Here is a 126,922-nt window from a genome sequence, read left to right on the forward strand (position 1 = left end):
CACACACACACACACACACACACACACACACACACACACACACACACACACACACACACACACACACACACGGTGCTCGCACGCTGTCAACCTTGTACCACCCGGAGAAGGGCTCTTTGGATCAAACCATTCAAATCATTATACAACTGTTAGTTCTAACAACTTAGTTTTTCCTCAGTCACTTTGGTACATTTCTCAGATCAGAATTTAAATTCTCAAAACGACCCGTTCAATCTCCACATCATTGTGTCACTTGTGCACATCAAAAAAGCAGTTTCTCATTTCTTTGAACAAGTTGCAAATGCTTTGGTACATTCATGCAAATTACTATGTACATTCTCTGCTCTTTCCTACATTATCAATTGCTTATGTCCTGTTGATCGAAATGTATTGTAATGGGTCTCTATTGAATAGTCCTACCCCCACGACATTAGTTAATTGCATAAGTCTTTACATGCAAAATGGTTGAACAAGTTGTCATAATATGTCAAGCATATTTCTATACATGTCCATTAGACTTTTTTTCTAAATCTGTCCTGAATTGGTAAATTGCTACCAGGTGAATCTTCACTTTCTCTACTGAAGTGAAATGTGTGAGGTGTTAGATCAACAAACAATCAACCAGTTTACTGAAATAGCTCAAAGGTGCATCTCATGAACCATAAACTGGCAAGTCTATAGCTGGAGCACAACACAATGTTACATTGTCTGACAATGGAAGGACAGGGAATTGGACGGGGTCGACAGAATGAGAGAAGAAGAAGAGGAAGAGGAGTGAGGCTGCGTGAGAATGAGAATTTGTGGCCCAACAGACAGGAACGTCAGGAGGTGTAGGAAGACTGCACTGTAATTCCTACAGCAATGCATGTCAGTTTACCCTAAAGAGATTATGTTCACATTTCTAGCAATGACATGGTCTGTCAACAAATTACAGTACAAAGTCAAATCATAATGTGAATCTTGTCCAGTCTCTTGCAATCAATCTCCGACATACACTAAGGTGTAACTTACAATTTACAATAATTGTCTTCAAAACTTTAGCCATAGTTTACATCAGAACATCCCTCCAGAGTATATTTACAACATGACTAAGAAATTTGACTGTCTTATCCGTACACAATGACACAAGGACTTGTCATTCTGATGGCACAGCTATTTACTTTTGTGAGATGAACCAAGGATTTTGAGCAAGAGACTGGCTTTTGCAGGTAATCCATGGTGTTTAGCTATTTGCACGAATTGTTTTGAGAAATGCATTTACTGTTATGCAAATGTTGAGGATGATTCAAGAAATGTACCAAAGCGACTGAGAAACTGTAATTTGATTGGACAAGAGGCATTCCATGAGTGCTGATATAGAGTATAACAGCACTGGAACTTTTAACTATTAATGTATCACTCCGCTTTACAGGTGCTTTACTAACCGTTAATATTATTAACGTATTTTATGTAATTTAGATTGCAACAAGCTTTGAACCGCAAAGATGAACATATTTCCAGAATTATATTAATTAATTATATTCCACATTATAGTTAAATTACGAATGGTCATCAGAAGAGGACGAAGGGAAGGAAATAAGCCTGGATACTTCAGCACAAACCTCCAGGTGTGCTTATATGACATCGGCCAACTTCGACATATTAGAGAAGAGCACAAAATGAAACCAACACTGTAAGGCAAACAACATGGGCTTTGAACTGCTTTCAGACTTGGCTAAATCTCAAAAATATAAACATCAACATTCAGTCTGTTAAGAAGACCGTCTATTATGGGTGCAACGGATCACAAAACTCACGGTTCGGATCATGTCATGGTTTTTGAGTCACGGGTCCGATCATTTTTGGATCAACAACAACAAAAAGATAATAAGAAAATACTTTAATTAAAATCTTCAAATGTGTAAAAACAAAATAAAGTGAAAAATTGGGTAATAATCCTGCTTCCTTTAAGCATGGAACATTTTTAAAAAATTGCTTGTGTCCACATAAAATACAAACTTTACTCAAGATCTCCTTCCAATGTATAAATTATAAAAAAAATTAAACAGTATAAAGTGCAAAATTAGGCATTATTCCTTCTTCTTTTAAACATGGATAGTAAATAAAATAGAAATAGCTTGTGTCCACATAAAATAAAAACTTAAATCAAGATGTCCGTCCAATGTATGAATACAATCCTAAAATATTTTAAAACAAAATGTAGTACAATGCGAGGCATTATTCCTTCTTCTTTTTAACATGGATAGTAAATAAAAAGAAAAACCTGTATCCAAAGGAAGCACAGCAGACCTGGGCCCCGTTTCCCGAAAGCATCGTTAGCCTAAGTGGTTCGTGAAGTGTGTCGTACGAGCATCGTACAGTTTCCACACCGTTTCCCGAAAGCATTGTTGGTGACGAGCGTTGTGAAAACGCTATAGCTTATGAGGACTCCAGGGGTACTCGTAGGGTGCTAAGAGCACATTATCCTACTGTAGCCTCAGTGGCGTTACCAGTGGACATTCCGTGCTGGATGCGTTTTATTTAAAGATCCCGGCATGCCACACCCATTTCATTCATTTTTTTATAATCCTTGATGTCCTTTGATCGAGTTTGTAACCTTGTTTGTGTTGGAAATGCCTTGGATAGCTTATTACAAACTATTCTAGCATGTCTGAAAAGCCTGGTAGAAAAGACGAATGCTCTTCTCATGAATATCCATCTATTAATGAGCGTTGCTCTGATTGGACCGCTGTTTTCATGAATATTCAATATTTAAATTCCGCTTTGCTCTGATCGGGAGAGAAAGCAGCTGTCCATATGCTTACCGAGGCACAGCAAGCCTAAAACCATGGCAGGAATTTTGCCCTACGTGTTTGATCCAGAGTCGGAAGATGAGACGGAAGGAGAAGACCAAGAACAACCACAAACACGTACAATGATGGACGTTTCAGAATGGTAATGTGAGCTAACTTAACTGACATATAGGGCAACCAGGTTATTCAAATAGGCCTAGGCTTAGGATAGTCATAATTCTTTTTTATGTTGGCATTCAAAGATGTGTTGTAGGCCGATTTAGTCATTTGCAAAGACCTACAGCATTTTAATTTTCATATAATCAGACTGATTTTTTTTATAATATGTAGGCCTATAGCCTAATTTGTGTTTCATTATTGATGGCTGCCAAACATATTGCCTACCTTTTGCTTCAGGTGTACCTGTGGGAATTGCTCTACAATGCAGATAGAGGTGGAGAATGTAAGCTGTAGGGAGACATCAACGGTAGGACGGTGCAACGATGGGTGATACGGATTTCATTTTGGTTATACACTGTCAGTAAAATCAGATTATATTAATCAAACATATCTGATTGCACAGGTTGTAAGAATAATGGAAGACGAGGATCCACCAGTATTATGCATGACCTTCCACCAAGGACTAGATCCAGTTTGTCTCAATAGATATTCCCAGCAAAATGCCCTGAACATTTATCAACGTGATTATGGGAACCCGCAAGTTAGAGGCAATGAGTAAGTGAGATGAAAAAATGTCTACACTACGGCACATCAGCATATTCAAACATGTCTACCAAGCTCATACACTATTTTGTATAGTGAAAGTCAAAGTGATGGAGCTGTACCTACATATAATAACAATACAAATAATGATCATTTCTTTTCTATTTACACGTGACAAAACATAACTCACACACTATATACAGTTCAGCCTTGGCCATATATACATAAACAACAATGTCCTCCGCTTTTTGACAGCCGTTGCAGGTACTTGGCCTACAGGTCATTTGTCAGCTGGTGCTGGGGATATCTTGGCAGGAAGATACGTGTCGTCATCCCCTCTTGTGTGGTCCAACACATACGCAGGGAGTTCCCTGAAGCGGAAGGCCAATATGTGTGATTTAAACCTCCTCCACTCTAAAGCGAGATACATAGTCCGCAATAGCGTCTTCTAAGGGTGGACGTTCGTGTTGGGACGATGGGGAACTGGGCACAGGAATCTTCTGACTTTCCTCCAAGTAGGGTTAGGGACTACCTCTTCAAAGAGGAGATGCATCAGGCTGAGGGTATAGCCTAAAATAAATACAATGTAGGTAAACTCCACATGTAACGATGTACAAAGTGTTTTATACATCAATAAATATTTTCTTACAACTTGGTTGTGTTTTTACTGCTTTCACCGTAGCCGCTCCTTTTTTTGCTTTTGGGAAACTGAGTTTGTACCTCAGTCTTCCTGAGTTTGTCTTCGCTTGGGAACAGCCAGCATTCTCATTAAAATGCATGGCTGCCAGGTACAGTCTGAAGGAGAAAATAGGGTGTGGTAATAAAACTGTCATAGGAGAACACTGGTTGCATTATCAAACAACAACTACATAGTCACCACAGCAAAGATATCTACACATATCTTTAGGTCTGTATTGTTGCAGTGTAAGAAAGATATATGTTGCTGGTCAGTAAATGTGAACATACCTGCACAACATCCCAATAAAAGGGAAAACCATATTTTTTGGTGTAAAACACAAAATAACACTGGAAGGCTTCCAGTGTTGAGGTCTGGTACTTTGAGCTCAGCTTTTCCACGTCAGTCAGGACCCTCTTTTTTGTAAGGATTTTTTCCACTTTATAGAGGGCTTTGGTGCCTACAGAAAGATATATCATTATTTTTAGAGAAACACAAGCAAGATAGTCAAACAACATTACATACAATGGAGGTTTACACACCTGGCTGAAACCACTTTTTACGATCTCTTGTTCGGCGAACAGGGTGGAGGCATTTGGGGAAAGCTGGGTTGTCGTGGCTGTGTATGTTCTGAATGTGGTTAATTAATGAGGTCCATTTAGCCACCTTTTCAGCCACGGTGGATGATGATGTTGCTGCCCACTGCCCAGTAGACATGGTTGCTGATGCCACGTCGCCACCTCATAACAATGTCACAGTCCTTCTCTTTCGACACCTTGTCCAATTTCTTAGACAGACCTAATGAACAAACAAAAACCAAAAAAATCTGTCAATCAATCAGATGAAGAAGTTATATAACTCCATACGTGGGCATGTTGGAGCAGTGGTTAGCATACCCAACGGACCTCCGGGAGAAAAGGATTCAATCACCACGCTGCAAGCCCATGTGACATTGGATAAAGGCGTCTGCTAAATGTCTGTCACCTTTACTTGTTCTGTCCTATAATTGGCCTACTTTTTTGATGCATACTAATTTTACATTAGCCTGCATAATTATATCTTGAATCAAATCCAAAGACAAGTATTACCCTTTGCAAGGTGCCAGACGTTATGTGCTTCAGATTGCGATCCCGAAGAAACCAGACTGGGGATGGCGGTCAGTGACAATGTAGTCCACTGCCACACCCTTCGACTCCAGAAGTTCAAGGCTTCTTTTCAGACCCTCCTTCTCCATATTGTGACTACCTCCAACCTCATTGCTCTTGTCATGGAACAAAAAGAGACATGTATTATGTGATGAAACCACACAATGACAGTTTATTTTACATCCATGTGTACATGGATGTAAAATAATGACACAAGATAGATTCATTTGTAAACTAGAAATCCATTTAGTGAGACAATATGGTTGGTCAACAAAATTCATTTTCAAACGTTGAGCGTCTGATAAAAGAGTAGGGTGTGTTTGTGTGTGTGTGTGTTTGTGCGTGTGTGTGTGAGAGAGGGGAAGTCAACGAGAGAGATACAAAGAGCTAGTGAGGGTTTCAGTAAGTGTGTGTCTAAGTAAAGAGAGCAATGAGTGCTATGTGTTGTGTGGCATGAATAACAGTTCAATTTACATATGTGGAACTACTCACCTGGACAAGTTGAACGTCAATAATGTTGTTGTTCTCCAGGTTCATCAAGGAATAGCTGCCATACTTTGCGCAATGAACTGCAAATATCGAAATGATGTCATGAGCACACTGCTTTTGAACATGTTTATGAGCGTGCTATTTTGTGTGGAACTTCATAGTAGTAATACCGACTGTATTGAAATTAATTGAGGAAGTTTCCCTGGTGAGTCTGCCCTCATATCTCCGCCAATTTTAACCTTTCTCTGGCTCAGAAACTGCAATTCTTCTTCCTGAAACTGATGCCATTTGTGGATCACTGCTGGCTCCAAATAAGTCTGTGCATGCCTTCTGAATGTGGTATATCCAATTGATTTCAGGTGCATGGCTTTGAATACCTACAGATCAATGCATAAGTTATCAGTAAAATTCACAGCAACATATGAGGTTTGGATAACTGCTACGACCCACCCCGTTGGTGTCCAGGGGGAAGGGGGGGGCAAGAATTAATATAAAACCGGGTGTTTAAAGGACAGACGAGAGTAGCAGGGTTTCAACCAATATACCATTTATTGCATAAATGAGTCTTATTTGAACACAGAAAATAACCAATAACACTATCCCTCCACTGAGGGAGCAACCAACAACACTATCCCTCCACTGAGGGAGCAATGCCAACAACACTATCCCTCCACTGAGGGAGCAATGCCACGACGAAGAGCCCACGTAGCTCCGACTCGCGACCGACAGCGACCACACTCTGTTCGCCTATCTGGCCCACTGGCCACGTCTGCTTTCATCCCTGCAGCTTTATAGCAATCCACGTGATTGCTGAGGGGCTGCAGGTGTGTCTGATCAGTCCGATGGGGAGGGTGGTACCTGGAACAGCACACAAAACAGCAGAGGAAAAACACACACACGTAACACCCCCTCCCATAAGTGCAAACTAAGTTTGCTCCATTAAGCACGATCCCCGCTAAAGCACACTACACAGAATCAGGACCATCAGAATTTGAAGTTGCCGTCTGCTGCCTACGTTTCCACGCATTGCAGTCGGCAACTAAATGGTCAGTCCTCTGACAGAAAAAACATTGCCTATCTGTCTTAGGACTAGAGAAAGATGTACCAGCCCGTGGAACACGCGTCTCACTAGACCTAAGAGCAGTTTCACGGTGAGTGGAGGACTCGTGCCTTCAAATTTGACATTTTATTCAACATTTGGTCTGAAAAACGGATGTAATGCAGGTGCACACACACACACATAGACAGACAGGCAGACTCTCAATTATTTTCTACCCAAATGCATGTACACGCAGGTACACACACGCAGGTACGCACACGCAGGTAAGCACACACACGCAGGCACGCAGACGCACACAAAAAAAACTGCAGGTACACACACGCAGGTACGCACACGCAGGTACGCATACGCAGGCACGCAGACGTAGGCACGCAGACGCACACAAAAAAAAACGCAGGTACACACACGCAGGTACGCACACACACGCAGGTACGCACACACACGCAGGCACGCAGACGCAGGCGCACACACAAAAAAAAACAGAGGTACACACACGCAGGTACGCACACGCAGGCACGCACGCAGACGCAGGCACGCAGACGCAGGCACGCCACAAACTCCTCCACACTAAACGCTGTCACACCAGCCATCACGCCGACAATAGCGCTTAGCCGCTAGGCTAAGCTACCAACACTTTAGCGTGTCACCAACTCACTCCGGGGCAGACGCAACAACTATTAACGCCAGATGCTGCACACACAAACAAACCCAACCTTACAATAAACAAACATCCCCCAGACCCTACCTAACGAGAACTAACCTGTCTATCTTCTGGAGCGTGCCGGGGTCGAGGCGACTTGAAAGGCAAAACTTCAGCGACCGGAGTCCTGAAACGCCTACCTCCGTCGGGGAACTCTATCCCCGCCCAGGATTTACTCCGAAAATAATAAAGGAAAAACAAAAGTCCGAAGGAGGAGCCACTGTGCGACCCAGCTGGACACTTCTGTTTAACTGAGGGAGTCGTCAGTAACCTGTGAAGGCGGGAGCGTGCACACCCGGACGCCAATACCCACCGTGAACCACCGGAAGTGACTTTTCACTTTGAAAACAAACCAGTCAAAACAACTACAAACATCTCTACTAATTTCGATCCCGGACGAGCCCCCAATTGTTACGACCCCGCAGGTACCCTCCGTCGGGCGACCGACAGATCAAATAATAGATCAAAGACATTAACAACACTAGGCATGATTAATTCTTTCATTCATTAATCTTTGAACAACAAGGGCTGAGACAATGTACTGATAGCAACAATATTTTAGTACAAATTTAGAGAAATATGATGGTGAGTGGCGAGTGCTCTCTAAGGTATGATTCAATACCTTTTGGGGAAACCCCATAAACCTCGGCCCGGGCGGGTCCGAGGTGAGGTGGTAGACGGCATATACCGCCGCCACCCACCGACTGGCGACTGAGAGCACCACTTCTCTCTCCCCAATCAGCGTGATTGGGGGACACCTGTTGGATGGAGCAGGAGCCATGATAAAAGGGCCACGAGGACAGACAGAAGGGACCGGGAACCATGGAGAGCTAGGAAGCCCAAGAGACGACGACCCATTAGAGGCTCACGGAGAGCCTAAGTCTTTCTTGTTTATGGACCCTGTATACCCCGGTTTCCTGTGAATAAATGCCAAGTACGGCTCGAACCCTGACTAATCGACTCATTCATACCTGGAACCCGCACCAACGGGTACCGGGTTACCACATATGGTGGAGAATGCAGGCAAGCAAAGAACCGACTACAACCCCACGGTAGACGACCCACCAAACCAGCATGCAGACACCGGACGGAACCACGGCCGCCGCCGCCCTGCGACAACAGCAGGCGCTGGTGCAAGCCGCTTCCCTGCAGCGGGAGACCACGGAGAGCCTCGCCCTGCTCTGCGAGGCCGTACTACGGCTCACTCAGCCAACATCCGTGAAGCTCCAACCGCCGCCCCGACCAGCCGGCTCACCAAGCTCGGCCCTGACGACGACGTGGAGGCGTAGCTGGAGGTGTTTGAGCGGACCGCCCAGAGGGAAAGCTGGCTCAGTGGGCCCACATCGTGGCACCGTTCCTCACCGGACCCGCACAACAGGCGAGCCAAGACCTACCAGCCGAGACGGCCCCACAGTACCCCGCCCTCAAGCAGGCGATCCTGGCCTACTACGGCCACAACCTCGCGGCCTGCGCCCAGCGCTTCCAAGACTGGCGATTTGACATCCGGGGGGCAGTCCGAACGCAGATCGCCCAGCACGCACGCCTGGCGACAGGAGAGGGGCCCAGTCCTATCGAACGGGTCCTGATCGACAACACCATCCGGCAGCTACCGCTGGGCGCCCGGAGAGTACTGGCCCACCAACATCCCGACACGGTGGATGACCTCGTGAAGCAGCTGGAGAACTGGCAGGTGGCCCAGCAGCTACGCGCCGGCACCGGGACCAGGCAGGGGCAATTTGAAATGAGGGTTTTCTCCGTCCAATTTTTCTGCGTCCAATCAGCTAACAGAGGGAGTGGCTGAGAACAATGATGTTAAAGTCAGCTCGGACATCTTCACGCCAATGTTTGGTTTGTTTACAGCCTGCAATTAACATGATTCCCGGCCAAACGTTAGCTATGGGTTATGGCAGATCCAGAGTGGTACGAGAGTCTGGTAGGACCAGGCTAATATTTCATCCTGGAAAAAACAGAAGGGGGCTCAATGTGCCAGAATTGTCCTTTAAACATGCGCAGATCACGTGAAAGCAGAATTTTTTTTTTTGCCCATACGGATCACGGGAAATCCGTGATCCGTTGTACCACTACCGTCTATTGACAGTCCAGTTGTGGATCTATTTGTGTTGGCGGAGCCAAATAAATCATTGAATAAATAAACAAACAAATCATAATATGTTGTCGCTTATTACTGTTAAATAATAAATGGTGCTTGTAGAACTGTTGTATAAAAGCAATATCACACGAGCGGGAGTGCTATTGTACTGAATATCAGCATGGCTGTGATTATCTTCGGCATTTGGCCTACAGCCTCGTACCTACGCCCGAATCAAAGGCGCGCTGATATTCAGTACAACAGCACTCCCTCTCGTGTGATATTGCTTAAATATCACCTTGACGGACCGCTTTCCTCCCTTCCACCGCCTTTCCCGTACCTGGGGCTAACTTTGTCTGGCCAGCAGGTAGCGAGGCTAGGCAGTATCCCTCCTTGACGTTCAGCTATTCCAATTCCGCCGACTGTGAGAAAGAGGTATTGCACCCCCAACTCACATGCGGGACAGGAAGCAACCAAGGAGTCAAAGTGCAGAAAGCAGGAGGCAGATCAGAGAATTTAAGTGTAAAAATTATGCCGGTTTATTTACAGTGCACAATTGCAAAAGTTATAACAAAAGAAAATAAACAAAACACTTTGAAATAACAGAAATTAAACCGGCCAATCATAGCCAGTACAAACTCACTTTCAAGGTAGACAATAGAAACACAGCCTCACAGCAAGCTGACGTACATCAAATGCCAACCCCGAAATCCCCTACCCACTAGGGGATTTTCCCCACCCACTAGGTTTGAATAGGCCTTCCAATCCGATGCTATTTGGTAGATCTCACCAGGATAGTTGATACAACATCAATACAAAAATGATCATTCATCATAACAGCCTTAGAAAAATAGCTTTAACATTATATCATCATCCTATAATGCATATACATATCCAAACATATTTTCCCATATAAACATCATCTTTGAAATACATCACATTAGTAATTACAATGACACACAGAAGTATGAATGCCACTTCACCACTTCCGCCATTAGCAAACCCAATTACACTGTCCTGGAACAGAGAAAAAGGACCTGGCTCCAATGCGGCACGCGTTTCCCCACGGAAAAGTTTTGACATGAAAAAATGCAGTTGACTCGTGAGCGTTGTGTTTGGTAAACTAGTGAATGCATTGTTAACTGCGTGAAATATGTAGCCGAACCAGTGGGCATCTCACTGCTCGCTGTGTTAAGTTAATAAATAAAGTAATTGAACTGACGTGTGCTGTGGTTGTTTGAAGATGCTTAGCCGAACGACAGTTACGCATTGTAACTCTAGATTTTTCTATGAAAAATTTGTAATCCCCGCCCACCATCAATCACGTCCGCGGGGCCTCAATCACGCAGGCGCCGGCGGACGTTCTGCTCCCAATAAACAGCTTTTCTTCAGCTATTTAAAGGACAATGAGGCCAACACTTAAAAGGCTGCGCCTATACTCATAGAATCTAGAGTTACAATATGTAACTATCATTCTATGTCGTATAGGCTTCGCCTCTTAAGGCTATCGCTATTGGGTTAAAAGGGCGAAGCACGATATAGTCTATGCCTCATTGGACCCGATCAGTACCAGAAACACAGCTACATACGACCTAGTATCATTCGTCGGACGTAGCATAACATACGTCATGCGTCTAACGGCACGTCGTCAACGAGCAGCTCTAATGTGTCTGATAAGACACAAGTGCTCTCATCATGAATATTTGACTCCACCTCACATTGTTTAATATGCGAGGGGAATAGTCACACAATCACACTCACTCTGACAAAGCACCTAGAACTGAGTGTGTCATAGACAGGCGCGACATGTCTCTTAGGTAAAACCTAATAAAAGAGCATGGGGAAGCCCAGGAGGCTGCTGTGCAGATATCCTCCATAGGCATCCCTCTTTGCAGAGCGACAGAGGACGATATTCCTCTGGTCGAGTGACCTCTGATAGTCTCAGGCGGCTCTGCCCCCGCTGACACATAGGGCTGACACTGGCCCTGGGAATGTTCTCTGTAATGCACAAATAACTGTTGAGATTTGCACAGAGCCTCCGTGCGCTTCATATAACAGGCAAGCGCGCGTACGGGGCACAAGAGAAACCATTGAGTGTTATTACTCTTGATCTGAACAAGCTAGTAATACTCTTTGGGGAAAAAGCCGGGTTTGGGAGTAATATGGCCCAACTGCCGTCTCCTTGTATTCTAAGACAAGAAGGGGCTACAGAGAGTGCAGACAGGTCGCTCACTCTCTTAGCTGACGTCAGGGCCAGCAGCAAAGCTGTCTTGGCTGACACAAACTTGAGGGGCACCCGGTCAAGAGGCTCAAATGGGGCTTTAACCAGTGCGCGCAGCACCAGTGTTAAATCCCATTGTGCAGTGAGTGAGCGCGTCACGGGTCTCACTCTCCTCACACCTTTAAGGAAGCGCTTCATTAAGGGGTGACTAAAGACAGTTTTATCACGAAGCCTTCGTGGCATGATGAAACAGCAGCAGTTTTAACCGTGCTAAAAGCCAGCCCTCCTTCCATCAGTGTCTGGAGGAAAGAGAGCTCACGCGGAAAAGGGCAGGAGATGGGATCACAACCCCTCTCCGTGCACCATTTCTGGAAAGCCGCCCATTTAGCTGAGTAACACGCTCTGGTGGAGTCAGCTCTGGCACCCTGGATGGTCCGTACGACCACCTGGGAGAGGCCGAGACCTTCTAAGCGCTGGCCGATCTCTGGGTAATCTATGATTGCTCGCCCTGCCTGTGAGAGAGCGTCTCGCTGCCAAGGGAGTCCCTTCGGCGGCCCCGAGAGCAGACGCTGGAGGCAGGGAAACCACGGTGCACTCGTGTGTTGCGATGCTATGAGAATCATATACAGCCGCTCCTCTTGGACTCGGTCCAATACTTGGGGAATCAGAGGGACGGGTGGGAAAGCGTACAGGAGTGTGTTCGGCCATGGTCTGTGAGCGAACGCATCCACCCCGAGTGGGGGATTGTCCTTCGCGCTGAGAGAGAACCACATCTCGCACTGTGTGTTCTCCTGCGTGGCGAATTGGTAGACCTCCGCCTTCCCAAACTCGCTCCATATCTGATTGATCAGATCGTGGTGCAGAGTCCAGTCTCCTTGTTGGGGACCCCCCCTCGACATTATGTCAGCCCCTCTGTTCAGAACACCGGGGATGTACGCTGCTCTGATGGAGAGCAAGTGTGTGTGCGCCCAGCATAACAGCTGTCTCGCTATGCTCAGCAGCTGTGCCGAGCGCACGCCACCTTGGAGATTTATGTATGCTGCTGTCGCGTTGTTGTCCGTACGAATCATTACGTGTTGATTCGACATTGGGCCAAAGTGTTGGATCACTTTCAACACACTGAGGAGCTCCAATGCATTTATATTCATGGTCACGGGGGGCGGCCAAACGCCGTCCACTACGTGAAACTTGCATGTTCCTCCCCAGCCCGACAGAAAAGCATCCGTGAACACAGATGTGTGACGTTGCTCTGCCCAATGGCACTGTCATGCCAAATTTGTACCGGCTGCCAAATTTGTACCGGGCGCGTCATCCATACGTATCCATTCCAAACCTGTCTGGCAACAGATGATCGCGTCGTCCGTTGCCGGGCAGGTTTCGAAAAACATTCGCGCTCATGTTGCCAAAGACGAAATAACATAATACAGTTAACGGATCGCTAGATAACACTTGTTTTTGCTTTATATTTGTATTGTATTTAATTGTTTAATCAAATTTAGCAAGTAAACTGAGTGTTTAAAGCAGGTCAAGGACGAAATAGCACAATACAGATAACGGATCGCTAGATAGAAGGTTCGCGAATGTCCGTGAACCTTTCACGTCGTTCAAAGTGATCGTCCGTTGCCAGGCAACGGACGACGCGATCATCTGTTGCCAGGCAGGTTTGGAATGGATTACGTATGGATGACGCGCCCGGTACAAATTTGGCAGCCGGTACAAATTTGGCATGACAGCACCCCTCTCACGAGAGTTCGGAGATCGCCCCAGTGGGTCAAATCAGGGCCCACTGATAGGGGAATGGTCACTTTGCGCCGCCGTTGGCGCATCGGGTCGATGCGCAGGCGAGAAAACCATCTCTGCAGCCGCCACATGTGAAGCAGCCCCAGCGGCACCACCGTGTGACCGGCTGACATCATACCCAGCAGCCTCATGACAGAGAGGGCTGTCACGACGCTGCCCGGGGAACAGCGGCGGAGGTGAGACCACAGCGTCTCCATCCTCTGCTGTGAGAGCCGTGCTCTCATTACAGCTGAATCCAGCTCTACCCCTAAATACATCACACTCTGTGAGGGGAGGGGGGAGCTTTTCTTCTAATTTATGGCGAAGCCTAAATTCGACAGGTGAATTACCAGCTTTTTTGTTTGAATAGCCGCTTCCTCCTTGGAGCGAGCCATCAAAAGCAAATCGTCCAAGTAGAACAGTACTCTCATTCCTGTTGCGTGCAGCGGCCGAAGGCCTCGTCTCCACGCATTTGGGCCGAACGGGAGACGGTTGTACTGGTAGTGTGACCCTTGGAATGAGAAACGCAGGAATTTCCTGTGTTTGGGGACACTGTGACATGGAAGTAGGCGTCCTTCAAATCTATTGAGGTGAACCAGTCGCCCGGTTTTACACACTGTAACATTCGTCTGATTGTTAACATCAGTGGCGATTTTAGCCTAAAATTTCTGGTGGGGCAAATTTATATGACGTCATATTACGTCACAAAAATAGAGGTAGCTGATTATTATAACAGTAGGCCTACGTATATAGACCAGTCAGGTATACTATGGGCTGCATTTTGAGTGCAAGCAGGGAGAAGACATCCTATTTCAAATAAATTTCACATGCTTTAGCGCTCAGTACGACACAAAGATGTTGCCTATAATAATATTGCATTATATTTTAAACGCACTATTCGTTCCAAAGAATCTCAGAGCGCCAACATGGTACGCACTATTATATAGCATTAAAGTAAAACAATTAGACAGACACATAGCTTCAATAACTTCCATAATTTATTAAACAAAAAAGACGATCTCCTTCAGCTAAAAAAAAGAAAAAAAAAAAAGGTTTTGACTCACCAATGCCGATCACTTAAAAAGGAAGTTGGCTCGACGGTTCTTTGCTTGAGCAAACCTCTCGATTACTTTGTCGTTAAAATCCAGCAGTCCATTAATGAAGGTGTTTTCAATAGAAAGCATGGAGAGGGCGTTCAGTCTCTTCTGTCCCATCGTGTTCCTAGTGAAAGTCTTTATCCTTTTCAGCGTTGAAAAGTTCCTCTCAGACTCCGCAGACGTCATGGGGGTTGTGATGATGATGCTGAGTAGAGTGCAGGTTTCAGACAAGGCCTCTTGCAGGTTGTTGTCGTGAATGGCCTTGAACAGCAACAGTGCAGATTTCCTGTGTGCAGCTCAGTGTGTCCGTAAAAAAGAGTCAGCTCAGTTTGCAGCTTCCCCTCGTTCATCAGAGCTGTGGGCCAGAGCTTAATAGCATAGGCGAGTTGGGCCTTCGGGAATGACTTAACAAACTTTGGGAACAGTGTGCAGTCCACCAGTTGTGCGGCAATAAGATGGTCACTCTGTGAGAACCGGTCCTCCACTTGCGCAATCATCGTATCACAGGCCTCCTTCATCACGGCAGGCGTATTTCTTTTCCTGCGCTTTGATGTGCCCGGCTCCTCACTGGCTTGGTTACCAATCTCATCTGCTTTCTCTCTGATTTCTTTCACGTGCACTTTGAAATTCTCCACTGCACGATTCACCCCAGATGCGTCAATCTCTCTTTTCTGTAGTATGCCATACAAAACATCCACTTCTGGCATAACTCTGGCAAAGAACTCCAGCAGCTGGAGAAACGTACGGTCCCGCAGGTGAATGGAGAGGCCGAATGCCTCGCTGATGGACACCTTGTCCCATCCTGGTTTAGTGCGAATGTTATCCAGACACTCCAGTATATCTTCGCGAGTTTCCCATACCACATTCACGGTCCTGCTTTTAAAATTCCATCGGGTGCCGGGTGGCCGCGGGATCCGCCTGTCCGATGTCTCGGCCAGAGCAGCCGTTCTTTTTGGTGAGGTGGAGAAGAACGTGGCAAATCCAGACAGATCAGCAAAGAACACCTTCAGCTCACTGATCCTGGATGCACATACTTGCTGCAGAGTTAGGTTCAGCTGGTGTGCGTAGCAATGTACAAATATTGTGTTTTTGTAGCTTTCCTTAATAAGTACTTGCACGCCGCCTACACTGCCACGCATAACCGCTGCCCCGTCATAGGTTTGGGCTATGAGCTTGTCAGTCAGTCCCAGTGGGTCGAGGACATGTTTCATAGCAGTAGAAAGGCCAATGGCAGTTTTGTCCTTCACTTCAATGAACTCAAGAAACCGCTCTGTGACGCTGCTGTCCACCATGTATCTCAGGCCTATGACCATTTGCGATTTGCATGAGGCATCAGTGGTCTCATCCGCCTGGACAGCTACAAACTGGGTGTCCCGCAATTGCTTGGCCACCTCACACCTGTAGACCTCAAACATGCAATCCAGGAGTTCGTTCTGAATGGTGCTTGATGTCCCCTTGAACGTAGGCTCCGAATCGTAGTGACGTCTCAGCCTGGTGTCGCCCTCGCACATCGTTTAAAAAATGCACCTAAAAATGCCTGGGTTTACAGAGTCGGCTGACTCATCGTGACCACGCAGACCCAGTTCACACTTCCCACACAGCTTTAGGCACGATATCAGTCTCCCCAGTACATATCGGTTTTCCTCCGCCTGCTTGTTGTGCTCTAAAATGCTCCGCTGATAAGCACTGTCCAGCTGTGCCATGATGTTGACCCGTCCCAATAGTCCCAATTTCATGGCGCAATTGATATGAGCTTTGCTACTTTCATGCTTTACCGTTCTTTCCGCCAGATGCTTCAGGTCTTTAAAGCCATCAGTGGTCCAAACTGAGTCTGCGTTAGTGGTATTTCCAAAAAGAAGGCATGGAAAGCAAAACAGTGCTCTTTTTGTTGTGCTCGCAGTTAGCCATGTCTTTCATTCAAACCACTCCATCTTGAAATTTCGGTTTGTTTTCTCACCAGGCTGGTTCAGAATGAAGTCGTCTGGTCTGTGTGGTCCCAAACGTTTTATTTCTAATTTTTCTTCCTGCGGCAATGTGCTGAATTGCACCCTCAGCAAATAATCTACGTTATTCATTGTTATTCATTAATTAAAAAAGTCTTTCAAAATTGTGTAAAATCTACCGATAGTGAACTCTTCTGTAAGTCTCCTGTAACTCCTGATCTCACTCTCACTGTATGTTTTTTTTGCTTAGTCTCGGGGTAGAGTTCTCGCGGGTTTCGCATTATTCTAGTCTACATTACGTAGAATACGTAGATTAGGCAGTTAACGTCTAGGGTTAGGGTTAGGGTTAGGGTTAGGGCTAGGGGCAATTTTTAATTTGCCCCTAGCCTCAATGTTAACTTTGGCCGGTGTGGTTCGCGCTCATTGGTGTTTCTATGGTAACGGTGGGGCAGCGTGGGTCTTTGCCCCTCCGGAAACGGAAATATAGACATAACGTTCATTCAAGCAAGCACACAGGCAGTAGAACACACAAATCAAATTACTCCAAAACAAGGCAATAATGCTTGTGAGTCAAGTTTATTCACACAAATATATACGCTACTTTGCATATAAAAATATATATATAGTTTGCCACGAAGTAGGAATGGATTGAGCCTTCTGCTCAACAGCGCCATCTCGTGGGTCTGGTGTGCCCCACCTGCCCCTAATGTAGAAACGCCACTGGTTAACATGTGAAACGGCCTCTCCGCGATGCATTTGTTGAATAGGGCTAGATCGAGAATCGGTCGCAGCCCTCCTGTTTTCTTGGGTACCAGGAAATAACAGGAATAGAAAACCTGCATTTCCTCTCCCTTCGGGACTGTGGAAATACCTTCTTTCGCTATAAGCTGCTGGAGCTCCACCAAAATTGACAGCTGTTGATCCCTGGATAACAGCGTTGTTTCCACAATCCCGTTGAATCGTGGCGGAACGGAGGTGAACTGCAGGGTGTGACCCTTGCTGATCAGCCTGTCCATCCATTTGGCCAGGGCGCATGCGTTCAGCCATTCTGAGTAATGCTCTGAAAGTGGCTGTGCAGCCTCTTGTTTTGATGCGGCTGTCATGGAAACGAGCCACGCTTGAGCCCCAGCCGCCGCTGCGAGGGGAGGAGTCCTCCTCGCAGCCCATGGGGAGCTCTGCCCGAAAGGGCTGGGTGTGTGTGTCATTGGCAGAGGCATGCCCTGCCGGCTCAGCTTGTGACAAGAGTGTAGCTTCCTCTCTCCTGAACGTTGGGACTCGAGGAGGAATAATACTGTTACTGGGCAGCAGACCGCTGACACTGTGAACGAGCTGCGTGTCATTCGTAGACGGAGAGCTCGTTTTAGCGACCGTCTCGCTACATGTCATGCCAGGCATGATGTGGTGAGGGGAAAGTAATGTAGGGCTGGCTCGATCAATAATACAAGGTTTATTGACGGCCTGCCTATATGTAGCGAGAGATGCGTGTGAAACAGTTACGGCCGAGCCGGTAGGCTCCAGCGTTAACTGGGGTGTGGGGAAAAAACAGCCGTCTTTATTAAAGAGATGTTTCTCGCTGTCATACGCTTCTCCCTCGCCCCATAATAGCCGGCGCTTGTGGGGCGGGATATCGCCCCATGAGCCCGCTGCCCGAGGCCTTTGCTGGCCGCTCGCCGTGGCCTGCGATGGAGGCGGGCGAGGCTGGTTAGCCGGGCGAGGTTGCCTTTTAAGAAGCAACGAAGGGCACGCTTCTCCCTCGCCCCATAATTGCCTTCGCTGGCGCTTATGGGGCGGGACATAGCCCCATGAGCCCGCCGCCCAGGGCCTTCGCTGGCCGCTGGCCGCAGCCTGCGATGGGGGCGGGAGGGGCTGGTAAGCCTGGGGGCCAGGAGGAGGAGCTGCCGGCGGCGCCGTGACAGTGGCTGTCGGGGGCCTATGGCGGCGACGGGAGCCTGGAGCGGAGCGCTGCTGCCCGGGTTGAGGCGGAGGGCGGGAGACGTGTCTCCGGAATTTCTCTGCCTCCTCGGAAGCAGCCTGCATGTCATCCACCCTAGATGACAGATGGGGCCCGAACAGCCCATCCGGGCTGATGGGGCACTCCAGTAACTGTCGCCTCATCGGCTCAGGGATGTCCGGTTTCTGCTGCAGCCACAGGTTCCTCTGTATGAGGTGCTGCCATGCCACCGTCCGGGCCGCTGCCACCGCGCCGGTGGAGCAGAGACAGAGGATGACACCGGCGGTTTTCGCCACGTCGACTGCCTGTTCGGCCAGGACGATGAGAGTTAGCCGCCATGGTGGAGATGTTATGTGCCAGCAGGGCGATGTTATTCATAACAGCCTCTTGCTGCGTCATACACTGATGCGCTCTGTCTGTAAGCTTGGCCGTCAGCTGGTCTTTGGGAGTGGGGCAGCGGTCGCTGAGCCCCGGCTTCACTCCAAAGACCGCACACAGAGCGGGATCCAGCGGCGGTACCGCCCTGTAATCCCGGTCTGTCAGACCCTCCGTCTTCGTGACCTGGATAAATGTTTTCACCGGGGCCCCGAGCTTCCCGGGCTCCGCCGCAGCCCCACTAAGGTACGGTCTGTTGGCGGGAATAATTGGCCAGATCAGGTCGAGACGGGCGGGGCGTGTCGCAGCCTCGAGCCCCCAGATGCCTTGCAGCTGGTCCGGGTGTTGGGGGGCCTGAGGCATGGGCACCGCAAGGCCAAGGTTTGCGGCTGCCCTGGCGATAATGCCCGGTAGCTCTGCCACCAAAGCTCCAACCACTGGAAGTGAGGTGGCGGCAGAGACGGGCAATGCTGCTGCCCCGGGCCACTCCATTCGGAGAGGGGAAGCCGGGGGAGACGCCCCCTCCTCGTCGCGGTCGGAGTCGTCCGACTCTGAGCTCACAAGGAGAGAGAGGGCGTCATCGAGCGGGACAGTAAAGTCGTCGGCCCATTCAGCAATGACGGCGGCAGTGTCGGCTCTGCGCTGTCTGTCGTCCAACGGCAGTGCCGCACAATGCCGACACAGACAGAGCGGCGAGAGCACCAAGACGGCATGTCCATGCCCAAGGCAGCCCTCGCACACCTCAGGGCTGTCATACGGCAAGATGTAACCCGTGTTACATGTCTTGTAGATGCGGGTCGTCTTCGAGTCCATAATATCTATTTATATACTTCAGTATGCTACAAGATCGTCCTGAAGAAAATGGGAGCAGAACGTCCGCCGGCGCCCGCGTATATCTGCGGACGTGATTTATGCCCACACTGTTGGTGGGCGGGGATTACAAATTTTTCAGTGCTACGGCTCACGCCTAGGGAAAACCCAATAGCGATAGCCTTAAAAGGTGAAGCCTATACGACAGAGAACATGTTGCTCGTTACCGAAGTAAGCTTTGAAACTCTGCCGCGCTAGCAGCTGATGTGTCACAGTGTTGCATGTTGGGAAATGCAGTGTGGCTGTCGTGTAACGCTATGTGTGCAAACTCGGGGCTTAACGGTAGGCTCTGGGAAAACGAGACCCTCGCTTTTCACATTTCCTCCTCTTTGAAGCCTTGTCACTAGGGTGACGAGACAGGAAGTCTGCTACCCACCCTTTTCTCAATTTAAATGCTCCCCCTTGGCAGAGTCAATTAGCAGGCATGGGTTATCATTCCATTGCTATGCTGATGAAACACAGCTCTACCTCAGGACAACCCCCACTCTTTCTGCCCCTCTGCCAACATCCACAATGACCACCTGCCTGGAGGAGAGAGAGGCTTGGATGAAGCTAAACTTCATTCAACTAAACAGCTCCAAAACTGAAGCCATCCTTGTTGGCACATATCAGATATGCTCTTCCACCATCACCAATATACCTTTCGACATCTGTCACCAATCTGGATGTTAAAATGGACCCTCAACTCCCACTTATGGTCCTATTTGGATGAACTTTGCCTTAGCCTTCCATAGCTTTTATGATGATTGGGTTAAATGAACCCTTTCTTTTGGCGCCAAGTTAAATTTGTAGGATGTGAGCCTCTCGATTGTTGGGTCAATCAACTTCATCTTACTTGAGCGGTTAGATCTTTGGTCCCCAAAAGTCGCTAAATGGGTCCCGCTCAAATCAGACATTCCGTCAAGGAACTGTGGTGATTTTAGTCACAGGCCACAACCATTTCGATGCCACACTGCATGGCCGAAGGCGCTAATGGAAAAATGCCGTAAGTTGCATTTACTTGCTGAACATTTTTGGGAAAGTGACGTGGGAGAGGATAGGCTCACACATGGACCTGTAGTAGTTACTAAATTATTTTCAAGAAAGAGTTCATCCCTAATACTAAAGAGTTTGTCCCATACCAGCTCATCTTGTAGAGCCTCAAATTTTCACAATCTAACTAAACCCTTTATGTATGCCATCATTGGAGAGAACACCACTTTGGTGAGGAAGAAAAACTCAAATACAGTATCAGTAAAATTAGGGACTTGAATGATACCATAGATCAGCGGTTCCCAAACTTTTTTTCCTGCGCACCCCCTTCTACGTCCCAACCGGGTTGGCGCACCCCCAATCCCCACTTCAAAAATAAGGAAAAGAAAATGCAACAAAGCTTTGTTTTATCGCCATATAACGACTCATGTTTAATCAAATATAGCGCAAATATAGCGCTAATATCCAGAACACGCATGACAACATCAACAAATGAAATGAAACTGAAACTTTCAAGTGCGACAATAAAATTTGCCTACACAAGATCCACAACATAATTAAGTGACAAAGAGAATAGGCTCAAACCGAAAATAAATTAAAAGAGGATCCATCTGGAACTTTACAAGTGCAGTGCAAAAGTCGCTCAGCCTGCAGCGAGAGAGAGAGAGGGAGGGGGGTTGGAGACGGGGAGGAGGATGTGTGAGTATTCCCAGTAGGCCTATATGTTTAGCAATAATATCAACTAGTTACTAGGCCTACTTACCCATATTATTGCGACGGATGGGCTTGCATCTTGGCACAAAGCTCTCCGAAGTTTGGCACAATGGAAGACAGTTTAAGCCTCAAATCCTTCTCAACAGCATCAAATCTTTGCCGATGTTTAGTTTTAACTGCTGCCATAGCAGAGAAACCAGCCTCGCAGAGATAAGTCGTGGCGAAGGGCATCAAAACTCTCAAGGCTTGCTTTGCCAAGACTGTGTATGATGTCAGTGACTCTGTCCAAAAATCCACAAGTGGCTTTCGTTTGAACTGCAACTGCAGTGCTCCATCAGATGACAGCTCGATCAGCTGCTCCTGCTCCTGAAATGACAGCTGTGGGACGGGCAGGGAAACTTCAAATGGATTGCGAATCCAAGCGCGAGATGTGTCCATAGGTGGGAAGCGTTTCCGTAGCTGCTCTGCGAGTTGGTTGAGGTGTTCAATTATGAGGCTTTTCACATGCTCACCCAGGTCCATGTCATTTTCCCCCAAGAACTCGTGAAGCGTAGGGAAAAACAGGTGTGTGTTCCCACTCACACAACTCGCCCAGAACCATAGTTTTTTTTATCATGGCCTCAACCATGTCTTGTGTGTTGAACACAGTTACACTTGACTCCCTGCAGACTTAGATTGAGTTCATTCAGAGCTGAGAAGATGTCCGCTAGATAGGCAAGCCTTTTCAGAAAATCTTCGTCATGCATACTGGAGGCCAAATGAAAGGGATTCTCCTCTGCTGCTGCAATTCGTGCCGGAGTTCAAAGAGCCTTGTCAGCACTTTGCAGCGGGACAGCCAACGCACCTCTTTGTGCAGCAGCAGTGATTTGTGTTCGCTGCTCATCTCATTGCATAACAGTGTGAATATTCTTGAATTTAGCGGACAAGCTTTAATGAAGTTCACCAGTTTGACTGCGGCGTTAAGCACTGCAAGTAGATCAGCTGGCATGTTTTTGGCTGCGAGGGCCTCTCTGTAAATACTGCAGTGTAACCAGCTGATTGATGGACAGACTCTCTTAATATGAGCTATAAGCCCTGTGTGTTTCCCCGTCATTGATTTTGCCCCATCTGTGCAAATTCCCACACAGCGGTCCCAGTCGATCCCATTGGTCCTCATAAAAACGTCAATTAAATTGAAGATTTCCTCTCCTGTTGTTCGGGTAGCAAGGGGCCGACAGAACAAAAAACCTTCTTGTACCGTTCCTTCAAAAAGGTAACGGACATACAGAAGAAGATTGGCCAGATTTGCAACATCTGTACACTCGTCTAATGGCAGAGAGTAAAACTCGCTTTTCTTCACACGGCTGACTAGTGTAGCCAGAATGTCTTCAGACATGGCATCAATGCGGCGCGACACAGTGTTATTGGACACAGGAATCATGTCCAACTTTTTTGCCTCTTTCTCTCCAATCATACACTCCACCCTCTCTTTGGCTGCTGGCAAACACTCGTCTTCGGCAATTGTGTGCGGCACCCCCTTTCTCCCTACTGTGTAACTGAGCAGATATGAAGCCCATAATTCGTCTTTCGTAGACCCAACACATGAATGGAACTGCATTTGATTTTGGCTTTTCTGCAACTCCTCCAACTTTACTTTAAAAAATGTAAGGGGCTTTTAAATTGCCATGTTTCGTGCGCAGGTGACGACGGAGAGAAGACGGCTTCAGACCGCTGTTTGCTAGAACCTCACTGCACACCACGCACTAAGGCTTCGGGCAATCTGTATCGCCAATCCAAGTGAAGCACAGACCCAGATAATTGTCATCATATTTCCTTCTTTTTTTCCCTGTCTGGTGTTCACCCTCATGATCTCTTTTTTGCCATCTCCTTCCCTCCTCCGGCGCATCGTCTGACTCCCGCTCATTTTCTTTCTCTATTCTCTCCGTCTCTGTTGCCTCCAAATCCTCACTCTCTCTTGGTCCCTCTCCTCCTTCGTGACTAACAACATTGTCAGAAGACGTCCCACTTGACAGTTTCCCTGATTTCAGCCAGTTAAGCATATTTATATAGGAATGAATGAAACGAGTTGGCGCGCATATGTCCGTAGAAGAAGACAGCAGTGCGCAGCCGTAGACGAAGACAGCAGCTGTCTTCTTCTACGTTTAAAATATACTTTTTTGATTTAAAATAAAAGGGATTACAAAGGAAATGTTTACTGTGCATGTTTTTTTATTGTATCGAAAAATCCCACTTAAAAAAACAACACTGTAATTGTGTAATATTACACCAGCGGACCCCCTGGTGGCAGCTCGAGTACCCCTGGGGTACCCCTGGGGGTGCGAGTACCACACTTTGGGAACCCCTTCCATAGATGTATTGTGAGGTTAAATGAGGGACACCACGGATACCAAACATAGTATTGTGAGGTAAAATGACGGACTCCACTGATAAAAAACATAGTATTGTGAGGTTAAATTAGGGACTCCACTGATACCGCACATAGTATTATGAGGTTAAATGAGTGACTCCACTGATACCAAACCTACTATTGTGAGGTCAAATTAGGGACTCCACTGATACCAAACAAAGTATTGTGAGTTTAAATGAGGGACTCCACTGATACTAAACAGTAAACATACAATACAACATTAATCGCCCATAGGAGAAATTAGTTTGTTGCAATAGCCCAGCAGCAGTCGAAAAACACAGAATAAAAATAAATAAAATACAATATGAATACAAAGTATCAATACAAATACAAACAAAAGTAGACGCCAAGGGAAAATGCTAAACAAAATGCTAAAAGTAAGGAGAAGACAAGACAAACAGAACAAACAACGAATAGGTCAAACAAAATAGACAGTGTAAACAGTATAAATTGTGTGTAATGTAAAGTGTAAATTATAAACTGGCTGGCCCAATTGCTCTGTCAGTTAGCATTGCGCTAGCATCGTGCTGCGCTTTAAAACCGTACTCCTTAAAACTGAGGTTTTGGAGTTTAACACGCAGCTGCGCATGAGGTTGAACGTCATTGCTGTGTGTAACGACTCGTACAGGATCAGCTGATTCCTAGCTGACTCGGTTTAAACTGCTTGGAAACCAGAAGACTCTGATTTCTATTATACCCCAGAGCAGATGCAGTCTTAACTTCATGGTGGATGCATTTTGTGATATAATTACCAACAAAAACTTAATGGGAATGTAAAATTAACTTTAATATAATAAAAACGCTAATAATGTTGAAATATATTATGAAATAGTCATTCAACTTAAATTCTCGGAGAAGGAGAGTTAGGACCATTTTAAGCATTGACCTTTTTATGTTTCGTTGAATGGTACGATCCTCTGTGCGTTCATTTATTTATTTTACATACAAATAATCTGTTCTTTGTAGAGTTTTAGTTGGGCACTTTAAGCAACTCCTATATTGTAGCCTGTATTGTACTGAAGGCCTACCTGGTGTAATAAGTGTAAATGTATCATACCTATTATTCATAAAACTAATTGTGTGTGTGTTGGTCATGATGGAGCCTTGTTTCATCCTGCAAACTGGTTTAGGCCCTTTCCCAATTCTTTGCTACATAGAAAATCTCAACCCTAGCCCTCGCTGTTGCGCGTTCACGCGCCGTGGAGTCACGTCCCAATACTGTTTAAATGTAGTTTAAGGGGTAGGGGGGAGGGCTAACATCCCCTCAAAATTGAGATTTTCGATGGGCACCCTCAAAGCGCTTCAGTTCTGACTTGCTCCCACAATACCTTGCGAGAAAACGGAAAATCAAGAAATATCCTAGACAAGATGGAGGACGAAAAGATGCGACAGGATTGGAAAAACACAAATGTAAGTATTTTCTCTGTAATTAACTAGTAATTATTTTATTAATTATACTCTGCAGCCCGGCCGCGAGCTTCGAAGCCCGGCCGCGGACTCTCGGAAGTCTGTGGCCGGTTTTCGCGGAAGATCGCGAACGTCCCCGACCGACTTGCGCAGGCCGCCCGACCCCGGTTCTCGGCCGGGATGCATGCCCGATCACGAGCTCTGCAGCCCGGCCGTCGACCGGGCTGCAGACCGGGCTGCAGACGGGGTTGCAGACCGGGCTCATACGACCGGGCTGGATATCATGTCGTATGATATCCAGATCTTCCATGTTCTAGTGACTCCAGGTTAAAAATAAGCTTCACTATACTAATATATTATATTATATTATATTATATTATATTATATTAGATTAGATTAGATTAGATTAGATTAGATTAGATTAGATTAGGCTTTATTGATCCTTTTGGGATGACTCCCTCAAGGAAATTGATTGTCCAGTAGTTTACAGAAAGAAATGCAACACAATATTAAATTATATACAATATAAGATAAACAATACACTCTAAGATAACTATAAAAAGTAAAATAAAAGTAAACAGTAAACAATAATTATAATATAAGATAAGATAAACAGTAACTCTTAACTAACTAACTATAAAAAGTAAACAAAAAACAGTAAACAGTAAACAATAAACTCTTAGCTAATATAGAAAGTAATATTAGTAATATTATTAGTTATTAATTATTAATAATCTATAAGTAATATATACCTACTCATATATATATTATATTAGTAATATTCTATAAGTATTATTATACTAAGATATTATATTATATTAGTAATATTACATGGTTAATCAATGTATTTTTGGCAGTACTATATTGTGTACATAGCTATTATATATTGTACATAACATATGGCCATATCAACCAGTTCTGGCATATAATTCCTAATTCCTTCTTATTTGTTTTCTTTCAGGACTTCGTTGAGTCCACTGCCACCAGCCCCCCCCACCTCTCCCTCATGCTCCTCCACCCCAGGCACCTCTTCCACCACCCCAGACACCCCTTCCAAGAGGAGAGTGCCAGGGGGCAAGCGAGGCATGAGGAGAGCGAGGCAAAGTTGGCGAAATGGTGGAGAAGATGTGATTCTCCACCATTCTCTCAAAAGCTGAGAGAGAGTGTGTGTGCGTGTGTGTGTATTTTTAGGTGTGCGTGTGTGTGTATTTTTAGATGCGTGTGTGTGTATTTTTAGATGTGTGGTTCAGTGTTTCTTATTTAAATAAAGTGTTTCTTCTAAAGTGTTCTTGTTCTTAACCGATTATTATCTAAGGGTGCACTCACACTAGGCCATCTGTCCGTGGCCGTGGCCGTTTTAGCACCTAACCGTGCTCAAATCTGCCAGTGTGAGTGTGGCCAGTCTGGCTAATACCACCTTTAACTGTATTATTATTTTTTTAACACTTATTTAAACATGCCAATTACAAAATATAAATACCATTTCAGGTTAAACATCTTTACAATGGGTCTTGCTCGTTGCCCGAGACAATGGCAGCCAGTCTGTCTCTTGTAACATTACCAGGGGTCTGGTTATCTGCTAGGGGGCACGGGGAGGCCACGATGACGTCACAGGGTAGGGTTGTCCCATTTGGTAGGGCATCGGTTAGGGGTAGCAATGAGGGGTAGCAATGAGGGTTAGGGTTGAGACAGAGCAAAGAAATGGGATTGGGCCTTAGTCTCCTCTAAAACCACGTCAGTTGCGAGTTTAGACTAAAACGCACAAAATACGCCCTCTAGTGTCTGATGTGAATTTCTCTGAAGACACAGCAATTGAGATCAAGGTAAAACGCAGCTGCAGGTTAAACCACAAGTACATATGACACAGCAATGGAGTTTAAGACGTCACGTGACTTCTTGCGTCACCGACGAGTGTTAAACTCTAAAAAGTGGCTAAGCTAGCGACAGAGCAATCGGCCCCATATGTTCAAGAAATGCAAGGTAAACAAAGAGAAAATGTGTGATCAAGTGTATATATATATACATATCTACACGCGCACACACACACACCCATCGGCACGTACATACATACACATATATATATATATATATATATATATATATATATATATACACACAAATACATATGCATAAACAAACACATATATACACATACATACATCCAGAAAAGAACATTGTGCTGGCCACCCCAGAATGATAGAACATCTTTAGAAGCCTGCCACACATGTCAAATGACCTGAGCCTTCTGAGCAAGAAGAGGCTACTCTGACTCAGGGCCTCTGTGTTGTCTGTCCAGTCCAGCTTATTGTTTATGCGCACTCCAAGGAACTTGTATGTGTCCACGGTCTCTATTTCAACCCCCTGGTAATGGGGGTTGGGGGCTTCCTGCTCCGTCGGAAGTCCACCACCAGCTCCTTGGTCTTGCCGATGTTAAACTGGAGGTGAGGTGGTTCTCCTCGGACCATCTGACGAAGCCCTCCACCACACCTCTGTACTCGTCTTCCCTGTCCTCACTGATGCAGCCCACGATGGAGGAGTCATCCAAGAACTTCTGTAGGTGGCGCGTTCCAGAGTTGAAGGTGAAGTTGGAGGTGTAGATGGTGAAGAGAAAAGGTGAAAGTACTGTTCCATAGTAGTACTATGAGGTTTTTTATTGAAAAGCATTGAAGGCATTTCTACCACAAGATGAACATACAAAGTTAAAATAAAAATAAAACATACAACACGTTTCATAATAATTAGCACATTTTTTATTTACATGTAGTTAAATCAGAAACCATATACTGATGCAGCTTGTTATTGATTTAGTAATAAACTATTGATACTGCTATACTGAAACCCCTTCCCAGAACACAGCTGTCCCTTTCATTCAGAACATTCTTTATGTATTTACAAACCAGACAATCAACTGCCAGATTGCTGGACATGGCTGACAAAATAATAAAGAATAAACATTGGCCTTTGGAAGGAGAAAACTTTGTAAAAAGAGATGGAAGAGATGTATAGTGAGCCATGTTAGTCAGGGTATAGATATGATTGTTTGCATTTCATATAGAAACACTACAATATACTAAAGTTGTGTTTGAACTTCAATTCTGCGTTGATTAGCAACAAAGGTTCCTGTCACTAGTGATCTGAGGGGTGTTCCACGAACGGAGGTTTAATAAACACTGAGTTAACGCTGAACTCTAGGTTGATTGACCCTATGCCGACTAACCCAGAGTTTTCGGTTCCACAGCAGCGGTTATGCATTAGTTCAATCAACTCGGGGTTGGTCAACACAGGGTTGTTCGCAACCACGCCAAACCTAAAAAGACGTGATGTATGGATCATGGAAACCCTGATTGAAATGGCGAAACGGGCCGCTTATTTCAATGAAATGGAACTCCAGGTTCTCCTGGAGAGCTATGACGAGGAGAAGGACATTATCACAAGAAAAGAGAACGCTAAAGCCTCTGCAACCCGGAAAACCAAAGCCTGGCAGCGGATCGCTGACCGCGTAAATGCGTTAGTTACTCGTCAAAAGCATGATCCTTAAAGGTTGGGTGCGGAATTCGCTTTTTTGGCCATTTTTGCAAAATTACTTGAAATCCTTATCATAACCCGCTTACAGCCACTGAGTCAGAAGTACTGACATGGAAATTAAACTTGTCAATCATCTGTGGAATGGGCAGGGCTCGAAAAACTCCAGCCAATCATTTGGATTGCCACCTCGTTGCATTGGACAGTAAGTACGTCAATCAAACGGTCGTACTGCACTCCCCCTCCCCGCGCGCGACCCCTTCGTGCAGTACTCGTGACCCAGAGCAAGCTCCTGTTTGTTGTTATCCTGCGGTATCTACTGGAACTAGTTAATCCACATTTGGACCTAGCAGTAGAAGACAATTTCCATGGCAGACAAGACGCCACCATCCCCACCACCACCACCACCACACCAGCAAAGAGAAGGAAAACTCTTTTTCAGAGAATAATTGATAATAAAAACGCTGAAAGAGAAAAACTGAAATCAAGAATAATCCTAGGCGCTGCTTTTGAACGTCGGCGGCAACTGAAGGACGAGAAGGGTCTAAAACCGATGCTTGTGTGGCGGTTGACCTAGTTTCAAAGTTTATACCGTTTATACTCGGTAATACCGGTGTTGAGACGAGTGTATTACTCGGTGTGAAAATGTCCACACCGCGGCAAACCTAGTGAAAACCAGGACTTCCAATACAATTATATGAAACAAACATACATTTTCTAAAATAGTAATGATTTATGTGACCGTTTAATGGTTATAACATCTGGTGCAACCATAGCCGCGAGAACGTATTCTCAGCAGGGGGTGCTGGAAAAAAAAACCCGGCCTGCACTAGACTCGCAACTCGTCACATTGATAAAAAATATCTATAGCAGCGCAGCTCAATTACACCAGTGCATGCGCGCACAGTTGAAATCGATCGTTGTGTGTCACTTCCTTCACACCATGGTTCACATCCAGCTGCTCACAGAACAAGTTTAGCGCACCACCGCTACCCTCACACTTTTTCATATAACCTTTTTTCATCACTATGAGCATTAAATAAATGCTGCGTCTCAACATGCATTGGACAGCAGCGAGGATGACTCGCTTTGCCACGGGCCGAAACAGTTCGGAGCGACCACAGCCAGAGCGAACACAGCGGGGGCAGAGGAGTGTCAGGAAGTCTTTGGTGTACACATCAGTACGGCCTATTTGTACTACTGTTTAGTGGCAATGCAGTGTTTTATTCTATGCCTTTTTATTTTCGTATATTATTTCAATTAATACAATTTATTTATTCATGAAATCAAGATCTGGTCTTCAAATCTTTTTTCCAAATATAGGTCGTATTACAATGGGGTTTGTGTTTATATTCGGACCAATACGGTACAGCGAACGCTCACATGATGTTAAGCATTTCCTGGTGCATAATGTGACGCTTCAGAACCTAAAATCCCATTTCTCCCCGTTGATACGACAACACATAACCGGCGTTTTCAGAAATCTCTACTTTGGCCGGAGTTTTTAGAAATTATCGTTTTCTGTGATAAGACAGGGCCTCGGACAGGGGGTGTTGCAGCACCCCCAAAACCCCTACTTCCCGCGGTACTGGGTGCAATTTACAGCTGAATGTAGTGCCATGTTGTTAAACGAAACCTACGCTAGCCTGGCTCGCTCTCGCGCATCTCTGTTCGCGCTCGTGCATGATTGCGCGTCCAGGTACTTGGAATGGGTGGAGTCAGAGTCATCGTTGAAGGAGAGGGGTAGGACCATTTGAGTTGTGTATTTTCAAAATCTGCTGGCGTTCGCAAATCGCGTACCCAACCTTTATATTTGAGCCATGAATATATAAATATCCCAGTTAAGCATTCTTAAAGATCCTACCACATAACCCCTTTCTTCTAAATAAATATGTACTCCGATGGCTTCCAAGCGGTCAGCGGATCAAGTACTATAAAAATGAAACTGGTAAGCTTTTCCCACCATCGTATTGCTATATATTTAAATAAGCCATTTTTTTAAGCCAATCGTGAAAAGGCCGACAGTCGGCAGACTGGATCTGGCCCTCAAATTGTCTTGACCCCGGTGGAGGAGCTGTTAATAAACATAAATTCAGGGCGCCCTGGCATGGAGGGGGTACCTGGAGGTAGGTACCTACCTCCTCAGAGTGTCAGGGGCCATACCCCACTGGTTGAATGTAGGTTTTTGTGGTTTCTTGTATTTGAGATTTTTTTTGCCTTCGAAATAACGCATGCAAACCATGTGCTTGCCACAGCGCATACTATTCCAAATGTTTATTTTTTTGGTAACTGGGTAGAAAACCTAAAAGTGACAATTCATCAACTTCACAGATCAAGATGGATTAGTGCGTGTAACGATCAAACATTCTCCAGTGGATGCAAGTCTGTTAGGACTATTTTATACTTTGTGTTGTAAGTGCCTCTCGGCATAGTAGGCCTACTCAGACAATATTGCTCTTTGTATGATAGGAGGCCGATACAAATCTTGGATGGGTCATCTGAAAGGACTGAGATGTGCTCAGCATCTCCAACATTATACACCTAGATAAAACTACCATTTGCAAAAAACAGAGGGCTACGCAAATAGTCTGGAGTGAACTGAGGCCAGGTCCTCGATTGGTAGTGTTGGCTATGTAAGGCTATTTATATTAAAGATTTGCGCGAGAATCTATAGGCCTATCTCTCCACTCCAGCAAAAAGTAATTTGATATGCCAAGATGTCGAGCCGTGGTCTTATCAATCGCTCCCGGTGGATTGCACGTATAATTTGCGCTCCGATATCAGCAGTTCTCTCATCAAAAGGGCATGCCATTGTGAACACATGAAATCTGCGGTGAACGCGGATTAAATACCCAAAACCGGGTTATGTTTCAAACTTAACCTGCGCAAAACCTGCTCCGACCAGGTTTGATTCAGAGCATGTTTCTATAAAACTAACATACCGTGATCCTTTTGGAACGGAAAACCTAGGGTTACAGCAAACCCTGGGTTAACTTACCTGGTTATGTGATAAAACCGGCTTTGTTGAACACCCCACTGAGCATAGTCCGCAAGAAAATGTTGACATAAGTGATGTCTGCTAATCTTTAATGGATGTGTGTTTGTTAACATATATTCCAACCTTAAGTAGTCCATTTTACATGCTGTTAATGATTTCCTCTTTCAGCCATAATGTTAATCTTCTGGATTAATTTCTCTATATAGTAAAAGTCTTGTGAAAATGTAAAGAATGTTCTTATCCAACGGAGCAAATTACACAATTTGCGACAAATGCTCTATGGACATGTCAGATTATAGTGCCATGCACGGAGGACAGAGGACCATTAAAAAGTGTATTAAGTGTTGTGAAGATAGCTCAATCAATGATGTCACAGGGTCAATAACAAAAAGGCACCACTTTGCCCGCAAAGGGGCGCAAAATCACATGTTAACAGCATTTACTGTGAAACCATGACTTGAATTCACTCCAAGTAGCCTTAGGTGATTTATCTCATCGGCCCAGAGTGGCAAAGTCCCGCAAATTGCTGGAAAAAGAGTGGTTGCTGGGGTTGAGGCTGTGAATACCTTTCGAGACTGCTAGAAGTCCAAGACCTTGCAATGTCATGTGAGATACACATTTACATGTTGGCAAACATACGGATCTGCTCCATTATAAATTAACTGAAAGACACACCAGGAGGACTCGGGCCTTCACCTATCCCGGTTCCATTTTACATTTCTGGAGAGGTGTGCGTTACCTTCTGTGATGGATTCTGAGGGCTACGCCGGTGGCATAGACCTGTTGTAGCTCGGCATGCAGCTGTTTGACGCAGACGTATAATTAAATCTGATCATGGTTCCCAGCTGCTGTGTGTATGAGTTCCATGGACACACTGAGGTAAAGTGTATGTGTTCCTTATTGCCGTCGATTCAACAGCCAACTCAAGGGCAAGAGTTGGCTGTGATCACACCTTGCTTGCAGGTAAATAATGATGGCGGCTGTTACTGAAGCCAGACTGTCATGGCTATACTCAGTTCATACCTTGCATACATATATATACACATATATATTGTGTCGCAATTGATCATTCTATCATATATCCTCATGTTTCCACCAACATTGCACGGCCATGCTCAAATCTGTAGTATCCATACACACCTCTGTAGAGGTTCATATAGATCTCCTACCTCTTGGGGTGTGAGGGGCCCAGAAGACAAAGCTATCAATCTTCAAAGGCGTGGTTTCCTTAATGCCTATATCACACTGTCCCGATATTCATATGGACACACGATAAAGGAAATGTTCATATTTGGCTCTGATCGAGAATACATATGTTCAGATTAGATTTGCATTGTAATTGGAAATCGAGAGATAAACCTGCTCCAAAGAAGCATCAAAAAATGGGTCGATATTTAAGGTGAATAACCACACATCCCCGTTACAGCCCAACCAGACAAATGCAGCATTGCACCCCATTAGAACAGATCATGGAACAGCTGGGGTCATGATTGGTCAGAAGGGATGGGCTCAACAGTTGAACTTTGGTTAAAAGGATAATTCTGTGCCTATTCACAGATTGAATGATTCTAGCATGATCTAAAAAGTTTTTTTCATGTTTCTATTATTTCACAAATTGCATAAATAATGAGTTTGATTGTGTAGTAGTTTCACTTCAAATTCAACTATTGAATAAATGCTAAATTTTTCATCTTCTCAAACATTTGCATGCTTGCCTACCATTCTAGCTCAGCTACATCACAATATGAAGAAGAAAAAAACACAGGTTGGGGATATAATGGTTTCTACACACTAGAATCAAGTTGGACAATCTGTGGATAGTATGGTGTTTAAACGCTAGGATCATGGCCTATTCAAAAGCACCTGTGAATACGCCATGTTGTCCACGATAGTTAACTTATCCTTTAACTTTAAGCTCATTAGTGTTTCTTGCAGTATACGTCCAGCAAAGAACAAGCAATATTCAGTGACCCTTGGTTGACCCTTGTTGATTTTCATTTCCTGGTTTTAAGCACTTCCATCTACAATATTGTAAACTCCCACAAGCAGCAACTAGAGGCTGCAGTGCTTTTCTTCACGTATTGTCTCTCTCTCATTGAGTACATGTCCTTGTAAATCAGAACATGCATCTTTTTTAATCAGTCCATGTCCCTGTAAAATGGAACATGCCTTTATTTTACTCAGTACATGTCCCTGTAAATCTCTTGCAGGAGCGGATGGAGAGACGTATCCTCCGTCGTCTCAATGTCCTGCACCAACTGAGCATGCTCGGTGACCAGCTCTCGCAGGTCGGCCAACTTCTGCAGCAGCTTAGGGAAGAGGAAGGCATTGTCACGGTGGTTGGCCACCAGATGAAGCTGCAGAGCCTGCACAACACTCTCCTGGAGTCGCTCCACCAGGGAGGCGTTCACTAACCCTGGACGATCTGACGAGACCGGGCAACGAGGAGAGGAGAGAGGATAAGAAGAAAAATTATGGAGGGAATGAAACGACAATGAGAAACGAAAACGAATGGATTTGTTCAGGACTCCCTCTAGATGAATATGACAGCCCTGAATAAATTACGTCAACTAAACAACATTTCTGAAAATTGCTATGCAGCATCTCAAAAGTTGAGGAATATGGACATTTCTAAATCCCTCATACCCTCTCAAAATATGTATGGGGTTATGATTAATTAATAACGTTCTTTCCATCACATATTTCCAAATTCATCACAGTTCTATTTCTATCCTACAGAAAATATTTGTGCAATTGAACCGGAAAGCTCATAAAGTGTAATGAAGTAAAAATAGCAAAACATTCGTATGGAGAAGATCTAGGCTTTTTCAACCTTTCACTAGAAGGGTCATTCAAATATAAACAGGAAACGACCCGCTGGTGTGCAGGCTGGTTCACCGCACCTCCGCAGCAGATGATTGCAGAGACGAACAGCGCCAGGTCGCTGTCATCCAGCTGCAGAGCGTTGAAGCGCGTGGCAAACTGGAACTTGGGCTCCATCATGTCACTAAAGGGCCGCCGCAGACTTTTCAGGAACTCACGGGTGATGAAGCCCCCGCCGCGCGCCACCAGGAGGCCGTCTTTATTCATGCAGGAGGCAAGGAGGGTGAAGAGGGCCTCGTACACACCGTACTTCAACAGGGTCACCTAGGGAACAGAACCGAGCACGGATAAGACACATTTCTACAATTAATTTTAAATTATATTTTGTCTGTATTTTGATATTTATTTTATAACAAAAATAAATATTACAAATAAATATTTGTATGCATTTTAAATCAATAATGTAGTAGACCCTTGCCTTGAAGCAATAATTTAATTTACCTGACCCTGTTATATGGTTTCATTGAAAATAACAGTTGACTCAAAGGCTTCTGCCAGAGAGAGCAGTTTGTCAACATAATGACATGGGCCCGGTTCCCGAAACCTTCTTAAAGCCTTCTAAACGCTACGTCATTCGTAACCTCTACTTTAAGTTCTACCTTAAAATCTCGTGTGTTTTCCCGAAACTTTCTTTGCTACGAATCTCTTTCGTACTTTGTTTGTTGGTAAGGTTGGTTTGAAGCGCTCGTAGAACTGTACAGTAACCTTTAGAAATCCTTGTTGCGCATGGAACTGCCAAATTGGCAGTGTTGTGTTTCACCAATGGTTTTAGTTCAGGTATTTTAACAGTGAATGGAAGGGAGTGATATGTTGTGTAGCAGGATTGACATGCAGGATAGCAGGATAGGCCAAGTTGTTTAATTGTAAATTCCAAGTTTGCATCCGTAGCCAATTGAGGTAAAATGAAACGGCATATTTGAATTAAGGATGTAGTCTCGGCTGTATTTTTTTTGTCTCTATTTTTGGCCATGGGTACAGCAGGCGAGGTCAGCTCGACCCGCTTCCAATAATTTCAAAAACTCGCAACTTCAAAAGATTATTGTGAGCAATCGATTTCAGCACGTTCTTTCTGGACAGCACCATTTATGAACGACATAAGGAGTGTTTCCTAATAAGACTCCTAAGAGAACGTTCGGGAACCACGCCTATAGAGGTAAACAACTTTGATAAGACTAAACGTAGGAGTCTTGGTAGCGCGCTAAGAGTGGACGTTATCGGGAAACCGGGCCCTGCTCCTTACCAACAAAAACAGAACAATTCTTAATATCAACAACCAAAGGAATAGTGAAGACAAAGTTCATATCAAATTTTTATAAGATATTGCAGGAAGTTAAAAGAAAATAACTTTGATATTAAAGAAAAATGCGAACTAGAAATTAACACAATAATCCAAGATGAGTGGGAGACTTCATGAAGTGAAGTACAAAGGATAATAATAATAATAATAATAATAATAATAATAATAATAATAATAATAATAATAACTAGAACTGCAAGCAGTTATCCAGGGGTCCAAGCGATGTGCATTTCGCCGGCACAACGCGAAGCACGTATTCAAAACGCTACTGTGAACCTGTGGATATAAAGGTTTTGACTGAGAGGTTTGGTGTGGGAGTTATATCCCCAAAAGCGTTTTTAGGAGATATACAATTTCCTCGTTTATGGCGCCCCCTTCTGGCGAAATTTTCCTTGGTATAGCGCCACCTAGTGACCGGCAGGTCTGGATTTTGTCCTCTGCGTAGTCCTCACGGACCTGGATGTAGTCATGCAATTGGCGTGTCTCACCATTTACGGTTTGGGCTGTGGTCCCACTTTCACGGTAGGAAGTATAATAATAATAAGATAAATCGCTACAAAAACAATAGGGATCCAACCTGTTGGCTTGGACCCCTAATAAGACGGATAACGAATAACAATAATGATAGTACATTTTATTTTTGCCGCCTTTCAAGTCCCCCAAGGTCAAAGAAAGAAAAAAAAGAATGATTAACCAGTAGTCCAAACTGGAAAAAAGGAATTTAAATTTAGGGGATAAAAAGCATAAAATACATTAGAAATAAGAAACAAGGAATTCCTTTAATTTCAACTTTAAATGAAATACTTTAGAACTCCATTTATTATATAAAATGGAGCAACACCTCAGATCATTGCTGGAGGGTGTGTGGTTTGGTGAGAGGCCACACACATATTTTGGGATTGTCCAAAGATAGAAGAATACTGGCAATTTGTACAAAAACATAAAACAATTCTCTGTATAGATTTACCTCTTCAACCATCACACTTGCCAACTGCCAACTGATCTTGAAGAGAACAGCCAAACATATTTGCTCAGAGTCCTTCTTTTAATAGCGAATAAGGCCTTTCCTAAATAAATGGTCATCCATTGCCCGACATTTTCAATTTATATGAAGAATTTATTTGTTTCTTATTTTTTTATTTTATTTTCTTGTGTGGGTTTGCGCATGCACATTTGTGTGCACGTTTGTTTAGTTTAATTTACTTTGGTTTTCTATTATATATTCCTTTTATTATTAGTACTATTATTATTTTATTTATTTTAGGGCAATGGTCATCTGAAATGTAAAAATGACTTCATTATTTACCAATTGTAGTATGTATTTATGTGGTATTCCTGAGATAAAGATGTATCACATCCATAATTACATCCAATCACATCCTTAATGAAATCAATCACATCGTTAATTACATCTGTCGCAACCGTTCAAATGGGGCTATTGATTTTCTGTTCACAAAAGGTGTCTGTCTTGTTGATTTATGAAAATTGACATTGAAATGAAAGCTAAATTTGGAATAGTTTATTTAGCTTATTATATAATACTGTTCATGCTGAGACTGCTTTCTTTTTGCTACCTGTCTGTGTGCGTGCTTTGCGCACCGTCAAGGGAAAGAGGCGGTGGTTGAAAAAAATCGTATTAAGTCAACTAATGGTTTATTCCCTTCCCAGTATCATTTCCTTAATTCAGAAGACAGTTTTGTTCATTTGAGTTTTTGTAATTGTTGGAAGCGAGTCGAGCTGACCTCGCCTGCTGTGCCGTATATGTAGCCATACTCTACTATTGGGGAAACACAACACTGCCAATGTGGCAGTTCCATGAGCAACGGGGATTTCTAAAGGTTACTGTACAGTGGCGTCGACTAGCGTCAGGAGCTGAAACATCACTATGGTAGAGCTAAGAAGGTTCTACGAGCGCTTCAGACCAACCTTACCAACGAACGACGTACGAAAGAGATTCGTAGCCAAGAACGTTTCGGGAAACTCGTGAGATGTTAAGGAAGAACTTGAAGTAGATGTTATGAATGACGTAGCGTTAAGAAGGCTTTAAGAAGGTTTCGGGAAACCCAGAGCTTTTCCAATTCTTGATGACTTTGTAAATAGTGTCTAATTTGTGAGTACCTATGAACTTGGTTGGATATATCATATTTCTCTTTGAGCTGTTCAAATGAATTTAGGACTGCTCCGTCAAACAGCTGGTCCAAAACCACTAAACCCCTTTCCTTCCATTTCCTTCCTTCCTTTTCCAGCCTAGCTGGGGAGAACTCAGTTGTTTGCTATCCTTATAGCTCTGGAATTGGTCATTGGAAGTTTAGGTTTTTTCCATCATAATTTACCATATTTTGAAGGTGTTTTTACTAGGGCTGGACAAGTTAATGCGTTAATTATGCGTTAACGCAATCTTATTTTAACACGATAAATACAAATTGACGCACATTATCTTTTTCCACTTTGATTTTGAAAGGTTTTGCCCACAGAATGTCAACATTCATATCAGAAATATTTTTGGTTTTTAGTTCCACTTACTTTACATTCAATTACACTTGCAGTAAATCACTGCCTGATTACAATTGCAGTAAGTGACAGCCTGTTTACAATTCCCAAATCTGTGGCGCCACTTATTTAACTAAATTAACTACACTTGTAGTAACTGTTTACAATTCCCAAATTGGTGGTGGTCCGTGATTTTCATATTCAATCCACACTGAGTGAGTCGATAAAACTCTCAATATCACTTAGTCTAGTTTTTGCTTCTTAAGTACATTTGATATGAATGATAATGTGTCATTCCATTTGATAATCTCAGTTAACTTCAATTGGAGTGGATTTAAAATATAATTTTAAAAGTGTGATTAATCCTGAGTTAACTCACCAAAACTATGCGATTAATCGCGATTAAAACTTTTAATTGCTGCCCAGCCCTAGTCTTTACTCAATACATTAGCAATCCCCCATATGTCTTGATTTAAGAATGGGATTGAATCCAATGGCAAATTTGGGCATTCACTCTGCTCCATTCCAACCAGTCAGTGTTTTTGGATATCTAAGCAACCATTCATCTGAGTTTGGATGCCCAATAATAGTTTGTCAGGCTGGGCAAGTCTATTGCTCCACTTTCTTTTGGGCAGAGTAGTCTTTTAAATTTAAGTCTGGGTTGCTTGCTTTACCATGTACATTTGGAAATCCATTTATCCAATATAGTAAATATGGGAACAGCAACATAGATAGGTAATAACAAACTAAATAAAATGGGTACCCAGCAAGTCTTTGAGTGCACTCGATTCAATGAAAGGGGGCGTTCTGTTACTACCACTACCGCTACGGCCGAACGCTCTTGAGCAGGGGCCAGTCGATGACAGGCTGTCTCTTCCTCCATATCTTCTATTTCTTCCGTGATAACCTTTTCTTCGTTTCTCTTCTAGTCTATATGTTCACTCAAGTCTATGTTCGCTCTTCAAGTCTAAGTTCGCTCTTCAAGTCTATGTTCGCTCTATTAGGGAGCGTCAACAAAAACACGGTCTCCAGGCAACCGTTTCAGTTAGCGGCCGTCAGGAATATAACTTTTTTATTCGTTTCTCTTCTAGCCTATATGTTCACTCTTCAAGTCTATGTTCGCTCTTCAAGTCTATGTTCGCTCTTCAAGTCTATGTTCGTTCTTCAAGTCTATGTTCGTTCTTCAAGTCTATGTTCGTTCTTCAAGTCTATGTTCGCTTTTCTTACGCGTCCAGCAGAGAAACACTTTTTTGGGAGCGTCAACAAAACACGCAACCGTTTCAGTTAGCGGCCGTCAGGAATATATTGTAGCACGTGAACACTGGTCGCTACAATATACTGGGAATATATATATACTATAGATATACACCATACACACTACATTATATATATTATTATAATATATACATTCATATAAATTGACATATACATATATTAGCAGAGAGAGTGAAATAGCATGGGTTACATACTCCCCCCCTAGAACGTATTAGTCCCTTCATGCGCCTGCCACCTGGCAGGACCCTGGAGGAGGCCTTCCAGACTCTTACAGAAGGCAACAATGGCCAGGATCAAGGGTCTCCCAAGAGTGTCATAGTGCAATCTATCAGGTCGTTGTCGTGTTCTGCTTGATCTCCTGATTTCAGCTTGTGTTCCTATGTTTTCTGACTGTTCAGCTTGAAGCAGAGGATTGATGGCCGCTGCTACTTCTTCCTCCACAGTCGTGAGATCTGATCTGTGATCACATTTGTGTCGTTGATCTGTATCCACAGGCTCAAGGTTATCATGAAGAGGCTCCACTGCATGTTCCTGAAGCTCTCCCTGGAGTGAGTGGTCCAGGGCATGGCGAATATTTCCAATGGCAGCTTCTAAGCTCTCAGCAGTAGGAGTCTGATCTGAGTCTGCGGGGTCTCCTCTCGACACTCCTTTCCACAGTCTTGATGAAGGGTCCCATTTCAGTCACTTTGGGCCTGTGCACCACCACAAGCTCCTCTTCATCACTACTGCTGCTGGCGTCAACATCCTCTTCATGGCTCAGCATGTTGTCCCTTGCATCCATCGTTGGCCGCTCTCCGGATCTCAACTTCATCACCTTAGAGGGGCCTTTTTGCTCAACTTCCTTCCCATCGGTGACAGGTAGGAACCCACATGGCAAGAGGAGGTCCCTGTGGAGGGTGCGTAGGGGGCCGCCACCCATATCCGGCTTGACGACATAAACCGGTCCATCTCCCATCCTCTTTTCGACTGTATAGGTCCCTCTCTCCCATCTGTCCGCAAGCTTGTGTTTCCCTCTGATGTTGACATTTCGCACTAAGACTCTGTCACCTGCGATCAGTTCTGCTGCTCTGACCTTGGCATTGAACCTTGTCTTGTTCTTCTCTCCCATCTTCCGTGCACTCTCTGCAGCTAGAGCATAGCTTTCCCGCAGACGTTCTCGAAGGCTCTTTACATACTCAGAGTGAGTCCTGGCATGATTCCCCTGTGGCTGGAATCCCAGAACGAGGTTGATGGGAAGGGTCGGTTGTCCGCCAAACATCAGCTCATAAGGCGAGTAGCCGGTGGTGTTGTTCCTTGTGCAATTATATGCGTGGACAAGTGGCTTCACAAAGTCTCTCCAATGGTACTTGTCTTTGTCCTCCAGCGTTCCAAGCATGCCGAGCAGGGTTCTGTTGAATCTTTTGACTGGGTTCCCGCGAGGATGATAGGGGGTAGTCCTCACCTTTTCTGCTCCTATCAGGGAACACAGCTCTTTGATGGTGTGACTTTCAAAATCCCTTCCCTGATCGCTATGAAGGCGGGCAGGGAACCCGTAGTGAACGAAGAAGTTCTCCCAGATTGCTTTAGCTACAGTTCTTGCTCTTTGGTCTTTTGTGGGAATTGCCACAGCAAACTTAGTGAAATGGTCTGTAATCACCAATACATTTCTTGTATCTTTGTTGTCTGGTTCGATAGACAAATAGTCCATGCAGACTAATTCAAGGGGGTAACTTGTACTGATGTTCATCATTGGGGCAGCCCTCTCAGGGTTTGTTTTCCTTCTGAAACACCTCTCACATGTGTGACACTTCACATCGACTGCTTGAGCCATCTTTGGCCAGTAAAATCGGGCGCGGGCCAGGTGAAGGGCGCGCTCAAATCCGAGGTGCCCCACTTCATCATGAACACCTTCTAGTGCTTTGGTTCTGTATTTCTCGGGCAAGACTAACTGATAGCCTTCTGTTCCTCTGTCAACATACCTCCTGAACAAGACTCCGTCTTTGAGTTCAAGAGCCTCACCTCCGGTAGCTCTAACTTAGTCTCTCTGAACGAGGGCTTAGTGTCTCTCTCAATGAGTTGGATGACCCGCCTTATTGACAGGTCTGCCCTCTGTGAATTGTGCCAATCCTCTTGAGTCATCCCTGGAACAGTTTTTTGTGCAAGGCAGGTGTAACTCAGGGGAATGGCGGAGGGGTCCACCGTTAGGGACTCTGCTAAGGCGGGGGGTTCCGGGGGGTATTCACAGTGCTCCAGTCGCACTGAGTGTCTTTGGCAGAGGGCAGTGAAGGTGTCCTCTGAGAGTACTTTGTGATTCCCGCCCAGCACACGTTGACGGAGCTCCTCGATCCTCTCTTTTTCCTGGAGGAAAGCATCGTCTTCTTGTGAGGGTTCCTGGGGGCGCCTTGACAGCCCATCTGCATCTTGATTTGTATTACCAGGCCGATACTTCACTTCAAAACGGTACGTTGACAGAGCTGCTAACCAGCGGTGACCTGCTGCATCGAGTTTTGCAGAGGTCAACACATAGGTGAGAGGATTGTTGTCAGTAAGGACTGTGAATTCTGTACCATACAGATAATCATGGAACTTCTCACACACAGCCCACTTCAGTGCTAAGTATTCAAGCTTGTGCGTTGGGTAGTTGCGTTCACTTTTCGATAGCCCTCGGCTAGCATAGGCTATGGCCCTAAGTGTCCCTTCATGCTCTTGGCAAATGGCTGCACCAAGGCCTTCTCCACAGGCGTCTGTGTGGAGAACGTAAGGGAGGTTAGGATTGGCGAAAGCCAGTACAGGTGCTGAGGTCAACCTGTCTATGAGTGTTCTGAAAGCGGTTTCACAGTCCTGTGTCCATTCACTTCCGAAAGGCTGGCTGGGGCTCACTGAAGTGTGAGGTTTTTGCTTCTTATAGTCCTTTCCCCTTTTCCTTGTAGCCACATAGCCAGCAGTGAGGCCATTCAACTGCTTTGCTATTTTCGAATAGCCTTGTACAAAGCGCCTGTAGTACCCTGCAAAGCCTAAGAAGCACTTTAGCTCTTTACGATTGGTGGGCCTGGGCCAGTCTTTTAAGGCCGATATCTTCTCAGGGTCAGTGTGGACGCCACGAGCATCTACAATGTGGCCCAGATATTTCACGGAAGACAGAAAAAAGTGACATTTGTCTGGGGACAACTTCAGCCCATAGTCCTTGAGTCTGTTCAGCACCTTCATCAACCTGTTTTCGTGCTCCTCCAAGGTGTCTGAGAAGACAATCAGATCGTCTAGGAAGACCAAGACTTCGTTCAGGTGCAGATCTCCCACACATCTCTCCATTAACCGCTGGAATGTGGAGGGTGCATTGGTAACGCCCTGTGGCATGCGGTTAAATTCCCAAAAACCCAGCGGGCATGTGAATGCGGTCTTGTGTTTGTCTTCTTCGGCAAGTTCAACTTGATAATAACCGGACTTCAGATCCATAACGGAAAACCATTTAGCTCCACTAAGGGCCGAGAAGGTTTCTTCGATATTGGGAAGAGCGTACGCGTCCTTGATAGTACGCATGTTCAGTTTCCGATAGTCCACACACAGTCTGATCTTCCCGTTTTTCTTTTTCACCACTACTATAGGGGAAGCAAACGGGCTCTCTGATTCCCTTATGATCCCTGCCTCCAGTAGCTCTCGAAGATGCTGCTTAACAGCTTCTCTATCACATGGGTGAATCGGCCGGGGCCTCTCCTTGAAGGGGGTTTCATCCTGAAGTCTTATCCTGTGTTTGACTGCAGAGGTGCGACCATGGGTTAAGTCATCAACAGCGAATACCTCAGGTATGGTATTCAACTTGTCTTTGATGCGTTTCTTCCACTCTGCTGGAATGGGAGAATCTTCCAGGCTGCATGATACTTGGGGGGGCTTCTGTATCCACTGTCTGGAGGCCACAGGATATAGAAGTGTCATGGGGTTTCACGGGCACCACACACTGAGCCATCATCATCTCTGCTATGACACGGTTTGGATGCAATGTGATGTCGTGTGAACTCATATTGCGAAGAAGTACAGGGACTTTGCTGAAGGACTGATAGGGAACGTCCAGTAGTGTTGGTACTAGGAAGATGCCACCTGGCAGAGGAGGGTTTGCAGGAGGCATATGACGTGAGGGTTGGGGATGTCTTAATCTTTACACCTCCTAGTACACACACTCTTTGTCCAGCTGGAATGACGACTGGGTAACGTCCAAGCAGCTTCACTGGCCTTGCTTCCTCCTCTTCACTGTGAGTCTGAGCAATGTACTGGAATAGCATGAGACATTCGTCACTGAGTTCATGCCCCTGTAGGAATTTCAGCCCTTCTCGTTTAACTCCGTTCTGGTACAATCTGTCAAGTACATTGGTCCCAATCAGTAAGGGAATCTCACGGTTAAAGTCACAGTCCGGTACAATGAGAACCAGGGAGGAAATCTTCTCGTCTATGCAAGTAACACTCTTTGGGAGTGATATAAGGACTTGGGTGTAACCTATGTAAGGGACACGCTGGCCCCCAGCACCCAAAATCTCAAGCAGTGCGTTAATAGGTTCAACAGGGAAGGATGAGAGATGGTCTGAATAAAAGGTCTCTGAGACCGTAGTAACCTGCGACCCGGTGTCTAAAATACATTTACACTGGTAGCCTTCAACAAGGGCTGTCGTGCTGCAACGTGGCCCAACAAGACCATGGGGTAAGGGTCTATGGTCGAGGTGTGAGCCATTCTGGGCATATTGTTCGGCCCTCACTACATTTGCTTTCAGATTGGTTGAAATGGAACTAGATAAAGGGGGGTGCACGGCTTCTGAACGTCCCGCAGCAGAAGCCCTTACCGGTTTAACGAGAACTCGGGCTGGCCCTGATGCTGCATCCTCCATTGGTCGCGTCTTTCCCTGAGCTCAAGGTTCTTCTGGTGTACAGCAGCAGGGTTTGGCTCGTTTAAACATAGGGCGGCAATGTGGCCATCTTCTCCACATTTAAAACAGAACCAGGCTCGGGGGATGTTGGAAGTGTTCATGCCGATCCTGCGGTTTGTCACATTTGAGACCATACAGTTTCCCCTAACAGGATTTTCATTGAGGTTCTCTACATGTTGTGGTTCGTTGGGCTTCGATGCTGGCTTGTAGGAAGCAAGCTGTTTCTTTAGGTCAGCCACTTCCTGGGCGAGCTTCTGATTCTCAGTTAGGCTCTTTTTGGCTGCCTTCGGGTTTAAAGCAGCTTCAGTTTCATCTGACTCGTCATCACGGTGGGACAGGCCATAGACTGTGTGCATGTGAGACATAGCTTTGGCGCTTCCGAGGTGCTTCTTCATTCTGTTCAGTTTTGTCAACCGTCTGTCTTCCTGCTGTCTGAGGAGTAGCAAGAGCTCAGGGAAGGATGGGGGGTTAGTCTTCTTCTGCTCAAGCTGGAGCTCGATGAGCATTGTCTGATCCCAGCAACCCCTACAGAATTGTCTGATGAGTTGCTTGTTTGAACTTTCAATGGACAGTCCTCCCCCGGTAATAACTTTGTCAAGCATCAGGTGTAGGCGATTTAAATAGTCAGAGGATTTCTCCCCAGCGTTCTGATTTGCGCCCAGGAATGCTGCATACAGCTGTTCTCCATCTGCTACTACCCCAAAAGCTGCGTCAAGCTGGGTGAGGTACAGTGCAGGCGGGGAGTCGATGCCAAGGCTTTTGACTAGGTCACTAGCTGGGCTCAATAAGCTCTCTAAAATCTTTCTGACCTTCTGGGTATCTGGGCTGGAAGGGTCACTTAATAACAGTTCAACTTGAGTGTGCCACGTCTCATAATCAACTTCTCCATTGGGCTTTGGCGTTCTTCCCGAGAAGGTGCGGATTTTGCTGACATACGAGGACTGAGATTCCGTTTTTATTACATGCTCGACAATTACTCTCTGGACACTGGGGGGATTGATGAGGCTCTCATCTAGACTTGACGGCCTCTGAGGCGTCTCAGGCACATTGTTATTTGTGTCCTCATCACTTGCTGTATCACCACCCAACTGAAGGTTGGAAAGCTGAGTTTGGAGCATCTGGATCAGACGGGTCTTGCTTAGGCCTGCAACCGCCGCAGCAAACTTTAGTTCATCTGGGTTACTTTGTTCCTCAGGTTTCGGAGCCATCACTTCTTGTATGGCGGTGACGTGCCATGAAGCATTAGAATCATCAGGACTAAACGTTTTGCCTAAGAAGTCTGGATCCATACGAGCTACTGATCTTTCATCTCTGTACTGGACCAGAACCCTCCCATTAGGTTTACCTATTTCATCAGGGACTCTTATGCATTTCACTATGCCACCATGTACCTCAAAAATGTCAATAATATAATCGTCTGAATACGTTTCGTCAATACCAGAGACAAAAAGGCAGCTCTGTCCATGCACATCATAGCGGTTACAATATTCCATTTTGACCTTAGGTTCTCTATCATGCAAAATATTGTAGCGGTGAATATATAAGAAAAATATGAATTCCTTTGATCAGAGTATAACCAGTCTCCTGGCTGGCTCGCCACTTTATGTAACCAACTGTATTTTTAAAGGTAATATAACAATGCAGTGGTGCATCAATCCCAGGTTATAAGGAGATTGGCTTGTATTCTTAATAGAACTCTGATAAAAGGAATAACACACAGACACAGTGAGGCACGTTTGACCTTTTATCTAACGATCAATCAGAATCAATCAGATTATTTACACAATAATAATAATAATAATAATAACAACACTGAACCTAAAACACTGAACTCAAAACACTGAACCCAAAAGAGGTCCCCAAGAAAAATAACAAACTAAATAAAATGGGTACCCAGCAAGTCTTTGAGTGCACTCGATTCAATGAAAGGGGGCGCTCTGTTCCTACCACTACCGCTACGGCCGAACGCTCTTGAGCAGGGGCCAGTCGATGACAGGCTGTCCTCTTGTTCAAAGTAACATCAAATCTTCCTCCATATCTTCTATTTCTTCCGTGATAACTGTTACGACCCCTCTCTTTCGGCAGCTGATTACTTCCTGCAGGAGTTGGCTGAAAGGGAGGGTCGTTAGGGCAAGTTGCTCACACCTGGCTAGGCCTCTACCCAAGGTGATATAAGCCAGCCTGGTCTCATTGTCTCTCTCCCTCTCCTAGGCTCCACGCTGTTACAGGTTGTTGGTTCTTGGTTCTTTTGTTGGCTTCCTTTTACACTCAACAGCAGCACACACGTCTCACTCATCCATGCACTACATTCACCACTGATGCCACTACTCTCCACACCTCATGCTTTTGGTAGATATGATTGGTTAAGTTATAATAAAACCTCTTCATTTAACACTTTCAACCTGACTTGTCTCCCCTCCTTGTCACATATGCTGAGCCAGTTTGTGACAAGTGGGGGCTCGTCCGGGATCAATTTACTAGGATTAAAATAGCTTGAATTTTGACTACTGGTAAATTCGCCCGGTTTAGGTTGGTGTGTGCTTCCTCCTCTTGCAGACAATGGTTTTTGGTTTGCTTTGTTGGAGTGTACACTACTTGTTGTTGGCCATAGCTGACTGTGCTGTGGTTAATCATCAATTGTTCTGGGAGGGGAAATGTCAGGTTGTTGTCAGTGCTGGTTATTTCTTGTAGGAAATTAAAGGAGAGGTATTTGGTCCATTTCTGTTTGTGGTGAAGGTGATTAGATTTGACTGGGGCTTTGCGGTTAGCCCTACCTGGGGTATGTTGGTATCTGTTGGAGCAGGAGTTTCTACCCCCTGTTAGGTTTGGTAGCGGGTTCCTCTAGGGGACTCGTGGTGATCAATTTAGGTGGCGGCGAAGGTGGGTAGAGCTATTAGCTCGGGAGCACCTCTAGGGTTGGGAGAGGGTTGCCAGTCCTCTGGTTGCCTTCTTCACACCGCTGGTTTTGCGTGCATAAGTACCCCCCACCATTAACTGCACGAAGACTAGGGCAAGTTAGTTAGCTAGTTTTAGTGGTTGTAGTTAACATCAGGATAGGGGTGGGGCTCCTGTTCACCTGTTACCTCAGGTTTTGGGTTTTCGGCGTGTCTCAGTCAAGAGTTGTAACTTGTTAGGCTGATTTGTTTTTGAGGATGGTGGAGCCAGAGTGTTTGGAGTTGCCAGATTCTTTGCTGGTTGACCAGTTAGCGGGTTCTCAGGCTGAGCTAGTGGCAGACCAGAAGGCTGATTCCTCTTTAATGGAGCTGTTTGACCAAGTTGTGCCAGCATCAGAGGTGAGGGATACTGCCCAGTGCTATTTCCTCCTAAATGGGCTATTGGTTCGGACGTGGCTGTCATATGGTGATGCATCTGTAGGAGAGCCAATCTTCTAAGTTGTTGTCCCTACAAACAGTCGCAATAAAGTGCTCCAGACATCACATGGTGACGTGGCAGGTCATCTTGGCGTCCGTAAAACTTACCACCGTATATTGCAACATTTCTTCTGGCCACGCTTAAAGAGAGACGTTGCTCTTTTCGTTAAGACGTGTCATACCTGTCAGATCACTGGCAAGCCAAATCAGGTTGTTAAACCTGCTCCTCTACAGCCGATCCCCGCCTTTGGACAGCCATTTGAGCATTTGATTATTGATTGTGTGGGGCCCCTACCTCGGTCCAAATCTGGACACACATATTTGCTGACTGTAATGTGTCAGGTTACCAGGTATCCTGCTGCTTACCCACTTCGCAGCATTACAGCAGAAGCTGTGGTTGGCGCTTTGACTCAGTTCATTTCAGTGTTTGGTATCCCCGTAGTCCGTAGGTTCTTAATCCGTAGTCCGTAGGTTCTTAGTCCGTAGTCCATAGGTTCTTAGTCCGTAGTCCGTAGGTTCTTAGTCCGTAGTCCGTAGGTTCTTAGTTCTTAGTCCGTAGGTCTGTAGTCCGCAGGTACGTAGGTTCGTAGTTCGTAGTCCGTCGTTCGTAGTCCGTCGAATCCTAATTAGAGGGGAATTGGTTGGTTTTGAGATGAGTTGGTTGGTTTTGAGATGAGTTGGTTGGTTTTGAGATGTGTTGGTTGGTATGGAGATGAGTTGGTTGGTATGGAGATGAGTTGGTTGGTATGGTGATGAGTTGGTTGGTATGGTGATGAGTTGGTTGGTATGGTGATGAGTTGGTTGGTATGGTAAAGAGTTGGTTGGTATGGTAAAGAGTTGGTTGGTATGGTAAAGAGTTGGTTGGTATGGTAAAGAGTTGGTTGGTATGGTAAGAGTTGGTTGGTATGCTTGATGTGTAACTGTCTCGGGCACCTGTGGACCCTTAGTCTATTTATTCATGCTGTCTCTCATTTCCATGCTCTCCTCTGCTCATCTCTCGGCTCTTCATTCCCTTAAAATGCTCCTTTGGTACCAAGGCTGCTGGGTTGGTGAGGATGGAGGGATGTGTTGGAGGATGCAGCCTGGAGGGAGTGCGGTACTGACTGTCAGTTATTGGTAACGTATCAACCATGACAGTTTGGGACATATTGACACTTTGTTTGAGTTATAACACGAGGTGGAACCTCGTTCTTATGGAGGGGGGTGTTACGACCCCTCCCTTTCGGCAGCTGATTACTTCCTGCAGGAGTTGGCTGAAAGGGAGGGTCGTTAGGGCAAGTTGCTCACACCTGGCTAGGCCTCTACCCAAGGTGATATAAGCCAGCCTGGTCTCATTGTCTCTCTCCCTCTCCTAGGCTCCACGCTGTTACAGGTTGTTGGTTCTTGGTTCTTTTGTTGGCTTCCTTTTACACTCAACAGCAGCACACACGTCTCATTCATCCATGCACTACATTCACCACTGATGCCACTACTCTCCACACCTCATGCTTTTGGTAGATATGATTGGTTAAGTTATAATAAAACCTCTTCATTTAACACTTTCAACCTAATTTGTCTCCCCTCCTTGTCACATATGCTGAGCCAGTTTGTGACATAACCTTTTCTTCGTTTCTCTTCTAGTCTATATGTTCACTCAAGTCTATGTTCGCTCTTCAAGTCTATGTTAGCTCTATTAGGGAGCGTCAACAAAAACACGGTCTCCAGGCAACCGTTTCAGTTAGCGGCCGTCAGGAATATAACTTTTTTCTTCGTTTCTCTTCTAGCCTATATGTTCACTCTTCAAGTCTATGTTCGCTCTTCAAGTCTATGTTCGCTCTTCAAGTCTATGTTCGCTCTTCAGGTCTATGTTCGCTCTTCAAGTCTATGTTCGTTCTTCAAGTCTATGTTCGTTCTTCAAGTCTATGTTCGCTCTTCTTACGCGTCCAGCAGAGAAACACTTTTTTGGGAGCGTCAACAAAACACGGTCTCCAGGCAACCGTTTCAGTTAGCGGCCGTCAGGAATATATTGTAGCACGTGAACACTGGTCGCTACAATATACTGGGAATATATATATACTATAGATATACACCATACACACTACATTATATATATTATTATAATATATACATTCATATACATTTACATATACATATATTAGCAGAGAGAGTGAAATAGCATGGGTTACACAAGCATCTAAATCCTGGAGACCAGTGGAAATCAAGCTTTCTTGAGAATTTAATTGGCCAGTGTCCAAATAAAATCATTGCCTCTGATTTTGATTGGTTGATTTGATAACCAGAGAGTTCTCCATATTCCTTTAGGGTGTCTATAAGTTGCAGGGATAGAAAGGACTGGGTCACTTGTAAAGGTCAAGATATCATCTGTATAAAGAGATGTCTTGTGATCCTTATTTCTAATTTATTTTATTTCCTCATCTTGTTTTACAGAAGCAGCCAGGGATTCAGTATTTGTAGCAAATAGCAAGGGGCTAAGACAATCCCCTTGTCTCAGCCCCCTCTGTAGGTCAAATAATTCCGAACAGCATCTGTTTACTCTTACACGTGATTTGGGATTTTTGTAGATTACGCTGACCCAATTCACACATTTTGAGGGAAATCCCATTACAGATTGCGTTTTGTACAAAAAGTCCCAATTTACTGTGTCAAACACTTTCTGTGCATCATATCGTATAAACATAGATGTTTTCTTGTTTATTTTAGCACAAGTAATGATGTTAAGGGTTCTTCTTATGTTGTTAGCACCAGTGTTGGGAAACTTCATTTTCTACGTGAACTAGTTCAAAGTTCAGTTCACAAATTTTAAAATGAACGAGTTCAGTTAAGTTTAGAACTAAGTTCTCAATTCCAAAAATTAACTAGTTTATAGTTATTTTTTTAATATGTTTTCAATATGTTGCTGCAAGCTTAATTGTCGGCTTATAGTCCGAAAATTACGGTAGTCGATCGTCGATTAATCATGCTTATCCCTACTAGTATATCATATCATATGGGGCAGATTTTCGAAACGGCTTGTAAGGCTAATCACACTCACACCTGGTGGTATAATATGTCTTTAATGGGGTAGTTCGGAATTTTAGACATAGGGCCTGATTCCGAAGTGAGCATTGGTATTCTATATCACTGGAGACAGTTTTCAACACATTTCATTCAGTCTTTCTAGTTGCAGAGTTCGCTCGTGCTAGGCTAGCGCACGTCAACGGGCAATGCTAGCCTGCTATTAAAAACAGTCTTACCCACTCCACAGTACACCTGAGGTAAATCAATTATAACGACAGACTATAAATCTAAATGTCTGTTTATAGAATAATGTTAGAAATAAAACCAACCTTGCATTGCATTGCATTTTGAGGGAATTGCGGGGTCTCAGCAGCAGTGTTTATATTCCTGTATGTAGGCTACGGCAGCGGCGGACTGATACCTAGGTTACCTGCCGCTGTCATTGCTACAAACGCAGAGTACAGTGAACGAAGGAATTCTACAAGCATATTAAATTAACAAGATATGGCCACGTTTGGAGGAGTTAGCGATGCACCTGCTTTTGAAGACGATTATGAGGAATTTGTTGTATCCAACGAACCGTACATGTACGAGCCGGTGTTTTGATGTCAAAGCCAGCAGCAACAAGCCACAGTTGAGTCCTTTCTGGATCTCGCACTGGAAATTGGTGGAAACTTTGTGGTGCCCATCTGTACCGTTTATTTCTACAATTTCTAAAAGAACACTGAACCATCATGTTGCCTAGTCGTTCAATTGCGCTTCTGTCCCACGCTTCTCTGTTTACGTTCTTCTGTCGTGATTCGGTTACAAACCTAACCAGCGCATAGTAGAATTCCGCTTCTGCTGAGAAAGTAGTCTCTCGATGATTCATGCGATGCAAGGTTAGTTTTATTTCTAACATTATTCTATCAACACAGACATTTCAATCTATAGTCTGGCGTTATAATTGATTTACCTCGGGTGTACTGTGGAGTGGGTAAGACTGTTTTTAATAGCAGGCTAGCATTGACCGTTGACGTGCGCTAGCCTAGCACGAGCGAACTCTGCAACTAGAAGGACTGAATGAAATGTGTTGAAAACTGTCTCCAGTGATATAGAATACCAATGCTCACTTTGGAATCAGGCCCTATGTCCAAAATTCCGAACTACCACTTCAACTTTAAATGGTAAAAGTAGCCAAAACACAATGTTCTTATAAAGTAAATCATATAATGTATTCTTTTTTCTAATCGCTACTTACAGTTCCATGTGTCGTTTGTTCCTCAATGACCTTGATCACCATGGAGAATGCTCTTCAGATCTGGGTTGGTCATTAAGTTTGCTCTGTTTGATGTTGAAGCCAGCAGCAACAAGCCACAGTTGAGTCCTTTCTGGATCTCGCACTGGAAATTGGTGGAAACTTTGTGGTGCCCATCTGTACCGTTTATTTCTACAATTTCTAAAAGAACACTGAACCATCATGTTGCCTAGTCGTTCAATTGCGCTTCTGTCCCACGTTTCTCTGTTTACGTTCTTCTGTCGTGATTCGGTTACAAACCTAACCAGCGCATAGTACAATTCCGCTTCTGCTGAGAAAGTAGTCCCTCGATGATTCATGCGATGCAAGGTTAGTTTTATTTCTAACATTATTCTATCAACACAGACATTTCAATCTATAGTCTGGCGTTATAATTGATTTACCTCGGGTGTACTGTGGAGTGGGTAAGACTGTTTTTAATAGCAGGCTAGCATTGCCCGTTGACGTGCGCTAGCCTAGCACGAGCGAACTCTGCAACTAGAAGGACTGAATGAAATGTGTTGAAAACTGTCTCCAGTGATATAGAATACCAATGCTCACTTCGGAATCAGGCCCTATGTCCAAAATTCCGAACTACCCCTTTAACTTTAAATGGTAAAAGTAGCCAAAACACAATGTTCTTATAAAGTAAATCATATAATGTATTCTTTTTTCTAATCGCTACTTACAGTTCCATGTGTCGTTTGTTCCTCAATGACCTTGATCACCATGGAGAATGCTCTTCAGATCTGGGTTGGTCATTAAGTTTGCTCTGTTTGATGTTGAAGCCTCAGTCCAGTTATTCCACAAAAGTGCTGCCTGGAGCGTGTCCCGTTTGTCCAGTTGAACATGGATACCCATCTTTCAGAGTGCTGTGGCCGCGTCTGCGAGGGTCGTGAATGTAATCGTTCCGGAACCCAGGTGAATTTTCAGCTTGGCAGGGAATGGCGATTGAGCTTTGATGTTCTTCTCTTTAAGTAGTTTCATCACGTCTCTTACTTGCTTGCGTTTCCTCTGGATATCTGACGTGTAGTCCTGGTCAAAGAATATCTTCTGCCCGTTACATGGCACTCGGGGATGGGCCGATAGTCGATTCTATCGACTATCGACGAAGTTGCAGATAAAAAGGCGATCATTTTTTTTTCTACTAAATTTTTAATTATTATTATTATTTATCTTTTTGAAAAACAGCGCTGTGGTAGCTATTTTTACAACTTAAAAAGCCCCGCAAATTGTAATTGAAGTTAACTGGCACAGTTGGAAAACATACTATGTAGCGCCAGGGCCGTTGCTACAAATCCTGGGCCCCTATACAGGAGGTACTGATGGGCCCCCCTGCGCTGAATTGTTGACAGGGGGACGGGGGACGGGGGGGGACAGGGGGGGGTGGAAGGAGCAATTGTTGACGGGGGGACGGGGGACGGGGGGGTGGTGGAAGGAGCAATTGTTGACGGGGGGGGGGGGGGGGGTGGAAGGAGCAATTGTTGACGGGACGGGACGGGACGGGGTTTGAAGGAGCAATTGTTGACGGGGGGGGGGGGGGGGGGGGTTGGAAGGAGCAATTGTTGACAGGGGGGGGGGGCCTAGTACTATGGGCTGGTAGTTACTTTTTTTTTTATTGCCATGGGCCCCCCCTGGGCTGTGGGCCCCTAGAATCGTCATCACCTTTCACCCCTTTACGACGGCCCTGTGTAGCGCTGACCTGCCGTATTCACTCACTGCTGCGAGAGTAGAGGGGAGGGGCTCGAAACCTACCGGTCTGCTCGCACGGCGAAATGACATCACACCCCGCTGCACCATTTCCGGGTCACAGCTGTGGTACATGAGCTGTGTCCGAAATCGTTGCCTATTCACTCGCTCACTATTCCCTATAGTGTTCATGATATAGTGCACTACATAGGGAACGAACAAACGAGAATTCGGACACTACGCTGAACATTTCTAAACGTAATTTGCGTCAGTAAATGCGCCGGGTATTTGTGTGACGCAGACAGATGCGCCCACATCATATAAACAAACCGTGCACTCTCGAGGAAAGCTGGAGGTTGTATTGATGTTGAATGTTACATTTCCTTGAACAAGGTTTTTCTTATTAATTTTGAATGTTACATTTTCTATGTTAAATCCCAAATAAATTGTTGACATTTCTAAACGAAAGCCGGAGACTCCATCATTAAATGTATTCGTTTTCGCGGTTATTCAGCTTCTTCTTCTCCTCCGGAAAAACAAGACCGCATACGGGAGCATAGGCCGATCCATACCTCCGGTCGCCCCAAACGTTGCCTCCGGAACTACCCTTCATACCTCCGTCTGGTTTCAGCGTTGTTATGGATGTTACGCAATAAATCCTCTAGAGGGCAGTGACTGTCGTTTCACAAATGAACGGCATCGACCATGACATCTGTAGAGATGATTTTGCTTTGTGTAATCCGAAATCGGCAAAAAAAAGTGCAAAAAGTGTGCGGTGGCAGCATGTGACACCCCTCACCAACCCGCAGATTATCTCCTCAAAATGTTGTTAAATTACCAGTTACAACTCATTGCCAAAGCAGGGGAACAATAACAATAAACAATAAAATAAAAATGTCAGGTATATAGTATAATATAAGTACAAAACGTCAAATACAATATATATATATATATATATATCTCAGATATTATACTACTCTATCTATTTTCGCGAATGGTCTGACTTTTGACTCTATACTGCTGCCTCGATTTCCGGTTCTCCCGGAGCACTCCGGATTCGTAAGCTCAGAGGCGACGGACCCATTTACGGACGAAACACCTCCGGGACCGGACGAAACGGTCCGTATCTGTATTTACCGTAGGGTGTGAATGGGCCTTAACACGTACGGAACATCATGTGTAAACTCAAATTTTGGGTATTTTAAGTGCACTATATAGTGCATGAAATTAACCAGTTAGAATTCGAACAACACTACAAAATGGCGAGCACCCTTTATAGTGCACTTTATCCATGATAGGGAACGATTTCGAACACAGCTATGAGCTGTGTGTCATCAGCGTGTGTCATCATGACAGCGCCGCCGGCACCGACGTATCGAAACTTAAATCAGCGGAGGCTCACTCTGGTCCAAGGGGAAGACCATGGTTATCGTTTTTAAGAAAAAATTAGAAAAATAAAACCGTGATTCTTTTCAAAGTGATAAATTATAATAAATAATTATTATTATAAAATTATTATAAAGTTGCCCCCCCCCCCGATAGTATTGACTATCGGCGATCCCTAGGGGGCGCTATCGGACGATGGAAGCTTGTAGACGATTTCCCAACCCTAATGGCACTCCTCCGCTATTGTCATGCCGGTGCTTCCATGCTTGCTGGATTACGGTTTCTTCTTGATTCTGTAGTCCAGAAATCTGACGATGGACCTCGGGGGGCTCGCTGGATCTTTCGGTTTCATAGTCAGTGAACGATGTGCTCTCCCTATGTTTAGGTAAAACTCTTCTGGCAGTGTCAGTGAGGTTCGGATGAGACTCAGTGTGTCCTTGTTAGATTCCTCATCTTCTTTCAACCCATATATAAAAACGTTATTCCGTCTCACTCTGGACTCTAGGTCTTCACATTTTGCTGACAGGCTGGAATCTCTTTGCAGCAAGTAGTGAAGGGCTTGCTTGTTTCTTTTCGTTTTATGTACTGTGTCAGTGTCACTCAGCCTCTATTTGTATTCGTTCACCCTTAGTTCTAATTTTGTCGTCCTTCAACTACTTCGGACAGTGCAGATACTACTCATGTTAAGGAGTTTTTAGAATCTTTAAAGGCTTCCGCATGCTCCTTTGTCAGTGTGCGCAGCTCGGCTAGCAGGCTATAGCAGCAGGATATAACTGAGCTGACTAAAAGTGTAGTGTTTAATTTGTGACCATTTAAAGCCATTTTAACCTGTCGATTAAGTGTTATGGTGTTAATGTGGACACTAACACGTTGACTCTATTTTGTCAAAAGAACAAACCATTGAATAAAGTGTATCCGGCGGATTAAGTGTAAATATATTGTTTAGTTCACCTGGTCGTTGAGGTCGAGGTGGAGAAAGCCAGGGATGTTCTTGGCGAACTCCGTCAGCTCTGTGACCGCCTCCACTGAGGCGCTCTGGCAGCAGAGGAACAGCCGGGCCTCTGCCTCGCCGGGCCCCTCCACCAGGAGCTCCTTCCCAGCTGTGAGGCCTCGGACTGGGCCGGGGCTAGGCCCTGCTGCACCTCTCACCTCCAGGGTTTGCTCCGCCGCCTGGAAGGTCTCCATGTCGTGGATAACAAATGGCTGGAGAGGGAAGGGAGATGAAAGGAGGGAGAAGGAGAGGGGAAAGAGGTTGCAGGGTAAAGTTTAGAGGAAGAGGTGAAAAAAAGAGTGAAAAAGAAGAGGCACAAGGAAAGAGAAAGGCAGAGGAGATGAGAAAATAGGATAGTGGAGGAGGGGAAAAACATGTAAAGAGGAAAAAAACAAGGATATCAGAGAAATTATATCTCAAAATGAAATGCCCTTTATTTTATCTATGTCCTTATCTGCTCTCCCCTCCCAACCCTCTTACCGGTCGGCTGGTCTTGCCGGTCAGTATCAGTCTAGCCCTGTCCTTGTTCATGCTGAAGTTCCTCATGTAGGCCTGGTGGATCTGCTGCACCAGGACCTTGTGGTCGGGGGGCGTTAGGGTTTGCTCCGCCTCGCTCCTCCCCCCCATCCCAAATTCCACCTTCAACCTCTGTTTCTCCGACTGGGGAATACGCCCGAAGCGGATCGCTGGAGGAGGAGAGCGGGGTGGATATGGAGGAGGGCTTATTTCATCACTTGCATCATTCATTCTTTGTGTTCCGATTACCGTCATAGCCCGGTTTACCAACTGCCATGTAAACACCAAAGCCAAGCTTCTAAATCCGCTTTTGAATGTGGAGGTAATTAATGTCATATATTTATGTCCCACCCCCCTGAAAATACAAGAACAAGAGCATGTTCAGTGTCTACACATACACATACATTCCATATACTTCACAGTGATAGGTCTTGGTTACTCTTTTCTTTTTCTTCAAATGGGAATTGTGGAAGATGCGCCAGATTGGACATAGGTCTGTTGTCAAAACCTAAACTTCATTGCTAACCGGATCCTTGTTCAGATTTTCTTTCCTGAGAAACCTTTGTGTTGTTCTTGTTGTTTAAAATGGTCTCAAACAGTCAAAGCCTTCCCATGCCTCGACATGCATTGTTGATAAGAGGCTGTATAAAATAGGTCTGTTTGCCAACGTTTAGTGCCTGGCCAAGGTAAGAATTTCCCATGTAGTTTTACAATAATGAAACTCTGCCACCAACGTGCTGACTTAAAATCGGAAGTAAAATGTATAGCAGCATAGGGCTGTTTGGTTGTGTATTTAAATAAAATCACAAATCTTAATAGCTGGTCATGCTGTGCGCATCTTTTTTTTAAGTTAGGGTAACTAAAAGCGGAAAATTAAAGACGAGATTAGCGGTATGATTCCTAAAGTTTCTTGTATTTTATAACTGCTAAGCGGACTGCGGAGAATCCTAGCTCCATGTAGGCATGGGGGGATGTTTTAATGACGTAGCCACTAGTCTTCCTACTGTTTGCCCAGATTACCATCCACACACCTAAGCAACCTGAGCACGATCTGATCTGGGACTGTCCAGACCTGAGAGTTAATCCATCATAGCGTGATAGGATGACAAGTCAATTGACAAGTGTAACCAAGGCCATATATTCACATAATCGCATCTCATTATTTGAAATTAGTAAGAATCAGATCAGAACTGAATTCAGAACCAGATTCAGAGCTGGTTGTATGCTCACCGTTGTGTGACATGCCCTCGCTGAGACACTTGTGGAAGCGGCAATACTGGCACTTGTTGCGGTTCTTCTTGTGGATCCTGCATCTGAGCTCACACTTCTCGTACTCCAGCTTCAGGCGAATCGTTCTCCTGAAGAAACCCTAGGGGAGGAGCAGTGTCAGGTCCAACCATCTCCTACTGTACCTGGAGGATACTTCTGAAGATCCCAAGAGATAGTGAATCTGGGCTTCTATAGAGTAGACCATCATATGGGGGGGGGGGGGTGTAGCCTATCCTGGCTGGGGCTTATAATGTTAGTGGATGGATCAAAAAAATGGGGGAATTTTGTCTCCCTTCCTCTCCTTCGGTTCATGTTGGATGCGATCACAGTCTTCCTTCTACAGATCGCTGGATACCTACCTCCAAAAAAAACTGAAATCTGAGAAGGTTATCCTTACGGTTGATATAGATGCAATCACCTCTGTGCATCCTCTATGAACTCACATACACAAGAAGCAGCCCCAATCGAAAATAATCTACCAGAAGCAATTTCCATCTCATGTCCACGCTAGCCAACGGACTCTGATGTCCTTGACCCGTCCACCAACTGGCCAGAGCCAAGTTCGGCAGTACATCCTTCGGCCAGTGAATCGGTCAGTTTTTCCAAGAAAGAAACCAGGACTGATTCCACCCCAACTGTCTCGCTCTTAGAACCCTCCATTCTCATTTGACAGATGAGATCCAAAAGCAGTCCTCAACATTAACGGTTGCCCGCTTGCCCGGGGCAGGTGAACTCTGTGATCGGGCAACTAAAATGTGACATGTAGTTGCCCGTTCAGGCAAGTGATTTTTTTTCTTTGAAAATACACTAAATTGATAAAATAAACATCCTCCTATATCGCGGAGGCTGAGCTTTCTACAGCGCTGTGCGCCGTTTTCGGCCAAACAGAATAAGAAGAATCGTAACAATCATTTCCCCTGTCACCTCCGGCATATAGACATATGTTCCTTTAGCCTCCGAAAACTGGCCAAGTGCCAGGTAAATATAACGCAAAAGAAAGACACCTGAAAACGAGACGCCGTCGGGATACGAAACTAAAAGGCAAAGGAACCTTTTAATAAGTTGGATTGAGAATATTCCGTGGGTCCATCATGACAAAGAAAAGGATGAGATGTTTTGCTTCACCTGCCGGGAGTTTCCGACAAAAGCAGACATGTAAGTAGAAACAAAATTCACTATCCCCTTCCTATTTTAACAATATCCTATTTTATTAGGGCAAGTTCTATCTGGAATAACGTCTCATTAGTGTCTGTCAGCCTGCCCACTGTTCAAGTGTGATGAGTGCGAATAAGTAATCCCGTTTATACCACAGTCACTTTCCAAAGAAAATAAATGAATTAATTCATTGATATTTTCATGCGTTTTACAATCCAAATATAACGTTTTTCACAAGCCACAACTTTGTTTCCATGGTAACGCCGGAGGGTTTGACTAATACCTGGAACAACCATTACCCTCCCGTAAGGTTCTTATGCAACGGAAACGCTGTTCACTCCTCCAGTAAATAGGATGCACCTTAGGTACGACTTGGCAACGGGAGGTATTCTAGTCCACTCAGCTATGAGCCAGAGAGCTAACGTTATACATTGTACATATTTATAATTTGAAATTCGTCCCAGCCTTATACCACAGATTCTCTAGGGTCTCTAGCACATAACCGCGTTGTCTGATTAAAGTTTAATTCATTTTTCACAATTTATCAGCTCTCGTTTTGAAGACCGAATCACCGCCTAAAAATGACGAACATTATTCCATGCTGCATATTATGTTGCAAAACAAGAAGTGCCCTTTACCAACTTTTCAACCCTTAATGGCCTGATCAACAGAACTGGAGGAAGACTTCCAGGCTGTTACCAGTCTGACAAAGCCTGTGCTAGGTATGTAACAGCACTTTTTTACCAACGTTTCCAACCCTTCTTGGCTTAACATTTATTTACTAAACAAAGAATGTCATCCAATGTAAAATAAAATACACTTCTGTCCAATTTTCAGGTTCATCGTAGACATTTACGATATAGAGAGGGAAAAGTTGCTGTATAAAATTAAAAAAGCCATATACTTTTCAATTCTCATTGATGGGGCAACAGACAGCACTACAATAGAGAATTAACTCATTTATGTTAGCTTTCTAGCAACTGATGGGCCAGTCAATACCTACTTGTCTATCGAAGACGTTAAACATGGCAATGCAAATGGCATCCTGGATGCCATCCATGCAGGTACTATAGGGATGCAATGAAATACTGCTGATAAATCGATATTTCTCCTTTTAAGCTATCTATTTCATGTAAAATACCTTTGTATATGAAATATGCTAGTCAAATAAAATTGCCTTGCATAATGTTTATCTAATGATTTACATTTTTCTTTTTTTGTTCAGCTTTTGAGGGAGCTGGCATTATTGATTGGAAGGAGAAATTGGTTGGGTTTGGCAGTGATGGGGCAGCTGTGAATGTGGGCTGCAGAAATGGCGTTGCAGCGCTTCTGCAGAAGGAACTCAACCACCCCCTCATCTCAATCCACTGTTGCCCACAGATTAGAGCTTGGCATCGTAAAGGCAATTAAAACAAATGCAGACAATGCTTAAAAACCTGTACGATCAGTACCACTACTCCCCCAAGGCTGTCAGAGAGCTCAGAATGATTGCAGAGGCACTTGAAGAAAAGTTGTTGAAGCCATCAAATCCACACGGCGCCCGCTGGCTTCCCTATGTGCATCGTGCAATCAAGGTCAGAACTTTAGTAAATTATTAAACACAACCTGTTGAGTTGATCCTCTTGTTTATAATTTGACCAATAGAAAATGGTGCAATACAGTAATGATAATATCTTTTACAGATTGGGTGTGACAGCTATCCTGTACTGATTGCACATTTTGAAGAGATGGCGTCTGTGGAGAGGTTCCCTAAGTATGGCGACACATTAGTGCCATAATTCACTAATGTGATAAAAGATGCATTCGGGCGTATTATATTATTCCACACACGTAGATATTAACTGCGAGCGGCAAATGATCTCTGCGCGCGCAAAACAGCCTCTCGCGCGCGCAAATTACCTCAGCTCGCGCAAAACAGCCTCTCGCGCGCGCAAATCCTCTCGCGAAAGATGTTTTTACGCTCTCGCTCGAATTTAATTTTGGCACTATGGGGGAGGGAACCAAGGCAGGGCGGGCTTTCCTATGATTGGCCGTTTCTGAAGCGCGATATTTAATTGACAGCCCTCCTCTCATTCAATTCTGAATTGTACAGTAAATGGCTGAAACGATAGTTACTTATTGTAACTCTAGATTCTATGAGTATAGGCGCAGCCTTTTAAGGCTATCGCTATTGGGTTATCCCTAGGCGTGAGCCGTAGGACTGAAAAATTTGTAATCCCCGACCACCAACAGCGTGGGCCTCAATTACGTCCGCGTGCGGCGTGCCTCAACGACGTCCGCATTTTGCAGATATAGTCGGGCGCCGGCGGACGTTCTGCTCCCAATAAACAGCTTTTCTTCAGCTATTTAAAGGACAATGAGGCCGACACTTAAAAGGCTGCGCCTATACTCATAGAATCTGGAGTTACAATACGTAACTATCGTTTCAGCCATTTACTGTACAATTCAGAATTGAATGAGAGGAGGGCTGAGGAGGGCTGTCAATCAAATATCGCGCTTCAGAAACGGCCAATCATAAGAAAGCCCGCCCTGCCTTGGTTCCCTCCCCCATAGTGCCAAAATTAAATTCGAGCGAGAGCGTAAAAACATCTTTCGCGAGAGGTTTTGCGCGCGCTGAGGTAATTTGCGTGTGCGAGAGGCTGTTATGCGCGCGCTGAGGTAATTTGCGCGCGCGAGAGGCTGTTTTGCACGCTCAGAGATCATTTGCGCGCTCGCAGTTAATATCTACGCGTGTGGAATAATAAAATACTTTTATCACATTAGTGAATTATGGCACTAATGTGTCGCCATACCTAAGCCTTCAGCTGCAGTTCTCGGCAGGGCCAAACGGGTCCTTTCCTTCCGGAAAAGATGCGATAATTTGCTCTTCCTCCACTTCAAGTGTGATGTTTTTAACCACCTTACCACCTTGAGCAAAATGTTCCAAAAAGATGACCTGACTGTGCGTCAAGCAGTTGAGAGCCAGGAGGCCCGTTTCAGGGAACTCACTTCCTTGAGGGTAGACATTGGTCCCCAAATGGCCAAGGACAACCAGGCCATAAAGGAGACTGGCGTGTATAAAGGAGTGAGGTTCCAGAATCCAACCCACAACACGCTTGAAGCAGAGAGGATCGAGGTGATTCGTAAGAAAAAATTATGTGTGTGTGATTTGGATTGATTGATTAACCTATACAGTAAATAAGTAATGATTCACTTTAACATTTCCTGTTAACAGATTTGATCAGCAATCATTTGGAAGAGAGGCTGAAGGATCTGCAGCAAGGGGGCATGGTTGCAAAGTTTAGGGCCTTTGACCCATCGTCCTGGCCAGCATGCAACCGTGCTGACCCAGTTGAAAGTGAGAGGTTCAGGCAGTGTAGTGTCGAAGAGATGAGGGAGATGGCAACGTTCTATCAGGAGCTATTGAGACAAGCTGGCATTGAAGTCGATGAGGTTTTAGCAGAGTACAACCACTACAAGATCTTTGCCAAGGGACGAGCAGCAGTGCCGATGAGGGAGCTCTTCATGAGTGTCTTGCAGTCAGGTGTGAATATAGAGTGTAGAATGTGTGACAGATTAGCAAAGTGCCAAATCATATAAGTTATCTTAGGAGACTTTTCATATCGAGCAGTTCAACACTGGTCATCTTTAAATATTATTTAAAAAAACAACTGGGAGTTAGGTGTGTGACAAATGTCTCACACATTTGTGTGTGACAAATGACAGAATTTTTTATGGTTACATTTTTTTAATTTATATGAAATTCTCATTTCTGTGTTTCAGAGGAAAGGCGAGAACGTTTCAAGAGCTTGGCCCCCCTCATGGAGGCGTACCTGATCCTGCCAGTAAACAAGGCAGAGTGTGAGCAGGGCTTTTCGACAATGAAGAGAGTGAAGACTGACTGGAGGTCAAGTCTTTCCTCTCTTCAGCTGCAGAGACTGATGTTCCTGTCAGTGGAGGGCCCCCCACTGGATAAGTTTGAAGCCAAAGCTGCAGTTCACAGGTGCAGTTTCGGCTGCACCTGTGACCTCAGAGATAAAAGATAAAGAAGGAAGATATTCGTTGGTTTCAGGGAAGATACTGTAGAATGTACTGTAGTGACAATACTAAATGTTTATATTCCACCAGGTAGCCAAATTTCCGTTTATAGGAAAATATTTGAATTAATGTCAGAAGCAACAGGCATTGCGGGGGTTATTGGAATATACGTATCAATGCAAGATTAGACTACTCAAACTTTAATTTACAAAATAATTAAATTCTTATGTCAAAACTGGTGGTGAAATCCACCCGACTGGGCGTGATTACACCCATTACTATCATCTTCATGATGTGTACTCAAGAATTTATATATATTTTTAGTTTTTATTAGAGTAGATCAGGCTGAACATTGAAATATTGATTTGTCAGACCACACCCGCATACACACACACCGCACCCACATGCGCACGAAAATACACCGAAACGCACACACACGCGTGTGCGCACGCCAAGACAAAGGCAGCGACACATACACGGAAGCGCACACACACGCACACACACACACGCCCGCGTACACACCCCACATCAAGACAAAGGCAGCGACACACCCGCCCGATGTAAGACGTTATGTTTTTAAACATAACGGCTCCGCCATCGACATACGCGCAGGTTAGAAGACACACACGCGCACACACCGCAGCAACCCTCGCCCTTAAACATAACGGCTCCGCCATTGACACACCCGCAGGTTATAAGACACACACACGGACACACCGCAGCGACCCTTGCCCAGGTAAGACGTTATGTTTTTAAACATAACGTCTCCACCATCGACACACGCGCACAGATAAAAACACACACGCACACATCGCAGTGACACACACGCCCGCGTACACACCGCACATCAAGACAAAGGCAGCGACACACCCGCAGATGTAAGACGTTATGTTTTTAAACATCACGGCTCCGCCATCGACACACGCAGAGGTAAGAACACACACACACACGCGCACACACCGCAGCGACCCTCGCCCTTAAACATAACGGCTCCGCCATTGACACACGCGCAAGGATAAAAACACACACGCACACACCACAGTGACACATGCCCAGGTAAGACGTTCTGTCTATAGAAATTGCGATAAAGGAAGGGAAGAGACAATTTCTCACCTCGACAAGCAACGCCAGGTCGTTCATTTTGTCATATAAAAAACGTTAAATTCAAACATCGCGCCGACCGGCATATCAACACACAAGTCACGTGATCTTAAAGAGACAGTGGCCCTCATTTATCAAACGAGCGTACGACAGAAAACGTGCGTAAAATGGACGTACGCTCATTTCAACGTTGAGCTTGGCATTTATCAATTTGAACGTGAGCGCAGGCTGCGATGAAATCTCACGTCAGGTCTGAGCTCGTGTACGCAAGTTTTTTTGGCGCAACATAGGCCTACGGGTATTTCAATGATGAATAGTGCAGCACAAGTAGCCCATGTTCAACATCTGTATTAATTACTAAATAAATTGGAATTAGCCCAGCCGTTCAAACAATTACAATCAAGTCAGGCCTAATTAAAAACAGTATTGCTATGAAAATAATTAGAATGTGACAGGTGAAATGTTTATTCAGCTGTCTATATTAACAGGAGCTTTGCCAAATAGGTGGTCGTGTCTCAGCGATGGCAGATCTGGCTCTGTTAAGGACCTCAACGCACAGACGATATAGAGTTTTTCGAGACCGCGCCGATTTTTTTAAGGAGGGCGATGAATGGCTCTTGAGTCGTTTTCGTCTCCCAAGGCATCTCCTGATGGAGCTATGCAATGCTTTGGAGCCACAGTTAAGGCGAGAAACTAGGCGATCAAACGCAATACCTGTGCAGGTTTGCTCTACCTTGGGATTTTTGCAGCGGGAGATCGGGGACAGGTCTGCTATTTCCCAGCCAAGTATTAGCCGAACCATGCCAGCAGTTTTGGCAGCTATAATGTCCCTCTCCGAACGTTAAATTAAATTCCCATATAATAACGATCAGCAAACTGGAATCAAACAGGATTTTTATGCTATTGCTAGGTTTCCAAATGTGATTGGTGCGGTTGATTGTACCCATGTGCGTATGAACCATCTATTAATGATTACGCGTACATCAACCGCAAAAGCTACCATTCAGTTAATGTTCCGATTATTTGCGATGCCAGAATGTCAATCCTGAACATGGTAGCCTGATGGCCTGGGAGCACGCACGATTCTTTTATTTTCCAAAATAGCAACGTTGGGCATCGTCTACATCAGGGCGCACTACATGGTCAGAGTCATCTCGGTGAGTTACGCTGCAGTCGCACTGCACCGGCCTCCTCCCGTTTCTTGCTTGGCCGGCTTCACAGCCGCAACACGTTTTTTGGTGCTGAGCTTCATGTCGGACCATTTTTTCTTCACCTTATTCGGAATTAAATAACATTAACGGAATGCAAACAATAGCATATATGTGAAATGTTTTAAGCTGGATAACAGAAGTTGTACATTTAATTTATTATTTAATTAATTTAATTAACAAACCTCTTCCGTAGCCCGACGAACATTGGAAACACTATTCACTGCAACAGTTATTTCCTTCCATATAGCATTCTTTTGCTGGCCTTTAATGCCAGCTATAGGCTACCAAATAAAACCAGACGGTTCGCATCCACCAGTGACCCGAGCGTCTCCATTTGGGTCTCGGAAAAATTCCTCTATTTTACCGTTGGACGTTTCTCCATGTCGTAAAAGTTAGGGGCGAGACTTCTGAAGACGTGCTTTTATATGGGCGTGTTACGTTAATTACGATCGATCTCAGCCGCCGTATTTATCAACACCAAGATCCTTCGTACGCTGGGATTGGTGTGATAGGAAGGTTTCGTAAATCTCACGTGGGTCCTATCGTAAGATGAATCATGCGTTCAGATTTGCGCTCATTTCTACGTTCGTTTGATAAATGAGGGCCAGTGTCCCTATAACACAACTAAAACATGTCAATAAGACAGTATGGTGAATTATGTCTATAAAGTCCACCCCAAGACTACACTTTGTTGCTCAAATGTAATATTACTCCCCTCCTTGAGCCTCCCGAAATGTCTTGCAATATTGATATCCCCCCTTCCCCCCTGCGGACTGTTTTAGTTGATTTAGTTTTCTTATGTTTTGTGTGTATGCTATGTGTGACTGTAGTCTACTGCTGCCTGTCTTGGCCAGGACACTGGAAGAGATGTTTAAAGGTTGGGTATGGAATTCACTTTTTTTTCAATTTTTGCAAAATTACTTGAAATCCTTATCATAACCCACTTACAGCCACTGAGTTAGCAGTACTGACATGAACATTTAACAAGTCAATCATCTGTGGAACGGGCAGGGCTCGAAAAACTCCAGCCAATGATTTCCAGACCCACCGAGTGGCATTGGACAGTAAGTACGTCAATCAAACGGTCGTACTGCACTCCCCCTCCTGCGCGACCCCTTTGTGCACGTACTCAAAGCTCGTGACCCAGAGCAAGCTTCTGTTTGTTGTTATCCTGCAGTAGCTACTGGAGCTAGCTAACTAGCTAATGGCTCGCTCTCGCACATCTGTGTTCGCTCGTGCATGATTGCGCGTCCATGTACTTGGAATGGGTGGAGTCAGAGTCAGCGTTGAAGGAGAGGGGGTAGGACCATTCGAGTTGTGTATTTTCAAAATCTGCTGGCGTTTCGCAAATCCCATACCCAACCTTTAATGTCAATGATGATTATTATTTTCAGAAATTTGTTAAATTATCGACTGGGGTTTCCACATTAATGCACATGCGCCTAGAATTCGGGGTAGTGCGACCAAATATTTTATTTGGGCGCACCGGTGCGACTGAAAATGTATCTGGTATAATTATTATTATTTATTTTTTTACAGAGCAGTCTATTCATAATATTGTAATAACCACGGAAGAGGCAGTGAATGAAGTATTGATTAGACAGCGATTTATTAGACACCTAATAAACCGTTGGGACACGCAAGACCGGTAACAATAGCAACGCCGGTAAACAAACCCGCGAAGCCCAATCCAGGAGCCTGTACTACGAAGCTCGATTAGAGGGTTAGCGAGGTATGTTGAGCTGAAAGCCTGGGTTAGCTGTACCATGAAAGTCAATCTCTTTATCACCATGGTGACTTACGCTCGCAACCAAACCTGGTCGGGAGCAGCTTTTCAGCGAGTCTACCCGGAGATCGGCTGCTTATATCGGCGTGCGCAGCTTCCTAGCCCCTCCTCCGATAATGGCGTCACCATTTGTGGGTGTTCGCATGGACCTCGGCGCACTTATCGCACAGGCGTCTCTTCGGAGACACAGGGTTTTTCGGGACAGAACCGATCCCTTGGCATTGTCTGATGATATTCTTTATGAGAGATACAGATTCGGCATTTATTTAAGGCATTTATTTAATGGTCAAGATATTATTAATCAATAGCTGTGTTCGAAATCGTTCCCTATCATGGATGTAGTGCACTAAATAGGGTGCACGCCATTTTCTAGGGTGTTCGAATTCTCAGTGGTCCACTATATAGGGCACTATATAGTGGACTTAAAATAGGGTACATACGATGTTCCCTACATGTTACTCCCCTATACCACAATGCAATGCGGTTGTATTTTTCCAGGGGAGAAGAAGAAGCCGAATAACCGCGAAAACGAATACATTTAATGATGGAGTCTCCGGCTTTCGTTTAGAAATGTCAACAATTTATTTGGGATTTAACATAGAATATTTAACAGTCAAAATTAATTAAACAAGGAAATGTAACATTCAACATCAATACAACCTCCAGCTTTCGTCGTGAGTGCCCGGTTTGTTTACTTGATGTGGGCGCATCTGTCTGCGTCACACAAATACCCGGCGCATTTACTGACGCAAATGACGTTCAGAAATGTTCAGCGTAGTGTCCGAATTCTCGTTCCCTATTCCCTATATAGTGCACTATATCATGTACACTATATAGGGAATAGGGAACGAGTGTATAGGGAGCGATTTCGAACACAGCTAATGGCGTAATTATCGACGGTGCAACCAGTGCAGCTGCCCGGGTTGCCCCCCCCTACAACTCAGCGCAAGCCTGGCACGGTCCAACCCCCCCCCCTCAACAACTCAAAACTTGGGTGCACCATAAATACGTGCTGGTGCACCCAAATTAAAAATGTAGGCGCACCAGTGCACCCAAGGAAAAAGTTTGTCTGGAGCCCTGCCATGCTAGAGTAAAAAAACTCTAGCATACATAAATTCTAGCAGGGAGAGTCGAAGCAGTCCTGCCCATGCTCATTCACACGGATCAGACTGGATTTGTTTCACAGAGACAAACGCATGAAAGTATGAGACGTTCGCTAAGTAGATCCAGCCATATTCAGGAACAACATTTGCAGGCCTATTGGTTAGTCTATACACGGAAAATGCCTTTGTTTTTCTATAGGGTCCTTGAGAAATTTGGTTTTTATTTTAATTATCAGCACTCTATATAATAATCAATCCGCCCAAATTAAAATCTATCAAAATCTATCGAATTAGAAAGAAGCACAAGGCTGGGCTGTGGATTGTCTCCACTTATTTTTGCATTATATATTGCCACTGGCTCAGTTGATCAGACAAAGAAATAGTATCAAAGGAATTTGCATAAATAATGATGAACACAAAGTGGCACTATACACAGATGATATTTTGATGTTTTCAGTGGCCAAGAACCCTTCATGGTCGACCAACTGGAGAAGGCCCTGCAGGGACTGAATTGTGGTAAGGTAGCAGGCTATGACGACATCAAACAAATTGTACAACTGGATTGTACATACAAACTCAATCCCTAAGAAACGGCGGACAGCAAAAGTAATTGCTAACCCAAACCTGGCAAAGACCATAAACTGCCAGCAAGTTACCGCCCAATATCTCTGCTCTGTGTCCCCTCGGAAATCTTGGAAAGCCAAATACTACAGAGTACATCGACAGAAGTAGAGTCAAAACTTAATGTCGATCAGGCCGGTTTCCGCAAGGAGGCAGTACAGGGGAACAAGGACTGGCCTTAACCACCTACATTGAAAAAGGCCTGGAGAGCAAGATTAAAACAGGGACTGTGTTCCTTGATCTCACAGCAGCCTACGATGTGGCCTGGCATATAGGCCTCCTGCTGTAACTCAGGAAAAAATGCTCGCTGCCCGGGCTACAGCCACCATCCAAACTCTGCGTAACAGGAGGTTCAAAGTACACTTAGGACAGAAAGCCAGCTCATGGAAAACACAGAAAAATGGGCTTCCAAAAAGCTCAGTTCTGCAACCAAGTCTAGCAAAAACAGTTTCCAGTGTCTTCCATCTTCAAAAAGCAGATGTCACCAAACAGCTGGACATCAGATTGGGTTGACACCAGCTCAAACACTCCCCGAACCCAACATACCTGGGAGTGACCCTGGACAGGACACTGTCATTCAAAAAACACCTAAAAGGAACAGCAGCAAAGGTGAAATCTAGACACAACTTTCTCTGCAAAGTTGCAGGTGCAAAATGGGGTGCAGCAGCTCCCATACTGTGCACCGCAGCTCTGGCCCTGTCATATTCTGCAGCAGAATACTGTGCCGCTGTCGGGTCCAGGTCACCCCACACACACACACACCAGGTAAACACCCAACGAAACAATACTTTGCAAGTCATCACTGGGACTATCTGGCCAACACCGGTCACCCGGCTCCATTTTCTATCTAACATACTTCCCACTAACACCAGACTAACTGAATTCACTTGTAGGACGCTCCAAAAAGTCAAAGCTTCCCCCCACTTACCAATCAATACCGACACGTATCCAATCTAGACGTCCAATTTGGAAGGACCCTCCACCCATTGACTTTGATTCCATGTCTGCTTGGCCAACAGAATGGGAATCCAAAGATATCCCATACAAATATCTGGTGTCAGACCCGACCCAAGCAGTCCCTGGCACCAACCTCCCTAGGAGACAGTGGTCCACCTTAAACAGATTCAGGACTGGTCAGGGTCCCTGCTTGACCAGCCTTCACAGGTGGAGAAGCAGCCCGAGACCACTGTGTGCCTGCGGAGAGGAGCAAACTATGGAGCACATTATTGAAGCCTGCCCTCTCCAATGACTGAAAGGAGGTCTATCTTCCTCCACAATTTAGATCAGGAGGCCACTGCTTGGCATGAGAAATTTGCATTAGCTAAATAAATAAATAAACTCCAAAACTAAAAGCCCATTACACTGAAGGAGAACCTAAATGCTGGAGAGGCTCTTGAAATTGGAATGCAGACCATTGGAAAATATTTTGGGAATGTCCATGGTTAAAACCTTTTTGGTCAGAGGTACATTAAAGAATGGAAAATATATTCCACACCAAAATTCCTTAGCACTTTGAAACATTTATTCTAGGTAGCTTAGAAAAACTAGACATTAGTTGCATTCCGACCCTCCCACAGTGGAAGAATGGGCAGACACAATTAATGACATATTTAATGGGAAAAATAACCTCACTTAATTTAAAAATGGATGAATTCACTAAAGTATGGTCAAATTGGACTTAATTCATGAAAAAAGACAGACAAATTAAAGATCTGATGGATAAAAAAAAGCTCCCAAATCGAACCCCGCAATGTGATGGATTGTTGCCCTTTTTATTTATTGTTATTCTTACTGTACGTCCACACCAGGAGCGACCAAAGCGTCAAAGACGCTTTGGTCGCTGACAAAGTTTCGCTGCGAATTTTTCTGTTCGCTTTGGTCGCTCAAGTCGCTCATGACGTACAATTCAATTATGCAGACGCATTTAAAGGAGCCGTATGCTTTTAGTAGGCCCTACAGACAGTCATATCAAAGAGTGAACTCTCCCATACACCTTGGCCATATTGCCGAGACGGTCTTGATTGTTGGATAAAGTGCTTCGACAACAAGTAGGACAGTGATTCCCCCCAATATAAAAAAAATCCTAAAATGTAGGCTAATTACAACCGAGAACAAAAAACCCTGCGTGCTGTAATAGTCTAGTTAAAATATGTTTCACTGATCTGCATCTGCAAATCATGATCTGCACTCATTCGTCGCACTCAAAACAAATAGACATTGGCGCACATGGCAAATTTGCATACGTGCACAGGACTGGTTGGCTCCGCAAGGCAAATAATGGAACATATTTATCTATCTAGGCCTATCTGTCTAACTATCTATCAACGCGTGTCTAGTTTTAATGTGATGTATTGTGTGTATGTCCAGTCAGACTTGTTCTGTGTGGTCTTGTAGGCTACTGTCCTGTGTGGGTTGAACCACCTAAATGGATTCCCGACGATTTGTGTCGTTTGGTATTAATAAAGACTTGACTAGGCTATCTATCTATCTAGACTATTTAATTAACAATTATTCACCTCAGGCTCCGTGAATAGTGGGGAATAGAGGGATAAAAGACAAGAGATATATCCCTTGTCATTTATCCCTCGTCTTGTCGATTAGTTTGTTTATGTGACGATTTCAAAAACTTTTTTGGTTTTATTTAAAGCATGCTACACGCGATTGGTTGGTTAGATTGGTGGCATGGAGAGCAAATTAAAATGATTCCCGCTTAAATACGAACGTTCTAGATGTATAAATACTCCCGCTTGTCATCTTGGTATCCAAACCACTATGGCGTTTCGATCTCTGAACTGAAAAAGGGTTGGTTCGTACAACACCGGGTGCCCAGTTACAGCCGCGATTAATACTTCAGCCGACATTTTGTTCAGTGAGTGAATAAAGGTAGGTAGGGACCAAAGTGCCTGCCGGTGTTCCCTGGGATCCACGCAAGCGAAGAGCGTCTACATTCCGATTGGCTGTCAGTGTTTGGCCGCTGAAGCGCGTCATAGTCATTTGCATAAAGTTAAAAAGTTTTCAACTTTTTTTTGACGCTCTGGTCGCTCAACTTTGGCCGCTGGTAGCGTTGGTCGCGTTGGTCGCTCTTGCCCATAGAAAGTGAATGACTTCCGGCGATTTGGTCGCTCAATTCGCTTCTGGTGTGGACGTACAGTTATTATTGTCTATTCTAGTCTTGGGCAAGGAAAGCAATGTGCTAGCAAAGTGTTTAATGGGTTAATGGGTTTGTTTAATGGCTTATTTAAAATCACAGCAACTCTAAAGAGGTGCTAGATTATCTACATACAAAGTTTTTCCTTTTTTTGTTTTCTTTATTTCATATATTTTATTGTTCCGGTTATATTGTTCTAGAATAGTAAACACAAACAAAAAACAGGAAGGCGAGTATTTAGGTTTTGCTGGTCACGAACAGTATTGATAGTTTCACATGTACTGTTTTTATTTTCTGTAATAAACAAGCAATAACTGGTTATCAATGCGTACAATACTGTTTATTATTTTTTAATTAAAAAAACTATTCATTATAGATGTATCTGTACATCTTGTATTACCTTTCATAGTCTGAGGGTGCCTTTTCAAGTATCAAGTTTGTTATAGCCATTTCAACAATATAGAAAATACAGTTGATAAGAATGTGTTTTGGTATGCTCACATGTATCACACAGCAACAATAACAACACAAGACAAAAAGCCTAAAACGGCACATAAATAACAAGGAGTACAACACGAATAAAAAAACACAGAATGCATGGTTCGCAGAGAGTTGCAGCGGTTAAAGTACAGTACAGTAGTGCAAAAAGTGCAAAGTGAGGTAGACCATAAGACCGTAAAGTGCTTAGTGCATGTTCAGGTGGCGTATAGCTTGTAGATAGGTACTATCCCTAAAGCGTGATGTTTTACTTGTGATGCTTCTGTACCTCTTCCCTGATGGTAAGAGTGTGAGTAAGTGGTGTGCTGGATGAGAGGGGTCAGAGATGACCTTTCTAGCTTTCCTGGAAATTCTGGTGCCATAGTGCGAGTCTATGGTAGGCAGACTACAGCCAATGATTTTAGAGGCCCCACTACCCTCTCAAGCTGTTGTTTGTCCTGGCTGGTAGCACTACCATACCAGACCAGGATGGAGAAGGTGAGCACGCTTTCGATTGCTGCATGATAAAACTGGGTCATGCCTGCCTGACTAACCCCAAATTTCCTCAGCTGACGGAGGAAGTATAATCTCTGATGGGCTTTGGAAATGATGAGACTGATGTTCAGGTTCCATGATAGGGACTGGTGGATGCCTAAGAAACGGAAGGAGGAGACCCATTCCACAACTTGGCCCTTAATGGAGATGGGAAGGTGCTGGCCTGCCTTTTTCCTATAGTCAACTATGAGTTCTTTGGTTTTGGTTGTATTGAGGATTAGGTTATTGTCTTCACACCACTGCACCAGCTCACTCATTTAGGTAGATTCCTCCCCATCAGATATGAGGCCTATGACTGTGGCGTCATCTGCAAACTTTAGCATTTTGACAGATGCAGAATTTGATGTACAATTGTTAGGGTAAAGAGAAAATAGTAGAGTTGACAAGACACACCCTTGTGGGGCGCCAGTGTTCAGAACCCTTGGTAATGACACATTATTCTGGATTTTAACACACTATTTTCTACAGGACAGGAAGTTTCAGATAATGGTATTAAAGCCGAGCTAAAATCAATGAACAGTACACTGGCATATGTGGACTGAGTGTTCAGATGTTGCAGAATGAAATGTGTGCAAAGTGAAACTGACTCGTCCACTCCCCTATTAGCCCTGTAGGCAAATTGTGTGTGAGGGTCTAGCGTGATGTGCATCAAGTACCTACAAACTAGGCGCTCAAGGACCTACATAACAAAATAAGTAAATGCAACAGGCCTATAATCATTAAGACAAGTTATGTTACTTTTCTTGAGCACTGGAATGATCATAGCTGATTTAAAACATGCAGGTACCATTGCTGTGTGCCGTGTTAAGAGACCAGTTGATGTAAGTGAGTATGGAAGTGAGTATGGAAGCAAGCTGGTCTGCACAACTCTTTAGTGTAACCGGTGTCACACCATCAGGCCCTGCTGCTTTGTTGATGTTCTGATGCCATAGCAGTCTACGGACATCATACTCTGGGATGGAAAAGGGAAAGTGCCCATCCCACAGCGGGTGCGGGAAAGCACTTGTCTGGGCACCATTGTTCTCAAAACGGCAGAAAAAGTCATTAAGTCATTCTGGCAGGGAGAAGTCACAGTCAAGAACGTGATGTTTTGTCTTGTAGTCAGTGATCACCTGTAGGCCTTGCCAGACAACATTAATGTTGTGAGTTTGTTTTCAAGTTTGACTCTGTAGTTGGCTTTAGCTGTATTAACTGCCTTCCGGAGTTTGCATTTAAGAAGTATGTGTTGCTCTTTGTCCCCACATTTAAAAGCGTCATTTTGGAGTTGGGCTTAATCTTACATTTAAATAATCAATAGGCTAATCAATAGAATGTTTTGGTGCCCCCTCCGGCACTTGCCCTACTCACAGCGTGCGTGTGTACATAGTGAAGGGCACTGGTTGAATGCCCTCAGGCACGGAACTGGCTTCTCTGTCCTCCAGTTTGATCACCTCTATTGTTTATCAGATCTTATTTGCTTGTCCTGCAATCTGGCAGGACAAGCAAAGTGTAGTGTCCATAAAAATGTTCAACGTCGCACACCGATACATGAATTCACGGCTTTAGTCAGTTAGGGACCTGGTTGACAGACTCAGCCATCCGTGGACACATCAGTCAGTATTATTTAACCTCCACTGCCAGTCCATCCATGCCACTGGCCCATCCTATCTGTCTGTACCTCCTGAAGCAGTACTGCTACTGCCGTACTGCTGCATTTACGGCTAAGGAACACTCCCAGACCCCAAAGAAAAAAGTATTTTTAAAATATATCTACTCAAACACACATTTTTAAATATGCTTCACAACCTGTGGTTATTTTATGTTTTAGTTTTCAGTTATGCTTCTTCAAAGTTTTCAATAGATTGCTGTATCGTCCGCTAAGGTCCAGAGCTGGACTGGGACGAAAAAAAGGCCCTGGCATTTTTGGCCATGGCGGCCCACCATGATTATTCATATGATATGCGGAGGAACATGACATACCAGAGTATATATGTGCACATTGTGCAAAAATTAAAATAAAGCGGAGTTGCCTGCATGGAAGAAAGTAACCATGTTAAAAAATGTATACGGTACGGAACTTTCATGATGAAAGTTACCTGAAAGCTGAAAGCTACCAATGATTAATCATCCATTTTTGGCAAAGCAATGTTTCACTGATATTACATGATAACTGTAAGCTGTAACACCTGCAAACAATACTATACTATTTAAAGCCAGCTAAAATAACAATGAAGTTGGACACCAAGTCTGCATTATTTGAAAACAAAGGCTATAAAAGGCAACACACCACACACACACACACACACACACACACACACACACACACACACACACACACACACACACACACACACACACACACACACACACACACACACACACACACACACACACACACACACCTCAAAACCAGCAAGGACGAGGCTGTGCACAAAACTAGGCTTCTATGCATGTTTTAAGTCTGAATGAATAAAATAAGCCCTGTAACAATTTCCTATGTTGAGTATTTGCACACTTTCAGCCTTCAATTTCCCCAGATAGTATTTAGTGAAGATGTACATACATCCCAAAACATTTTCATCGTTAATTTCACAGGCCCCTTGCGCTTTTGTGGTTTATTATCATCCACAGACAGCCTCAGACGGACACTCACTTCTCCCCAACTCCAGTCAGCTCAAATGTAAAAATTTTATAACCTTGGTCAATTGGGAGGGAAGGGTTGGGCTGAGAGATTTCATTGGACTAGCCCAATATCCTTCAAGGAAATCGACCAATGGGCCGCGTTTCGTGTCTCAAATACTGTCACGTCGAAAAAAAATCTTTAGTATATACTTTTTTTGATTCAATGATGACAGCCCCAGCCCAAAACTGTGTGTCAGCCCACCGGGCATTGTACGCCCAATGGCCAGTCCACCCCTGCTAACGTCCTATTTGGATGAACGCAGCCTAGTTAACCTTGACTTATATTTCTTCAAGCACACAAAGTTCAGTGGTTGTCCAAAGTTACAAAAGGAGCCCAAAGGAGTACATCTTGAATATCGATATAAGCATTTCAGTATACACACAATTTCAACCACACCCTTTTGCGTAGTTATTTGCTCCTGATGGCTATGTTTTTAATTGTACAGACTTCACTTCTAGTCAGATATAAGGTGCATATGGTACTAAAGGATTTTTATATAGTTAAAAAAAAAAATAGGATCCTTGTGGTTTTTAATGTCACAAAATGTAAAATGGCGGGAAATCTATCAGACGGAAGTCATAGGTTATTGTGGGAGATTTATTCACCATGAGGAAGCACATATGGGAAAAGTTTCATGACTGAAACGGGATCAGAAAAAGGGGTCAAAGTCCGCATTTTCAGTTGATTGCTATAGCGCCCCCTAACCCCCAATCTGGGAAATCTTTGGAGCAATTTATCTTGACCCATATGCCTTTACCTACACAAAGTTATATGATGATGATTGATTGATTTGGTTCCTTCAATTTACTTGGATCAATGTGGGCTCTGGCGGCCATGGCGTTCTATCAATCGACATCACATTGAGCAGTTATAACTCTCCTGCTCAAATCGAACAATTCGTCTCGGATCTGTGGTCATTTTAGTCCCAGGCAATGAACATTTTGAGGCCACGCCCTGATAGAAAACGTGTGGATGTCACCTTTTTCAGAATTTACCCTGAACATTTTTTGTGTCATAGGAGATCATAGGAGACTCCATGTTGATATGAGCAATCTAGTATAAGTTTTAAACCAAACGCTTTTGCATAGATATTGTCTCCAAGGATAAAACTATGATCCTTGGTTTTTTTCAGTTTTTCACAAAATTCAAAATGTCAGAAAATCTATTCAGACGGAAGTTATAGGTTCTTGAGGCAAAGTTGTTCAGCATGAGGAGACATATGTTGATCAATTTGAATGACTAAGTCAAAGTGGGCCAGAGATATGCTTTCTATAGTGCCACCATTCGGTCAAACAGTGTAATTTTCGCAAAGTAAAAAAGTGCGAGTGTTTTTGGCTGTGTAGGTGTTTTTAGCAGAATACTAACTGGAAAATGCATTTCCTGCTGGTGAGTGCTGCAGTGCAAAGTGAGGTTGAAACATGTTTTAGTAAAGCCACATAGTTTAAGACTTAAAGCAATGTTAAATGGCTGAAATCAAGTGAAGGGATTTGAACAGAGGTCAAATGGAGTGAACAATGTAAACATGCACACCATTCAAAAAAAAAAAATTGTGTGAAAAAAAAAAAGCTGTTGTGTGTGTGTGTCTGTGTCTGTGTCTGTGTGTGTGTGTGTGTGTGTTTTGGGGCATATAATGACAGATTTCAAGACATTTCAAAGAGTTACGAGGACCCTCCGGTATATGAGGACAGTTTGCTGTCCTCATAAAAATAAACCTTCTTAAACCTTTTCTCAGCATGTTTTAATACCCAAAAAGTGGTTCTCAAAAGTCCTTATGTACCAAAAACCTGACATATTTTGTATATTTGTGTGTCCGCCACTGCCCCTATCGGTGGTCGTGGTCCCTGCATGCTGCGACACACAAGCGCGGGAAATTATACACAAACGCGGGAGATTATACACAACGCGCGAAATTAGACGCTAACTCAACACTGATTGGCTGGATAGAAGAGAGCTACTACGTCTCTGATTACCAGATTAATTTGCTGGGAGTTCTGGAAATGCACGTTGTGGAGAGCAGGTAAGAAATGGTAAATGGAAATGGTTTGGTAAGATTAACACTATTGTATTTAGAGTATTGCTAGCAGCTAGCGGAAAAGGTATTTTGTTTTTGTTTGCTTTTCATCAGAGGCGTTAGACTTTTACTAACGTAAATTCCGCAAGCAAACTACATTAAAACGTTGCTATTTATGCTTAGTATTAGCTTGGTAGAACGCTTAGCCTAAACCACGAACGGCACAGTGGTATTGAGGGAGGGGGAGAGGGGGTTACAATGGTGACTATCAATGTTGTTCAACTTTATTTGAAGTCTGAATTGTTCCAGTTTCTTTGAAGAGGTAGAGGGACGCGCCCATCTAGAAAACTAATGGACTAAATATTAAGTAGCCCAACATTAACTCCCACGTGAGGAAAGTATAGCCAGAGGTTATGGCTTGGCAAGCTTAATGTCCAGCGCTAGAGTTGTGTCGATGGACGATGTCATCGTCCATCGTGATGGCTGACCCCTCCATCGTGATGCCCCCCCCCGCCATCAGACACACACTCATCCTCCTAGTCTCTTCTATAGTTAAGCTAAAAACATTGCAGCGATTGCTCTGTAAATTAAATTAAGAATATAACTAATGCATATGCATGCTATTTTAAATACGGTAGCCTATGCCAGCGACGGGACTTCCGCGATCTGATCGCATTTCTCGAGGCAGATTACAGTGCCATGTCGCCAAACTATGACTGTGGGGCTGGAGAAGATGTACAGCGAAGCAGCAGCCTCGCTCCGTGAGATCCTGTCCTTAACGGAGAAAGTTGCCATCACCACCGATGCTTGGACAGCGTTGACTACGGAGGCGTATGCCTACGGGGCCGAGACCGTTCACGTTTTTACTGACTGGGTTGTGCAGAGTGCGATCCTGTAGACCCGCTCAATGCCAGAGAGGCACACTGCGGAAAACATGTTCGGCTAACATTTTGCGTTTCCAAATATTTATTTAAAAACGAAAATATCTGTTTAAGTGCTTGTGTGTTAAATTAAATGTTTTTATATCTTAAACAAATTCCGTTGCAAATAGGAGGCGCGCAGCATCAATATCCTAACTAAAAAAAGTTAGTCGGTGTGATGGAAAATCTACATGTTGTTACGTTTTTGGTCTATCTATGAACTTAAGTTTTGTTACTATTTTGTATGATGTATATATTGCCTGCCTTCTATTCTCCTTATGGGTCATCTAAAGGGTGAACCTTCAAGGGTCGTGTGATGCATTTTTATTGCCTGCCTGTTTCCTATGTTTTCGTGTGTTGTAAATCATCTGCCATGCAATCCTGATGTATGGGCCTGTTCCTCGAGTTCCTGGCTAGCGTCAACGAAGCAAAAGGGTTACATGGCATGGCCACCGACCCCTCCAAATGACATCCAGGGGAGCTTCAATTGTAAAGATAACCATCTGGTAAACAAAGCCTTTTGGTTTATTGGGGGACACACCCCCTCCAGTACCCAACCCGAAGTGAATAAGAACTCATTGATTCGAACACTCAGTGGACTTCTCCCGTACCTTTAGAGTATGAAGTAACACGCAAAGAGAAGCTCCCATCTGAGGCCTCAGATTATTGTAATGTTATATTGTTTGTTGATGCATGTTGTGATGTATCTTTGTTCGTACTTTTATTACAAATATATATGACCACTTATTGTCAACAGTATTGTGTGCTTTTTGCATCTAAATATCTCATCTGTCTTAGACGCAAACTCTGATAGAGAAATTGCCACGACATCGGCCAACGCAGACACATTGTCATTTAGTATCTGAGCATACTGTTTGAATATCCATGGTATTAGTGAGATGAAAAGTAGTGAAGTTGTGTTGTAGTTTACATTTTTGTTCTTAATTTCCTTAGTAACTTCCATCATGCCACGGAGAACTCCCCTTCAGGATGCCACTAATCACATCCTTCAAAGTTCAAAGTTCAAAGTACTTTATTTGTCATTGCCACAAAGACAACGAGACGGTAGAGCCAACCAGACTTACACAGCTAAATAATAATAAATAACAATTAATAAATAGATTCATAAATATCATACATAAAATAATCCTTGCAGGAAGAGACAAGAATTCAATGTTAGAAATCAAATATATTAATCCAGTTAAAGGTGAGTGACTTTGCTACACTGTACAGGGTTACACGTCACTGGTTCTTGAATTGATATTGTGACCAGTGGTTTTCAGTCTATGACTATTAATTGTACAAACATCAATATAAATTAAAGTTGTTAATAGTATTTAAATAATATCTTAGTTAATAGTGGGCCTGTCTGTTGCTGTATTCTACACTTGGACATCTATTGTACATGAGGAATTGAGAAAAATAGCACAACGTTGCATTGTAGCAATTTATAGGAATAATTCGGTTTTATGTGATTATTTGCAGTGCTGAGTTGTATCCAATGGATAGTCTGCTACCCCTGTTACTCTAATAAGGTTGTGTCTGCAGGTCATGGTATCTTCACTTTAGCTGTTTTCAATCAAGGAGACTTTGTGGTCGAGTATAGAGGGGAGCTCATTGATGCAGCCGAAGCTGAACATAGACGTAAACTGTACCACAATGCATGTTCGATCTTCATGATTGACTTCACATGGAAGCAGAAGACATGGTGGTAGCTTCAGAATGACTAATACTGTATGTTTAGATTACTATAGTGAGAAGTCAGGATTTCTGAAGTAAAGATCTCATGTTGCACTTTAACTTGCATCAACTGTGCATCGAACATCTATACTAGTATTGGATGTTGGCATTAGTGTACTGTAGTTGCTTACAAATTAAAGTACAATTCAAAAGTGTCTTTATAAACGTCTGATTAGTGCATGATGTTTGTACGTTTGCAGCATTGATGGAGCACTTGTAGATGGGTCATTTGGACGACTGGTAAACGATGAGCACAAGGCACCAAATTGCAGTTGATCGAAGCAGATGGGAAGCCACATCTCTACCTTTTTGCACTGAAGGAAATTATGGCAGGAACTGAAATCACTTATGACTATGGTGGGAAAGAATGGCCCTGGCATAAAGAGGTAGGTCATTTTGATTGTTTTCCCCTATGAATTGGTGTCAAGGTTTAAAAAATATAGCCTATAGTTTGACATCTTGATAAAAATGAAATCATCTTTTTGTGTTAAGCTGTGTCAGTTTCATGATGCCACAGAGATTACACAATACCTATAGCTTGTAAGTGTCAACAATCATAACCAAAAAACAGAAGTCACTGCTTGGTGAGAAGTCACATCTTGGTGGTCTTCAATCTGGTATTTAGTCAATCGTGTCTCTCTCCCAGATGATGACAGCAAGCTTATCTGAATGTTTTGTAGATTGCCCCTACTGTTACAAGCACTGCTGCCCAAGAGTCTATCAAAGACCGTTTCCAAGCCCAAATCATGCCATCCACAGTCTGTATTGAAGGTCAGTGACTGTTTGACTAAATGTTTTATCTAGTTGTCAATGGTGTGCTATAGCTGATTGAGAAACATTTATGCCACATATGGCCATGAAAATCTTTGTCGGTACAGATAGTCATCACTTAACACTTTGTTCCCCTGTCTACATCATTTTGAGTGTCATACACTTAAGGGTTTGAGTGAAATGGACAGTTGATGCCTGTTCTTCTTTGCATATTGCTGTTCATTTTTTAGGTGCACTGTGTCAGAGGTCAAAGTGGCACTTCTGCGAAAGAGGGGATTGGAGAAGTTGGTGCCCAGCACCTTGCTGTGTTCTCAGCAGACCTTGGCAGTGGTCAGTTACAGTTTTGAGCAAATGTTGTTAATTTCTGGCAATGCATGTCATGCCTGCCAAGGGGTTGCAGCATGGAAAATGTGGCGATATCAGGCCATTTTTCTATGCCTTGATGGACATTTTGAGTAGAATATCATCTGTCAGGAATGTGAGTTGAGTATGTTATGCCTATATGTGGTTTTATGACTTGAGGAAAGTCGAGCACTGAATCTCCCTGTGTTCTCTTGTACAGAGACCGAATCAAGATCAGGGTGTCAATCATCCAGAGCTGCGCCAAATGACTCTGCTTGTGAGGTGAGTTTGAATTTACCTGTGTTTTGAAATTGACCAATGGTTAGAAGCACTGTGATATTCCATGGAACACTATTTTCAGTGATTTAGTAAACATCTTGCAGCTACAGTGGAAATGTCCTCTATTCAGTATGGATGGTTTTACTAACCATGGTGTCCCCCCAACACAGTTTTTTTTCTGAGTGGGCCATACACTGGGAGTTCAATAATGGAAATGTCTTCTATTCAGTATGGATGGTTTTACTAACCATGGTGTCCTCTCAACACAGTTTTTTTTTCTGAGTGTGCCATACACTGGGAGTTCAATAATGCAAGACTTAGAGTTTGATCAAGGATGACATTAAAAGTCCAAAGGACAGTGTCCTTGCATACCATGAGGTTGTCTGTGTTACAAACTGTCCTCACATAACATGAATATTCCCCTGTCTCACATACAGATGTAGAAACTACAGCACTTGCTTGTAAAGTGGCTAGTTAAGGAATAGTGTTTTTTTCTCTTTAATACACATTCTTACTTGTGGCATCAATGTGTACCTATATGGTGCATTGTCAGCTGTTTCTTGCGGCTTGATGCTGAAATTTGTTATGCAGTGACATGCCTCCCTTATGCAAAATGATTGCTAAATCTTGTTAAATATTCTGTCTTTGCACATACTGTATGGAGTATTCCCATCTGTACCAGTTGATGCCTGTTCATCTTTGCATATTGCTGTTCATTTTTTTAGGTGCACTGTGTCAGAGGTCAAAGTGGCACTTCTTCTGCGAAAGAGGGGAATGGAGAAGTTGGTGTCCAGCACCAGGAGGTGTCATCCCCTGTGTTCTCAGCAGACCTTGCCAGTGGTCAGTTACAGTTTTGAGTAAATGTTGTTAACTTCTGGCAATGCATGTCATGCCTGCTAAGAGGTTGCAGCATGAAAAATGTGGCGATATCAGGCCATTTTTCTATGTCTTGATGGACATTTTGAGTAGAATATCATCTGTCAGGGATGTGAGTTGAGTATGTTATGCCTATATGTGGTTTTATGACTTGAGGAAAGTCGAGCACTGAATCTCCCTGTGTTCTCTTGTACAGAGACCGAATCAAGATCAGGGTGTCAATCATCCAGAGCTGCGCCAAATTACTCTGCTTGTGAGGTGAGTTTGAATTTACCTGTGTTTTGAAATTGACCAATGGTTAGAAGTACTGTGATGTTCCATGGAACACAATTTTCAGTGTTTTAGTAAACATCTTGCAGCTACAGTGGAAATGTCCTCTATTCAGTATGGATGGTTTTACTAACCATGGTGTCCCCCCAACACAGTTTTTTTTCTGAGTGCGCCATACACTGGGAGTTCAATAATAGAAATGTCTTCTATTCAGTATGGATGGTTTTATTAACCATGGTGTCCTCTCAACACAGTTTTTTTTCTGAGTGTGCCATACACTGGGAGTTCAATAATGCAAGACTTAGAGTTTGATCAAGGACGTCATTAAAAGTCCAAAGGACAGAGTCCTTGCATACCATGAGGTTGTCTGTGTTACAAACTGTCCTCACATAACATGAATATTCCCCTGTCTCACATACAGATGTAGAAACGACAGCACTTGCTTGTAAGGTGGCTAGTTAAGGAATATCGTTATTTTCTCTTTAATACACATTCTTACTTGTGGCATCAATGTGTACCTATATGGTGCATTGTCAGCCGTTTCCTGCGGCTTGATGCTGAAATTTGTTATGCAGTGACATGCCTCCCTTATCCATATGGATGGTTTTACTAACCATGGTGTCCTCTCAACACAGTTTTTTTTCCGAGTGTGCCATACACTGGGAGTTCAATAATGCAAGACTTAGAGTTTGATCAAGGATGTCATTAAAAGTCCAAAGGACAGTGTCCTTGCATACCATGAGGTTGTCTGTGTTACAAACTGTCCTCACATAACATGAATATTCCCCTGTCTCACATACAGATGTAGAAACTACAGCACTTGCTTGTAAAGTGGCTAGTTAAGGAATAGTGTTTTTTTCTCTTTAATACACATTCTTACTTGTGGCATCAATGTTCACCTATATGGTGCATTGTCAGCTGTTTCCTGCGGCTTGATGCTGAAATTTGTTATGCAGTGACATGCCTCCCTTATCCAAAATGATTGCTAAATCTTTTTAAATATTCTGTCTTTGCACATACTGTATGGAGTATTCCCATCTGTACCAGTTGATGCCTGTTCATCTTTGCATATTGCTGTTCATTATTTTTAGATGCACTGTGTCAGCGGTCAAAGTGGCACTTCTTCTGCGAAAGAGGGGATTGAACAAGTTGGTGTCCAGCACCAGGAGGTGTCATCCTCTGTGTTCTCAGCAGACCTTGCCAGTGGTCAGTTACAGTTTTGAGTAAATGTTGTTAACTTCTGGCAACAAGTTTGCCATGAGCATAGTTATTATAATATAGAAATGGCTGTCTGCTTGTCATGTGCATGGTAGTAGAATATATTACAGTTTTACATGTATCCCCTCTATACCCATGGTTTTTGATTGGTAGGCGGACAGGCTCTTTAAGCCCATACATTTATACTGTGCAATGTTTTTTTAGATGACCAGGGGAACTCTGCCTGTGTAATTTCTGGTTCACCTCATCTCGCTGACTCAGTTACTCAAGGTATTAATTAAATGCGGTCACTAGGCACACTTGCCAATGTGCAGTCAACACTTACATTATGTTTGGTTAGACATATGTAAGGGATAATGTATAGAACGCTAGTCATTATGGGGAATATGAGCCCAGACAGGGCGAACTGGACCCCGACACGAAGCGGAGGGGTCTAGCTTCGTCCTGAAGGGGCTCATATTCCCCATTGATTGGTAGGCAGACAGGCTATTTAAGCCCATACCTTTATACTGTGCAATGGTTTTTTTTAGATGACCAGGGGAACTCTGCCTGTGTAATGTACAGTCAACACACATAAATCATATAAAGAAGCTGGGTGTATTTAGTTTTTAACAAGCAGTGTAATGAAATGTCACGTTAATGAAAACAATCCAACTTCATTTTTAGCAGATCTAGTCAATTTATTACCACACATTTTGTCTACACAAGTTCCAGTTTGTTTTGCAATTTTGAACAGCAACATCCCTACCTGCAAGTACATCCTTGCAAGTACATCTTTTTTTATCTTCTAATCTTTTTTTTAATTGTTCAGGTTTCCGTGTTTCATCAAGGCGGTGTACGAAGAGAACATGGTCTGGTGAGGAGATACGAGCCGTGATGAAACATCTGAGGCCTTTTGTTGAAAACGGTGTCACTGCCACCAGTGGGCAGTGCCTGCAGTGCAAGGAGAAGGAACACCCTATCTTGGAGACAAGATCCATTCAAAACATTCAGTAAAATGTTATTGTGTTTGATCAGAAAGTGAGAGAAACATGATTGCAGGTTAGCAGTTGGTTCAGGACATAATACTAGGGAGCAAGGATGCAATGATATGTGCTGGTGGGGTTGAGTTCGTCCTAGTGGATGCAAGCACTGTTTTTGTGTTATGCTCCTAGTTCAGGGGTTTTCAAAGTGTGAGAGAGTGAGCCCCCCCTCAGAGAAAAAAATTCAGCTGAGCCCCCCCCCCCAATTTTTTTTTCTAATACCTGTGTTTTGAAAGCTATTTAAATTATTTTACACATTTCAAACATCTCCGATCATAATTTTAAAACATTTGGAACATATTTTTGAAACATTTGAAACAAATTTTTTAACATCTTTTAAACATATTTCTGAAACATTACAACATCTTTTTGCGTTTTTAAACAACACAATTTAACAACTTTATCTAAGCATGTTTTAGCTTAACCTTTTTTAAATACATTTGAACATCTTAATCTGTGTAAACTGCCAGTTTACAGATTCATTCAGGGTCCCGGACTCTGAATTTTCTGAGTCGAATCAGATCTGCCTTTTCAGTCCAGAGATTCGACTATTCGGCGGGGTTTGTTTACCGGCGTTGCTATGGTGACCTAAATTATTATAAGCAACTGAAAACGACGCCGGTTTGAAACTAAAACTGTGATTCTGAAAAAAGTATAAATGCTATCAAAATTCCGTTTAGATAGTATTGAAGATACAAGTGTGTAGATTTGTTTAATGGTTTGAATGATGGTAAACGGTTGAAAAAGGAATGAGTTACGATGTCTAGAAGTAGGTGTATCAGAATGGGCTGATGTCTTCAATGAAAACATCTGAAAACGAAGCGGTATGAAACTAAAACTGTGATTCTGAAGACATTTTAAATGATATCGAAATTCTGTTTAGATATTATTGAAGATACAAGTGTGTAGATTTGTTAAATGGTTTGCACGAAGATAAACGGTTGAAAATTGATTCTACAGTTGAAGTACGACTGATGATTTGAATCATCGTCTTTCAGGTTTTTTTTTTGGGGTTTTTTTCTCACGTCGCGCCCCCCCTGAAGAACTCTGGCGCCCCCCAGGGGGGGCGCCCCCCACAGTTTGAAAACCACTGTCCTAGTTGATTTAATGACACTTGGCCCACCGGTAGGTAGACCCCATCAGATAAGAGCCGTGGTGTTATCTGTAAACTTTTGTAACTTGACAGAGTTTGATTGGATGAACTGATGTTTTCTAGAGGAAGAAGTGTAGAATGGAGTGATTGTGCTCCTCATGTACTGTACATCATCTGCAAATGATGTCTCGATGTGATGAGTTATTTACACTTAGTTCAACTTATGTGCCAAATTGTAATGCACAACAGAGGTCAACAAAGAAACCAAATAGACCTCTTAATATATTCCATATTATTATAATGGTGTGCCTCAGTCACTTTGGTCTTATAAACCATCTGTCCTTTCAAAACAGGTTATACTTGGTGTATGTGTATAGTGACCTGTCCTTACAGACCTTGTGTCCTTTCAAAACAGGTTATCCTTGGTGTGTGTCTATGATGACATCACTGACCTTGTATACCACAATGTCCTTATAGACCGTTACAGAGAAGTCCTTACAAACTACCAGAAAGTCTGAAAAACAGCCATTTCTTATATCTCAGTTGTGCAAAGAAAATCTTTTAATTTTAAGTCGTGTATAGGTTCGCAGATTTTTTTCATGATTTTTCCTATGTTTTTTGTAGCTCTAGCACCACCGGAACCCGGTGTCCTCGTAAACCTATGTCGAGTCTGATTTGAGCAAAAAATTGAAAATTTTCCCTATAGCCCGACAAACGGATATATGTGTGTGTGTGTGTGTGTGTGTGTGTGTGTGTGTGTGTGTGTGTGTGTGTGTGTGTGTGTGTGTGTGTGTGTGTGTGTGTGTGTGTGTGTGTTGTGTCTGGTTTGTGTGCATCCACAGCCATCAGAGTGGGTGAGTATGGCCAGTTTGAAATATGATCTGTTGTAGACTATATCATTTGCACAAAGGATATGATCCGTGTTGTATATTGTTCAAAAAGGAGGAGCAAAACATAACCGTGTCCATGAATAGCTTCAGCCTGTGAATAATTATTGAAGATATTAAGAAGGGTGAATGAGGGATGGGTCTAGGGAAACTATTGTCATATTTACCATTTGTACTATTATATACATAGAGATTAAACTACCGTCATTTTCAGACTATAAGCCGCGCCTTTTTCCCCATTTTTCGATCCTTCGGCTTATATAACAGTGCGGCTAATCTATGGATTTTTAAAGCTAACGGCCACTCGGAAAATTAGTATTCGATGCTTAAATTAGTATTCAGAGCGTAGGACCCTTTTCTGGGAAAAAGGTCCTATGTTCCCCGCAATCTATCAATGTTTAAAAATATTTAAACTTTGACGCGACATTCGCGTGATGACAGCCAATCGGCGTTCAACAGCGTGGCCACTGAGTGACATGTGTAACGTAACAGCCAATCAGCGTTCAACCGGCCAACTCAGTGCAGTGCACTCCAGCATGGAGGAGAAAGTGATTGTTGCCGTTTGCGACTCACGGAGCTCTTTATACAATAGTAGGCCTATATAATATAATATAATTGTATAATAATATCACGGCCAAAAGATCTGTGCGCCTCCAGGTGGCCGTAGCGCGGGGAGCTCTCGTAGGGATTGGGCTTCTCAGGGTTTGTTTACCGGTGTATGAATAGACTGCGTCAGGTTCTCCGACGTCTCTCCCTCTTCCACAAAAGGTAAAGACATGCAATGGTAGTTATCTCGGCCGGAATTTGGCAGTAATGGTGGAAAAAGTAACAGACCGGGGAACATAGAACCCTTTTTTTTTTAAAAAGGGTCCTATGTTCCCTGGTCACATACATATCGGGGAACATAGGACCCTTTTTGGGAAAAGCGGGGAACATAGGACCCTTTTTAAAAAAAAGGGTCCTATGTTCCCCAGTCTCATACAAAGAGGGGAATATAGGACCCGGGGAACATAGGATCCGGGGAACATAGACACGCTCCCACGAAATGCTAACCTTAGCTTAGGTGTTTGTTCACGTTCGCTGTACAGCGCCGCGCCAATCAACTGTGACTGGCTTGCTGCAGAGCGTGAGCGCCTTGGGAATACCCGGACAATATAATGGATATAATATTGACACATAAGACAATCAATATTCGGTATTTGTTATGGATTAATTGTACAAATTCCCTGAAAAGATGCACGTTCCAGGATGAATTGAAAAGCTCCCGTAAGGGCTGAGATGGCAGAGGACAGCTGATTTGGAACGGAACAACAGCTGTTCGCTTTCACGGGGAAAAACTAAGGAACTTCAACCTACTTAGGCCTACTAATTAACGTTCAAAAGCTATTAAATATTCAACAAAATATGCAGATACTGTCAAAATCGGTTCCAGGGAGTATATGGGGATTATTAATGTTGTTTTTGATGGTGTTTTTTTCTGGAACGAGTATTCGAATATTTGCTTGGAAAAACCAACGAGTATTCGAAGCCAGAAAAATGGCATTCGGGCCAGCCCTAATGGTAATTAAACATTAAAACACCTGCGGCTTATAGTCCAGTGCGGCTTATATAAGTACACATCATTCAATTTAGCTGCTGCGGCTTATACTCCGGTGCGCCTTATAGTGCGGAAAATACGGTATTTATATGACTAAATAATAACATTTTGCCTGTTTCCCTGATAAGCTAATTTATTATTTTCAAGCATTTAAACCACGTAAAAGTCATCATGATCATCTGTGATTCGACCATCGTCTACGACGGGTCTGGCTTGAAAAATTAGACCCCACTATGACGATGAGTCTACGATGGATCTGGAGGAATAAGACCCCACTATGACGATGAGGCTACGATGGGTCTGGAGGAATCAGACCCAACTATGACGATCAGGCTTCGATGGATCTGCCTGGAGGAATCAGACACCACTATGATGATTATGAGTCAAGGACACCACTAGTCCCGTCCGTCTAAACCATTGGTTCTCAAAGTGCGGCCCGCGGGCCAATGGTGGCCCGCGGAATCATTCCTGGCGGCCCGCAATGACATACATAATTATGTAAGTTATATAAAATAATAATAAAAAAAAAAAGTTTCTTTTTTTTATTATTATATATTAATTTAAACAAAAATAAGGTGATTATAAAGAGAAAAGTCGACTCTCTAGCTTTCAATTAAATCCTTTTACATTTGTTAGTTTTAATCCGACTGTACATTACTTTGAAAGGCTGAACCTCAGTTTCGTGATTTAGACCTCACTTGACCTCACTCCCAGAGGTCCACGGTGCAATGTTTTTTTTGACCACTGGGATGCTGGCGGCGTTTCCCGCCAATTTTTATTTTCCTTTGTCGGCCCTCAGTCAAATTTTCGGTTCCTAAATTGGCCCTCAGTTGTCAAAACTTTGAGAACCCCTGGTCTAAACAGTCTTTCCGATTCAGTTGTCCATTGACATTGGTAGGGACATCAACGTCCATTCCCAAATCTCTTTCCTAATGAAGCCACTATATACCACACAACTTTTCAAACGTCTGTACACATCTTCAGAATCAGTTCCACCGATTTCGGTACTGATTTGATGTGTACAGACGTTTGTTAAGTTGGTAAAATGGCACACCAGATACATTTGTATAAAACCTGATACCAACAGCAAACAAAGCAATTACACTTCCAAAAAAAAAGACTTCAAATGTATTGTACATCGATGTCAGACATTTTGTAACAATCCAAAAGTTTTCTATCCTGTATTAATCCTTTAAGCAGAACCATTGACTGTGAAGTGTAGTGTTTGTAGAACAAACCAATGTCCTCCTGCTGGCTCCTCTTGGCTGAAGGCCAACTAGGGGAAAGGTTACGCAGGAGAGCCACTAGCTTGACCCCTACCTCACCTGAACTACAGCATATACTCTCACTTACTCTCTCTCCCTCTCAAATATATTTATAATATCCATCTATATCTATATATAACCCAGTGAACTACCCTTCTGGATGCTGTGATGTAAAATCCATAACTTAGTTTTAACATTTAAACTTATTTTTCTGTTAACTAGTTTGATTAAGTTCCCCTTTAGCAGTATCTATACGAAGCAGTATCTATACGAGAAAAACTCCTTTATGTTAACATTTCACCCATGATGTATAGGTTATAGAATTGCGTGGAGGGGGTGAAACTCTCAAAGAAAATAAAAGAAGACAAGAAACTGTATTCCGGGCTCACTCTGCTAGAGGAGACTGGTGTATGCATATATTAAACCAAGTACATTTTCTCAAACTATTTTAAAAGCTATACTTCTAATACAAAGCTCAACTTTGCACTAGAAGTATCATCTGTCCTAGAATCAATATCTCAAAGGAATTTCCATGACAATGCACAACTCATCTGAATCACCTAAAGAAAGACTCTAGCAGATGCTCTTCCCACATGCCACCTGGATGGCTTAACTGGGCTCCTCCGGCACCAACACACAGATAGATGTGGCTGTAACTGTTTCTTTGAGAGTTGGCGAGATGTTAAACACAGAGCAGGTGGTGAATTCTAACATGTCAGCGCTCTGTCCTTGAGTCTGTTCAATCAATGGCCCAATATAGTGCATGTGTGCAGCCTCACCCAGCTCGAGGGGCTAGTCAGTCTGGCTGGTTTCTAAGGCACCTTACATAAACCTAGAAACTAGGGATTGACCGATATATCGGTCGGCCGATATTATCGGCCGATATTCGCGTTTTTTACGTGTATCGGTATCGCCGATACGCGGCAGATTTTCGCCGATATTTTTTCGCCTTTTTTTTATTTATTTTTTTTTTACTTGTTCTACCTCACCTGTTTTTAATGTTTGTTAAATATTGTTCATCTACTTGTTCTTACTTGTTCTACCTCACCTGTTTTTACTATTTGTTAAATATTGTTTTTTATATTGAATAAATGTTCCTTTTTTTAAATTGAGACTTGTAACATTTGTTATCAGTGTAATTTTTATGATTGAGGGAGCAAAGGCAGTATCGGCTCTTAATATCGGTATCGGCGTATCGGCTAAGGCTGATGAAAAAATATCGGTATCGTATCGGCCCTAAAAAATCTGTATCGGTCGATCCCTACCAGAAACTACAGACACAAAGACCAATTCAGAGATTTCTCTGCTTATCCCTTTAATTGGTACAGGTTGTGTTTCCAAGAAGCTCAGAGACCACTCACAACGCGGCCATACAGCCTACAGCATTGCTCAAAGCTAATCCATTACCACTCATATCAAACACCAGACCTAAAATCATATCTTCTGAGGTGTGTTTGTGTGTGCGTTTTAGGTGTGTTCCTTCGACGAAACTATGCCCGATGTGGGACCCCCTGGCTCGTCTAGTGTGCGACCTGGAGAAACCCTAACAGACAAACACACACCTTCTACCCTCCCAACCACTACATTTGAAGCACCCACATGAAAGTGATGTACATGTATATGCAGTTGTATGTATGTGTTGGGTCACACAATACATAATATCATACAATATTGAATGTCTTTATTTTTGTAACTCATAATTAATCATAAAATTATGTTTGATTATTAATTTGAACTAATATGAATAAAAACGCCTAGCCTACACCTAAATATATGACGCAAAGCAATTTGACATTGACATCACATTGCCTGGCTTCCCCCATCATTTGCCCGAGGGGAAGGAACAAATTGACACAAACATGCTTAATAAGATAATGGTTATAGCAGATAAAGAAAACTGAAAGGCCAAATGCACTTTTAGCCAAAATGCAAACACAGAGCTATTCGATCACCCGATTGAAATGACAATGTAACTTAAAAAATGAGGAGGTTCAATTCCAGATACTGCTCGGCTGGAGCACGGAGCACTAAAATCTCTAGATCTGTCTGGGTCTGGGTCTCACCTTGCAGCCCTCGCAGGCGTGCACCCCATAGTGGAAGCCCGACGCCTTGTCAGAGCACACTCTGCACTGGAGGACAGGGGGAGGAGTCAGGGGGCAGGGCATTTCCTCGCCACCGGGATTCGCACTGTTGGATACAGAGGACGGACTGGAGGCAGGGGTCAGGCTGTCTGCACCACCCAAGAAGAGGAAGAAGAGAGAGAGAGAAAGGGGTATTACCAATGATGCCACAAATATACATAGCACTGGCACAATGCAGGCCACTGCCCAGGTCAATGGTTAAAGGGGACATATTACACATGAAAATCTGCCCCTTCTGACATCATTAGTGGGCCTGTACACCTAGATCTGTGCTGGATAGATGAGCCACGTTTACTTCAGTCCACTGGGTAGGCTGCTAGACTGATCTATCCAGCACACATCTAGGTGGACACGCCCACTTGTGATGTCATAAGGGGCAGATTTTCGAAACAGCTTGTAAGGCTAATCACACTCAAACCTGGTGTTATAATATGTCCCCTTTAAGGTCATGACCCCAGCTTAAAGGTGACAGTGTTTTGTTAGGCAAGTCTTAGATAGTCATAAAGTCTTAGATTCTTAGATCGTCATAAAGTCTTAGATCGTTATAAAGTCTTAGATCGTCTAAGGTAGATTTTGAAATCCAACTTGCTAAGCTATTTATTTAAAGATGCATTGGCAGATTTTCCTGCAATCTGAAAGTTGTGGTTTGAATCAACTATGATTCTACACAACGTGTCATATGATTGATTGTTCTACCTAAATTCTACCTAAAGTTGCAGGAGAAAGTAGGATTCAAAGTAGTTATATCAAGGATTTGTTTTGCTCTGTTTGCATTCGTGTTCACGTCAAAGCTTGTGCAAGAACCCTTTCAAAGCATTCACCATTCCAAGTGCGAGATGAAATAATGAACGGCTGTGAAGTGAACATTGTAGAAGTGTGGATTCTTATGTATACAGCAAGCAATTCACTGTACTTGCACATCAATATCATTTGTGTCATTGTATGCATGCGGATGACGAAAAGGTGGACAAACATTCGGAACAGGCCACAACAAAATACAGCGGTCACCTGTAATTGACAACCGTCTAGGATAATGGCCGATCCACGGCATCGGTATCGTTCCGATATTGGCCCATTACGCTGGATCAGATATCGGAGGGGAGAAAGAAATATGATCCGATCTGCGCAGCGTGTCACGTGATAACAACAGTTAGTCGTCAATTAGGCGCATGAGAGCTACCGCAAGAGAGCTACCGGTTGAAAAAACATTTCAGCAGTTTGGCTGTATTTCAACCTTGAAGAAAAAAGTGCAACAGCCTGGACCTGGCTGTTGCATGGCTCTCCTCGGCTATTGCCGAGGAGGTGCGCCATCACATCACACGCACCAACCTCGGCTAGAGCGGATCACAGCTGTTGTGATAGCAACTAGCTTGGCAATCACAAAAGCCAACCATTTCGGACGTCCAATCAATTAAAAATGATTAATCAATGGGAAACATGATTATTACAAATCGGCGTTTGTTTGTTGGGAGACCCATTTATATAGCTAGAGGCTAGCTGCTTCTTACATATCCGATGTACTCCCGGTAGAAGCTAAATGCATACGTAAACAATCTTTTTCACGTCATAATATTATCTACACAAACTAAACGCCATATGAAAGAGACTCCAAGGAGTCCAACCCTACAAGCCTTATCGTTTTGTGAGCTTATCTCGAACTAGATGTACGTCAATAACGCTTCCTGGTTACTACAAGTGATGACACACACGCAGGCATTGCAGAAGCGCACACACTTGATTCAACCATTTCATACTATCAGCTGTAATAGCTCATCTATTCTATATATTATCTTAAATTTAATCAAACTTTAACCATTTAGCTATTTGTTTAACTCTTCACTTCATGTGTCCAACCATTTAATTATTTTTAAATGTGTGCATCCTGGTTGAAGCACCTCGCAGAATGTCATGCAAACTAGAAAAAAACCATTACCCTGGTCTGATAAATGGCTAAAACAAAACTTCTAGGCAAATCGTTGATCACATGAAAGTTTAATGCACATGGCAATTGTTCAAAATAAAAGTAGATTTGATGAACTGATTGGAGTCCTGACGTGTTGATTACCCTACAGACACGTTTAGATCTTTAGACCATTTTCCAAGGCATAGGAGAAAGGTTGTGTCGCCTCACCCAGTATGACGGTTCTCTCCGAGCCTGGCCCAGTGCTCTGAAGGTCTGGTAGGTCCAGTGAACCCAGTGTATCATTGCTGATGGAGCGTGATATGTCCTCTAGGTCATCCAGCAGGTCTCCGTAAAGAGGGCTGCCCAGCATGGAGAACCTGAGGCGGGCAGCCGGGCTGTGCGCCTCCCCTGGGATGTCCACCATCATAGAGGGGGGCACAAGGACCCTGGGGGTGCCTGCACACGTCAGCTAACTGGATGCATCGGCATACCTGTTGATGGACACACAGTAAGCCATTTGCAATGCTTGAAAATTGCTTCCTATAATAAGATTGGGTCAACTTCCATTGCAGGCAAGTGCGACAGGAAAAAACATTTCAGTTATCTTAATTGGCCGATTTTCATTAGAATTTTAACCATTCAGTCAATAACCAGACACTTATCTAATGTGCACAAAGTATTTCAAATAAATAGTATTAGATAGCAGATGAAGGTTACAAATCATGGCTTTGTTTCAAGTTCAATAATTTCCTTAATAGGTGGCAAACATAGGCAACATGGCAGTGTATGGCCAATGCCATTACAACTGCAAGTATAGGAAACACACTAATTACGTATTAGTTTGGAAACATTCAGAGGAAGCATGCTGAGAACAAGGACCAACATAAGTTGTCTGCTTCGTTATCACAATAAACAAAGAAGGCTGTTATTCAAACACTGCTGTTTCTTTCACTTAGTTATTGCATCCAGCTAGCTACCCATAGACAATATACTTAATTCCAAAATGTTTTGTGTAGTTAGGTTATGCTGCCTGGTTAGGCTGTCTCAGTTGAAGGTTAAAGGAAGGCGCCATGCATCACACAGAACAAGACCTGAACTGGAATCTTCTGACACATGTCGTCTTTCTACTAAGTGCTCTGTGGCTCGTATGCTCTGCGACCAGCATTACATTGAAGCTCTCCCGTAACCGAATAGGACACAGCACTTACTTGTGATATTGTAGTTTTGCCTATTTAAGCATTTAAAAAATAAACGTGTTCTTACCAATGGAACCTTTTCAGAATTTAAATTTAGAATTTAGAAAATCCAAGGTGAACTAATGTCAGCGTCATGTTATCATTAGCCTGCCCATCTAAAATATGGGATATACAGATCTAGTAATATTAATAATAATAATAAATAATACATTTTATTTGTAGAGCACTTTACATTTGAAAATATCAATGTGCTGCAGAGTTTCAAAGACAAAAAATAATATAAAGGGTTGTTAAAACATATAATGCATGTACAGCAAAAGAGAAATTAGCAAAACGCTTTTTTAAAAATATAAGTCTTAAGGTTTCGTTTAAAAAAAGCTGTAGTCTGTGGGGCCTTCAGGTGGTCAGGGAGGGCGTTCCATAGTCTTGGGGCAGCAGCGGAGAAAGCCAGATCGCCCACAGTGCGGAGCTTGGTCTTAGTCAGTCTGAGGGTGTGTGTTGATGTAGAGCGAAGGGTGCATGAGGTGGTGTGGGGGTTGAGGAGCTCCTGGAGGTAGGGGGATCATGTCCGTGGATGCACTGGTGGGTGAGGAGGGAGACATTGTATTTAATTCTGAATGTGACAGGGAGCCAGTGAAGGGATTTGCGGATTGGGGTGATGTGAATATTTGTGCACCCTCATCAGGATCCTGGCAGCGCTGTTTTGTATGTACTGGAGCTTCTGGATGCTCTTGCTAGAGATCCCGTTGAGTGCATTGCAGAAATCCAACCTGGAGGAGACAAAGGCATGGACGAGCTTCTCTGCATCTGCCAGGGTGAGTGTAGGCCGGAGTTTGGCAATATTATGTAATAACTTGTTATAAACAATCAAATATGTATGCAACTCTGTTAACAACCTCTCTGATTAAGGTATGTGTACTGTATGATTGAAATCTGCAGTGTAGGGGTGTGGCGGTGGTGGAGTCATCACCCAGCAAGCTACGAGCCAAGCAGTCCCTTCCCACTAAGTCATCACTGCCAGTCATGGACTGTTGGTCACGTCATCATTTAGCACTCTCGTCATTATAGAGGAGGTGGGGGGTTTATCAAGGATACCTATAGGCATACTTAGTCTATTGCAGTGGTTTTCAAACTGTGGGGCGCGCCCCCCCTGGGGGGCGCCAGAGTTCTTCAAGGAGGGCGCGACGTGAGAAAAAAATAAACCCGAAAAAAACCCTGAAAGACGATGATTCAAATCATCAGTCGTACTTCCACTGTAGAAGTAACATAACTAAATCAATTTTCAACCATTTATCTTCGTGCAAACCATTTAACAAATCTCCACACTTGTATCTTCAATAATATCTAAACGGAATTTTGATAGCATTTATACTTTTTTCAGAATCACAGTTTTAGTTTCAAACCGGCGTCGATTTCAGTTGCTTATAATAATTTAGGTCACCATAGCAACGCCGGTAAACAAACCCCGCCGAATAGTCGAATCTCTGGACTGAAAAGGCAGATCTGATTCGACTCAGATAATTCAGAGTCGGGGACCCTGAATGAATCTGTAAACTGGCTGTTTACTCAGATTAAGATGTTCAAATGTATTTAAAAAAGGTTTAGCAAAAACATACTAAGATAAAGTTGTTAAATTGTGTTGTTTAAAAACGCAAAAAGATGTTGTAATGTTTCAGAAATATGTTTAAAAAATATGTTAGAAAATTTGTTTCAAATGTTTCAAAAATATGTTCCAAATGTTTTAAAATTATGATCGGAGATGTTTGAAATGTGTCAAATAATTAAAATAGCTTTCAAAACACAGGTATTTAGAAAAAAAAATTGGGGGGGGGGGGGCTCAGCTGAATTTTCTTTCTCTGAGGGGTGGCTCACTCTCTCACACTTTGAAAACCCCTGGTCTATTGTAATAGGTATTCACACAGTATCTGTCGATACCTTTTATTGTTATCGATTTTTTACATAGACGACAATTACATCGATTTGACCAATAATGTGTGCATGGGTGTTGACTACGGATGTTGCAGTACTCAATATAAAATGTAACCGTTCAATCCGCCATCCACGGTTAAATTCCCGCTTAAGAATTGTGGCATTGTCGGTTTTGCAAAAAAAGGAATAGATAGCTTTTAGATATGGTTCTCCGACGTCTCCGGTGCTTCCACAACAAGTAAAGACTCATAGTGGTGGTTATCTCGGCCATGGTTGAGAAGGAATTGGGGGAAAGGAACTTTGGCTTTGACTCCCCAAAGTCCAGATTAAACAGCGACATGGGTAAGGTATCTTTTTTGCTTGCAGACTTGCGGACTCCCGCCGGTCTCCTGGAGCTGAGCTCCCGGACTTCCGCCGGAGCGGAGTGTTGAAACTTCCGGCGGTAGATCTCTGGCGGGAGCTCTGGTTGGAGCTCCCGAACGCGGGAGTTCGGGAGTCCACAAACAGCAACAATCCCTTTCTCCTCCATGTCGTGGTTCAATCTGTATTTCGATTGATGTGGAGAGACATCGGAGAACCCAACGCAGTCTTTTAAGATTCATAATAACATCTGGAGGCACACACAGCATTTGGCCGTGATATATTATATAATAATAATACATTTTATTTATAACGCATCAACTGAATGACCTCAAAGTGCTACAATGCACATGTTAAAAGATAAAAACAACATAAAAGAGTAATTTGATTAAAAAGAAAATCAGAATTTTTTTAAAGGTCATGCTATTTTATGTATTCTTTAATATAGGTATTAGTGGGCAACTAACACAGTATTCAAAGACGTTCCCGAAATTCAGCCGTGGTGCAGAGTTACAGCCACTCCGAGCCAGTCGCACATTGAGCTTCCCCCAAATGCGCTGTTTTGGTGTCTGTAGCTATAATGCAAATGAGGAGGAGCGAGGCGGGTCAAGGAGGAGGGTGGGGGTGTGGCCCTGAGCAGCTTGCAGCCACGGTACCATGCGCTCTGTTTACAGTGGATGTATCGCAATGGCGAGGCGCACACAGCCTTTAGCCGTGTTCTGTAAATATTCTAGAACACACGGGAGTCCTGGAGCTCTATATCTAAATATTATCATATAGCCTACATAGATATCTATATCATATAATATATATTATAACGGCCAAAAGCTGTGTGAGCCGATATTATGAATCTCAAACGACCGTGTTGGGTCCTCCGACGTTCCTGGTTCTTCAACGTCCTCATCAATGTGAAGTAGACTGAACCGCGACAAGGAGGAGAAAGGGATCGTTGCCGGGCAGCGCTTAGGCACCTCCGCCTCAGGCGGTGGTCCCTCAGCGGGTCTCAAGCTGGAGACATTCGCCGCCAACAATCCCTTTCTCCTCCATGTCGTGGTTCATGTTCTTGAGGGAGTCAAGGCCAAAGTTCCTTCCCCCCAATTCATTCTCAACCTTGGCTGAGATAACCCCCAATACGAGTCTCGTTGTAGAAATACCAGAGACGAGAGTCCGACAGAACGGTTATCCAAATAACAAGGAAGTGTACAACACTTGCGTTACAGTCCTGGAGCTCTATAATATCATATAATACATAGAAATCTATATCATTTAATACATATTATCACGGCCAAAAGCTGTGTGCGCCTCCAGACGATATAATGAATCACAAACGACTTTGTCGGGTTCTGCGACGTCTCTGGTTCTTCCACTTTCACATCAACCTGAAGTCGACTGAACCGGGCGCTGCCTGCTGCCGGCTGCACGCTGCCGGGCGATGGTGCCTCGCGGCAACCGGCGGCATGTCGCAGTTCATGTACTTCAGCCAGTCAAAGCCAAAGTTCCTTTCCCCCAATTCCTTCTCAACCATGGCTCAGATAACCCCCACAACAGTCTCGTTGTGGAAATACAAGACACGTCAAAGAACCGACAAGAAACACTTGCGTTACAGTGTGTGTATTCTCACACACACACACACACACACACACACACACACACACACACGTGGCGCTCGCATGGTCGAGTCTCATTGGCGGGCCAACGTCTCTGGGCGGGCCAGGCAGAGTAAGGGGAGGAGCTGAGATTCCTGATGACGTCATGAATACAGACATTCCAAATCAGCGCACTTGAGCCTCCGTTTTTTCAAAGGCGAGCAGAACAGCTAGTGCTCGTTTTACACCAAACGCAAGTTTTAGCTATTGGAAAATAAAGTGAGATTTTCATGTTATGGGACCTTTAAAAGAATCCACAGTCGCACAGTGGGTGCAGCTGAGCAGAAGGCGCGATCGCCCATAATTCGGAGCGTTGTCCTCGGAAGCTGGAGGATGTTGGCCTGTCCAGAGCGGAGATGGCGTGAGGAGGAATGGGGGGTGATGAGTTCTTTGAGGTATAGGGGGGCAGTGCCATGGAGGCACTGGTGGGACAGCAGGAAAATCTTGAATTCAATCCTGTACTGGACAGGAAGCCAGTGGAGGGGTTGAGGATGGGTGTGATGTGGCGGTACTTCCGCACCCCCATCAGGATCCTGGCAGCACAATTCTGGATGTACTGCAGCCGCTGGATGTTCTTGCTGGGGATCCTGATGAGGAGTGTGTTGCAGTAGTCCAGCCTGGAGGAGACAAAGGCGTGGACAAGTTTTTCAGAATCGGGGAGAGTGAGTATGGGGCGGAGTTTTGCAATGTTCCTGAGGTGGAAGGAGGAGGTTTTGCAAAGATGTTGAATGTGGGTCTCAAAGGTCAGGTGACGGTCCATTCTGACACTGAAGTTAGTGACTAAGGATGAGTGGTGGATGTCGTGGCCGGAGAAGCTGATGCTGGTGATAGTGGATGACCGGGTCTCGTGTGGAGTGCCAACAAGAATGGCTTCCGTTTTTGAGCCATTGTGCTGCAGGATGTTAGCCGCCATCCTCAACTTTATCGCCTCCAGGCAGGTGGAAAGTGTGGATAGGGCTGGAGAGGGGTTGGGTTCGTTTTTACGTAGAGTTCAGTGTCATCAGCGTAGCAGTGGAAAGATATTCCATGCCGGCTGATGACACGAACAAGGGGGAACATGTTTAGCGTGAAGAGGGTGGGGCCAAGGACTGATCCTTGAGGGACACCACAAGTGAGAGTGCATGTACGAAATAGCACCACCCAGGGATACATATTCTGTTTTGTCCGAGAGATATGAAGTGAACCATGCCAGGGTAGTGTTAGAGAGTCCGATGGAGTGGTGAAGGCGGTGTAGAAGGATATGGGGGTCGACGGTGTCAAATGCTGCAGTGAGGTCGGGAAGGATGAGAAGTGATGGAGAGCCAGCAGTCATCAGCAGGTCATTGGTGACCCTGACCAGGGCCGTTTCCGTACTGTGGCCAGAGCGGAAACCAGACTGGAACTTTGTTATGAGGTGGTTGTGGAGTTGGGCAGAAACTACCTTTTCCAACACCTTTGATAGGAAAGGGAGGTTGGAGATGGGGCGGTAGTTGGCAGGTGCTTCGGGGTCAAGGCTGGGCTTTTTGAGTAATGACTTGATGACAGCAGTTTTCAGAGACGTGGGGACATGGCTGAACCGGAGAGACTGATTGATGATTTTGGTGACTAATTGCAGAGGAGTGACTTTTTATCAGGGTTGAGGGAAATGGGTCCAGGTCACAGGTGGAGGGCTTCATCATCCTTAGGATGTCTTCAATCTCATGCTGAGTGATGTTGGTGAAACAGCAGAGGTGCAGAGTAGTCCCGGACGGAGGGTTGGCGGATGTGAATGGAGATGCAGGAGGGGAAATGGGGCTGGGGAGAAGAGAGAGCAGGCAGGCTGGAGAGAGGGGAGGGTGGGGAGGCTGGGGGGCTAGAGAGAGGGCAGGGCGGAGGGGCGGGGGGGCTGGAGAGAAGGGAGCGGGTGTTGTCTACTTTCGATTTGAAGGAGATGAAGCTGTTGCACCCTTCCTATGTGTTGTCTGAGTGTAGGGGGGTCTGAGGTTTGAGGAGATGATTTATGGTTGAGAAAAGCTGCTTTGAGTTACCACGGCTATTGTTGATTATGTGGGAGTAGAACCGGGACCGTGTGTCAGTGAGGTACTTGCTGTAGGCCTTCTGATGTTCCCGGTCCCGAGTCCATGAAACACCGTTCAAAAACACACCCCGTTCTCTTCAGTAGTTGTAGCTCACTGGTGTACCAGGGGGCTGACCATGTGAAGGTGACGGTTCTGGGCTTGACTGGGCATGGCGGTCCAGGAGGTGTGAATTGTAGAGATCCACAGATTCAGTGACTGAAGAGGGGTTGGCAGCGGAGAGATGGAGGAGGTCATTAGTAGGGCCCTATGAAATCCGATTTTTTTTTTTCCAAGTTCCGATTTTTTTTTTTTGCAAATTCAATTTTTTCCATTTTAATTTTCATGAATTCCGTTTTTACACTTTAAGCTATTTAAATCATCAGAACAAGTGTCAAATAAGTGCGAACGAATACAATTCTTACAATTTAATCAGATAGAAGACTACATTTATTAAAACATCACAACATTGCACTGTTTTTAGCGCTTCAAATAAAAAAATGAAATAAATAATAAAGTGCTTATGTGTCGCTTTGTGCGGGATGTGTCCGCACAAAGCGACACATCTGGTCACCCTTTTATCGACCACAAAAATAGACTAGGCCCAATAACACTGCCGGATCGTTAAGAACGAACGTTATTTCACGTTCCGAACCGGTTCAGGAACGATATGTTGGTGGCGGAACGCAAGAACGAGAACGTTAAATATACCGGTTCCGTTCGGAGCGGAACGATTGAAAAATAATTTCCTTTTCAAGCCCTGTTTACCAGTTAGTAAATGCCTGCTCACCTATCTACCCATCTATCTATCTATTATCTATCTATCTATCTATTACCTATAATCTATTCTCTAAATTTAATTAAGGAAATTAAATTAACACAAGCTAGCTGGACTATGATACACATTAAACACTCAGTTTACTAGCTAAATTCGATTAAACAATTAAATGCAATACAAATATAAAGTAAAAACAAGTGTTATCTAGCGATCCGTTATCTGTATTATATTATTTCGTCTTCGGCAACATGATCGCGATTGAAACCTGCCTGGCAACGGACAACCCCTTACGTCATCTGTTGTCCGTTGCCTGGCAACGGACAACTGATGACGTAGGCCGGTACAATTTTCGCCCCCGGTACAATTTTAACGTGACAGAGGCGCTACGGGGGGGTTTAGCGGGGTTTGTTTACCTACGTTGCTATGGTTACCAGTCTTGTGTGTTCCACGGTTTATTAGGTATCTAAATCGCTGTCTAATCAATACTTCATTCACTGCCTCTTCCGTGGTCATTACAAAATTATGAATAGACTGTGTGGAGAAAGTTAATGCTGTTACTGTAGTCGATAAAGTCTACAAATTCAACCCCCGACTGGTTGAAGGATTTCGGGTGGCTAGTTTATGATGCTAAGAACATGAAAATGTTCTGTACATTTTGTAAGGATACAGTTTCAAGTCTTCCCTCACAAGCTCGGCCAGGATGTCCAGCTACAGCGGACAACACGTTATATAGTCTAGCTTTCAAGAAAGACGTTTTGCTTTCCGTTCATTTATGTACTATGGCTGCAATGGTTGGCTACGTAATGCTTGGGTTATACTGTTAAGAGGCACCATTATTTTGAACATAAAATCACTGAAGATAATTACTGAACATAATGATAGCGCGTCTTGTGCACAATTTGTCTGTGCAAAATGAATTAATAACAACTAGGGATGGGCGTGAGGAATCGATTACTCGAGTACTTCTCGTTACAAATGAACTCGGTTGGTGGACAGGCAAACTCGAGTTTGCATATACACACACAAACAAAGTTTTCTGAAGCAAATGTATACGTTTTCTGTGCGGCGCCACTAACGCATGCCGTGGGCACAAAGAAAATGAAATGTATCAAATTTCTGTGTGGCGCATTCCGTGCCGTGTGCAGGCACGCAAGAATTCAAGAGATGGCGGTTAAGGCAAAGCGCAGCGAAGAATTGAAATACTTTAAAGAAATAGCAGATCATAGGGTGAAATGTAAAATATGCCAAGTGAAATCGAGCTACCAGAGTACTACAAGTACTATGCGGCAACATGCAGAACAACCTTTTTTTCCGTAAAATAACACAAAATAGAAGTATTTGCAATTGATCAGCGCGCTGTCTTCTCTTCTCTCGGAAAGCGAGTTAAAGGCCCACTATGCAACTTTTTTAGCCAAAATTACATTAAGTATGCAGGTTGGGAGTTATGCTGATGGTTCTGCATCCATTTCTGGGTCGATTGGTGGGTGTGTCATTTACCCATGTCGCCTCTCCAGTAGGGCTGAACGATTTATCGTTTTCTGATCGAAATCGCGATTTCAGACAACGCGATCTCGGGATCGCCAAAGACACGTTTTTTTCGGTTTTACTGTGCGTTCACGCGTCAACGTAGAGACGCGAATCGGGCGAATTAATATAATATAATTTTATAGATAATATCATGGCCAAAAGCTGAGTGAGCCTCCGGATGGCCGTAGGGCTGGGAGCTCTCTTCGAGGGGTTTGTTTACCGGCGTTTGTTTACCGGCGTTGCAATGGTTAACATGCGTTCAACAGCGTGGCCACTGAGTCACATGTGTAACGTAACAGCCAATCAGCGTTCAACCGTCAAACTCAGTGCAGTTCAGTCCGGGGTGAACTGCAGCATGGAGGAGAAAGTGAATGTTGCCGTTTGCGACTCCCGGAGCTCTATATAATAGTATCGTAATATAATATTTGTATATATAATATCACGGGCAAAAGCTCTGTGCACCACCGGACGGCCGTAGCGCGGGGAACTCTCATAGGGATTGGGCTTCTCGGGGTTTGTTTACCGGAGTTGCTATATTTCCGGTCTTGTGTGTTCCAACGGTTTATTAGGTAGGCCTATCTAATAAATCTCTGTCTATTCAATACTTCATTCACTGCCTCTTCCGTGGTCATTACAATATTATGAATAGACTGAGTTGGGTTCTCTGACGTCTCTCTCTTTGTTGTTGTACTCTAATGCACGAATTAACAAAAAGAGCCATCTTTGACTGTCTTAAAAAGTAGTAGTACTTTTCTAAGTTAAGACAGTCAAAGATGGCTCTTTTAGTTCATTTGTAACAACTGCAATTGGTCAAGGACTTTAGTTTACATTTATGTTTCTTAATAAATACATTTAAATAAATTCTTAACTTTAGTTTTCATTCTTACATTAGAGTAATGGCATGTAATGTTTTAATGGTATGATGTCATGTTTGTAAATATTACTGTACATAATGAATATTGCACTGAAGCTTGATTTGAAGAAAATCGTGAAGAAAATCGAAATTGCAATATCTGCCAGAAAAATCGCAATGCAATCTTTTCCTGAAATCGTTCAGCCCTACTCTCCAGTGAAAAAGCGCATATGCAACTTGATCTGTTCGGACCGAGCCAATCCGGATGTGACGCAGCGGAAGTATCCTCGAAAATGTGGTCAGATTGTAGTTTCGAAAATGCTTTACGGCACAGACACACACCCAAACATGGCACCGGCTAGATATAAACAGCCAGTTGCGAGGCAATTGTTGCATTCATCATGGATCAATCGACTGATAAGGGACCCAAGAGGCGACCGTCGGTGGAACAAAAGAAGAATGGACCAGAAAAGAGATCAGACACGAGTGAAAGAGGAACTATGCAACTTTTTTGGCTTGATTTACCTTAATATAACAGGCTAGGAGTCATTGCGATGGTTCCATTATACATTTTTGTTCGATTGTTCGTTGTTTCAACTCCCCCTTGCGCATCTTGGCGGAGAAAATGAATATGTTTCTGCCGGCGACCCGCCGCCCACTCTCGCGGGAGTCTCGGGTCTCGCGAATTAACGAATTGCTTTGCGGCACAGACCCCCAAACACGGAACCGGCTCGATATAAACACAAGTAACTAAGGGATTGTTACATTCATCATAGATCAGCCGACTAAAATGAGACAGAGAAACCCAATGTCGGAGGAACAGAAGAAGAGAAAAGGGAGACTGACCGACAGAGAGGCCAGACACGAGTAAACGTTGGGCAAGCTTTTCAGGAATAGCGTGAACTGAAAGAAAAAGAAGACTTCAAATCAGACTCCGACTTGGCCGTGTTGCTTTTGAAATTGAAAGTACCCTTGGGTGAACTTTGTCCTTGTGGTATTCTTGATGTTGATAGTCTCTGCAGGGCTCCAGAGTGCGCCTAATTTGGGCGCACATGCGCCTAGAATTCGGGGTAGTGCGACCAAATATTTTATTTGGGCACACCGGTGCGACTGAAAATGTATCTGGTATAATTATTATTATTTATTTTTTAACAGAGCAGTCTATTCATAATATTGTAATAACCACGGAAGAGGCAGTGAATGAAGTATTGATTAGACAGCGATTTATTAGACACCTAATAAACCGTTGGGACACGCAAGACCGGTAACAATAGCAACGCCGGTAAACAAACCCGCGATGCCCAATCCAGGAGCCTGTACTACGAAGCTCGATTAGAGGGTTAGCGAGATATGTTGAGCTGAAAGCCTGGGTTAGCTGTACCATGAAAGTCAATCTCTTTAAGCGTCACTGTATCACCATGGTGACTTACGCTCGCAACCAAACCTGGTCGGGAGCAGCTTTTCAGCGAGTCTACCCGGAGATCGGCTGCTTATATCGGCGTGCGCAGCTTCCTAGCCCCTCCTCCGATAATGGCGTCACCATTTGTGGGTGTTCGCATGGACCTCGGCGCACTTATCGCACAGGCGTCTCTTCGGAGACAGAGGGTTTTTCGGGACAGAACCGATCCCTTGGCATTGTCTGATGATATTCTTTATGAGAGATACAGATTCGGCATTTATTTAAGGCATTTATTTAATGGTCAAGATATTATTAATCAATAGCTGTGTTCGAAATCGTTCCCTATCATGGATGTAGTGCACTAAATAGGGTGCACGCCATTTTCTAGGGTGTTCGAATTCTCAGTGGTCCACTATATAGGGCACTATATAGTGGACTTAAAATAGGGTACATACGATGTTCCCTACATGTTACTCCTGTATACCACAATGCAATGCGGTTGTATTTTTCCAGGGGAGAAGAAGAAGCCGAATAACCGCGAAAACGAATACATTTAATGATGGAGTCTCCGGCTTTCGTTTAGAAATGTCAACAATTTATTTGGGATTTAACATAGAATATTTAACATTCAAAATTAATTAAACAAGGAAATGTAACATTCAACATCAATACAACCTCCAGCTTTCGTCGTGAGTGCCCGGTTTGTTTACTTGATGTGGGCGCATCTGTCTGCGTCACACAAATACCCGGCGCATTTACTGACGCAAATGACGTTCAGAAATGTTCAGCGTAGTCCGAATTCTCGTTCCCTATTCCCTATATAGTGCACTATATCATGTACACTATATAGGGAATAGGGAACGAGTGTATAGGGAACGATTTCGAACACAGCTAATGGCGTAATTATCGACGGTGCAACCAGTGCAGCTGCCCGGGTTGCCCCCCCCCCACAACTCAGCGCAAGCCTGGCACGGTCCAACCCCCCCCCCCCCCCCCCCCTCAACAACTCAAAACTTGGGTGCACCATAAATACGTGCTGGTGCACCCAAATTAAAAATTTAGGCGCACCAGTGCACCCAAGGAAAAAGTTAGTCTGGAGCCCTGCTCTGTACAAATGTGTTTGCTCAACCATTTTGTTGTGAGCCCTGTAAAAATTGTTTTCTCAACCGTTTTGTTGTGAGCCCTGTATGTTTCTAGCTTGCTTGGTTGCAACCATATAAACACCTTTGTTTCCATTGGTGTTTTGCTGTTCGTCTGTCTCGTCCCACAGATACAGACTGAATCCCCGAATCCAGGTTCTTGTTTATTTAGATTATTATGTTGGCCAACACTCTCACACTGATTGTTCTGTTCAACCTAAAATAAAACAATTATAATCTAGGATATAAATTCTCCCCGTCAACTATAAAAAGGATGGCTTTATGTTTATTGCAATACAAATACACCATTTTAAAAATGTATAACCTTGCCTACACTTTATGAACATTTACTTCGGACATGGCTCCACGCATTCGCCGGCTTCTTTGAAAACAAATGCACATGGCTCGCGTAGAAGTGCATGGGGAAGTGTCGTCAACGAGTTGTTACGACAGTGTTGTAAAATATCTACTACGAAGCTGTAGGGGGCGCTGTGTAGAGAAATGTGCGTGCCAAAACCAAGAAAACAGCGAAGAAATTCCCGAAGTTGCATAGTGGGCCTTTAACAGACACGCATCGCTTCAGTGCGAATATAGCCCCGCCTTCTGTCACTCGCAGTGCGTTCTCTGGCCGTGATTCGAAGGTGTTAGCTAAAGGTTAGCCAACAAAGCTAGCATCGCAAGTGCAGCGCCTCCGCGAACGGTTTAGGTAGAAGGAAAATGGAGTAGTGATGGAGGAGTGCAGTTTGGAAGTACTTTGGATTGAGGAAAATTACCAAGGAAAGTCATATGCAAGAACACGGTATTGGGTTTCATAACTGTGCACATGCACAGCAATAGCGATCTTTTTCACGAAATTGGACCCTCACAAACTATATATTACATGAAAGCTGAGCCTCCACTTAGTCCAACAGTCCAAACAATATCATTCTGTGACTAAAACTCGCAAATAACAACTTAAGAAGAAACGTCCCCTTTTCTTTTAACAACCAAAAATGAAGTATTACCTTTGTGATTTTTGTCCACAAAGTTGATTCAGGTCGAATAAAATCACCATAAACAGATAACCCAGTGTCTGGGCCAAATTTTGCAACTAAACATGGTGTTTTCAATCATGAAAGTTCAGGTGGAAATGATATCTTCCACTTATGCTGTGTTCCATGGCTTTATTCACTTTAACCAAGTATCATCCCCACTGAATATTTCACTTGCACAACAATCTTTCTTTTCGCACAAAGATGACATTATCGCCCTTGCAGTTGTGGAGATATATTCTATTTACTTTGGGTATGTTCTTTCCTGAAAAAAACTTTTCCCCTGATATCGAAAATGGTATAGAATATCGATATTTTTCCAGGTATAGTGTCTAATGGTGCGGCCACACCAACCGCGTTACTCGCGTTGGACAACGCGAGTACCGCGCCTAACCTGACGCTTGACCAGTGTGTGGTGGTTCAACGCTCCAACGCGTCAACGCGCCAACGCAGCTAGATGAGTCCATTGTCCATGCAAGTGAACGGAGCGTTCCCTCTTCGTCATAACTATCAAACCAAACATCCTTCACATTCACTGAGCGAACATTATGAAAGTAAAATGCACATTTCTCGCTAGAAATGTTTCCATAAACGCATTTAATGGCGTAACTATGTTACTATTTCCACCCAGAAGAAAAAAGAAAGATGTCGGCCGTATGCTTCTGTGCAAGCTCACTACTCTCTGCCAGTGACGTCGGGTCAAGCTCCACGCTGATTGGCTACCGCGGCTAAGCGTCACGCGTTGGAGCGTTGAAAGTTCAATTTTCTGAACTCCGGGCGTTGGTGCGTTGGGCGCGTTACTGCGTTTACGTGCGTAATTACGTGCAACTGCCGCGCCTAACACCCCCAACGCAACGCTTCAACGCTTCAACGCGTGTACCGCGCCTAGACCAATGGTTCCCTATGCAAAAATGCCGATTTTCAACGCCCCTAACGCGAGCAACGCGGTTGGTGTGGCCGTACCTTAAGTTAGAAAATCCAGTATCGTGACTGACAACACTACTAGAAACGCGATTGTGATTATTCAGTTAGAGCTACAAGAAACGTGAAAGTTAAAAAAGACATATCTTTTCTACTACCTCTGACATTTAGTTAAGTACATTTGCATGAAATCATGCAGGTCTACATATAACTTGGCGATAGCTTAATAGGTTGCAACGGTGGACTGAAATCACTTCATGGCACGATGTGACCGCCTCGATAAATAAGTAAACAAAGAGAAGTTTGTTATTTTTTAAACACAACATGTGTGGAAGCTAACATTCAGCTTCAGACTGAGCTAGGCTGATTTTTCTGAGCCCCCCCAAAACCAGGCCGTGTGCCTGGCAAAAAGAGGCCTGTTCACGATTCTGATTATAATTTTGACAAGTGAACATCACATTCGGGCAAGTTGAACCTGACCTGTACTTGCCCGATGGGCAAGTGCTTTTGAAACCTTAAAGTCAACCCCTGACATGTATTCCATCCTGAGTCTGTAAAATAAATGATGGATCCATTTTTCTCAACTAGATGCATTCAGCACTATTTTATGCGATGTTTGCCAGCAAACATGGACGGGTACAAGACCATATTTTCCCCCTTACTTTCTTCATTGTAAACATGTTCATAAACAAAGGCTGGGTGTGAACTAGGGTTGCTGCGGTATACGGTATTACTGGTGTTGAGGCCAACACCGAGTACTCGGTGTTGCACACCGGCAACAACGTGTTGTTTTTTTTGGGGTTTTTTTTTGTAATAGAAAACAAATTCAGTAAAAATGAATAATATAATTATAATTAAGAAAATTAAAATGTGTAGAATAGGCCACAGTTCTGCTCTGTGCGGGAGAATTAGCGCGCAGAGAATTCCCGCGCTTCCTTACAAGACCGGTGACCATAGCAACGCCGGTAAACAAACCCAGAGAAGCCCCATCCCTACGTGGGCTCCCCGCGCTACGGCCATCCGGAGGCGCACAGAGCTTTTGGCCGTGATATTATGATATATAAAATTATATTATACTATTATATACAGAACGTAATAAGAAGCCGAGAATTGGCACGCTGCCAGCCGCTGTCACCGAGTGTGAGAGGAGAGTTGACGGAGAAGATGGCAGTTGACCTTTAGTTTCGAGGTTAATACCGTTTATACCGGTGTTGACACGAGCATATTACTCTGTGTGAAAATGTCCACACCGCGGCAACCCTAGTGTACTGTGAACGTAGTCTAGTTGGTGGCTAGATTTATGACGTTATGCTCAACATTTTGTCAAAATATTGACAGGTTGAGATAGCAATACAACAGCTCCTAAATTTGTGACAGTGATCAGATATGTGAAAAACTCACAAAGAAGCTTTTGTGGACAGCAGTAAAGTTATGACAAAATATGCAAGTTCTAGCACTGTCATCTAGGGCTGTCAATCCTCCCCTCAAATCATATTCGAATTTCTAATGCTTCTTATGTTGAATATTCGAATAATATTCGAATATTTTAATAATAATATTAATTTTTTTTTTTTTATTATATCATTATATACACCGATACCATCTTATTATTAGGCCTACGTCCCGCGTCCACTAGAGGGCGCGTCAACCAAATCTGTTATGTAACATTTGCAACAAGTTTTACCAAATCAATACAAAATTTATATAAATAGGTAAGATATAACGCCAGAAATATTCAAGCAATGATGTTTAATGAAGAAGCTGATGTTCAATCATTCAAATACACACACACTGCTATTTTACGATGTTATTCTTGGCTGTTTTGACCGTGGCTCTTCCTCAGCCGCTAACTGTTCTGCGTACTCCGAGTAATGCACTGAATGGAGGTGTGCGCTAATGTTGCTCGTAGTCGAGTGGTACTTTAACGACTTACAGCATAATTTGCAAATGACGGTTTCTCTGGATGTAATCTTGATGGAAATCCAACAATTTTCCACACGGTGCTTTTTAAGTTTTTAGAAGTTATGCTTTCCATCTCTGTGTCTGCTCGCGCGCTGCTTCCCACCATCTTGTAAGCATACAATGCCGAACGAACGTCACGACGCACGACGTTGACTTTGATTTGCGTCGTTGCTAGGCAAAAGTTAAATGTAATTCTTGACTTGTCAATAAAATTTGCAAAAAAAAAAAAAGTTTGAACGTTAGTTGCCGCACTCGAATGTTCTCCTTTTTTGAAAATTCGAATTATATTCGAATAGCGAAGTTCGTTTTGACAGTAAGGACTTCTTCTAAAATACTGAGATTTGTGTTTTATGAAGCTGAATAACGAAGTAGGGAGAATGTTAACTTGTGTTAAACCTCTAGCTGTTTTTGCAGAAGCCCGAAATTCCAGGGAATATGTGATTTAAATATCCAGATTCAACATGTCATAACAAGCAAGTACAATGAAGCTAATGAGAAAAACGTGCAAAAACGACAAGCATACAAAATGTTGGATTTCAAAGTATGTGGTTGCAACGCAAATCTTTTTTTAACTTTGTTGCCAGTCAAATGTGGGTGTGCATTGGAGTATTTCCTATTAAACAAACCAGTGTTAGTGCAATCTGAGATCACTCATTGATTTAATCCCTAGGATTGAGGCACGTCATGCATGTCTGAACTCAAACAGCTGCTGGAAAAAGTTAATTTGACCAATTTACAGAAACGAAAAAATTCTCAAGGTACTTTTGCATTTGTTGAAACTGTAGACGTTTTTAACAAATGACAATTGTTTTTTTTTGTTTCTATATCCTCCTCTACTAGCAAGTCCTGAGTCAAGACTCACTCAAAACATTTAGCGGTTCACCCCAAGGTCTAGGATATGAAGAATGAAGAAGTAAGTGAGGAAATTGTCTGTGTGCCTTTGAGGATGAAAGTGCCATTCACAAAACTAACTTATGCAAGATCTCTAAATATATGATGTATAAGATATAAATAATATTATTTCCATCAGTTGTTTTTACCCTGAAATATACAGCAGTGGAGAAATGGCATGAGGCTATTATCTAAATCATAATAACTATTTTGCATCCCCACCTCTAAGACTAGCAGGAAACGTGTTTAGACGGAGGATTAGCTGGACTTATTGATTAATTATTGGAGCCGATAAATAATAACAGTGTGATGTAGTTAACGTAGGCTATAATTAACAATCTATCATTTGGTTGATGTCGGACCACAACAAATACATCAAACTAGACATACAATGATACTCCACTGGTCTTCACTGGTTGGGCTCATGACCTCCGGAGGGGCGTCATATTATGGAGGGGGGCACATTATGGAGGGGGGGGGGGGGGGGGGCACATTATGGAGGGGGGGGGTGGTCACATTATGGAGGGGGGGGGGGGGGGGGGGTCACATTATGGAGGGGGGGTCAACTATGGAGAGGGGTCATATTATGGAGGGGGGTCACATTACGCCATCCAGTGAAGCATATGTCAGTTCATTTGGACTTGCCCGAGAATGAGAAAAAAGCCCTTCTCTCTCGATCATGATATTCCGCAAGTGACGTTTTAAGCGAAGAAGAGAAGTAACATGTGCATGGGACATGATTTCACTCCTCGATTCCACAAGTTATGAAATGTTAATGACATTCATAACATCTAGCTTACATTGCTGTTGCAGATTGAGTCTGTGTCCGAGGACTCTGATGTCACGCAGTGGGCGGACTTCAACAAACCGTTTTTAAAATCATGAATTTGATTCTCTACAATCATTTCAAAATAGTTGATACACTCTAGAGCTGATCGTGTTTAACTCTATAGCCTTATATTACGATTAATATCTATTGGGATATGAAACGTAGGTAAACGGTGTGGACCTTATATTACATCCCAGATTTAGTCAGAAAATCAACAATAAATCCCCACATTGTTAATTCGAAGTGATTCAAGAGGCCTACCTCGGGTCGGTGTCGAGAAGGCTACATGTTCGAATCCCAAAATGAGAACAGCGTTCACGGTGTGTCGGTATTTAGCCAGTAGGTTGTCGGTCATGTCCTGCGACTTGTTGCGCTAATGCCTAACTTTTCCAGTGTGGCTGTTGATCGGAAGTGACGTGTTTTAGGACACATGTTATACTCACAAGTAATACAGACCAACAGCGGCGGCCCATACGTTTGATTCGATTTCAGTGGTGCATTGAGGCAAAGAAACAGAGGAGCCCCGCGAAACGGGGTCTGACAACTTAACTCTTGTTATATTATTATACTTACCCAAGACATGCCTGGCACTACTGGGATCTCATTGGTGTATTACCATCAGTTGTGTGTGTGTGTGTGTGTGTGTGTGTGTGTGTGTGTGTGTGTGTGTGTGTGTGTGTGTGTGTGTGTGTGTGTGTGTGTGTGTGAGAGAGAATCATTTATATACCCTTTATATTATTTTGTATTTTACCTGCATGATTCTGCGTAGCATTTTATATGGTACTACATTTTTCACCATCAAAATACCTTATTTGGAATTGAAATGAAGAAAATCAAGTCAATCAATTAATTCTTATTTGAAAAATGTGGTGAATTTAACGACACGGTTCATCTTTTACTTTCAAAACGATTTATATGGCATTCACTAAACACATATTATATGTGTTTAGTGAATGCTGACCTTTCCAACTAAAGCCAAGAGCCAGATGTTAGGGGATGTTATTGGGGGTTTTATCCAATGAGAAAGGGCCTTAATATCTATGCAAATACAAATTAAAGTTGCAATTTGCAAAAATGTTTTAGCTTGGATGGTTGCTGCAATTCATCAGGGAAGGCAGTAGGTTGTATAGTTATCTCATAATAGGGTCAAATCACAATCTTCTCAGCCCGCATCAAATGCCATTGTCTCTGTTAGCGACACTCCCTCAGTTACTCAATGAAAGGGTCCCTGTTATCCTACCAGATGCGATGTTGATTAGAAATGACAAAAACAACCATCATTACAATGAGTTTGAAACCAGAAGTAGGGTTCATCGATCAGTTTACCATCCCACCCAGTGGATTTTTACCAAGGGACTGATCCATCCATCATACACCACGTTGGTATGACCAGATCCCAAAAAAACAAATGTGGGACAAAGAATAATGTTTATGTCTGACAATGTGGGACATGTTATCAATGCTCAGAGGTAGCCTCAAATTAGTATACCGTGTATATCTCTTAACTTAATGTTTTGTTACTCTCTGTGTCACATTGAAAAAAATCTAGTTTTATAAGTAGTTTTGAACATTTTGTTGTCTATAGTAGGTTTACTAGTTTACTAGTTATTTTTTACGTGTTTAATGCGTGGAGTCGTACAGTTGCTTGACAGGTGGTGGACGCTGGTGCGTTTTGGCCACCACTGCTCACCAAACGCTGGCACGCTTGGCTGCCGCTTCTCGCTCTGAACATCATTCTGAACATTATTTTGAACATTATTTTTAAGTTCTTTGGTGCTGCTTTACTATTTTTAACAAGCTAGCTGCCTACTTTTTTTCAACCACTTTGACTTCTGCTTCAGGATCCATCGCCCTAATCTGGCTGAAGGTAAACCCAGGCGGGCTTCCACCTGTACAAGTACGGTTGCGTTGGCCCTCGCTCTGGCCGGACCGCTGCCTTCCTTTCAAGCCAACCCAGCTCCCATCTGGCGGACGTCTTTCATCGCCGCTCAGTTGAGGCCACCATCCACCTCCAGCAACGTTTGCTTCCTCACAACCTCGGCAATGGCACTTCGCTACTCAACCATGCAGCTCTGCCAGCTTTTTCCCCAAATGCCTCCTTCCACTGAACTCATCACCACACAAAAGAATTCTCGGCTTCTTCTCCGTCCCCGTTACATTCACAGAGGTTCTCGTCGTAAATGTATGTACAGTTCCACTGCCATAAACAGTATTCCATCGCTGTGGTCTGATCGCAGTTCACAAACCGGCTCCCGCACTTCCTCATCGCATCATCACAACAACACACGTCATCAGAATGACTCCAGTGTTAACACTTTCAACCTCCGCCCAATCCCTACTTCCGCTCAATCAATTTCAAAACAAAAGTACCTAAAACTCGCCCACTTCAACACACGATCCCTCAACATAAAAGCCTCATTCTCAATGAATTTATCACCGACAAGCAACTTGACCTCCTCTGTCTAAATTAAACTTGGCAAAAACCCCAGGACTACTTTGAACTTAACCAAACTACCCCTGTTGGATATTCTTACCTGGACAACCCACGCTCTGCGGGCAGAGGAGGGGGTATTGCTGCTGTTTACCATCAAGACCTCCAACCCCAACCACTCTCCATCCCTGCTGCCCCATCATTTGAACACCTCATTTCCAAACTGCCCGGCCCCAAACCTCTCATCATTTCAATCATCTATCGCCCCCCAAAACTCAACCCATCATTCCTACCAGATCTCTCTGAATTCATCACTGCACAATCTTCAATGTCGCCATCTGTTTTATTCCTCGGCGATTTCAACCTCTACATTGACTCCACGGAATGTAAAAACGCTACGGACTTCCTGGACCTACTCAACTGCTTTAGCTTCACCCAACACATCAGCTTTCCCACCCACAACCATGGGCACATCCTAGACCTGGTTTGATCCACTGGCCTCCACATCTACAATGTCTCCAGCACCAACCGCTCCATCTCTGACCACCTGAAACCTCAGCATCATCATGGACCCCACGTTCTCCTTCAAGTCACACATGGACAGAGTCAGAAAAACATCCTCTTCCACCTCCGCAACATTGCACACCTTCGACCCACTCTTTCATCCTCCGAAACAATAATCCACGCCTTCATTACTTGCAGACTCGACTATTGCAAGAGCCTTCTGTATGGCCTCCCATCCACTATTCTTCAAAAGTTGCAATATGTACAAAACTCTGCTGCCCGACTGCTTACTAACTCCCCCTCCAGAGAACAAATTACTCCCATCCTCCGTCAACTTCATTGGCTTCCAATAAAACAACGCATCAATTTCAAGATCCTCCTCAAAACCTACAAAGCACTAAACAACTTTGCACCCTCGTACATAACAGATCTCCTCCATCGCCACTCCCCCACTCGTCGCCTACGCTCCGCTGATGCCAACCTTCTCACCTCCATCACCATGACCAAGTATCGCACCCTGGGGGACAGAGCCTTCGCCATCGCCGCCCCTACCCGCTGGAACTCCCTCCCTCTGGCCATCCAAAACTCTGATACACTCTGTTCATTCAAAAGTCAACTTAAAACCTATCTCTTCAGGACCACCTACAACATTTGACAAATCATCCTCCGCCATCTTCCACTCTCTCCCGCTCTCTTAATGTGTTGCCTATTGTTGTGGTGTTGTTTATTTTTTCCCTTTTGTTTGAGTGTCTGTACTGTCTGTATTCCTTTTTTATTTGTAAAGCGTATTTGAGTATTTAGAAAAGTGCTATAAAAAACAGATCAATTATTATTATTATTATTATGAAGCAGGATACTTTGTCACCCAACCTGTCCAATATCATCCCACTGCACAAAAGCATTTGACAGCATACACAGGGACAGTTTATGGCGCATTCTACGTTTGTATGGGATTCCTCAAGAAATCATCCTCATCATAAAGGGTTTTTACACCAACTTCACATGCCAAGTAGGTAACAGCAAGGCAAGGCAAGCACTTTTCATACACAAGGCAGACTCAAAGTGCTTCACATATAAACATTGTTATACATTAAAATAAAACAATAGATAAGTAAAAGAAAACATATGCAAAGAAATGAGTAAAATAGAAAGTTAAAAAGGCTTTTTAGTAAGTACAATTGAAAGTGCAATGTATTTAAGAAAGTGAGAAAATTAAATTGAAAGTTATTTAAGATCAGATCAACAGTCTCTCTGGAACCCAAGTCGGGACTACAACCCGACCTAAAGGACAATATTCTAGGACTCTAACCCAGCTTCTAGGACTCTAGCCCAGCAACCTTTCTCTCTGGTATCAGATCATGTATTTTTCTGGTAAAAATAGAAAATAAAGGGAAAGTTAAAAAGGCATTTTAGTAAAATAAAGGTAAAGTATTTAAGATTTAGCAGAAAGCTAAAGCAAACATAAAAGTCTTCAATCTTGTTTTGAAGGTGCTCAGAGTTGGGGCAAGTCTTAAATCCTCAGGGAGTTTATTCCAGCTATTTGTTGCATAGTAACTAAATCCTGCTTTCCCATGTTTCGTGTTTACTCTGGGGATAATTAACAGATTGGTCTCAGAAGATCTTAGTGTTCTAGAAGGCTTATGTAGTGGAAGCATATCAGTTAAATATTTTGGGCCTAAACCATGTAGGGATTTATAGGTTAGCAACATGATTTTAAAATCAATTCTCTGACCTACAGGAAGCCAATGTAACGATTTAAGAATTGGTGTAATATGTTCAAATTTTTGGTCTTTGTTAAAACTCTAGCAGCAGCATTCTGAACAAGCTGAAGCTTCCTTAGAGTTTGTTTTGGGAGACCTGTAAGGAGACCATTGCAGTAATCAAGCTTACTAGTGATAAAGGCATGTACAAGTTTTTGTAAGTCTTCTGTGGACATGAGCCCTCTAAGTCTTGCTACATTTTTAAGGTGATAATATGCAGATTTTGTAACTGATTTGATGTGACTTTCGAAATGTAAATCAGAATCCATGATAACCCCTAGGTTTCTGGCTTTGATTGAGGTTTTCAAGGACAGAGAGTGAAGGTGTTGGGTTACTTTAAGCCTTTCCGTTTTAGCACCAAATACAATTATCTCTGTTTTATTCTCATTTAGCTGAAGGAAATTTCGGCACATCCAGTCTTTCACTTGCTCAATGCACTGGCACAGCAGATCTATGGGCCGATAGTCATTTGGTGATAGCGATACATAGATTTGCGTGTCATCAGCATAGCAATGACGGTCAATATTGTTATTATGCATTATTTGCCCTAGTGGGAGCATATAGATGTTGAATAAAGAGGGTCCTAAGATCGAACCTTGTGGGACTCCACACATCACGTTGGTTGATTCTGATACAAAGTCGCCAATGGAAACAAAGTAGTTCCTATTTTGTAGGTAGGATCTGAACCAATTTAAGACTGTGCCTGAAAGCCCCACCCAGTTTTCAAACCTGTCCAAAAGTATTGTATGGTCTACAGTGTCGAATGCAGCACTGAGGTCTAGTAGCATTAGTATTGAGGTTTTGCCAGAGTCTGTGTTAAGACGGATGTCGTTTACAACTTTAATGAGGGCGGTCTCAGTGCTGTGCAGGGGTCAAAATCCTGATTGGAAGGTGTCATAACAACCAGTTGATGCCAGGAAGTGATTAAGTTGCTGGAGGACAACTTTCTCAATGATTTTACTTATGAAGGGCAGATTTGATATTGGTCTGTAGTTGTTAATAATAGAGGTATCTAGGCTCCGCTTTTTTAAAAGGGGTTTAATAACTGCAGTTTTCAGGGCTTTTGGGAAGTTGCCTGACTGGAGAGAGTTGTTAACTATCTGCAATATGTCTATTGCTAGGCAGTCAAAAACATTCTTAAAGAGGTTGGTAGGTAAAGAATCAAGGCAACAGGTGGATGGCTTTAGTTGTGTAACAGTTTCCACAAGAGTTTTAGAGTCAATAACATTAAAGCATGCCATCCCTGCCACGTTACTTTTGCCTGAACAGGGTGGTAGTCCAACATTTTTGTTTGAAGTGGAGATATTGATGGCGCGTCTGATGCCTTCAATTTTATCAGTATAAAAAGCTGCAAACTCATTACATTTCTGCGTGGAATGGAGATCAGGTGGAATTTGTGTTGGGGGGTTGGTCAGTCTGTCAACAGTTGCAAATAGGGCTTTTGCATTATTATTATTGGTTTAATGATATTGGAGAAAAATGTTTCTCTAGCACTTTTTAAGTCTGAATTGTAGGCACGGAGGCTCTCTTTGTAGATATCATGGTGAATATGAAGTTTTGTTTTACGCCAGATGCGTTCAACCTTCCTGCATTCTTTTTTCTGTGCTGTTACAGAAGCAGCTTTTCTCCAGGGTGCCTTTTGCTTTCCAGAAATCGTTTTAACCTTATAAGGTGCAATGACATCCATGATTTTCAAAATTTTCAAATTAAAGTTTTCTAGAAGATCATCAGCAGAACATGGGTTGAGAGGTGGTAGTAAGGAGATGGCCTTTCTAAAAAGTACATACGATTCTTCATTGATACACCGTTTTTTGACAGTATTTGATTTTGTCTGTATGTCGGGAATAAAAGATATATTAAAGAAAACACAAAAGTGGTCAGACAAGGAAGGATCAGTCACAGAGAGATCAGAAACATTGAGGCCCTTTGTGATAACCAGCCTGTGGGAATGACCTGGCGATGCTATCATTGACACAGATGCAAGTTTGATGCCTACATATTCCTGTTTCTTAAATTCAGCTGGAAAATCGCAAAGGGAGGAGACAGTGGAGCTGGAGTTGTTGTGGCTATGGGAGAGATGAGGAGGGGGGTGGCCGTTCCTCGCCAAGCCAGCATCTGCGATGGGGGAGGGCACGGTGTCCATGGTGTCGGGCAGGCTGTTGTCTCTCTTCAAGGTCTTTGGTCTGTAATGCAGAGGAGGGGGGTGGCCGTTCCTCGTCAAGCCAGCATCAGTGATTGGGGAAGGCACAGTGTTGATGGCGTCGGGCGGGCTGTTGTCTCTCTTCAAGGTCTGTGGGCTGTCTGCTATCTGTGTGTCAGATAGTGGCAGAGTAGATGTGTGGGGGAGGCTGTAGTCTCGCTTCTTCTCAACCTGTGCTCTGATTGTGGCCTGTGCGTCAGACCATGGCAAGATTGTGGCCTGTGCGTAAAGCGAGAAGAGAAGATTGTCCCTCAACAGTTTTGAGCCTAACCTGTTTGGGTGTAGGCCATCTGCTCTGAAAAGATATTTGCGCCCCCAGAATAAGTTGAAATTGTCAATAAAGCCCCTTCCTCTTTCATTGCAGACTCTGGAAAGCCATGTATTCAGTGCAAGTAGACGACTGAATCTGTTTATTCCCCTGTCAACTGCTGGTATGGGTCCACTGATGAATGAGTTGATGTGTATTTTGTCCAGTGTATCCAATAGATCAGTGTAATCCCTCTTCAGAAGTTCTGACTGTTCTCTTTGAATATCATTAAATCCTGCATGCACAATAATCTGGGAGATTTTGGGGTTTTCCAATATGATTTTGGCTAGTTTATGGTTGATATCACTAACCATTCCATATGGGAAGTTGCATGTTTTGATCTTCTTACCGGTTATATCCTTGATGGTTGAGTCTCTTATAATCAGAGTGTCTGGTTCATCTGCTTCCTCTGAGATGGGCCCTTGTTGGACGGTGGCAGACACATGCGCAGCCCGCCTCCGTGGCGACTGGTTGTTCCATGTCCGTCCGTACCGTCTGTCCGGACACATTTCAGGGGTCAGGGGTGCACAGATGGCCGAGGCATGCGCAGCTCGCCTCCATGGCGACTGGTTCATGTTCCGTCTCTGTCCGCACTGTCCGTCCGGACGCATCTCGGGGCTCAGGGGTGCATGGGTGGCAGGCTCGTTCGTGGACTCTTGAAGTGGCAGGAACCGGTTCTTCAGTGGCAGGGTTAATTTCAGTGACGGGCTAATCCGGCTGATAACTTTAGCTTTGGGTAGTTTAGCATTTGGCGTTGAGTGATCTTGTTGATTCACTTTGGTATGTTGTTTTGTCTAGCGCCGACTCTGTGCCAGTGAAACGCAGCTGGAACTGTCTCTCTCTTGTCCAGCTTCGGGAAGGATACAGTGTAGCTTTGATCATCTTGCTGTATCTGAGTGAGCTCAGCAAACTCACCCATCGGCACTGTATCCTGTAGGGGTCCTTTGCATTTTTCTAATGCTGCTAGTCTCGTTTCAATTAAAGCCACCCTCTGTTGCATTTTGGTGCAGTCTGTGCATTTCCCAGTCTCCGTGCCTGAGATATCCGAGTACAGAGGCATGTTGGCGATAGGAAAGTCCAAGGCTTTTTCTGCGGTCTGATCCGGGAGTAAAAAGTGCCAAAATGTATTGTTGAATCGAGCGATGAAGGGACGACGAAAACAAACTATATACTGTTAGGTATTATGATCATGAAATAAAATAAGATAAAGTAGATCTGAACGATGAATTAAGTAGTTTTTTCCAATGCCTAGCGGAGCTTCGGGAAACATGACCTCTCTCTGCTGCTGCAACTTAAACTTGCCACACTTTTGAAGTCAAGACTGGAGTGAGGCAAGGATGCGTGATGTCCGCATTACTCTTCAATACCGTCATAGACTGGGTGATGCGAAGATCAACCGAAGATCAACCTAGAGGCATCAGATGGACACTATTTACAACACTTGAAGACCTAGACTTTGCAGACGACTTGGCACTGGTTTCCCATACACACCTACATATACAAGCAAAAACATCCTGTGTCAACAGATTTGCACAACAAATAGGACTGAACATAAGCCTGAAGAAAACAAAGGTAATGACCTTAAACACACAAAATCCCCCACCTATACAAATAAATGGAATAAATATACCCACAACAGAAGAGTTCTCATATCTGGGAAGCATTGTAAGATATGATGGAGGAACAGGCAATGACATCAAAAGCCGACTCAACAAGGCCAGAAACACATTCAGAATGATGAACAATGTGTGGAAGTCCACGAAGTACAGCATCAACACCAAACTCAAGCTATACCAGAGCTGTGTTCTCTCCACCTTACTATACAGCTCTGAATGCTGGAGGATGACAGAGAAAGACCTTTCCAAGATCTCTGCATTCCACACAAGAAACCTCTGAATAATCATGCGTATTTTCTGGCCTAACACCATCTCCAACCAGCAATTACTTGCTCGGACCAACCAAGAAAGTATAGAGACCAACATTACAAGAAGGCGGTGGAGATGGATTGGACACATCATGCGAAAAGAACAGGATGACATTACAAAAACCGCCCTACACTGGACACCCGAAGGCAAGCGAAAGAGAGGACGACCCAAAGAAACCTGGCGTCGAACAGATTAGAAAGAACTGAAAGCCATGAAGCAGACCTGGAGTTCAATACAAAAGCTTGCCCAAAACAGACAGGAGTGGAGATCCTGTGTTGCTGCCCTACATGCCAGTAGGCATAAAGGGCAGTAAGTAAGTAAGCAGACACAAATGGGCATTCTCATGTGGTGGGGGAGGGGGGTTCTCTTTTATGCAGGCTGGTACGCCCCCTTCTTCTTCTTCTTCTTCATCGCCTTTCTTGCTGAAATGTATTAAAATGTCAAAGTATACTACTCCGACTCCTTAATCCGTAATCCGACTCCGATTGACTTGATTTTCTTCATCTCCGACTCCGACCATTAAAAGTTCTCCGTCGGGATGTCGGATAAGCAATGCAATTCGCCGCCCTTATATGTTGACTACAAACCATGTAAAAAGTGTTGTAAATAAACTTCCAAAGCTTTTCAAATCGTATTTGGTGTTTATTGGTCTTTAATGTGGAAAGTAAACAATGTACAAAGTAAATAAGGTGCAAAGTCAAACCGGAGGACCAATCACAGCGCTTGCCATCTCTGTTGCGTCGACGGAGAGTGTCTCCGACAGGCTCTCCGGCTACGGAGAGGGCTCTCATTGTCTACAGCACTCTACGGAGGACTGTAAACCGGCCTAACTTAGACCATCAACACCGGCGCCCTTCTTCGCACGGCTGTCAACATCCGGAACATTCGCTAGTTAGATTTTCTCAAACAGAAGTTAAAAGATCTAGTAGTAAGTACGGGTAGCATAGAACTAACGTTAGCCAAGGGAGGCTCCATTTTTCTAAATCAAAATATAGCTGCGAGCGGCAATGTGGGGGTCAAGCATATTGGGACTTGATAAACTAATTTTGCTGGACGGACGTAATCGGCTAGGTGGCTACATGACGACCGTCTCGGTAATCGTAATACCGACAGCCGGTGGGATGAGCATTATGCGAGTACGCGTCAATGTTTACCAAATGGGAAAATGACCCCACCTAGAGGTAAGGGCGCAATACAGTCTGCCTGACAGAACAAATGTCACAAATACATAGGGGTATTCGGAACAATATCCCTAAAAGAGACACAATGTAAACAAGCATCCGTTCTGGAGGTGGTTCGTGAAGCATCTAATCCAGTGGGAATTGCAGTTTATATTGTAAGTGGGCGGAATGGTAAATATAGTCATTGTTGCAATATACATTAAGTACCGCTTGTGCACCGCTTGAGCGCTGTTCAGCGCAACTGACATTGATATAAATGAAGTAGTGTTCTGATTGTATGCTGTATGTCAGATGTACATGATGATTGAATATGATTGATATGTTATCAGTTTTATATAACACAGTATATGATATGACCATGAAAAAATACATATGATTAGATTTTACTGACAATGAAAGTTATTGGCAAATGTTTATCACAATGAAAATACATTGAAGTTGCTTCCTAAGGGCTGGAATAGACTTTCTGCTAACAACGCACCCCTAAAAGTCAAATCACATCAAATTATTTGGGCATCATCAGGATAGGGTCATAAGACTATGATCCAAGTTTGGTTTGGATGCATGAAGGCCTTACAGAGATATGAGCTCACTTCCTGTTTGATGTGCCCCTGAGGTCAAAGGTCACCAAATAGTTTGGATGTTCCCAGAATGATGTCATGATTCTATGTACCAAGTTTGGCTATGATATGTTAAAGAAGTGCTGAGAACAGGCTTACTTCCTGTTTGGCTGCTTTGCCGTCAAGTTAGATTGGCTGTCACGGCGGTTTTTTTTAATTTGAGAAAGCTGTTTGACACATTTGTTCAGCTTGGTCTGAAGATCATATATGCCAAGTTTATGAAGATTGGACATAATTTGTGGCCTGTGGAAATGTACAACTGATTTTGACAACTTTCAACATGGCGGCCAAGTTCTGATGTTGCCATGAGAAATAATTTATAAGCTATATGGGGAGGTCTGACAGTATCATCAGACATTGAAAATAAGTTTGAAATGTACTCATGTGAAGAGAGAGGAGTTAAAACACGTCTTCATTAATTATAGCGCCCCCTAGAGGTCAATGGTCACCAAATTCATTGAGTGTCCCCATGATGATGTTATGGGTCTATGTACCAAGGTTGGTTATGATATGTCAAAGCGTTGCTGAGAAATTGGCTTACTTACTATTTGCCGGCTTCGCGGTCAAATATGATTGGCTGTCACGGATATTTCTGCAAGAAATAATATACTAGCTATATGGGGAGGTCTGATAGTATCATTGAAAATAGGTTTGAAATATACTCATGTGAAGAGAGAGGAGTTAAATCACATCTACATTAATAACAGCGCCCCCTAGAGGCCAAAGGTCACCAGATTCATTGGGTGACCCCATGATGATGTCATGGGTCTATGTACCAAGGTTGGTTATGATATGTCAAAGGGCTGCTGAGATATCGGCTTACTTCCTGTTTGGCGACTTGGCGGTCAAATTTGATTGGCTGTAGCGGGCAAACGGTTTTGAATTTGAAAAAATCTATTCTATGTTTTTTATCAAGCATGGCCTGAATACCATGTGTGCCAAGTTTCGAGATGATTGGAGAACATTTGTGATAGGAGATGCATTTTGAAGGTTTTTGACATAAACCAAGATGGCGGAAAATCCATCATGGCACAAAATGACGTCATAGGGTGCTTTGAACTCGGCTTGGACCAAGGCTTCCAATGATCCCTTGTTTGTGAATATTGGACGAATGGGTCGAAAGTTATGAACATGAATGCATGTCCAACTTTGACCTGATGGTGGCGCTAGAGCTGATGAGCTAGCGACCTCAAATTTGCTTCATGGGCTAATGGGACTGCCATAGACTCCCATGGCAGGAAAATAATAAGAAAATGTACGAAAACAATAGGTTGTCTCGCAGCTTCGCTGCTTGACCCCCAATGAGGTAAAATTGCCATTAAGGAAGGAAGGATAGTATGCCTTGCGACTATGCTTCGCAGTATGCCTTGCGAAACCCAGTATGCTTTTCGAGACACTTCATGATTGGTTGATGAAACACTACCAGGAACGCCTAATGGGCGTTCTTGTGTCATAACCGAAACGCCCAAGCCTGCAACTGGACCCTTCTCAACCTATCACCCCTACCTTTTGAGGTCCTTAAAGGGTCGATTTTAAGATGGCTTGTAATCACAATCACACCTGGTGGTAAAATATTTAAAGCAATGAGCTTAAGGTAAATACAATTTAGAGATCTTTTTTTTTACGGAAAAAACACATTTAAATCTTAACCCTGGGGCAAACTTACTCATGTAACACCAAACAGAAAAGGTAATCTCTCCTGCCAGATGATAGGGCAGTCACTCTAGGAAAGACGTAAGTAGTATAGTCATCCAATATCTGGGAAGTGACCCTCAAACTTTACAACCTACTACCTCACCCCAAAGGACTGCTCTCCTCAGACACCCTGAGGGGCACCTCTTCAAGGTGCAAGGACCCCAAGAACCTATAGGAGGAAAGTTGACTGAAATTAGGTTTTAATAATAGCCACAATTTTACTCATCCTAAATTATTCATAACATGCTGGAGAATACAAATTTCAACATCATTCATTTGTTTACTTACAACATACTGCATATCATTAATATATCACAAATCATCATCATCCTCATTTCATTCAATGGTCTGAACCTCTCACATAACAATTCAAGAACAATTATAATGAGGTATAAATGCAGTAAGTAGTTATATTTCAGATATTTAAATGTAGTATGTTAAATATTTTAATGTCATTTTATTGTCTGTCATTTCAAGAAATTATTCTAGATTGGATCGCCCTCCCGGGCCAATCACAGCCCCCCTTGTATCCCTGGTCCAAACAAAGTGAAATGAGATTGCTAATTGGGTTAATTGCCTGCTATCAGTTGGATGAAGAGATCGAGAAGAAGGCAGAGCCATTGGCTGTATGCGACACACACACACACACACACACACACACACACACACACACACACACACACACACACACACACACACACACACAATTAACTTTATGACATTTGCCCTTAAATAAGTGAATATGTTCACTATGGAGCAGTAATATAATGTAATATGCTGTATCCTATTTCATTTATTTAGCTGACACTTTTGTTCAAAGCAGCTTACAATTAGTGCCTTTAGCAATAAAGATACAGCAAAGAAATTGCAAGAAGCATGCAAATATAAAGACAACTTTTTTTTTCTAATAATAATATTGTTATTATCATACATTTACTTTTAAACTGCATATGATGTACTTGAACATATTTGTTAGGGTATGTAGGGTTTAGGCTTTCCTGATGTCAGTGGGAAGCTAAATAAGTAAATATTCAAGATTTTGTTGAGCGGCGGCTAGGGTCCCCTCATAGTGAGCGAGTAGTCGTCACAGAGCAAAGTGGACTGGCTGGGGTGTATGGTTTGATAATGGCCTGGATGTAGAATGGCCCAGGGCAGTTCAAAGCATGGTAGGCAAGCACCAGTGACTTGAATTGGATTCGAGCAGCCAACAACAGTAGCCAGTGCAGGGTGCAGAGGAGTTGTGTAAAAATGGAGAACTTGGGTAAGTCGAAGAGACCAGCCGAGTTGCTGCATTCTGGATGAGATGCTGAGAACGAATGGCAAATGGTTAGAGCGCGAGGACGTGGAGGCAGTGTTGCCAGATTGGGCAGTTTTTCTCCCTCAATTGGACAACTTT

The 126,922-nt window shown here is 43.6% G+C and overlaps 2 protein-coding genes and 2 long non-coding RNA genes across 5 annotated transcripts in view; 1 reads left to right on the top strand and 3 right to left on the bottom strand.

The window, feature by feature from the left end:
- The window catches only part of LOC130380689 (uncharacterized), a 4,258-nt gene extending 13 nt beyond the window's left edge, over positions 1-4,245 (top strand). The window contains exons 1-4 of one of the 2 annotated variants that reach the window (XR_008895317.1): positions 1-2,934; positions 3,189-3,258; positions 3,355-3,506; positions 3,750-4,245. The exon at positions 1-2,934 is cut by the window's left edge and continues 13 nt beyond it. This is a non-coding gene — a long non-coding RNA (uncharacterized LOC130380689). Of the gene's footprint in view, positions 3,259-3,354; positions 3,507-3,749 lie in introns of both variants that reach the window. The other variant, XR_008895316.1, reaches the window with a different exon arrangement.
- On the bottom strand, positions 2,021-7,327 carry LOC130380691 (uncharacterized). Its single transcript, XR_008895318.1, has 6 exons — positions 5,808-7,327; positions 5,259-5,431; positions 4,713-4,968; positions 4,461-4,630; positions 4,144-4,289; positions 2,021-4,064 (listed from the first exon to the last, which is right to left on the bottom strand). It is a non-coding gene; the product is annotated as an uncharacterized LOC130380691 (long non-coding RNA).
- A 23,389-nt stretch (positions 7,328-30,716) lies between these two features.
- pparaa (peroxisome proliferator-activated receptor alpha a) lies at positions 30,717-113,349 on the bottom strand. The gene is made up of 8 exons (XM_056587966.1): positions 113,165-113,349; positions 94,638-94,900; positions 92,429-92,595; positions 58,200-58,338; positions 56,934-57,139; positions 56,414-56,665; positions 34,813-35,056; positions 30,717-34,334 (listed from the first exon to the last, which is right to left on the bottom strand). The coding sequence occupies exons 2-8, from the start codon at positions 94,834-94,836 to the stop codon at positions 34,090-34,092; spliced, it is 1,452 nt and encodes a 483-aa protein (XP_056443941.1). The 5' UTR covers positions 94,837-94,900; positions 113,165-113,349; the 3' UTR covers positions 30,717-34,089.
- On the bottom strand, positions 98,925-100,692 carry LOC130380685 (uncharacterized). Its single transcript, XM_056587975.1, has 2 exons — positions 99,316-100,692; positions 98,925-99,273 (listed from the first exon to the last, which is right to left on the bottom strand). Exon 1 carries the CDS (start codon positions 100,451-100,453, stop codon positions 99,785-99,787), a length of 669 nt encoding a protein of 222 aa, XP_056443950.1. The 5' UTR covers positions 100,454-100,692; the 3' UTR covers positions 98,925-99,273; positions 99,316-99,784.
- Positions 113,350-126,922: the final 13,573 nt, after the last annotated feature.

The sequence above is a fragment of the Gadus chalcogrammus genome, chromosome 4 (assembly GCF_026213295.1).
Source record: "Gadus chalcogrammus isolate NIFS_2021 chromosome 4, NIFS_Gcha_1.0, whole genome shotgun sequence".
NCBI classification, from domain to species: Eukaryota; Metazoa; Chordata; class Actinopteri; order Gadiformes; family Gadidae; genus Gadus; species Gadus chalcogrammus.

Coding starts and splice junctions, on each gene's coding strand:
- pparaa (XM_056587966.1), bottom strand. CDS start 94,836: ATGATGGTGGACATCCCAGGGGAGGCGCACAGCCCGGCTGCCCGCCTC. Junction 92,596..94,637: donor GGAGAGAACCGTCATACTGG/GTGAGGCGACAC, acceptor TGGGTGGTGCAG/ACAGCCTGACCCCTGCCTCC. Junction 58,339..92,428: donor ACGCCTGCGAGGGCTGCAAG/GTGAGACCCAGA, acceptor CTCCTCCCCTAG/GGTTTCTTCAGGAGAACGAT.
- LOC130380685 (XM_056587975.1), bottom strand. CDS start 100,453: ATGGCGGCTAACATCCTGCAGCACAATGGCTCAAAAACGGAAGCCATT.